The sequence below is a fragment of the Ostrea edulis genome, chromosome 2, assembly GCF_947568905.1.
Source record: "Ostrea edulis chromosome 2, xbOstEdul1.1, whole genome shotgun sequence".
NCBI classification, from domain to species: Eukaryota; Metazoa; Mollusca; class Bivalvia; order Ostreida; family Ostreidae; genus Ostrea; species Ostrea edulis.
The window spans coordinates 99,757,950-99,893,136 of NC_079165.1; the positions used below are offsets into that span (position 1 = coordinate 99,757,950).

Below are 135,187 nucleotides of genomic sequence, written 5' to 3' on the forward strand. Positions count from 1 at the left end.
ACAATTTCTTATAAAGTTTATCACATTTCCGCTATTATCACATACTAATGCTAAGCACACAAATTCCTTACAAAGTCTATTACATTTCCGCTATTAGCGCAAGCTATGGCGACTAAATGGAACGGTCCTTCGGACGAGACCGCAAAAATGGAGGCCCCGTGTCACAGCAGGTGCGGGACGTTAAAGATCTCCCTTGCTCAATGGCCGTAAGAGCCGAGCAAAAGCCTAGATTTTTGACGCCATTCACCGGCAGTGGTGACGTCTCCAGATGAGTGAAAAATTCTCGAGAGCAACGATAAACAATATACAATTAATCCTTAAAAAGTTGAACACATTCCCGCTATTAGCACATGCTAAACACTCAAATTCCTTACGAAGTTTATCCCATTTCCGCTATTAATCAGCCTAACCAAATAATTAGCAAACCTTGTTTAAGCAAAGAAAAAAATGCTTCCACTGTGTACAGAATGCTTAAGTTTGTACATTCATGTTTCAATCTTTAATTTATAGAATGCTGTTAATTATACCAATAGCCAGTGTTGAGATTGCTTAAGTTTATACCAATCTTGAATATAGCGAATGCTTTTAAGTGAATACCAATCTCGAATGTAGATCATTCTAAAACATACATAAATATCTTATGTGGAGAATTCTTTCAAATGATAAAACGATTTCTAATTGGAATGCTCAAGTGTATACCAATATCTAATGTAGGGAATGCTAAATGTTTTACCAATATCTGAATTAAGTTTATATTATCCTCTAATATTCTAGGGAAGTTGATTATGTTTACTTGCCGTTCAACACTGAGATTATCATTATATGACTATTCTTTAGATGATAAGCAACAAACCAGATCTTTGATAGACAGGAACTTGATGTTGCACTCTATGTTCACTTCCGCTGAAGACCTGGTATCTTTTTCGTAGGATTGGAATAAGTCTGCACGTAACGAGCCTTCTAATGTTGGAGAGTATAATGCAGTCACGGATGGAACTAAAATAACAAATATGTTGCTTAATTGCAGTTTAATATATGTGCTTAGTGAATGTGATGCAAAGTAGACACCTTAAACATCCATACATGTTTAATGAGGGGGCATTTGCAGATACATTGATAAAGATTTATTCTTTTCATGTGATCAAGAATGATACACTATAGGTCAATTCAATACACTATTATAATTAACGTACTGTTAAAAATACCCTATGAATTAAGTTTAATCAGTGTGTCGAAATAAATCAGTTGCTTGACAAAATCACATGCACATGTAAAGTCACTGTCAATGAAATTAGCACATATTCTAAATACAATGTCTGACTTGGAATTAGCCGATGTGAAAACTTCTTAAATGTATTAATCCAGTAATTCATATTATGATAATATTATAAGAAAAAAATTAATAGATTCATAAAAATTGATATATTATTCATTATGAATGTGACTTACAATTTGCCGATACTACTTACGAATTAAGAAAAAGAAATAAAACCAAAGGTTTCCCATTTTGACAACTAGCACCGGACTGCCTACAGGAATTTACAAATCAAACCTACTGCCACGCAACAAGATACTGATTTGAATTGGCTGATATTTCACCAGCATATGAACAAAGGTTATAATTAGTGGGGTGCTTCAGGGTATTCGAAGTCAATTATGATATTGATTTTAATGGAAATGCTCATCAATTTTACAAGGTCCTTTCATGTATAATTTCAATCAAACATACATATTAAACCTGAGACAATCCTAGTTTGGCTCCATGGATTAAGCAGGTTTCTGAGAGAGAGAGAGAGAGAGAGAGAGAGAGAGAGGTCGTTGTGAAGAGTATGATTTTATAGAAATTTATTCATCGACTTTAGGCAATGTTTAAGAAAAATGGGAATCTGAAAGTAAAGATTGAATAGAAACCCTAACTATACAGTATAGAGAAACGGATTTATTTCATATGTAACTGTTTCTAGACTGGTGATAGATATCGGATAAAGTATAAGTTTAGAACAAAGTGATGATTATCAAATCACATTTTATGTTTGGTAGAAAAAATTCGATTCAGTTAACACGCATGACAATCGTGTACCTTACGGTTACTGAATTTATATTGGTTAATATTGTCACGCGTTAGGATTAAAAAGTCACGACCCTGTGGGTGAAATTTTGAATACAACGAGTGCCAATATTACAACTAAAACATATTTCGATTTCTTTTATGTCGATAATTTATTCATTTCCTCGTAATTTTATGAACGTAAGCATTATTGGTACTAATATGCATAAAAGCATCAACATTTTCAACGTTTGTCAATCCGATGAACGTTGAAAATGCGGATGAAATATTTCAAATTATGAATAAAGATATTTTCTTATCATTAACTGTACATCAGGATAAGGATGTTACAGAAGCTGATTCGTACTAAATAGATAATACATCGAAACCGGCTACCATATCTAAGACGATATCTGGACTGCCATCTTTGTTCATGACTAATCTATACCCGGAACGATTCAGTGCGGGTCTCTTCATTTAAAAAAAGTTGGTCCAGATATTGCTAATTCTCAAAAAATTTAGGAACATTTTATTACTAACAAAGTATTAACAAATATTCAAAGTCAATAGGATAGAAATAAAAAAATATGTTGGATGAGTGCGATGAGATAGAGGTCAAAGGATCATTAGTGATATGAGTTTAATGTAAATATTTTTAGGTCACCTAACTCAGGTGACCTATTGCAATTGGTTTTCGTCTGTCGTCGTCCGTCGTGCGTTAACAATTGAACATTTTTAACTTCTTCTTAATAACCACTAGTCCAATTCTTTTCAAATTTGGTATGAAGCATCATTGGGACAAGGGGGACATAAATTTTAAATTTCAGGACTCCAGCACCCCTGGGGCCCTAGGGGCGGGGCAAAAACTGCCCAAACTTGAACAATTTTCAAAAATCGTTTTCTCAAGAACCACACACACATGTAAGAAAACCTAAATGCATGGTGATGTAGAGCAGGAAGGCCTCTACCAAAATTGTAATTTCATGATCCCCGGGGTAGGGGTTCTGACCCCATGGCGGGACCAAACTTGTTATATAGTGTTTATGTGGAAAACACTTAAATTACATCTTTAATGCTATTGATACTAAATTGAAAGTAAATAGATATTTAGAAAGAACAGGTAGTCCTTTACCAAAATTGTAAATTTGATTATTCCAGGGGTAGGGGTTTTGGTATTAGGGTGGGGCCAAAATGGTCAGTTATTAAATGTCTGAACGATAGACATTTTTAACTTCTCCTTGATAACCATCATTCCAATTCTTTTCAAATTTAGTATGAAACATATTTAGAACAAGGGAAACATAAATTGTAAATTTCAGGATTCCTGCACCCCTGGGGCCTTAGGGGCAGGTAAAAAACTGCCCCTAAAATTAAAGTTTTCAAAAATCTTCTTTTCAAGAACCACACAAATATAAGAAAAACTAAATGCATAGTAATGTAGAATAGGAAGGCCTCTACCAAAATTGTAAATTTCATGATCCCCGGGGTAGGGGTTCTGACCCCAGGGCGGGGCCAAACTTGTTATATAGTGTTTATGTGTAAAACACGTACTTAAATAACATCTTCTTTAATGCTATTGATACTAAATTGAAAGTAAATAGATATTTAGAAAGAACAGGTAGTCCGTTACCAAAATTGTAAATTTGATGATCCCAGGGGTAGGGGTTTTGGTATTAGGGTGGGGCCAAAATGGTCAGTTATGAAATGTGTGAACAATAATCATTTTTAACTTCTTGATAACTATCATTCCAATTCTTTTCAAGTTTGGTATGAAACATATTTGGAACAAAGGGAACATAAATCGTAAATTTCAGGATTCCTGCACCCCTGGGGCCTATGGGGCAGGGCAAAAACTGCCCCAAAAAGACAAATTTTCAAAAATCTTCTTAATGACCACACACATGTAAGAAAAATTAAATGCATAGTAATGTAGAGCAGGAAGGCCTCTACAAAAATTGTAAATTTCATGATCCCCGGGGTAGGATTTCTAACCCCAGGGCGGGGCCAAACTTGTTATATAGTGTTTATGTGTAAAATACTTAAATAACATTTTCTTTAAACTAAATGGATAGAGCAGATAGTCTTTTACCAAAATTGTAAATTTGATTTTCCCCAGAGTAAGGGTTTTGACCCCAAGGTGGGGCCAAACTTAGTTTACATATGTATATAGTATTTATGTGTAAGTTTGCTGATACTGTATAAAATCTAAGTGCATACTTAGAAATACCAGAAAAGGATATACAAAAAATAGTGAATTTCATAACCCAGGGTTATGCCTTTAGGATGAGTCCAAATTAGTCATATATTTTGATGTTTTAATGTTAATACACCTATTATTTAAAGCCTTTCATCAGTGTATGCACTTTTGAGGGCAGTGAAGTTTTAAGAACACATCTTGTTTTATACTGTTTCTGAACATTAGAATTTAGCTTAGATATTCAGAACAGGAATTTTTTCTAGATTTCATAGCCCATAGATGTCGTGATACTTTTTCACTAGTATCCAGGTGACCGATAAGGCCTGTGGGCCTCTTGTTTATCATTAGTAGAGATTATTTTTATCATTAGTGAGATGAGTTTAAAAGATAATATTTTTGATCATTAGTGAGATAGGTTTAAGGTAAATATGTTGAATCATTAATGAACTGAGTTACCTGATGCACTCAAATGATAGCTCCATCTTCTATTCTCATTTCTTTTCACATTTTCGGATGAAGTTTCCAAGAATTGTCATAAACGCATTTTTGTAATTTATACGCATTAATTAAGAGATTGAACACAACGTTTCTTATGTTTTCAGATCACCTGAAATCAATCGGTCGGTGTCACCTATATCATACGATTTTCACAATTGTAAGATTTTGTCCCGTTCATCATGATCTAAGTAATGGCGAAGGATCACTATTGAGCATGAATTTCGGTGCGAGATCATTCCACTGGAGAAGGGGCTGTCATGCTCAATATATTGCAAGGAAAGACACATTCACAAGTAGAATTGATATCTCTGTTTAATGTTTAATGTTCAGGAGTTAAAAAAAAAAGATGTTTAAGGAATCACTTAGAATTCACTTTTTAGTGTGTTGGGTATATGGTTGATTGATTGAATGAATATTGTTTAACGTCCCTCTCGAGAATATTTCACTCATATGGAGACGTCATCACTGCTGGTGAAGGGCTGCATAATTTAGGCCTATGATCGGCGCTTACGGCCTTTGAACAGGGAGGTATCTTTATCGTGCCATACCTGCTATGACACGGGACCTCGGTTTTGGCGGTCTTATCCGAAGGACTGCCCCATTTAATCGCCTCTTACGACAAGCAAGGGGTACTAAGGACCTATTCTAACCCGGATATCCACGGGTATATGAGTTTATAAACTACAATGGAAAAAAGATGTGATCATTTCCATAAATAATCACATTTTCCATTGTAGTTTATTACTTCACATATATGTAGCCAACAAACTAGACCGTGTTTCCATATATCTATATTTAAATTGAAAATAAAAATTCGACACATCAATTAAACTGCCTCATGGAAATTAAAATACACAGGGCATTTCATGTTAATTTTCATAGTCTCCGCCCACTGAGCTCATGACAAATTGGTGATTTGCATGCTAGTGAGAAAGCTCCACACAAGATCTGAGCTGTTAACCCAGTTGTCATGCATTTCACAAATCTGGTAGAGGTCCCAGTGCTTATTCTATCGATGTTCCCATATTTCTTGCTAAATGTTTTTTTTTTCCAGAATGAGAGAGGGAGGATTTCTAAAGGTTTTCATTTTATAACCCATATTGTCCTGCCTTAGCCCTTGACTCTATAGTAATAAAGTTTAAAATTTTGACAGCAGCATTTACATTCATTTTAGCTATATACATAGGTCATCTGCTAACAATGTTTGTCACAGATTGAATGTGTTTTCAGCATATGATTTACATGATCCTGCACCGAAGAGAAACAAATGACATTCATTTACGTTAGACGTCCCAATTTCCGTATATGAGCCATTTAATCCCGCCCTGGGGACATAACCCCCTGTACCATGTGCATAGCAGAAATTTGATTTACTTTATAGGGGATCTGATATCTGCCAAATTTACTTTAGGACACACGATTCAAAACATGTGATATTGCAATCCTTACTTCTTTTTCAAAACAAAAATTTACAATTAGGGTTCTCAAACGTAATTGTTGTCTTGATTTACTGAGATTAACGTAGATTCCCCTAGATATTTTGCAGTAGGCCTTCGTGTATTTTAAGGGACTAATCACGGTTATCTAAACTAGGTGTGTCGTAAAGTAAACTCGAATGAAGTACATTATTTACGATACTTTAAGGGACCCTTAACCAATGTCTATATTCCCATACATGTCGCTAAAACATGATTTAGTTTGGAAATATTTCATTGTACAAATACAAAAAAGTATAAGAAACAAGTTTTTAACATACGTGTTCTTAGTACTCGTAGAATGGCTATAAAATTACACACAGGGTAATCATGATATGCCTAACATCAAATTATCCATTGAAAATAAAAAACTTATCAAAATCTGTTAGAGTCATTGATCAAATTGTGGAAAGCAAATAAAATAACACATTTCACATCGATTCGCCCAAAAAGTCACAAATGAGTGTCAAAAATACAAAGCTCTTCTAACGAAAAGGTGGAGATAACGAACAATGGCAAATCTCATAATTCCTATAAAGAATACAAAATTAAGAGCAGGGCAAACACGAGCACTGGACATGCAAGAGGTGGGATCGGATGCCTAGGAGAAGTAAGCCTCCCCTGTCGACCGGTCAATCATGCCATTGGTCCTATGTCTTCATCAGGTAAACGGAGTAATCTATAGTCAAAATCAGTTTGTAAAGAACAGCTAACAGTTAACAATTGGTATGTAACACGTCAGACAGCATTTGACCCAATGACAGGTTGTATTGGTAAATTAAATCGTTTTAACGACCATAGAACCTGCGAAAAGCTGACTTTAAGCGAGATTGTTGAAACCCCTATAACATCAACTTACTTGTCAGTAGCTTGCCTCTATTGAAAAGAAGTGACCATGCGCGGAACAGGATCTTGCGTAGTTGAGAGACATAAACACCATATGAAGGTGATAACGGAATATTGCTACATATATATTTCAAGTTGTCGATGGCGAAGCTGAAGTCATCCCGTTTGTTTGTTGTTAACATGTATGCTGAATAAAATATCCAAGTGTGAAGCAGATGAGGAAGACTCTGTGGTGTCTTTTATTTCGAGTTCACTGAGATATATCGAATCAACAAATGAATGAAAATGATTATCGAAAGTAGATGAAACGTCGTCGGTACTTAAATCCGAGTAGACGCCACAATATTTTTTTTTCTTTTCGTTTAAAAACTTTTGAATAAATTCTGTCTCGTAAGAATTTAAAAACAGGTCAGTTAATAAAGGAGCATGATTCGTGCCCGTAGGAATTCAACAGACTGTTGCAAGAAATGATTACCAAAGGCTACGAAAATATTGTCAATGAAGAACTTCAGCATCTTTTTTATATCAACTTCAGTGTACTTGTGGATAGAATCAGAGTGGTGTTTAGCATAAAAATGTTTTGGATGACCGATAACAAAATATGAATATTTTTATTGAAGAAGCAGCTAGATATGATATAAAAAAGTATAATCTTTAATGTATCGTGAGGAAGGGTCGTGTAAAGTGTTGAAAAGGCGCATGTTTTGATATTGATTTTTTAAAAAAAGTTTTGATTTCAAATCTGCTAAAAGTTCTTTTGAATGATTTTTTAGAATCCACATCTGATTTATACCACTTCTAGCATATGTTGTAGCACAGTACGTTTGAAGTTTCTCCTTCACAGCAGTTAATTTGTTTTTGGTGAGGAACAAAAATAAAACAATTACTGGATCCAACAATGTACATGCAAGATGAAGATAACGAACAGTGATCAATCTCATGACTCCTATAAGCAATACAAAATAGATAGTTGGGCAAACACGGACCCCTGGACACACCAGAAGTGGGATCAGGTGCCTAGGAGGAGTAAGCATCCCCTGATGTATCTCTTTAAGAGTTGTTGTGAAGTGTAGGAATCCATTATAGGTACGGTAACTCATATTCATCCGTCCAATTGACTGGGATATTAAATGTATCTAAAACTGAAGCATAATTTTGAAGAATTTCATCTTTTGAAATGGATGTTGGAGTACAAGTAGGATTACCAAATGTGAAATTAATGCCAAGTTCGTTTAAAATACAGCTGTAATAATGAACCTTTCCAACAAAGACAATGTTGTTATAAACTTTGTCAGCTGGAACCAAAATATATTCCTCGTATAACCCATCTAATTCTTTTATCACTCCTGGTTTACTAAACACGGAAAAATGAATGATGCGTACTTTTATTTTGTTGTTTCTAATAAGTGATTTTGATATTCCCCTTACACTTTATCCATTCTGACAAGGTGTCAAGTTATTCTATATTCATATATAGCCCATTATCTGGCACAATCTTCTTTTAATAATAGAGCTGAAGTTCTGACGCCAATGGGATTCGTTTTTAATAGTGCAGCAGAGTTATTTCCCCCTGAATACAGGGGACGCACAACACGTTGGAGTCCTCAAATGGTTGTGTCATTAAGAAATAGACAGAGAATTGACTATTTCTGATTTTAATCAATGCCAGCTAAGGTACTCTGGTAGGAATTCAGTGTAATTACTATTAGATAACATGACTGTACACATTTTTAGTCATTTATTAGACTTATGTGTCCCGTATGTGATTTTTCGCAGCCCTCGACATACTTAGATCAGGTTAAGGATGTCTTTAGTATGTAATTCTTCATTGATGCGTTTTATTTTCGACGACCAGAAATACAATGAATATGACAGAAATTACATGTGCAACCAACGCATGCAAATATTAACTCGTAATAATTTTACACTGCGCACAAAATAGGTACATCAGGTGTCAATGAACGGAACATTAATTAAATCGAATCAGAATCTCAGATGTAATTGTTCTGTTGAAATAACGTACGCGAGTGATCCAGTCTTTTAATATAGGATTAAACATTCTTTTTGAAGAATTTATCGATGTGTAAACTCCAGACATTTTACTCACAAACTGAATAAAAGTGCGAATGTTTGATTCTTATAATTCCAATTCATCCACTTCATTAACAATTGCAAAAATTTGAATAGTTTCCCCGCACTATGTTATTTGTTTTCAGGCGTGTATGAATACATCGCGTTTTCGGATTTATTTGTTTAAATCAACTCAACCAAAAGTACCAAAAAAATTAAAAATAAATAAATTTAAAAAAATCATCGAGCAGGCAGCAAGAGAGAGAGAGAAGTGGGTGATGCCCTTTTTTCTGATAATTTACTTTTTCTGTTATCATTACATGCCAAGTTATTTATTCATTACAAGCAAATTTTGATAAAAAAATAATAAATAGATAAAAAATAATATATGAATGAATAAATAAATAAATAAAAAAAAAAAACAACAACAAAAACCAACCAACCAAAAAAAAAAAAAAAAATAATCACATTTTACTGTCTGCAAATGATAAATTCTATCCTATATTGAAAATTAATTATTATTTAGAATATAAATTGTAATTCGGCGAAGTAAAAATTACTTACCCAGTGCAAATGATATTAACAACTCAAGATTTCCCATCTTGAGAATTGGTACACGTTTAAAAGTATCGAAATCAACACTACACTCGCGCAGGGGAAGAATCAGAGAATAAATTGAACACCAGTAGTTTGTTAAGGTCAATAAAGCATTCACTTTAAAGTCGATTTATAGTTTTACATGTAGACCACGCTCAAATGTGCAAAATCATGACTGACTGCTGCCAAAATGGTCATTGCCCTCCAAATCTTTCAACCTTTTAAGTTCAGCGATGCGTAACTCAAGTTACCGTCATCCCAAAAATAGTGTTGATAGAAACGTTTATATCTACTGCTAAATATACACAGACCTACGTTTCCTTTTCGATTATATACTTATTTTGAAGCCTACAGTTTTTATGAATGGTCATTAATGAATAGTGTTGTAAAATCCGTAAAAAAAAAACCCCAAACATTTACGGTCATAGATGCAAGATGCAACATAAAGTATATTTACATTAAAGGACACATCAACATTTCTTAGCAAACATGCCAGAAATAATTCTGAATATGGTCTGAATGATGTGTTTTGCGTAGTTTTGAGTTTGAAAGCGATGAATTTTAAATCTTGCGATACGCGCTGTTATGTTCTACGTCATAAGCGACCTCAAGCGAGAAGATTATTTGTTTTCTTAAACGGATTAGATTTAGACCCACTTGACAAACAAGCCAATTCTCACGTTCACAGATTACTAATGTCGTGTCATTGGGGGTATTTAGTGGTCAGTACAGTTGTACTAGCCGTCAGAAGAAGGGATGTGGATTGAGATATGACCCCCGTTTTCCGAAGAAAGGTACAAGAAAAAAGACTTGGATAAATTTTTGCCGGCGTGAGGACTTTCTGCCTTAACCAATCAAAAAAAAAAAAAAAAAACAACAAACAAAAAAACAACTACAAACAAACAAAAAAAAAACAAAAAAAAAACCCTCGCAATCGCCTGTGTTCCTGGCACTTCTGTTCCAAATAGCAGTTGGACAGAGATCCTGATAAACTGCGAGAAAATGGTTATGTAAATACTTTTTAAAATGCATGTTTGAATTGTTACACACATGAATTGAATGAACGATGTTTTTAATTCGAATGAATTTAAGAACATTTTTTTTTAAAGTAATCGTGTGCACTAGTTGTTATATTTATTGATATCATATACATCAAATAAAAATTGATTATTAAGAAGTCACTTGGAGCTCCAAATCAAGTGTTCCTTATAGGGCATAAATGATCTCTCTCCGTATTAAAAATTAGATAATAGTTTTAGGAATGCAATCGTAATCCGTCATGCCGAATAGTTGACCAAAGACAAAATGAACGGTCGTTCATCATATCAAAATTTGAAACTGGATTTTACGAATGTTCTTCTTATGGTAGTTAGAATCTGTGTGACAATTTAAGGGTAAAATTATGAATACACATCGTTTCTTCTGGTCAAACCAAACTCAATAATCGAAAACATGATGCACTATATGAATGTCAAACAGAAAAGCTATATTGTAAACAATGGCATGATTTCTTGGACATTGCCAAGTTGTGTAAAACCTAATTTCAGTTTAAAAATTGTTTTAACTTTAAAGTTATAAGGCGCAAACTTCCCAGAACAGTCCCGGACCATTCGATATCTGACATCTTGGACAGTTTTCGACTTATTACTTACTTTCAAGATCTATGTCATCACAAAATATGGTCAACCAAAATAAAAACTTTTCTTGTGTTTATTCATGTGTTTGAACAAATAATTAACTGTCAATAAATTATTACAAAAAGTCGTAACAGTGACTTCTATAATCATGGGAAAAAATTAGACCATCGAAAATATCAGATGAATATCGTATTTAATCATTTATCGATGTGTCAGATCGTTAGTCTCGGGAAGGGGGATGAGATGTTCTTCGTTGAATGAGATGTATATAAGTAATATACTTATAAATATTCATAAAATAATAAATATGGACCTAGTCAAAATTATAATAAGTATAACTAACAATGAACTAACACTGAACACCTACACAATTTTATGCTAATCATGTTGTAAACCATTCGCAACATCTCGGCTTGCCGGAAAGTCCAAAGAAGGTGCGATTGGTCGTAGAGCTAAGCGTCTAGCGCTTCGTTCTGGAAAATTCCGTAAGGCTTATTTAAAGAAACGAACAGGCATATTATATTTATTTAATGAACATTGAACAAGATGTGTGGTTAAGTCCGAAAAGTAGGCTCGGTATAGTACATGATGCAGAAGTAATACAGTCATCAGAAGATAAATATAAGGTTGAGGTTGTTCCGCATACAGAACTTTTGATAAGACATATCATAACACAAGATGGACATGATCAGAAAGTTGTGAGTAGAATCCAAATTTCACAATCCCCTCCATTCACTGTGAAATTGGATGTGAATGATGTAGAATGTGCAGAGGAGCAACATCAAAAGTGGGAAGGTCTGTTACAACAACATGAGGACACATTCGTATGTAGTGACGAGGACATTGGTTATTCAGCAATCATAACTCATAGCATAAATCTTACCGATTAAAATCCCCCATTGTCGAATTCCTCCGCATCGGATAGAAGAGTTTAGGCAGCATATTAAAAAATTGCTGAACCAAGGCATTATTACGAAAAGTCATATTCCATATGCTGTTCCCATAGTGATTGTGAAAAAAAAGGATGGAAGTTTACGTTTATGTGTGGACTATCGTGTTTTGAACTGTAAAACTATCAAAGATGCGTACCCTCTTCCGCTGATTATAGAGACCTTGGACTTGCTACATGGATCGAAATATTTTAGTACAATTGATCTTGCTCAAGGATACCATTAAGTTGCTGTCAATGAAAAAGACATCCAAAATACAGCTTTCTGTGTTGTACTGTGTATAGTCAGTTTTTAAATCGAGGCAAGCTACTGACAAACAAGTTGATGGTACAGGGGTTTCAACAGTCTCGATTGAAGTCAACATTTCGCAAATTCTATGGTCGTTATAACGATCTAGTTTGTCAATACAACCTATCATTGGGTCAAATGCTGTCTGACGTGTTTCATACCGATTATTAGGCCTTTCTTAGCAGACTGATTTTGAATACAGATAACTCCGTTTACCTGATCAGGATATAGGACTCACGATGGATGTGACCCGTCGACAGGGGATGCTTACTCCTCCTAGGCACCTGATCCCACCTCTGGTGTGTCCAGGGGTTCGTGTTTGCCCAACTATCTATTTTGTATTGTTTATAGGAGTTATGAGCTTGATCACTGTTCGTTATCTTCACCTTTCATCAGGTGGACTGTACGAATATCTTCGCATGCCGTTCGGACTATGCAATAGTCCTGCAACGTTTCAACGGCTGATGGAGGTTTATTTACTCGAGGATAAATTTGACATTCTAGTGTTATACATGGATGATATTTTAGTGTTTTCCAAATCCATCCATGATCATATGAAGCGATTAGACATTGTGTGTTCAAAGCTAAAATCGCATGGACTGAAAATAAACCCATTTGAATGTCATTTTTTCAGAAAACAGGTTCATTACTTAGGTCATATTGTGTCAGAGCAAGGTGTTTCCACTGACCCCGCGGAGACGGAAACAATATCCCTATGGCCCAAACCAACTACTACCTGGTAAGCGTCACATACTTTCATTTCTTGGAATGGCGGGGTATTATCGTCGCTTTATGAATGGATTTTGGAAAATTGCGGCTCCATTACATACTCTTTTATCTAAACCAAAGAAAACTTAAACAAACATGAAAGCAGAACAGTTTGGTCGTTATGGAATGATGATTGTAACAGAGCATTCCAAGATTTGAAAACAAAGCTGACATCTGCCCCGGTCGAAACATCTGCTGTGTTACCAGGATTTCTCCCTGCAGATATGATACTTTTACAAAAACATGATCCCGTGTTAATTCGTGTGATATATTGGATAAAAAAGACCAGAGCAGTTTTAGAAGAGCAAACTATTTATGGAAAATTCAGTGTTATTGAAAAAGTGCATGAATGAGACTGGGGAAATCAGACAACTCGTTTTACCAGAATCTCTGAAAGAAAAAGTGTTGGACAGCGTGCATGATCATGCCGAACTTCAAGGTGTGGAACGAACACTGACATTACTAAAATGTTTCTGGATACGAATGGTTCAGGATGTGCGAAAGTGGTATAGAAACTGAACGCTGTATGATTGCAAAAGCGCCAATTCCAATCATCAAACCACCAATGGGTAATCTTCTTGTACATTGTCCCGTGGAGATATTGGCGATCGATTTGACCCTACTCGAAAAGGCGTCAATTGGCCGGGGAAATGTTTTGGTGTTGACAGACATATTCTCAAAGTTTATTCAGGCAGTACCAACGAGAGATCAGAGAACTGTAACAGTGGCTAAAACGCTTATTAAGAAGTATGGTATACCTCATCGAATAGACAGTGATCAAGGACGTGATGTTGAGTTTCGTATTGTGCAAGAACTGTGCAAATTGTATGGCATAGAAAAATCAAGAACCACACCATATCATGCTGAAGGATGTGAACGTTTTAACCGAATAATGCACGATTGACTAAGAACTCTTACTTCTGATCAAAAGAAGAGATGGACTGAATTTCTTCTGGAGCTTATATATGTTTATAACTCTACTGTTCATTCGTCAACGGAATATTCACTGTACTTTCTGTTTTTGGACGTGAGCCTACTTTGCCCATGGATTTCATTCTAGGAACACATGCTGAGGCAGAGTTTAATGTTTCCACCATAGATGAATGGATTGACAAACACAAGAAAAGACTTAGAGCTCTACGTTCAGTAGCTATCAACAATGAGAAAAATGCACTACGTAGGAAAGAATTCCAGAACAGGAATACCAAGGAAGCACCTATTCAAATTGGCACAGGAATGTTATTGTGAAATCGTGTGATAGGGGGAAACAAAATTCAGGATATTTGATCGTCCATACCATATAAGGTATCAGCTTGCTGATGGGACTGGACCAATTCGGAATGCTACACGTACCGAACTTTTGGACACCGGCAATAAAATCGAAGATGAAGTTAATAGTGATGATAGTGACATTAGCGATGTTAGTGATGTGATTGTTGACCAGCTTGTGGACATCATACCACGAGAAGCGCATCCAATAGATGTGGATCACGCTGATGCGACTGGTGGACAGAGTGAGGAAGACTCGTGTGGTGACATGGATCAGCCCGCACCAAGACGCTCAGGACGTTCGACCAGAGGGAAACATTCAAATCCATTTCATTTACCAAAAAGTGCTGTTGTGACAAATAAAGTGCGCATTTCTCCATTGGAAACAAAGGACTTTAGTAAACTTAGTGACGCCATTGCTACTTTGGGTGCATCGTTGGGAGCTTCTTTAAGTGTAACACTTAGTCAGTCATGGGTAAATGTACAAATACCAAAACAGTAGGTTTTTTAATATATTATTTTATTGTACATATGTGATACACAAATACTATTGGTATTTTTCAGAATGTACATATACCAAAAACAGTAGGTTTTTTAATATATTTTTTATTGCACATATGTGATACACAAAGACTATTGGTATTTTTCAGAATAGGTTATTAATGTTTCCAAATTGTGTTTTCACATTGAGAGAGAGGAAACTTAATTTCAAATTGTAGAATAAAAAAGTATTGTGTGAGGATGGGATTTGAACCACGGACCTTTTGATTTGGGGTCAAGGTTGTTTTTTTAATCTTTTATTTGATTCGGGGTCGAGGTCGTTACCTCTTGACCATTTCATTTTAAGTGTTGCCATATTAAGTGAAGTTATATAACATTGAATAATAAGCTTATGAGGTTTGGAAATATAGGAATTATTTCTTATTTTCAGTATTCGTTGAAAATCTTTTCGGGTTAAAATATAAAGAAAACTTTGACATAAAACTAATTATTGATAAATATTTATAATGTTATATGAAACAGTGCATGGCATGCCGGTCATTTTTCGTGATATTTTTGTGACCATTGGTTGACAGAGAGGGTTTGAGCACTACATTACGTCTTACACTGTTCAGAAGGGAAGCGCCTAGTTGTAGTCACCACGTTTGCCCCTTACTTAGGGGAGCACTATATACTCAGTACATTGTACTTCATCGTGGAATAAAGAACCTTTGTACAGATTTTATGGTGTTACACTTATTTCTTCTGCAAGATCAAAATCAAGTATCGAAAATTAACGGATTTACTTCATATCGTATTATCTTAAGTTGTCACTGGAAGAAAGAGAAAATTGGCTTCAATCCGCCAAAGCGTGTCCCGCCACTTTACTCTCATTTTTGCTATTTTATCGAAAACGAAAGTAGATTTTTGATCATTTTTACGATATTTACTAATCAAGTAAGATTTTATTATATTAAGTAATTGATTGTATCTTATTGAACGTCCCTCTCGAGAATTTTTCACTCATATGGAGACGTCATCAATTCTGGTGAGGTGCTTGAGCACCTTTTACACATTCATGGATGAGACGCCGGATCATCCCAGATTGTCATTTTGTAATGGTCCGTGACAATCCGTCGTCACCGTGTACAAACCGTATATGCATCCGGCGTCTCCCGGGACCATCCGGCTTGGTCAAGCCAAACCAGGAAAAGATTAAAAATTGTTCAATTTCCCCCCGGATCGTCCCGTAAGAAATTCTTCCGTATTGATCCTGCAGGTACCGTGTACCTCTCAGTATCAACCGAGAAGTCCGTGTATCAACCGAGAGGTCTGTGTATTAACCAAGAAGTCCGTGTATCAACCGAGAAGTCCGTGTATCAACCGAGAAGTCCGTCTATCAACCGAGAAGTCCGTGTATCAACCGAGAGGTCCGTATATCAACCGAGAGGTCTGTGTAACCACTGAAGTAACCGTCCGGGGTCATAATGTACGAAACTTTTCTGTTGAAGAACACGGATGTCAAGGGTTTGTACACGGATTCTTCCCGATAACTACACAGGTAGTCACGATAAATGTTAGGTAGAAAGACCGTGGTAATCTGTGGACATCCACGTATCTCCGTGAAATAACCGTGGATGGACCGACAGAAACTGTGATATTCCGTACGCTCCGTGATCAAGCTGGCGACTACCGGTAATTTTTCCGGGGACATACGGGTAGCTGCTGTGCTTATCTGTAGAGAACCCGGTGTTTTCCGTGTCTGCATCGTGATAAGACCGTGTTGATATCGACATTGCGACCTCACAAAACCCAAAGACGCCGGATCATCCCGGATGACTAGAATTGACCGGCTCCTGATCCGTGAAAGGGACTTTACGGCCATTTTGCAGTGAAGATTCTTTAGCGTGTCACACCTACTGTGACACGGGACATCCGTTTTTAAGGTCATCTAAGAGGACCCGTGACATTCACACCTGATGCCGAGCGTTAGGCGATAAAACTGTCACTTCCTGCTTTTTAACGACTTAGGTCTGTCACGGCCGGGATTCGAACCCCCGACCTTCCGCATGCGGGGCGAAAGCTCCGATGGTAAAATTATATTATAACTTACGGACTTCACCTTACATATGATTGTATTTCTCTCAAGAATTTTTCACTCATATGGAAACATCGCTCACATATGGAACAATATTAAAAGTGGAAGCAGTAACTCAGGAGCGAGCGTTTCGGAGTTTATTGGCAAAATTTGTTAATTCATAAGTATTTACTTACTTATTTATCCTCTTCGTCCCCGGTGGGACATAAGGCTTCAACAAGTTGTCTCCATCTAGCTCTGTCCTTGGCAATATACTGTGCCTGTCCCCATGAGTAGCCCATTTCCTCAAGTTCTGATGTTACAGTTCTCCTCCAGGTGGTACGTGGTCTGCCTCTTTTCCTCTATCCAGGTGGTGTCCAGTGTAGATCTACTTTGGGAATCCTGTTCTGGGGCATTCTCATTACGTGACCAAGCCATCTCATTCTTCTTTGTTTTATCTCTGTGCTGATGTTCTTGCTTTTGCACTTTTGGTGTAGGTTTTTATTACTGATTTTGTTTGGCCAAAAGATTCTGTTTATTTTCTAAGGCAGCTGTTGTGGAAGGTCTCAATTTTTCTCATATCACTGTCTATAACACGCCAACATTCAGACCCATACAGGAGGACTGATTTCACATTGCTGTTATAAAGTTGGACTTTGGTCCTTAGACTAGCTGTTTGATTTCCAGATGGTTTGGAGTTGGGCGAATGCTGCACGTGCTTTGTTGAGTCTTGCCTTTATGTCTTTCCCGGCACCGTTGTCCTTGCTAAGTATGCTTCCTAGGTAGGTGAAGTCCTCTACCTCCTCTAGCGGTTCTCCATTTAAAACCACAGGTTCCACTGGAGCATTTATTGTCATCACCTTGGTCTTTTTGGTGTTGATGTTAAGACCAGTTTGTTTGGCACAGCTGATCTGTTTTTTCTTGTAGATGGGTCTTGTTCCCTGAGATCTCTGCCAGGTCGTCTGCAAAGTCTAGGTCCTCTAGGTTGCTGAACATAGTCCACTGGATACCTCTCTTCTTATCTGCTGTGCTGGTTTTTTTTTATCCAATCAATGACTATTAAGAAGAGGATAGGTGACAATGTAAAACTTATACGGTACCAATTTTGATGCACCAGATGCACATTTCGACAAATAATGTCTCTTCAGTGATGATCAACCGAAATGTTTGAAATCCGAAATAACTATGAAGTTTTAGATCTAAATATAGCCAAAAACAGCGTGCCAAACAAGTGGAGCCAAATTCGTCCAAGGATAAGAGCTATGCATGAGGGAGATAATCCTTAATTTTGAAATGAATTTCTAAATTTTATAACAGCAATTAACTAACTCCAGATTTGACACTAAAGGACTCAGAGATGTTCTTTTTCTAATATGACACTGCATTCAAAGTTTTCGTAGAATGCTCGCATAAGGTTACAGATCTTCATTGGGATTCCATATGATCTAACTATTTTCCACAATGTATCCCTATGCATACTGTCAAATGCCTTCTTAAAGTCAATATAGTTGATGTATAGTGGCATTTTCCATTCAATACATTGTTCGATAATATTACGAATGGCAAAAATCTGGTCTATGCAGCCTCTTCCTCTTCTGAACCCAGCTTGTTCTTCTCTCAATTTATTATCAATAGCTTCATCTATTCTGCTGAGAAGTATTTTGCAGAATACCTTACTGGGGACTGAAAGCAATGTTATTCCTCTCCAGTTATCACACATTTGGAGGTCTCCCTTTTTTGCTAGTTTTACGATAAGTCCTTTACTCCAATCAGATGGTATAGTCTCGTTTTCCCAGATGGATACAAATAAGCTCAGTAGTTTGTTTGCTGATGTGACAATATCTGATTTTAGCATTTCAGCATGGATGTTGTCAATGCCAGGTGATTTCCCATTTTTAAGATTTTTAATAGAATTTTTAACTTCCTCCAATGTCGGTGGTTCGAGGTCTATTTCCAGGTCTTCCTCAGCAGGTACAGTACAGGAGTAGTAGGTTCATCAGGTTCTGGGCAATTTAATACCTCTTGAAAATACTGGACCCACCTTTTGGCCTGTTCATGATCTGTCGATAGTGGGTGGCCGTCTTTGTCCTTAACAAGAGCTGGTTGGGTTGTATTTTTACCACATAGCTGTTTAGTTATCTTATACACAACGCTCATTTCTCCATGAGAAGCTGCATGTTCTGCTCTTTTTGCAAGGTTGTCAAGGTGCATTCTTTTGTCTTTTCTTGCACTTCTTTTCGCTTCTTTGTCTTTTTCTCTATATGAAATTTGCATTTGTTCTTATAATCTGGTCGACTTTGTGCTTATGATTTTTTGTTTCAGTTTCTTCCTTTCACTTATTCTTTCCCATGTGTCTGATGTTAGCCATTCCTTATTCTTTTTTGTTCTATAACCCAAAGTTTTTGCAGCTGTTTCAACATATGTTTCTTTGATGGTGTCCCACTTTCCTTGAATGTTATCTTGATCATCAGGGTTGTTTTCAAGTGCTTTAAATCTGTTTTTTAATTCCAAATTGAACGCCTTATTAATATTTGGGATTTTTAATTTATCTATGTCAAATTTTCTTTTCATTCCTTGCTGTTGGTGATTTCTGCGTAGTTTCAGTTTGATGGTAGCTTTCAACAAGTAGTGGTCACTGTTGACATCCCACCTCTATATACTTTAACATCATATAATGATAATGATCTACTCCACTTATTGTTTATCATCATATGGTCGATCTGGTTTGTTGTTTTACCATCTGGAGATTTCCAAGTTAACTTATGTATATCCTTGTGGGGGAATATGGTTCCCCCTATCACCAGGTTGTTGTTAAGGCAGAAGTCAATAAGGCGTTCTCCATTATCATTGCGTATTCCACAACCATGTTTGCCCATTGATCTTTTGCAGTCAGTGTTGTCAGCACCCACTTTTGCATTCAGATCGCCTATCATCAACATCATGTCGTGCTGAGGAACCTTAGATACGACCATCTGAAGTTGTTCGTAGAAGTAATCTTTAATTTCTTCTTCCGCATCATTCGTTGGTGCATAGCACTGTATGATTGTAAGTTTACAGTACGTGGAGTTGAAACGTGCTCTAATTAAACGGTCATTGATTGGCTCCCACTCAAGTAGTGTTTTGATCTTTTCTTTGCTTATCATTATTGCCACTTCACTTTGATGTTTGTCATCATGTCCTGAGTATAAGATGGTATGGCCACTGTTCACTCTCATCTTTCCTGATTTTAACCAACGACATTCACTCACTCCTAGAAAGTCAAGTCCATATCTCAGCATTTCATCGGCAACCTGCGCTGTCTTTGATGTTTAAAACATTGTGCGAACATTCCATGTTCCAACACAAAGTTTTTCTTTTGGCCCTAAAAGACTCTCAATCATTCTCCTGGGAGATGTCATACCGCCTGTATTCTGGCTGGAATCTTCAGGAACATAGTTATTTGCTATTTCACTTGTTTCAGTTTCTGTAACATAAGAGTTTTTTAATGGGTAGGGTAGTTGGCGCGACGCCAAACCTCCGCTCCGGTGGACCGGTTTTTCTTTCTGGGTTGTCCTTCCCATAGATGATTGCACTGCTAATGCTTACGAGTTCCTTCTACCCGGATTTTCTGTCTGGGTTTTCTCCCATAGCCTTTAACCTTCCCAAGCCATCTACAAGGCAGTAGAGCTATTTAACCCATAGCTGGGCCAAGGTTGGTGGGTGTAAGGGCATGTCCATACGCCGATGGGCCTACACACTGCACCTCTGAGGTCCTTGGTACTCCGAGATCCCATACAGTTCAGCCTGTGATTGTTAGACTGTAGTATCCATGCATTGCCACGAGGAGGCACTGTATGAGTCTTGGTAGTGTAGAGACTTTGTACTGGCAAGGTAAGATTTATGCATTTTACTCACCCTTTTACCTACAAGTAGGCTAGCCAGCGGCAGCAGTAGATCTACAATTTTGATATCCGCCACACTAAACGCATTTCACTACCTTGTGGTGAAACACCACCAACGCATATTCATAAGTATGGATTTTAGATAATCAGTTAAGATAAACAATCCCGGCAGCATGCTGCGCATGTACAAATATTTGCAGAGTGGACATGTCCAGTTACTTTGGAAAGAACTATTAAACAGTCTTATGGTAGTGATGAAATAACTTTAGCCCTGATAAAACAGTGAGTTATACAGGGGTGTTTTGGGGGGAGGGGGGTGTTACCATGATATGCAAGATCCATACACGTGTCGATCCTCGTAAAAACCCGAGTTTTGAGCTGATGAGTTGCCATCATCTTTTGGGAATCAGTAGGTCTGTTCTGACTTAGTACAAAATAATTATGCAAATCGTTATTGGAGACACTTAAATCTTTCCGACTTACTTAAGGTTTTACTTTAAATTCAGGGGATTCAATTATAGTCGTTTTATTTTCTAAAAAAAAAATGTGTGTAGATGTCAGTTTAAAGATGTTTTGCGACAATAAATTTCTTTATGGATATACTTATATTTGAAACTGGAATATTATTGTGAGTAGACAGCTGGAATCTGCCATTGACCCTCATTTATACAGGCTGGTTTAAATTTTACTCGCCAATCGAAGAAGGTGGACATTCCAGAAGTGTCAGTCCGACATACCTAGACGTATATCGTGTCAGAGTTTTTATCGCTAAATGTTTACTACATGTACATTGAACAAGCGACCTCAGACATTTTATCATAAATCTGCCTGTGCTAAAACACGGAGTTCTACAAGGTCCAAAGTAAAGATCCTGAGGAAATTTATGCAATATATGATATAGACTAATTTCAGTCATGAAACACGTGAAATCATGTAATAATCTTAGTTCTAACTGTGTCTCGGGACAGACCCCGCCGGTCGGAAATTATCACTTTAACGATAGAACATTCTATCTAGGGGTGTCCTCCTTCATTGGCATCATTACTTTTCCATTATTTTTACATACAGAGTTGATTATGTTCACATGTATGAAGGAAATCCACACATTGTGATTTTTCATTAACGTTAACATATTTGTTGGCGTGGTTTGCTGTAAAATTATACAGCAATATATTTGCGACCCTCTACACTGTTGATAATGCCACTTCTCGAATATACTACCCGGAAGTCTTGAACTAATGTACACAGCGCCAAACTTCCGCCAGATCGTTTGCAAACAATCCAACTCTTTGTGCGGAGACGCAGAGGACTATGGGTAATATGACACATGCACATTACGTTCCGGATCAAGGAAAGACAAGTAGTGTTTTCGGATTGATTTTCTCAAAAGAAATATACATATATCATTGTTCATTTGTATATGTCTAGTAAACTGAATATATGAGAAAAAATAAGGCAGATTAGGGGTCATGTGTTCGATATTGGTGGTGCGTTACCCATAAGACTGAAAGAGTGTAATGTCATAATTCGTCCTTTGCTATTTATGTAAAGTAAATATGACATCTTCAATTATAAGTTAAACATATCCAATGCTCATATAAAGTAAAATGTATATTACTATTTGTAAATTATAGAAATTTGTGAAAATCTACAATCATAGTCACACTCAGCGTGCTTTTGTAGGGAAGGTAAATGTTAACAGGGGATCTTATAATCTCTACCCAGAGTTGTCGTTCTTTGCTTTCACATAATTCCCGTCAACGTCTCGAGGGTTTTACCATATTCTTGTAAAATGGCACGTATGCTCAAATAAAGTATTGTTTCGACTTCAGTTACAAACATATACGTAAATAGATGAATACTGAGCAGATGTTTTAAGTCTTTTTGTGACACAAGAAGCTTTGATTTGAGTTGAAACGCGGATATTGGGTTCTATTGCACCAGGCCTATACATAGGTACATGAAGAATGTATAGTTATGGGGGGGGGATACAAATAGTTACTTGTCCTACATTTTCCCAATATTTCATAAAGTAATTCTTAATTTATTAGCCGTAAAATATTGGATTTACATGTGGAATCACATTGCTTAATTTGAGACGTTGACAGCGGTATATGTGAGTGTAAGGAACGGTAACGCTGGGCAGAGATTGGAGAATCTTAGTAAGGGAACCGTTCCCTGGCAGGCAATTACATTTTTAGAAAACGAAAACATTTTGTAAATAGAATCGGCGGGAAAAATAAAAGAATATGTAATGATGATACGGGAACGGATTGTTTTATTTGCAATCCATACGTGTAGTGAAGATTCAATTTTGTTCAAACCATCAATATTCGAGAGTTGCTAATCCGAAGGAATATTACCAGTTCGGGAATACGAAATTGTCAATGCGAGGGAACGGATTCCATTTTAGATTTTTAAGGTGGATAGCTACAACAAAATCTATTTAATGGCTTGTTAAATAATCTCATATGGAACATGATTTCACTATCAAAAGGAATGATACAAAGTCTCAATTATTTTATATGAATTTTATTGAAAAAATAAAATGGATGTTTTGTTTGCAAATAAGAGATTTTTAAATCCAAAGTTTGCAGTTATTTCAGGACCCAAGTTTAAAATAATTAGCAAATTACAGAAAAGAGAAACTGACAAATTGATACAGATTGACGTTCTAATTTTTTTAAAATTAAAACCCATTTATGAAAATTTTAACGTCATTTGATAATATTTTTAAAATCCACTGCTAAGATATTCAAGGAACATATCAGTTAGAAAAATGTTGTATGTGAACTGAGAGTAAACTTGTTAGGCGACCGATTCGCTGTGGACTTGTTAGGTCACTGGTTAGCAGGGACATAGTAAAGTCCAGGGAGGGGGGGGGTCATATTGTTTTTGCCCTGCCTCTCCAAAATTCTAACTTGCTCATAACTTTTGAATGGTGAGTGATAAGGCTCCCATAGATCATATATGCATTTTGTTAGGTGCTAAAACTTTTCAACTTGTGACGTTGGAGTTTTACCTACTTTTAAGATAACCAAATCAAAGCAAAGGCCTTACATTTCATGCCATAATGTTTGACCAAAACAAAAACTCAACCAAACTTTTAGCATTGCTCATAACTTTCAATGGTGTTTGGTAGGACTCTCATATGAAAGGTGAAGATAACGAACAGTGTTCAATCTCATAACTCCTATAAACAATACAACATAGATAGTTGGGCAAACACGGACTCCTGGACATACCAGAGGTGGGATCAGGTGCCTTGGAGGAGTAAGCATCCCCTGTCGACCGGTCACACCCACCGTGAGCCCTATATCCTGATCAGGTAAACGGGGTTATCCGTAGTCAAAATCAGTGTGCCAAGAACGGCTTAACAATCGGTATGAAACACGTCAGACAGCATTTGACCCAATTATAGGTTGTATTGACGAACTATATCGTTATAGCGACCATAGAATTTGCGAAATGCTGAGTTCAGCCAAGACTGTTGAAACCCCTGTACCATCAACTTGTTTGACAGTAGCTTGCCTCGGTATACGCAGAACAAGCTTTTGCGTATCGAATCAATTGGGAGATATAAACACCATATTTTATACGTGCATTTCTTGTGACAAGACCTTTTATTGGAACTAGAGCGGTCTAATCAAAATTAGGTCCTTTGATCCGCTCACCTAAAGGATCTAATTTTAATTAAATTGCTAGTTTTTAAGGAGTTTGACGTACTTTTAAGAAAATCTAAACTTGGCAATATCTCCTAGAGTATGTAGGTGAGGTTTTCATATTTTGTATATAGGTCCCTTATGGCAAGAAATTTTATTTGAAGCCATGATGTTTAACCCTGTGATCATGGAGTTTGGTCCAAATTTCAGAACTTTAACCTTGCTCATAAGTTTTGAATGGTGAGTGATGTCTCTTTCATATTTCATGTATGAATTTATTTTCGTTCCAAAGGTTTTTACCTTGTAACCTTGACCTTGGATTTTGATCTACTTTTTAAGAATTTAACACAGGCAATATCTCCTGAACCGTTAACAATAGATTCGTTAAGACAGAACCTTTTATTTCATTCATGAGTTGTGACCTTCTATCATGGTTATATCGTGACCCTTTGGGGCTAAGTTGGGGCCACAATATGAGGTCATTTTTTTAAATGGAAATAAAGATTGAATTTTTGAAATGAAATACAGCACAGCCTGCTGCACCACCTAACACGACTTAGGTGAGTGATGTGGCCCATTGACCTCTTCTTTGTTGGGTATTATGAGGGTTCATAAACAATGGAAGGATTAGGAGAGTGCAGAAGTTAACCATGTTAATGTTGTCACTCTCTACCATCGGCTCATACATTCAGTCTCATTGTCTGAGAGAGTAACGAACGACAACTCTGCATGGGAAATTAATATTTTGTAATATACAGATTGTTAGGTCAAGTTGATAAGGTGTATTGAAACAGCAAAGGTTTATTATTGATGAAACAATGGTGATAGAAAATACAGGTATAAAGAATTATAGTGATAAATAGGTTACAGTCAAAGTAAAACGTTTGAATAGAAGTATGTACAATGTTTATTTCATTAAATCACATTCTCTCCTTCCTTTTACCCTGTCCACCAAAGCCCGGAGTGAAAATGGCCGACAAAATGACAGGAAATATCAAACTGCTCGTTTAACCTTCCTGATCTTCCTGCGTATTGAATCCATTTTTCTCTTAATTAATGTATACATAATTTATGACAATACATTAATGTTGATAATCAATTTATTACCATTTAAATAACATAAAATATCGCAAAATGATAAATACAAATTTTCTCTATCTACAAAGAAAATGTAAATTTGTCAGAAGATATCATACAGTTCATATTTGACCTATGATAACCGTCCCACTCCAGAATGTCTTGCGAATTCTCTGTATCCTACCTAATACCCGGATAAGTGTGGTGCTCTTTCATCCGCCTACCCGTTTGTTTGACATTCGATCATAAATCTTCAATCCTGATATGCTCAGTGATGATCAACACACTGGTGTCGAGGACTCCATCTTATCCACAGCGATAGCACTATGAACTAGAACAGAAACACGTTTAAGAACTAGAACAGAAACACGTTTAAGGACCGTCCACATATTTCAATTATTACATATAATACTTACACTCAATACAATGCACATCTTTGTAGGCCTTACCTAGAATCCTTGAGCCTATAAAGAATTTCGATCAGTGTTATTCAAAAAATATATTTCATTTTTGAAAATACATGTACATGAGACTATGAACCGCAACGCTTCCCGCTGACGTATTTCATGAAGCGATTTAGCACTACATGTAGAGTATGTCGGCGTGAAGCATCGCAGTTCATGCCCCTATGTATTTTGGAAACTGAAATTGATTTCTTATATGTACATTCTACTTTTATATCCACTGGAATCACCAGCTGTTAAAGTAAAGAAGACGAACTATATTTATCAAGATTCATACGCGCATTATTCACATCTGCAACACATTTATGAGGAAATAACGAACGTATTTATGATGAAATAGCTATTATCACATTGCAATGTGTAAAGATATCAAAGGCAAAAACATTAAGAATGTAAATGTAAGTTAATGCATTACAAAGAAAAGATATAAAACGTATTCAAATGTAAAAATGGTGCAGAATTTGTTAAACCCCTCTGACTTGTTTCCGGAGCATGTGTCTGTCTTCCATACAATGTATACTAGTGCATTGTAACCAAAACGGGGATTTTAAAGATCACAGTTACTGCTGAACTCCATATATCTAAACGTCAGGTATTAAAAAAGCCCAGACTTCTAGCGGACAGGTTACAGATTCGGTTGATGAGTACAAAGGACAGGCACGTGTGGGAACACTCCGAGAACACCTAAAAGTGCACTGACAATGCCTGTATACTGGTAATAACTCTTCTAGATAGATATGTGTGTGATACATATACAACATCGCTTCACAAAGGTATTCATCCCGTGACAGAAAGAAGTTATTAGTAGAATCTTACTGCTTTAAGAACGTTCGTTAAAATCTTCTCTGACGTACCCAGTGAAGTTCAAACCTCACTGCCGCAAAGCATAAAGTCACAAGTCATATTGTACTGATGAAAAATAAAAGTGTCAGATGAACTGTAAAATTTGACGAGACTGTTCACTGTTACCTTGTAGAGCACTAAGTGAAAAAAATGATCATCAACAAAGATGAGTACTTAGTACTTTACATTTAGACATACTGCTGACTTCTCTGTGGAAAGTCATATGGATGATGTTAGTAGTTTTTTTGTTTAGTGTTGGACATACATTATCAACTAGAGAAATGTTAAACGATTCAATCAAAGTGTTCCATGGCAACAAAATATCAAAATACATTGAGATCATATTTTATTCTCTCTCTCGTTTTGTTGTTGTTTTTTTTTTGTTGGTTTCATGGAACGTTCAGTGTTCATAAGACACTTTCTGCAGAGAAAACTTTATAAACCTTATATAAATTACATTGAATTATCTAACTGTATAAAAAAGACTTCTAAAATACTTATTGTTATTAAGGTGGATTTCTATGAAAATCCACTGACTATTCAAAACGGCACATTTATTCTTAGATAAGATAACAATGATCTAAGTTTTGAAAATACTTCCTGGTTGATTAAATGAAATGAATCAGTGTGTTTCAATTTATTGGTGATCTTAGAAAACCGAGAAAATGAGTCATGTCATATTGTAATTTTAAAATCCACTGGGTGAGTGTAAAACCAAAACTTTGAATAAAAATTTACAAGTTCTAAATTTAGTATTCGATCCTATGCTGTAAATTAAGAGAAAAAACTCATACAACAAAACTTTTGCGCAAATGAAAATTCATCATATTCTTAACAACACTTGATAGTTTGTTTCTCAAAAAAGTCGGCTAAATACAATACTTAGTGAACACTACACCTGTTCTTCATTCTTATCGCCACGAAGACCATAAATACAACGTCCTCATGCTTCAAAATGGGTGCAAACAACTAAGATCTTCGTTATTTGCAGTATACTATAAGTACAATTATAAATTTTATATGTTTTTACGTAATGACGGTAGCATTTGAGCAGATGATAATGTATTGAATCCAGTAGTTTGATAAGATTGTCTGCTTGGGGTGGAGAGGTCGACATTATAGCGTTTCGCAGTGAGACAACATATTTTGTGATTGGTGATCAGGCAACGCAGATATCGAACCACGTGCACAAAACTATTGGGACTTTGAAATCGATAAACGCAAAAAATACTGCAGATTATAGATAGCGCGTGCGCAATAAGGGCTGTGATAAGACAAGGAAATGGCGAGCTTTGGTCTTCCCTATACAGACGTAAGTTATGAATTATACATGTACTTGCATTGTTATCATAGTATTTAGTCATGGCATGATAAGAAAAATTATATTGCATGGCTACGAAGAAAATATATCCATTTTCAATTTCACAGGTAAGTAAAAAGGAGAAAAAGAAGGAATTTTTTCCTCTAAATTCTCTTTAAAATATTTGTAACATGTAGGTGTAGACATTAATTTTTTATGCATCATATTTCAGAATATACATTTGATGACGAAATGATACAAGACCCATTTAAAACCATGTGAAACGTACATCGTTAATATGATATATGTGCATGTACCAGGTTGTTTATCTACTGAAATATTGGTTAAGAATTTCATAGACATAATAAAACAAATATTAAAATTCGACTTCGTCTCCATAATGTTGTAAATCAAGCTTCTCCAAACCATTAGACCGACCCACAATAAAGTATTCAAATTGTCACGTGCGGCGAAACCTACATATCTTCAAAAATTAAGGCCAATCAGAATCATTCCCATATTTTGAGAAGTTTAATTTGGTAGTAGTCGAAGAGAAAAGACATCTTACTTAAATATCACGATCGCACGAAAATTGGATTTCTGATTTATTGAGAGATAAGGAAAGGCCCTGGAATTACCGAGAAGAGCTTGGGGTAAATATTGTACAAAGATGACATTATTCATTGTGAGAAAATTGAATTTTTTAAATCATATATATCAAATCCAGTTTTCAGAGATTACCAAAAAAAATAAAATAAAAAAATAGTGAGTAGCGATTTTATTTCAACAAATGCTGGTTTGTGACATGGTAACAAAGCCCATGACAATCTTAAAATTATTTGAGACTCCAATATATTAACCCTCTCTCTCTCTCTCTCTCTCTCTCTCTCTCTCTCTCTCTCTCTCTCTCTCCATTCACTACAATGTATGTTTTCCCTTTGATAATGTTCCTATTTGATACTAAAAGATAATATCTCATGAATTTTCTACTTTTGAAATAGGCTAATCAATGCGCATGAATACACTTGACCTAAAGAGTACAATACGGGGTTATCATTAAAATATAATTGAAATTATTAAAACGTAAATATAAGAAATACCTTTAAGATTTTGAAAGTATATGAGATTGATATACCTCGAACCACTTTCCATCGACAAATCTTTCTATGAAGCGCCAACGCCTGAAGAAGATAGCTGAAGTTTGAAAAAGCTCAACTCCAAGGAGTACATACTGTACTTTGATTTTGAGATCATATGTACATACATTATATATATCATCTCGCATACATTCAAAATCAAAGCCTGGGAGTTGAACTTTTTGAACCATTCAAAAGAACAAAATTAGTTTTTGTATATGTAATTTTTCCCCCCGATTCAATATTGATTTATTTTTACTAAATTTTCGCAGTTAACATTGGTTCCATGAAATTATGTATTCATTTATTTAATATTTACATTCACTGAATCTTTTCTCTTTTGTTTCTATTGAATTGACATTGCTTTCATCTAAGATTCATTCATGAATGCACGTTTGTTGCAAAGAAGTTCGATCTGTTTTTTAGTACCACTTGTCTGTGTAATCATTACCAAATATGGAGCGTCATCAAGGTCAAAGGGTGCGTTAGCTGTTCCGTAAATGTCTTTCTTTGTTGATTCATCGGGTGATGAAGGTAGCAATCGTTGCAGATTTTTTTTTTGCATAACCTGCTTATGAATTTTTTTCTGCAATGGTAGCTATCTTCATCACCCGATGAAACAACAAAGAAAGCATTTTTATTGTTTAAATATTTGTAGAGACCCAGGCGCGTTATTGAGTATGTCTTAATCTTCAACCCCCTCTAATCAGCAATGAACTCGTTCATATAGTGCTTAGCGTGTGATTTTAAAAGAAAAAACTCGTGTGAATACATTTTCCTATCATTTTGTAAAACGAGGATGTGAAGAGGCTAACACCAAAGTCCTATGCAATATATCCATGCGCGCAGTGCGTGAACTAAAAAACATTTCTTAAATAAAGATGAATGATGCATGAGTTGTAGAAAAATGATTTTGATCTGTGTAAAAGACGAATGTTTTTGTCCATGAATGCTATCATGAAATACCACCCTAATTTCGATACAAGATGCCAGACATACAAAAACAGAAGTACGTATTTGTCAACATCGGAAATCACACATTTTCGTTAAACAGATTGATAAAAATACACAAAAATTGTTAAAATGACAATCTTTTATGTCAACAGATTTTTAAAAAACCTATCAATTTCTAATTATGTATAAATTGATTGCGGATATTAGGGAAATCATTGTATAATAGATATACTGTAGAGGAAATACCAGCATAGGAGTTATTGCCATTGACATTTTTTTCTTCAAAATAAATAATTGATTGCCTATGAAAAACATAAACTTTTTTTTTTACTATTGATAGTTTACCATTTTTTATTTTATACAGTGAATAAAAATCCTCAGAAAGATATATTTCTATCATATGCAAAGTTTAATTCAATAAAGATTTTTGCAAAAACCTATGACATCACAAGAGGATCGATCTAACTTAAGATACACAAAATAACAAATATCATTATTGATAAGGCAGACACCGAAATTTTACCACAGGGTAGTGATATTCACCGAGGCCATTGGTCTTGATGAATAAACCCATTCCTAGAGTTGTTAAAGCAAGCCCGTCAATCAGCATAAAAATTCAACAATTGTTTGAATAAATGGCTTACATTCATACTGTTCTTTCCGTGGAACAATTAAAATTACCATATCATCATAAACAAGTTATCCCAGTCCCAACGGCAAACAAATGACCAAACACAGGAATATTCACGGAATGTGCAGTGAACGTTTAACTTTCTTGTAAGGAGTAGTTACACACTTCTTAACTAATCTGGAGAAAAAAACATTTCTGTTACTTAATAATATTTCAACATTTTATTTCAGAAAATATTTAATTGGAACATGTTTACATACAAATTACATTGTCGATGAACCGGTCGCGGTAGCTCAATGGTAGAACGTTCGCTTTGTGATCTAGAGACAGTGAGTTCGAGCCCCGCTCGTGCCATGACCGCGTAAAACCTAAAAGGTTAACATAGGTAGTGATTACTCCAAATACTTACCATTTAGATGTGAGAATCTCGGGTCTTAAAAACGGAGGGGACCGTGTCGCGGCAGGCGTTGGCACGTTAAAAGAATTGAGCCCTGAACATTCTAAAGTGATACTACAGCTGGTGATGTCTCAATATAGTGAAAAATGTTCGAATTTAAGTGACTTAAATCGAACATACAAGCATTGCCAGTTAGAAAATTGAACTTAATTAAAAAAAAAATTCAAGCGTATGCCTAGATTTTTAACATTTGCAAATACGCACGATATGGATTTCGTGATGCTACTCGTATCACGCATGTAACCATGTTCATCATGCAGTGTAATTGTGTTTTCCTTTGTCATATGTATCACGCGTGCAACCATGTTCATCATGCAGTGGAAAAGTCTTTGTTTTCCTTTGTCATATGTTTTGTTTCTGTGGTTTTGGACTTTATGTATCCTGATGCTCCTCTGTGGGCCAAAATTGTTTGAATAAAAATATTCTATAATATTCTGTAAAATGTTACATTTATTTCAAAATAGAAAACATGTGAACTGCTTCAATCCATTTTGAATTTACGAATTCTCTTTCTACATTACAAAATGCCTGTTATGGTTTTCTATGCAAGTTTTAACACGATTTTACCTACAGTGTATAGCAGTTGCGGTAGCGTAGTGTTTAGCGCTCGCTTTGCACCGGGAGTTCCGGGATCGAGTCTCAATCTAAGACGTTTTTATAGATAGTTTCTGGTCGCTCCCCAAGCGCCTGACAGTAGAAGTGAAAGAGACAAGTAGTTTGGATATGACCTTGATGTAGCGGAGACGTTGGCACGATAAAGAAAAATAATAAACCCTCACTTCTATGGCCCTGAGCGCCGAGCATATAAAGCCAGAATTTGTGCCACTTTACCTAAAGCTTTTAAAGGACGTCTTTACATAAGTGAAAATTCTCGACTGGGACGGTAAAACAACATACAAACTTACCAACCGACGGTGAAAACAAAACGGTATAGCGAAAAATAAAAGTATGTCGACAGATAATCTTTTGAAATAGCATGCTTTTGAAAATCAAATAACAACACCAAATGTCTCCATATGTGTGGAGACACACAGAAATGAAAGAAGAATGTAAATATTTTTTTTAAAAAAAATGAATTGCCGTAAAACTGGGCGTTGCTGTTCATATCCTCATGCATTTTGAAACAAATATGATATTTCTTTTAAAATGAATACCAAGCAGGACTGGTTATGGCATGATTATTCATAATATTCATAATATGTATTTAATCGAGTTCACTTCAAACTTATGGAAGTAATGATCTCGAATTGACACAAAATATAGAGATAAAGCTCAAATACCACGGAAACCTTGCACTTGTGGAATTACAGTGTAGATATGAATGATGTTATAGTTGATAAAATTTTGGTGTTTTTAGGTATCTTTTGTAGTTTTTTTTCACTACAATGAATATTCATGACGTAACTAGGAAGTGGGTTTGACGAGGTCATTAATATCGTGCACTATCAAGAATTTGACACGCGAAGAACAGGGAGCCGTTTTAAGGGTTATCGTTTTTTGGTAGTTCTTTTTAATCAATCTATGGATATGGATTTAAGATACCAATAGACGTGTTTCTCGAAATGTAAAATTGATTAATGGAATGAGAATTTGCTACTTCCCCATTCCAAGTTTAGCAAGACAATTTAAAATAATCAAACAAAAATCGATTCGTCGGCAATACCCAATGGTTCTTATCTTGACAATGGCAATAGGTTATCGTGGCAAAGCATTATCCCATCTCACGAGGAAACTTTATTTAAAAGAATAGCGCTGATTGTAAAAAAAAAAAAAAAAGCAATAGAGCACATTGCCCTCCCCTGTGGAGAGACTGGGGGAATCCAGGGTACTTTATTTTTTCAAAAGCAATAAACACGAAAAGGGCCAAAAGTAAGTGCATGCATGTAGTGTTTAAACTTGAAATATTATATAATCACAAAACATCATGAATAGCTGATGTGACACTGGATTAAGTGGTTGTCAACAGGCAAAAATGAAATATAACAAAGAACAAGTAATAAACGCTTTGCCGGGTAAAACTTTACTCTTTTCCGTTTAATAAAAGGAGTGAAGCTAATCGTTGTCATTTTCACAGTTGGGTATTTCGCGATAGTGTTGGCACTGAAAATGATGAAGTTAAAAACTTGGCAACGGCTTTGAATGACTGGAATGTTTGGAGTTATTGCAGAAAATAAGGGCATTCGTCCACACACATTGTGTAACCCACTGTGCTAACCCACATTAACCTACTGTGCTTGGTGTACAAGCCTTCCCAAATGATATCTGTATTCTGTAGATACTAGTTCAGTTTAAATCAAACTCGATGTACTTATATTCATCCGTCAGTCTTCGGTACTTTTTTTCTGGGTTTTTTTCGTTTTCATGTGACAAAGAACGTTTTTTATACCATGGTTAAAACCATATGCCTATGATAGATTTAAGTCTGATATTTCATTAAATCGGTATCGATTTCTCAAAATGTGATTAGAAATGTCTGCAGCGCATTTATTGAATTACTTGATTAACAAATGTTCAATATTTAAACATATTTCAACGCTGAAAACGGCACGAACTCGAACATTTGACAAATGCTGTCGCCGAAATTCTAGTTAAAGTATCTGAATGAATTCAGCTAAGAATATTTCCATCGATAACTATATTTTATCATACCGAGCAATTTTTCTGCCTAGCTTGTATATTGGTTTCATTTTTAAACTTGTACAAATAAAAAAAAATAAAACACGGGAAATCATTATTTTAGGCCAATAGTTCGTTTACCAGTCAAAGGAAAAGTTGACTGCAGTTTAATGACACTTGTTAGTATATAGTTAAGTTTTTAGAGTTAAAAGGCAGACCGAACGCCTGTACATTAGGCGCCTTTGCGCCAGCTTGCCTTGAAAATATATACCCAATGTGTTTTAATTTTGTCATATATTGCAATATACATGCACTGGGTAAATTTCAGTCTTGAGTACATCGTTCTTCTGCCGTACTTTGTACGATTTATGCATTTTGTATTCTTGTTTGATGTTTATCCACCATATTAACAAGAAATCGCAATTTATTTCCAGTTCGCTTTATTTTGTGGGCGGAGTGGTGTGGTGGTGGTGGTGGTGGGGGGGGGGGGGGGGGGCAACCTCTTTTCGTTTATAAATTTTTAGATATCAATTTTCTTTTCAGCATGTGTATGGGACAACTAGTAATCATTCCTATATCTATGCTGTGTGTGTTTTCTACATGTCCTCTTGTAATCATGTTCACATTAGTGATACATTATATACACATGAACTTTCATTTCCTGAAAATTTTCAACTTATAGACATTATAAATTATAACTTATAGTCATCTTACAATTTAGTTTATTTCACTCAAACCATGGAATGGTACATGAAATATGTACAGTAACAGGGATCAAACAAACGTGATACATATGTAATACTCTAAACACAATTCAAACACCGAGAGAAACTATGCCGTATAAAATTGATAACTACCCCATAATTAAAAAATATTTCGTGCTATGTTTTGTCATCTAAGCAATAAATTTTGCACAAAGTTTACACAGAGGGTAGGAGATTGTTTGAAAGCTGTAAAGATGTCATTCTACTGTACAGAGGCGGTAGTCAATTTTGATTGTAGTACAAGATCAAATGTTAAAAGTGTTCACATTCTATAAAGACAAGGAAAGTGTACTCCCGTATAGGGTGTTACATACATATGACTGGGATATGTTTAAGTATTCGCAGAAGGTAATATTTCTATCTTATTGTATGGAAATATACAATGTACATGTAACACAAGGGCAGTCTTTTGTTCTTATATTTTCTATCTTTGAGTTGTTTGAATATGCTCAAGAAAAGGAAAACTTGAACAATTACCGGTGATAAAGTTTTCGTCATCGAATTTACTGAAGTCATTGTCAAATATTTCAAATCAAATCACTAGAAAATATCATTAATGCTTTGTTCCGTTTACTGAATTTGTATAAACAGCTATCTAAGTTATAATAATGAGATTAGTATGTGGTGCCGTTTCACTCTTTATTGCTCATATTGATATCAAAAATTCCAAATACATGTATTCCACATATATTTTGAAATCAGTAAATTAAAATTTGTAATATGAATTTATTCACATTTCATCTATTGATATAAAAAAATAATAACATAGAATTTTCATACTGCTTATTTGAATTCTCAATAGTATGAGTTCGGATGTTTGATATCAATGGACAATTATCAGCATCTTTTAAGTAAAACGGCACATCGTAGATTGAGTTGAAAGTTGAATATAAAAATGTATGTCCGACACTTACTGATACAAGATGGCCTAACAAAAGACCTCAAGTATTTGTAAATATTAAGGTTTTATGGCCGCTGAGAGGTTGATACTGCAACCCCGGCTCAAAGCCCTGCAGTGATAAGATAATAAAATTAAAGTCATAAAGCACGGACAGGTCTAAATTTGATGTCAGTGTCGCCATATGTAATGACGAACTTTGTAGACGCATGATATTTACCTCTCCGTTATGATCAAATATACCTACAAGACAATGACTTATGCAAACAGTAGAAAAGTATATCTACTAAAAGGAACCATCTTTTAACACTTTCCACTTACAGAGCAATGGGGTAATGTTATACCATAAATATAGATATTATCAACGCTAAACTCTTGTCACAGTATACTAGGCTACTGCCTATCATTCATTTTCCCAAACTGAGATAAAAAAAACCACAATCTGTTTTCTCTAGCTTGCAGTCATCCATTTGAACACAGGAATTGTCAATTGTAAGCTGTTGAAAGCAAATTTCGTTTTTTTTGGGGGGGGGGGGATTTAAAACAAATTAAAACAAAACAAGTTGTCCTCTTTTAACATTACAGGTTAATCCCTCCAGAAGATTTTTCAATCCTGGAGGTTTGACTCTCCCAGATGAGGAGGAGGAGGGCGCCCCAATTCCCATGAACATAATGCAAAACACAAATGGCGGGATGTCGAATCCTGCGTTTGAAGACGACGAGGAATCGATCTCATCATCAAGTCACGAGGTTTCCAACGAGGAGGATGAAGTATTTGATGAAGATCCACCAAGTTACAAATCCAAAGAATCAAATCAGGACATTGATGAAGAATCATCGAAACCGTGAGTTTATATATGTTCTCAATTTTCAGGAATAATATAGGAATGGTAATTCTATATTTTGATATTGCAAAGCTTTAAAAAAGGATTGACGTCATTAATTGAAATCATATAAATTAGGTGATTAAATGAGCATGAAATAGAACGTTAGATTATGTATATTTTCAGGAAAAACTACAAATGGGACGTTTTTCGGCTGGCATCGGATGATAATATTTCTGGGTCTGAATTAGCATGTTGGAATGCATGCTTCACTGTCAACAGAGTGGTGATGTGTGTGGTGATATGCATTACCGTTTTTATAACGTCTGTGATATCGAAATTCACATTTATTTTGATGACAACAAACATCTTTCCATCCAATGGAGAACTTAAAAACCCAAACCAGACTCTAGAATACAAAAATTTACAAAGTGTGGAGGTCACCTGGATTTGGAGCCTAATTCTTGCCATAATAGCACCATATGTGTTTACTGTTTTAAAATACATTTGGATTCTAATTTTCAAGAAGACACGGAAATTGAATTGTGTCGTGTTGTTGGCAGTAAGTTGGAACATTATATTCTTATAGGAGTTATGAGATTGATCACTGTTCGTTATTTTCGCCTTTCATATGTATAGTAGCAGGGGCGGATCCAGGAAATTTTTAAAAAGGCGGTTCTACAATTAATTTTGGTTTTCAAAAGAGGAGGGGGGGGGGCTTCCTCAAAATGTGTTATTTTTTATCCTTTTTAGCAAAATTTTCTGGCGAAAGGGGGGTTCCGATCCCTGGACCCCCCCCCCCCCTCCCTCTTGATCTGCCACTGAGTGGAATTCCAATGTTTTTAGATGGACATGTTTGATCGCTTATATATGAATATTTTTTATTTACAGGCCCTTTCTATTGAGACGCTACACTCTATAGGACTTTGTACATTTGTGTTTGTGGTTCTTCCAAACTTTGAACCAATATCTGCAAGTCTTCTATGTTGGAGCGTGTCCTTCGTGCCAGCCGTTCTGAAAACAATTTATCCAGAAAGAACATTAAAAAAAGTGGAAGAAGACGAGAAAGGTCGATTGCGTGGTGCTCGTATCATTAACTCGGTCGCGGTGTTATTCCAACTAAGCAGTATTGGTTTGTGGACGTACTACGTCTATAACTCATTTGATTCCACGGACTCTCAAGCAATTACTCTGATGGTGCTCATGGCAATGTCTCCAATACTGATTTCTGTTACATGGTGGGAAAACTACGTAAAGCAAGCCAAATCCAAAAGCAGCAAATCCAGCGACCCCGGAGAGGAGACATCAGTTCTGATGCGATTAAAGTTAAACATGAGACGTCACAGAGTAAAGATCGGTTGCCTTGTGAACTTGTGGAAGATTGTAATGACTCTCATTGTAATGCCAATCGTAATATTTGGGATATCCTGTGCAGACGGGGGCAGCTGCATTAATGTTTTATTCTTTCAAGCGAAGGAGAAAGCTGATCTGAGAAACATTGTGAATGCAAGTATGACTGACAATCGATACTTTGGAAAGGACTGCATCTCCTATTATCCATTCATGATTTCAGTTGCGAATATTCTCTCGAATATTATATGTTTTAAAATTGGCAAAGCTGCCTGTAAGATCTTGGCACAGAAACTTTGCTTTGCATTGCCTATTGTTTTGTCAACACCAGCTGTAATAGGAATATTTCTTGGATTCTACGCACAAACAACTTCTTTCGCATTGGGATCTTGTTTAACACCCATACCAGTATGGATTGATGTAAACGCGAACCCCACTATTCTTTTTGAGATTATAGACACCTACTGGGTGGTCATCGTCGCGGGCACTTTAGGATACTTCTCCATACTCCTTGTCACAAACCACGTATGGTCTCCTAGTAAGGAAAGGCTTATTGCAACTGACAGGTGCCTTATTTCATCAATGAATAATAATATCAAATGAAAAATATTCTGAACTTCTATTATTAAGTAGCCGATATGTTAGATAAAATATATTTTTTCACTCGCAGATTATTTGTACAACCTCTCTTCAATGGAGTCCTGTTAGATCAGTCCCTGCTGCTCAATAGAAGGCGCACTGATGACGAGTTTAAGAGCATTGAGGAAGATAAAGTAAGATTTTGCATAGCTACCATTTTCTGGAATATTTTATTTATCAAGTGTCCTCCCTTAACTTGATAGCTGATTTTAACGATACAAGACCTCATTAAGTTTGGTATATTCATAGAAATCTGACAAGGGAGTCCCAATTCCAGAAAACGACGAGGAAAACCAGAAACAAGACATTGATTGGTCAATTCTGAGAAAAGATGATACACCGATGATATATATGTGCGCAACTATGTGGCACGAGTCAGAGATCGAGATGATTCAGATTCTAAAATCAATATTCAGGTAACATCGTGCAATTTCTTCAAATATTGAATGTTGTAATTGCTTTGTAAGCCGTGTGAAAGGTGCAAATCACTGAATATCGATTACTTAATTTTTTTAAAAATATTTGAATGAAAGGAAATATACAGACAGATCATGATATTCATTTACAAAATTGTGTAGGCAAGATGAAGACCAATGCGCCAGACGTCATTTACAAATGTTTCTTGGAATTAAAGACCCAGATTACTATGAATTTGAAGGTAAATGAGCTGATATTCATTGAAAATTATTTCCTCTTTTTTACTTTTTACACACGAACGACATTTTCTCTAGAATTTACTGCTTTTAGTGCATTAACGACATTCCAAATATGATTACTTGCAGCTCACATATTTTTTGACGATGCATTCCAAGCGCATGGTGACGAAGATTTTATTTACTATGTCAACGATTTCGTAAAACTCCTAGTCAGCTGTATCGACATTGCTGCCAGGTCTGATTTCCAGAACATTTTTCTTAGATATTTTGTTTCAGTGATGAGCTTTTAATGTAAAGAAACTACACTTTGGTATTGATGACCATGTACATGTGCGGTAATATTTTTCATTCTCAGTGCCGTACACAAGACGGTGATGATCATTCCGCCACCAGTAAAATACCCAACGCCATACGGTGGCCGGTTAGAGTGGCAACTTCCTGGTGGAAACAAAATCATAGCACATCTCAAAGACAAAGCTAAGATACGACACAGGAAGCGCTGGAGTCAGGTGGCGTATTTTCCATTTTGATTTAAACGTCCGACAGCTGAGTATTTTCAGTTTCATGATACACCATCATGTTTTCTATAGGTCATGTACATGTACTACTTCTTGGCCCACAAATTGATGAACATCCCCCAGAAGTCAAAGACCCAACGCAGAATCATTGCAGAAAACACGTATTTGTTGGCACTTGATGGTGACGTAGATTTTCAGCCAAAAGCAGTACAGTTACTTGTAGATCGAATGAAGAAGAATACTAAAGTCGGGGCAGCCTGTGGACGAATTCATCCAATAGGGTCTGGTATGGCAGTATTTCAAAATACCAGCAGTTTATAGATGCCTGTTTATTTGATGTGCAGCTATACTCTTGAAGTACATGTATGTTGTGTTTTAAAGGACCAATGGTATGGTATCAACAGTTTGAATATGCTATAAGCCATTGGCTGCAGAAAGCCGCTGAGAACATAATGGGGTGTGTACTATGCAGTCCTGGGTGCTTCAGCATGTTTAGGGGATCATCTTTGATGGATGATAACGTTATGAGAAGGTATACCACACCTCCAACTGAGCCACACCACTACGTGCAGTATGACCAAGGTAAATCTATCAAGAACTAGAGTATTTTTTATCATTATTTGTAAATTAATGTAGCGCTTTATCTAATTAAGACAATTGCCCTAAAGTGCTTTACATGCAAAACAATAAAAAAAAGAACTAAAACAAAAAAACAAGAAATACACAGAAAAGAGCATAAAATAGTACTAAAACTGAGGTGGTGTTTTTGTTTACCGAGAAATCTCTAAATATTCATTTTAGAAGTATCATTGACATTGAAACCTTTTTAGGTGAAGACCGATGGCTGTGTACTCTTCTACTACAGCAAGGATATAAAGTGGAGTATGTAGCAGCTAGCGATGCGCTAACGTATGCCCCAGAAAGTTTCTATGAATTCTATAATCAGAGAAGGAGATGGTCTCCGTCAACAATGGCCAATATAATGGATCTTCTAATGGACTGGAAGAACGTCACACGAAAGAATGAAGATATTTCTAAGCTCTACATCCTGTATCAGACGTTTCTCATGGTTTGCTCCCTTTTGACTCCCGGAACAATATTTTTGATGATACTTGGAGCTATTTCCATGGCTTTTCCGATCATGCCGTCCGTTGCTTTCACAGTTAATATTATTCCAGTTATAGGGATGGTACTTCTTTGTTTTGTTGCGAAAACAAACGTACAGGTAAATCTCTCATAAACTCAACGTACAGGTAAATTTCTCATAAACTCAACGTACAGGTAAATCTCTCATGCACACAACGTACAAGTAAATTTCTCATAAACTCAACGTACAAGTAAATCTCTCATGAACTCCACGTACAGGTAAATCTCTCATGCACACAACGTACAGGTAAATTTCTCATGAAGTCAACGTACAGGTAAATCTCTCATGCACACAACGTACAGATAAATTTCTCATGAACTCCATGAAACCGTTGACATAGTTTTATGTTTAAGAAAACGGTTGCTTATTAGTCAATGAAATTTCAAAGGATATTACTGATGCATGAAAGGTAAATATAACAAACAGTGATCAATCTTATAACTCGTCATTTCAGCTGGCTTATGCAGCTATTGTTTCCACTATCTATTCTCTGCTGATGATGGTTGTAATTGTGGGACTACTGGTTGAGGCGGCAGGCGCAGGGCTATGTTCTGTAACAACATTGTTCCTTCTATTTGTGAGCGGTGTGTTTGTATTTTCCGCACTTCTTCATCCACAGGCAAGTTTACAATACAATTTTTGTTATGAAGAAAGAAACTTGTAATTGTAATATCCCATAAAAACACAATTTTGTTGTCAAATAAAGGAATCCAAAATATCGTGTAAATAGGAAATTGTGAAATTAAAAACAATTCCATGATATTGAATTCATTCTGGAAAAATAAAGGAAGTGCAGTAGTATCTTTTACCGTCCTAAGATGTGCTTCGTGCACATTAGGAATGAGGATTGGTGATGGAAATTGCTACTATCCAAGTTTCCGTTTTAATAAAACTATGACTTGAAAACGACTGTTGAATATTTCCAGGAATTTTTCTGCGTGTTTCACGGCTTCCTTTATTTCCTATCCATTCCTTCCATGTCCATGCTTTTGATGATCTACTCTCTTGGAAACTTGCACGTGGTATCATGGGGGACAAGAGAAACAAAAGTAGCCGCTCCTCCATCTCATCAGCAAGGGACACAACCCTCTCAGGAAAATAAAGTGCAGACCTGGCTAAACAAACTGGGAGTAGGAAGTGCTGTTGGAACATCAGATTATACATTTTCTTGTGGAAATCTTCTACGGTATATACTCGTGTTTCAAACTATCATCATAAAAACTTAATTCATTCCAGTTTCTACTAATGAATTATCATTAATCATAGATTATAAACAAAAACATTCTGTATGTTCTACACTTACCGGTATCATACGGTGTGTTTGGATTTAATGGTGGGAATCTATTACAACACATTTCAAAATATTTTTAAATAATTAAGAGGACCAATTTATTGATTGATTGAATATTGTTTAACGTCCCTCTCGAGAATATTTCACTCATATGGAAACGTCACCACTGCCGGTGAAGGGCTGCAAAATTTAGGCCAATGCTCGGCGTTTATGGCCTTAGAGCAGGGAGGGATCTTTATCGTGCCACATCTGCTGTGAAATGGGACCTCGGTTTTTGCGGTCTCATCCGAAGGACCTCTCCATTTAGTCGCCTTCTACGACAAGCAAGGGGTACTGAGGACCTATTCTCGGATCTCCACGGGATTCAATTCATTGAAGTTTATAGTATTAGATATTGATTTAGAAAGCACTGCGTTTGTTATTAATGAAAATTAAATGTGTTGTACATTACTTGTACCGTGCTGGTACAGTGTTTTGACACATAGTGTAGGAGTCTAAGGCGAATGTGCAATATGTGTGAATTCCTGACCATTATTAAATTAAAGTACATGCAGGAACAGTACACTAGTATTATTATAATGTGTAATGTCTTTAGATTAAGTTAGAAGATATTACTGTATGGCAATCGCATGAAGAGCATGTATGAAATAGTCTGTTTAAGATACTTTGATTACACAATCAATTGGAGTTGTCTGTTTATATAAAGTTTTCACTATCGATACTTCGGTACAGAGTGATTGCGTTTTATAAATGATTTTAATGTTTTTGTTAAAATTGGAGGGGTTGGGTTATAGAGAAAACCTTGGAAAAAGTCTTCATGGTTGATAATAAGAGAATAATATCGCATATGATCGATTACAAAAGTCCGTATGGTCATAACGATAAAACAATAGTTGTCATTTTTTGTATTAGATGTGTGTGCTGTCCGAACTCATCTACCCAAACAGAGGATATGAGATTTCGGGCGATACTGGAGAGGTTGGATGATATCGAGTCACACATGACAGAGGTTACCCATAGTCGGAATCCCAGTCAATTTGACGCTGATTCAACAATTAATGTAAAAATGGAAGAGGAAAATCAACCTTTTTCCAAACAGAACGGGATATTTGAAGGAGCCGTAGAAAGAAGTAAGATTATAGAGTATTTATGTATAAAATATATGCATCGTGAACTAGTCTTAATGGTATATTATTAATCCCCTACCGATGAAGTCGAAGAGGACTTTAGATTTGCACGCAGTCCGTCCATCAGTCCAGTTTTCCGCACTCCCCCCCCCCCCCCCCCTGTTCTTGCAGATATCTATTTCATATTTGGTGCATTGCTTTACCATAAGAAGTTGCAGTTCAAGTTCGAATTTCGACTCTGTCCGTTTATTTTCTAAGTAACTTTGCCCTTGGACTTAGAAAAATAACATTAATTCAGCTTTCCGGACTTTTTTGTGCTTCCAGATATTCATTTGATATTTGGTACATTACTTTGCCGAAACAAGTTACAGATCAAGTTCGAATTTCATTCATTGATATCTCACTAAGTTATTGCCCTTGGATTTAGAAAAATAGCGTGAATTATCAGTTTCTGGATTTTGTTGTTGTGCTTACAGATATTCATTCGATATTTGGTGCATTGCTTTGACATACATGTAACAAGTTAAAAATCAATTTTGAATTTTTCCTGGTCTAGTCTTTGTACCTGAATAGTAGGTGATTTCCAACCACATGTTGTGGTAATACTTCCAATATATTTTCCCAGTAAATCCAGCTTTTATGGAAGAAAAGCAAAAACCACCTGACGAATTGAAAAATCCACATTGGATATATGATGCATCTTTGAAAGAGGGCGCTGTTGATTTTCTCTCTGAAGATGAGATTGTGTTCTGGAAGCAATTTATTCCACAATATCTTAAACCAATTGAAGGAGACAAGGAGCATGAAAAACAAGTGAGTCAAAACACTTCATAGTTAATGAATATAAAAATATATGTGGATTCATATGAATACGTAAACCCTTTTGATAGAATGTTAGTTCTCATTAATCATTGGGATTTGACATTGACAATATCTAATTGATGGAATATCTATTCATTACATCAGGTACAAAAGGATTTGATTGAGCTGAGAAACAAAGTGTGTCTTGCCTTTCTGCTGATGAACGCCTTGTTTGTAACCATTGTGTACGTCCTCACAGAGGTCAACGCCAGCACTAGTCAGAGTCTATCTATTCCATTACCATGTACGGTAGCGGGTGGACGACCTGGACAGGGTTATATTGAACCAATATCATTCGCTTTCACTGCTATATTTGGAATTATGCTCTTGTTGCAATTCATTTGCATGCTTTTCCACCGATTTTCTACCTTCATACACATAGCTGCTTCCACAGAAATCCGCTTAAAACGGCGATTAATCAATACAGTTCGAGGAACTGAAACGGGACCCAAAGATATCGGCGTTGAAGAAGGTTTACAACTAGTGAAAGAAATGCAGGCACAGGACAACTCCGATACGATGTCCGTCATTTCTCAAGAGACGACAGCAAGTGATGATTTAGAGCTTCAAACTCCTGCGAGGGGCAAAGAACTATGGAAGAAATTTGGCCAAAGGCAAAGAATGGTAGTTGGTGGGAAAACACTTTCTCGTAATTTTGCGAAGAATTTTGCGAAGTTACAAAAAGCAATGAAAGAGGATGATGAGTCTAGTACCCGAGGTATATCAGAACAAACACCAGACGATGCACAAGAGGACAGAGTAGCCGCAATGCAGAGAGCTTTCAAAAACAAATTTCAGAGAAAATCTCTTATGACAATTGTGTCCCTTGCTCAAAATAAGAGGCAAAAAGAAGAAATACAAAAAAGGGCTTCACTACTTAAGAAAAAGAAGATACAGTCTGCATGGGTTGCTGCAGCAAATAGAATCCGACTGAATGAGCGCATGAATGCACAAGAGAATAATACAGGAAACAGGATGAGTAAGGTGGGATTTGCTGATATAATGAAAACTGCTGCAGCTCTTGAAAGAAAGAAGAAACTTTCTCTCCAACAGAAAAAAGAAACAGAGAATTCAATGGAAGAAATAGAAGAAGAAACCGAAGAACCACCGAAACAAATAAATGAGAGAAAGGCCCGGATATCTGTTGACCATGTATCCGAGTGGCCTGATGAGCATTCATACGCTGTTCAACCATCAGAAATTCCTGAGATGGAGGGAGATTATGCAACAGCTGATGTGTTGTTTTAAGCGGATTCTAAAGTTAAAAGAAAGCAATGATAACTGTGATAAAAGCCAAGAAGATAACGTTGTATAATATGATATGTTTATTTACCCAGTTGTATTTATTTTTATACATGTACTAAGTATACAAAATATAGATATAAGACGTAGTTTAATTGTTTGTTTTTTTTTTCTCCCGAATATTTGTAATACTACTTAATTTGCAATTTTTGTATTTTTTATTCATTGAAATACAATGAAATTAAATCATAATGTGAAAAGTTGAATTTTAATTCAATGTACTGAATTTGATTTAACTATTATATCACTTTGATGAATTTGATTTGATCTGATTAACTATTATATCACTTTGATTGTATTGATTTTTATATATGTTACTTACTGTATGTATACTGAACTTCATGATCTATTTAACAGATGTAGTCATTGGCACTTTATTTGTGAAATTCACATAGTTTTACTTACTTTTTTGCTTGTGCTATGTTTTTCACAGGCAATAAGACTAATGAATTCTTGTTTCACAGATAGCTCTCGAGAAATAACATTTTACTTTGTCGAATACTGCGTTTCAACGTCTTATGTGATTGTGACGAAATGAAAAAACGATTTGGTTTATCAAAGGTTTACACAGCTAAATGTTATAATATAATATTTATACTATACTGTGTAACTTCAAAGCATCCACATTATTCTTTATAATGCAAGATCTGATATGTACCATTCACTAAAAATAAATAATTCTTTAAAAACTGCGTTGGTTAATGAGGAATTAAAGAGAAAACACGGACACCGAGATATACCAGAGGTGGGATCAGGTGCCTAGGAGAAGTAAGCATCCACTGTCGACCGGTCACAACCGCCGTGAGCCCTATATCTTGATCAGGTAAACGGAGTTATCCGTAGTCAAAATCAATGTGCCAAGAACGGCCTAACAATCGGTTTGAAACACGTCAGACAACATTGGATCCAGTGATAAGTTGTAGAGTTGTTGAAACCCCTGCACAATCAACATGTTTGTCAGTAGCCTGCCTCGATTTAAAAAATGACCACACGCAGAACAAGCTCTTGCGTATCGAATCATTTGAGATATATAAACACCATGTACAGGTGATAATGGAATATTGCTACATAAATATGGGTGTTGACGACGGAGAAGCTGAAATCATACCGTTTATCATAAAGTTGAGTTGTTAGTTTGCCGTTAATATCTACTTTCAATAAAATATCTAAGTATGAAGCAGAAGTGGTCGACTTTGTGGTATCTTTTATTTTGAGTTCACTGGGATATATCGAGTCGACATATGAATGAAAATTATTATTGTTAATAGATAAAACGTCGTTGATATATCTAAATGTCGTATCGAAGGCCACAGCAAGAAATTTTTCCTTCTCATATCATATTTGTCTTGGTGTGTGTGAATGTACTCAGTTTCAACAAATGATCAAGTAAACTGAGATTTGATTGGTTGCTCATTACATGTTGATGTTTCATTTTACGCTTTTCGGTAGAAAATACTGTTTTGACTGTCCGAAACTTTAATGTAGAAAATTTCAATCTAAATTCACAAAAAATCGAAACCTAAACACTTTCCGTTTACATGACACAACTCTAGAACTTTACCGTTAAATTAAATGTTGTTATGGTTCAGAACAAACCCTTAATATAGCGCAGCAGCAATTACTAACAAAAGGCTATTAAATAATTGATAATATATATTACAATTAATGAATGAAAGAAAATTGTAACAATAGCAAAATACTAACTTACGATAGTTGAACAATAAATCCGAACAGAAGATACACACACAAGAATAGTAATTCCAAAATCGTAGTTCCCAGTATGGAAATCCAAAATGCATAAAAATTGTGTAACCAGAGGTTCTTTTATCATAAGAATTTCAGTGTATTTACAAGAGGAATGAATTTTCTAGTACAGTCTTGAAAAACAATGATGCAACCATTACGAACGTCATCTTTCTACTAAAAATAACATGAGGTCTAGAACAATCTAGGTCACATGTGTCAAAGAAATAAACATCAATTCTCTAAACAATCTACGTCACAGATGTCAATTTAGTGCAAGGAAATAGTACACAACAATGGTTTACAAAGTGTTATGCATCTTTCATTTACCCATCTTATATTCACAAACGAAACAGGTCTGTACATATGTATTTACCAATATTTGCTAATATCGTTTTCATGAAAAAATAAAACAAATTGCATTCAATGATTGCATATTTACTCGAAATATCCTCGTTGGCTAAAATAGTGATTCCTGTCAGCATACATGTAGTTACACACTACATCCATGGTCACATTTGTGAAAAATTACTGATGGAAATATGAAATAAAGACCTATCCATTCACTTTGAAATGACTAATCAAAAGAAAAAAGACTGAACTCTGAACAAACAGTAAGCGCATGGTGAGCGAACGATGAACGCTTTGTGAACGGTGAACTCGAGCGGTTGGTGAACGGAGGGCTCACGCTGAACATACTTTAAGGAAACGGGAAAATGGTAAAGTAGAATGTTTCAGGAAATCCTAAAAGTTGTTTTATTCAACTTTAGGACCAAATATGGCGGTTGTTTATCACTGCTTCATAAGGAGAAAAGATGAGTATCTTCGTCATGAACGCATATTCAGAGATATAGATAACCCTATTCACTATCTAGACGACAGTGATATAACATGTTAATACAGTCTGTCCCGATACGTTATGATTGACCTGTGTAGACGATCTGATGGTGACATCAAGCGACCCACATTAAGGTCACGCTCATTGCTCGTCTCCCTTCAAATGATGGTAACGGGAATTAAGCTTCCAATGGCGGATGATGTTCACAAGCGTTCCTAGGGTCATCAAAGATGTGGTTTAGTGTTTAGTGAGACTTTCCCTCGATAACATTAAAATATCCTAGTGTTTAGTGAGACTTTCCCTCGATAACATTAAAATATCCTAGTGTTTAGTGAGACTTTCCCTCGATAACATTAAAATATCCTAGTGTTTAGTGAGACTTTCCCTCGATAACATTAAAATATCCTATTGTTTAGTGAGACTTTCCCTCGATAACATTAAAATATCCTAGTGTTTAGTGAGACTTTCCCTCGATAACATTAAAATATCCTAGTGTTTAGTGAGACTTTCCCTCGATAACATTAAAATATCCTAGTAAAAGCAATTAGGTATTTTCATAAAGCAAATATTCCATGGCATTGCGGGTTTTCCAAATGTAATTTTTGCAGTAGATGGTACCCATATCAGAATAAAATCGCAATCTAGTGATGAACACTTGTATGTAGATAGGGAAAAACCATCGTTCAATTGATGTTCAAGGGGTTTGTGATAACCTACTTACATTTATTTACATTGTGTCAAAGTAGTCATGCAGCAAGCATGCTTCGTTTATTTCTGAAAACTATTTTTTTTAAAATCATGTTTGAGACCAGGGCAGTTTTCGAAGGTTGGGTTCCTTGTTGCGGACATCAGTGATTAACCCCACATCCCCAGCAGAGGAGAGATACAACAGATCTCATAATGAAATAAGAAACACGGAAAGCACAGTTTTGGTGTGATTTAGTTGTCTTGATACTAGCGGAGAAACTCTTTTAATCAGCATCAAAAACGTGTAAAATAGGCCGGTTTCGAGTTTCAAGTTATTTTCCTTAGGAAAACGCTCGTACATAATAAGGCGCGAAACAATTTGTTTACATGCGGGAGTGGAACAAATAAATCATCACTGCGTAAGTGAATGTGCTTAATAAGTTTCTCATACGCAGTTTTTTCACCCAAGTTCGACCGATACACAAATTAAGTAAATGATATGTATTCGGGGAGTAATTAGATACACGGAATTCTTATTATATCACGTTATTCCGTTGCTCATATGTATCATATCCAGGATATTACTTGCAAATATGACATTGTTTTTATGTTTCCACTTTAGTAAAATATATCTATCGATAATATTTTGTATTTTCAACATTTAGAGAAGCTGCTTTAAATATAGTTTATCGTCTTCTTCACCGACTGTAGGTCCACTCTGTCCCACTTAGGCATTCAAAGTTCCACTAAATGCACCTCCTACAAAGAAGAGCTCTTATCTCGAAACTGACGTATTACTGTGGCTGTTAGTGTCTTACATAACATGTGTATTGTCCGTGGGGTGCCGTGCACGTGACAGAGGACAAATTTGACGTCACATTAGTCTCGTAAATGATGGTGTGACGAGAAACAGACTAATAAATGGAAATGGTATTGATGCAGTGTAACCTTTGTTTTATTCCATTTATCATGAAGAATTTTTCGTTACGATTACACCTTTATAAATAAACCATTTAATTATAATATGTCAATTTGTTTCTACTCTGGCTTGTTAAATTCTGAAAATGATAGAAAGACAACATGATTTAACTAATGTAATAACTTATTCAGTTGTGAATGTGACTCCCATGATGTTCATATACACTTGATGTTTCTGTCGTTTTATAAGAAGCTTCTATTTCAGTATTTCCACTATTTTTTTTTTTAAATTTAGAGTTTCCCCTCTCAATTTCAGTTAGTTGTTCCTGGATCTTCAGAAGGTTTTCACCATCTTGTCGTTATGAACGGGCGGGTGTTAACCCTGTAGAAACCCTCGGGGACTAACAGTCAACCAGCAGAGGCCTCGACACAGGGGTCATAATGTAAAACTTATACGGTACCAATTTTGATGCACCGGATGCGCATTTCGACAAATACTGTCTCTTCATAAAACGGACTAGGAGCTTTTGTTGGATACTCTACATGGTAGTTCATCTGAGCCTTTCTATAAGCAGACGACCGCCTCTTCTAAAGGGGTCAGATCACCAGATGGTTGACCTTCCCAGTTTATCTCATATATCTCCCCTGTTTTGATACTTTCTTCTTCACGGTAGTTTCTGACATGTAGGTAGTCCACTTCTTCTAATTTCCTCCACATTTCGAGCAAATGGACTACCAGACGCGCATTTTATAAAAATTGTTACAGAGGACAGTTTGGATAAAAAAAAAAAACAGTCTTATTTTTCTAAACTTCTTTTAAGAGAGTTTGCTGCTTTGCCTTCGATAAATCTAGTAGATGTCATTTCTCGCACAGAGTTCAACTATTTAACAGACTAGTGATGAGTGGAATAAAAAAAAGCAATATCATCGACGGATGGAATCAGGGTCATTACTGTAAATTATTTTCTTTCTTTTTACGTCACTTCGAGAATTTTTCACTCATATTTAGACGTCAACAAATTTAGACCTATGCTTAGCGCTCAGGGTCGTAGTAGTGAGGGTTCTTTGTCGTGCCAATGCCTGTCGCGACACGGGACCTCCGTTTTTAAGGTCATATCCGAAAGACCCGTGACTTTCACTTCTAAATGTCAAGCGTTTAGCAAAGGAGCATTCACTACCTATTTTAACGTCTTAGTTTGACGCGACCATTGCAGGAACTTATGACCTCCCGGTGGACTCTACCACGACATGTAAACATTACATCTTAATGTAACCATGTGTGGTCTAATGCATATTCATAATAATGTGTTTGATTTAATATAGCTGTGGATTTTCTATGGTTAAAGACATATAATTTTGGGGGAAATGTATTTATGACAGGCGAATATAACGAACAGTGATCATTCTCATAACTCCTATAAGCAATACAAAATAAAAAGTTAGGCAAACACGGACTCCAGGACACACCAGAGGTGGTATCAGGTGCCTAGGAGGAGTAAGCATCCACTGTCGACCGGTCACAACCGCCGTGGGCCCTATATCTTGATCAGGTAAACGGAATTAACCGTAATCAAAATCAGTGTGCCAAGAACGGCCTAACAATCGGTATGAAGCACGTCAGATAGCATTTAACCCAATGATATGTGGTATTGGCAAACTAGATCGTTATACCAACCATAGAATTTGCGAAATACACCCTTTAAACGAGACTGTTGAAACCCCTGCACCATCAACTTGTCTGTCAGTAGCCTGCCTCGATTTATTCGAAAAGAATCAACGTGAATTTAAGACGTCCTAATATACGACTCGTCTGAGATTACTTCGGTTTACATCCTAAGATGTGTCTCAATGTGGTCATGAGATATGTCTTAAGACTAGATTAGTAACGTCGTTACAAGTACAATTTCCGTTGACTACAATTGTTCGCACGAATGCGTTCACCTTCGACTTCTACAAAACAATTAGACATCCCAACTATGGTGACGAATATTTATACAACTTCTGATTCGCATACGTCTTGCGGTGTAAACGACGATGAGACTGTTGCAAACAGGAACTACATGTATCAACAGGATTTGACAATTTGGCTAAATGTTTTGAAATGTTGACCGATACCATCACCGCCGTTTTTCGTGGTCTCAGATCGGATATTGTGGAACGTCCTTCGAACCAATTCGCTATAGCGGATACCAGTCGGAAAATATTTTTATTCCGATTTTCAATCGGATGATAAAGTCGAGTCTAGAACGACAAACAAATGAGTTATTATCATAAACGAATCTTTTTGGTTCGGTATCCTGGACAATTCGAAGAGGCCAGGGAAAATGAAAATGAGAGTGGGTCACGGTCGTATGAAGAGATATTGATATGCAAGAGCTTGTTCTGCGAATGATTACTTTTTAATTCGAGGCAAAGAAGTTGATGCTACAGGGCTTTCAAAATTCTAGTTTAAAGTGAGCATTTTGCAAATCCTATGGTCGTTGTAACGATCTAATTTACCTATACAACCTGTCAATGGGTCAAATACTGTCTGACGTGTTTCACACCAATTGTTAGATCGTTCTTTACACACTGAATTTGACTACAGCTTCCTCTATTTACCTGTTCAATATATAGGGCTCATAGCGATTGTGACCGGTCGACAAGGGATGCTTACTCCTCCTAGGCAGCTGGTCACACTTCTGGTACATCCAGGGGTCCTTGTTTACCCAACCCGTATTGCTTATTTCTTGCCAATCGCCGGTTATTTAAACCACCGCGAGTCGTGGATGATATTCCTTCCAAATCATGCTGCCAGTTCCTTACGCTCGAATTTACAAACAAAGGAATAGATGCCGTCAACATATGCAACATTCTTTGTCATAAAAGAATTAGTCGTGTATTCCAACTTATTTCAAGTCTACACCCTTTATTTCCTACAAATATACTTCTACAACTGCATCCAAATTTTTTAATTATAAACAAACTTTACAGTGCCTAGATATACACCATCTTATACTTAATCCACCTACGTGTTCTTGTTCTTCATCTTCTTTCAACTATAGTCCAGCTGGATATGTCATTACTAGTGATGTTGATATAGTGGAAAATGAGGACCTCAAATCACTTATTCTAAAGGGTCCTAAATACAGAAAACCTCGATCTTTCAATTGACGACAGAACTTCATCTCTATTATGAATTCTGTCGAAGATTATCCCTGACGATGGGCTAAATATGAAGAACTTGATACATTGTCAGAATGGATTAAAAGTATAAGGGGAATATTAAAATCCCACATATGACCTATTAATTCAAATGTATGCATCATAAAAGGTGAAGATAACGAACAGTCATCAATCTCATAAATCCTATAAGCAATACAATATAGATAGTTGGGCAAACACGGACCCCTGGACACACCAGAGGTGGTATCAGGTGCCTAGGAGGTGTAAGCATCCCTGTAGACCGGTCACACCCGCCATGAGCCTTAAATCTTGATCACCTATGCTTCTGTGTTTAATAAACCAGAAGTGGTAAAAGAATTAGATAGGTTACATGAGGGATATGTTTTGGTTCCAACTGACAATTCTTATAACAACATTGTCTTTGTTTGTAAGGCTCATTATTACAACTGTATTCAAACGAATTTGACATTAATTTCACTTTTGGTAATCGTACTTATACTCCAACTGCCCTTTCAAAAGATGAAATTCTTCAAAACCATGCTTCAGTTTTAGCCACATTTAATATCCCAGTCAATGGGTCGATTGAATATGAGTTACCGTACCCATACTGGATTCCTAAACTACATCAAAACCCTTACAAAGAAAGATACATTGCTGGATCCAGTAAGTGCTGTACCAAGCCCCTATCTTTGCTCCTCACGTAAATATCAACAACTGTGAAGGAGAAACTTCAAATTTACTGTTCGACTACATATGCCAGAAGTGGTGTAAATCAAATGTGGATTATAAAAAAATCTAATGAACTTTTAGTAAACTTGAAATCGCAAGACTTTTCTCAAATCAACAACACCAATACATATGACTTTTCAACACTTTACACCACCGTTCATCACGATGAAAAGGGAAGATGACAAACAGTTATAATTTAAAGACTAGACTTTTTGACAACATAAACAGTTGCTTCTTCAACAAAAATGGAAAACGGAAATATTCATATCTAGTCATCAGTCATCCAAAACATTTCTTTGTTTGACACCACTCTGATTCCACGCACAATTACTCTGACGTTAAAATAAAAAAAAATATGCTAGCGTTCCTCATTGACAATATCTTCGTGGTCTTTAATGATCAGGTCTTCCAACAGTCTGTTTGAATTCCCATGGGCACGAATTCTACTTCTTAGCTGACAAGTTTTTAATATTCCTATGAAGCAGAATTTATTCAAAAACGTCTACGTGAGAAGAAAAAATATCTTGCTGTGGCCCTCAATTCCACATTTAGATATATCGACGACGTTTTATCTATTAGCAATAATAATTTTCATTGATATGTCGATTCGATATATCCCTGTGAACTCGAAATAAAAGACTCCAAAGAGTCGTCCACTTCTGTTTCATACTTAGGTATTTTATTGAAAGTAGATATTAACAGCAAATTAACGACTCAACTTTATGACAAACGGGATGATTTCAGCTTCTCCATCGTCAACTTCCAACATTTATGTAGCAATATTCCATTATCAGCTGCATATGGTGTTTATATCACTCAGCTGATTCGATACGCAAGAGATTTTTCTGCATATTCTGCGTCTACCAAATAGATATCAAGTTAAGATCACCCGTGCAAACATTTCCTTTGAAAGGAATTTTTTGCTAGAATTTGCTTCTTTCTAAGTGACATTAATATTTTGAACTGGTAGGGCTGTAACTTACCACTCATGTCATTGACGTATAAGCGTCAATCTTCATTAAATAGTAAACAATCCTTGACCTATGCACCTCACAGGGTCAAGGCTGTCTCAATTGTTAACGTTCAACATTGATGTGATCTTTGAACTTTTATAGTGTATCACACAGACATAACATAATAACATTTATAGTGTATCACACAGACATCACATAATAACATTTATAGTGTATCACACAGACATCACATAATAACATTTATAGTGTATCACACAGACATCACATAATAACATTTATAGTGTATCACACAGACATCACATAATAACATTGATAGTGTATCACACAGACATAACATAATAACATTTATAGTGTATCACACAGACATCACATAATAACATTTATAATGTATCACACAGACATAACATAATAACATTTATAGTGTATCACACAGACATAACATAATAACATTTATAGTGTATCATACAGACATCACATAATAACATTTATAGTGTATCACACAGACATCACATAATAACATTTATAGTGTATCACACAGACATTACATAATAACATTGATAGTGTATCACACAGACATAACATAATAACATTTATAGTGTATCATACAGACATTACATAATAATATTTATAGTGTATCACACAGACATCACCTAATAAGACACGAAGAGAGAAATGAAACATTAAAACAGCATCCATAACATTAAAATTCATTTTTGAAATACATATGATTACTTAATGATAGTATCAACTTATGAGATTGGACTATATCACTGAAAATGGATAACACCATTGAATGATTACATCATCGGCATCTATTGGAAACAATGAATTTGATTGTAAATGGGATGAATATATATTTTTTCCTCAAATTGTCTTTTTTTCTATTTCTTAAACGATTTTTAAAAAAAATTGTTCATTTCGCTCACTCAAATAATTACCACACACATTTTCCCCTCTGTTTTATTAGATGATATTGGAGTTAAATAGATAACTTTTACATAGATTACAGTAGATTACTATAAGATATGAGAAAGAATGCAATCACAGCACGAGTATTGATAGTGGTAAGTGGGGGATTTACCACTGAAAATGTGTACAGTAAGAATTTAGGTAGCTACAGTATAATCAGTGACAAAGTCCACGTGTGATTTCTTCCTAATCATTTTAAAACACATCCACATCACCTGTACTTCCCGCTGTCAGTTTTATCAACCAATTTGACTTGCTTAAACCTTGTTACACCGGACCTTACAAACGTTTCAACAGGGTTAGTATATTTGTATTTCCCATGATGACACTAATTTCATAGAAATAATTTGTAACATACATACGTGGTTTACAGTGTTTTAGCTGTAGTATTATGTATTCCACTTCATGTAATTTGTATGAGTGATCATTATTTATTTTAACATAATGTCAATATTGTTAAATGTGGATAACTAAACAGTTTAGATATCCTAAAAATATTGGACGACAAAGCAATAGCGTATACATGTAACTAACGACATCAGAACGTTTTTGCAGGCTATATGGGGATAACAAAATATAAATATCTGACATCTTGATTCATCTTGTTAGATGGAACTACCCACATATCCTGGTGGACAAGTGTTTCGACCTGCAGGGAACAGAATATCGAGATCTCTAAATTCGTTGGGTTCTGAAATGGATATTGGCGGACATAGAAACCCGGCATTTGAAGATGATACATGCGATTCCATAGGTTCGTGTTCTAACTCCAGAGATAGCGATTCCTCTGACGGGAATGACGATAGGGACGAGACAAGTCAAAAAGTCCCATATCAGAGTACGAACGTACCAAGATATTACTCATCAGAGAACCCTCATGTTCCAGTCAGGTTAGCTATTCAAATTTATACTTATGGCTATACACATAATTTACGCTCATAATCGTGAGAATGTGAAGATAACGAACAGTGATCAATCTCATAATTCCTATAAAGAATACAAAATTTAGAGTAGGGAAAATCTGGACATACCAGAGGTGGGATCAGGTGCCTAGGTGCGGTAGCCATCAACTGTTGACCGGTTACACCTGCCCTGAGCCCTATATCTCGATTGGGTAAACGGAGTAATCGGTAGTCAAAATTAGTATGTAAAAACGATCTCAATTGGTATGAAACATGAAGCAGCTGTGAATGAATATTATACACATCAATGTATTTAGTTCCAAAGTCTTTGCCTTTGATATCGGTATAATTGTAATAATAGGCTTTTCCTCATGAATGCGTGCAGTTGAAATTAATACACTATATGTGATGAATAAGATTGAATTCATTGCATTTAAATCTTGCTACGTTCTCATCTACTATATATACCTGCACTCATTCTTGTTCGATTATCGAGTTTAGCTATGACTAAATGTATACAATGTATATGTATGTATATCTAAAAAGTGTATGGATAAATGTTATGATGATTTATGACTGCTGAAATCATGATTTGAGGATATTGTCGTTAAATACATGTAACATAACAGTTATTGGTTTTTAAGCAAAGTGTACTCACAATTATTGTCCAAAAGCAACATTTTTCATCTTTTGTAGATCAACAGCCAAATGGGATGTGTTTCAAGTGAGTTCTGAGGACAATGTTTCCGGTTCAGGTTTGGCGTGTTGGAACGCCTGCTTCCTCATCACCAGGACGACGTTCTGTATTCTTCTATTCATCATCGTCTGTGTGACGTCTATGATTTCAAAATTGACATTTCTTACAATGACAGCCAATATCTTCCCTCCGTCTACTAAGAATAGACTGAAAACTTTAGGAGGAACTCTGTCCTACACAGGCAGATCCTGGATATACACTGATGTTAGGTGGATCTGGGGAGTTCTAATCGCAATATCGGCACCATACCTGTTCACAGTATTCAAGTACACCTGGGTTCTGCTTTTTAGAAAAACCTGGCCTATGCAGTGGCGTACTCTCTTAGCGGTATACGTTCATTTCATTGTAAGGTGACTTGACATATTTAATTTCTGAAATTTTTCTATTTTCAATTTTATGATATTAATATTTTTTGCAGGTAGTTTGTCTAGAATCGCTGCATTCCATTGGATTGTGTATTTTTACTCTGGTGGTGTTACCGAGTTTCGATCCTCTGACCGCGTGTGTTGTTTGTTTCAGTATATCTTTGGTTCCAGGAATTCTTAAGGTCATTTTCCCATCTGGAGAGCGAAAAGACAATGCAAGTTCTTCCAATCACTTTTATGGTGCTCGTATTGTGAGTACATTCGCCGTTCTTTGTCAGATAGGTTCTATAGGTTTGTGGAGCTATTATGTCTTTTGTTCGAAAACATCAAATTCTGTCCTGCTGATGGCATTGGCAATTCTGTCGTCGATTTTGGTTTCATTTTCATGGTGGGAAAATTTTGTATCACAGTCAGAATCTTCTTCGATGTTTTCGTTGTCCAACCTAAAGAAAAATATGAAAAAGGAGAGGGTGAGAATTGGAATCATTTCTAATTTATGGAAGATTATACTGACAATCGTAATAATGCCAAGTCTTCTGATTGGTGCTGGATGTGAAAATGGAACCGCCTGTATCAAAACATTTTTCTTTCATTCCGTGGGCAAAGCCGAATTTAATCTCACAGATTCTACAAACTTTACCGTCGATGGACAGTATGGAAAAGATTGCGTATCATATTTACCATTTATCATTTCGATGGTAAATGTTTTATCCAACATTATTTGTTATAAATGTGTAAAAATAGCAAGTAAGATTATGGCACAGAAGCTCTGTTTTGCATTGCCAATCATTATTTCCACACCGGCTGTTCTTGGTATATTTTTTGGAATATACTCCAACTCGAAACGTCTGAACGTTGGAACTGAAAATTGCGTTATTTTCCCTCTACCCCACTGGTTCAATGAAAATGCCGATCCCTCTCTCCTGTTTGACTATGCGGAGAATTACTGGCCCGCACTGTTAGCCGGGTTTCTGGGGTTTCTCTCCTTCCTACTGATTTCTAACCATATCTGGTCACCAAACGAGGAACGATTGATCACAACAGATCGGTAAGTTACAACATTACAGTCTTTTATTTTTGGTTGTTTATCATTATCTTTGTTCTTATTGTCGTTATTATCATTTTCAGCTTATTCGTTCGTGCTTTGTATAGCGGTGCATTTTTAGACCAGTCTTTGTTTCTAAATCGAAGAAGGATGGATAAAGAAATAAAACAATCTAAACTTGTACGTATCATTTCATGTTAATTGCAACAATGTACTTTATTTTCATTCACAAACAACTAAGCCATTCTAAATATCTCTGAGTAGATTAACATTGTGATTTTGATGAGGATGGATACCGCAGATAGTTCAAAGATTTTGAATATCGGTAAACTTTCGTTCAAAAAATAATATAAAGTACATAAATATGGCAAAAGTAATGGGGAAACTTATATTTGAAAAGAAGAAAGAAAACGAGAAAGTCCCAATTCCTGACACTAGTAATGATACTTCACAAGAAAAGGATCAGTGGTCTACATACAGAGAGAATGATACACCAATGATTTACATGTGTGCTACAATGTGGCATGAATCGGAGAAGGAAATGGTACAGATACTCAAGTCCATATTTAGGTACCTCCTTAGAAAACATCAAAATGGTGTTATAATGGATTTTAAACGAAAGAGGTATCAATAGAATGTTTAAATATAAATTTTAATTACAGACAAGACATTGATCAGTGTACGAGGCAACACCTACAAAGTGGGTTAGGAATAAAGGACCCAGATTACTATGAATTTCAAGGTAAGAAAGTTCTCAAATGATGGACTGCACATAAAATTAACATAAGGGTGTGAATTTCGAAATTCACTGCATAAAGTTCCTTGACACCCTTTTCCATACCTACACTGCATACCGTGAAGCAAACGGATGCTAGTTCTTTATACTGGTAATCAGGAGATGTATAGTTCAGCTGATCAGGGAAATGAGGGAATTCTTCGTCTATGCGAGAGACAATTTCTATTCAGTTAGAGCTTATACATTATTTACCTACAAGACCATCGATTCACAAGCTAGCTGAGTAACACGTAATTGGTTGGGTTTGTGCATAATTTTTAAGGACTCTAAAATTTCCAGTTTATACTTTCAGCGCATATTTTCTTTGATGACGCATTTGAATCGAGGATGGACAGCAAAGGGAGATACAACGTCAACACCTACGTCAAACAACTCCTCGAATCCATAGACATTGCAGCAAGGTGCGTAAAATTTGTTCCATAACTAGTGCAATCATCGTAGTTACTCTATCAAAGAGTCTTGCCCCATATCACTCATGGCACGTTATAACAGCTTCAATCCTTTGGTGGTAGGAATCTATACACACACACACACACACACACACACACACATACACACATACATACATACATATATATATATATATATATATATATATATATATATAAAGCACTAAATAATCACAACTAGGTACGTCGCTGGTTCGATCCCGGGCTGGGGCGAAAATTTTCAGTACCTAGTTGTGATTATTTAGTGCTTTATATATTAATTAATTGATTTTCACATGTATCGTTTAGATCCTAGGGGTAAACGTAAGGTTGGGTGTTATAATTGTTTGTTTGTGCTTTATATATATATATATATATATATATATATATATATATATATATATATATACAAACCACTAAAATGACCAACGACTCGAACAACGAGATTGTCAAATTTTCGGGACGACCCGTCCCTTCTTCAGGACAAACGAAAACAATTACATAATGTGGTCAATATCAACAGAGCATAATAGCAAAAACTACATATAAATATATCTAGCACTACAACTACACTAATCTACAAACGTATTTACAACGCAGACTACATGTTTTTGGTCTTTAGGCTTGCCAATCAATGTTAAAAGTGGAGCGAATTAGGACATGCCTTATTCGTCCAAAGAGCTGATCAGCTCATATATATATATATACATACATAAATATCATACTCAATAAATTCGGAGAAAAGGCTCGGTTTGATATTCGGTCTGAGTTAAAAAAAAAAAACACACTGAGGTTGATCTTTAAAATCAATATTGCCTAAAATGTGCAAGTAGAATCGTTTTGCGAAGGGCAGAGGTTGCAGCCGAAGGATAAATTTACATCACAATGGTTTAAAATTCTTGATCAGGTATAAAAAATAAAATGATATCTTTGCATAAGCTTCAAAATTTTAAATTGGAAGGTGGGGCCTTTGTCCTTCTATACATGGGTTTATTTCATCACACATTCTTATTAATTAATACTACTTTAAAAAGGGGAATAACCACCCATTGATCGATGAAAGGCGAAGATAATGAACAGTGATCAATCTCATAACTCCTATAAGCAATATAAAATAGAGAGTTGGGCAAACACGGACCCCTGGATATACTAGAGGTGGGATCAAGAGGAGAAAGAATCTACTGTCAATCGGTCACACCCACCGTGAGCACTATATCGTGATCAGGTAAACGGAGTTATCCGTAGTCAAAATCAGCGCGCCAAGAACGGCCTAACAATCGGTATAAAACAAGTCAGATAGCATTTGGCCCAATGATAGGTTGTATTGGCAAACTAGATTGTTATAACGAGCATAGGATTTGCGAAATGCTGATTTTAAACGAGACTGTTGAAACCCCTTCACCATAAACTTGTTTGTCAGTAGCCTGCCTCTATTTAAAAACTGATCACACGCACAACTAGCTCTTGCGTATCGAATCAGTTGAGAGATATAAACACCATATGCAGGTGATAATGGAATATTGCTACATAGATATGTGAAGTTGACGCTGGAGAAGCTGAAATCATCCCGCTGTCATAAAGTTGAGTTGTTATTTTGCCGTTAATCTCATTATCTTATAAAGAATACTATATGTTGTGATACGATACGTACGTCTGAAGTGTCTCCCTCACAACGGCGAATGTTTTTGTGAAGAGTACAGATAGGGATTTGATAAAATATTTGCTGGATCGTGCAATGTATTTCTGTTTGTAATGGGTTTTATGTAGTTTTGGAATCCAGTATAGGTAATTCATATTTATTAATTCTATCAACTATGATCAATCCATGCACACAAAAACCTCAACCTGGCCTGGAAAAAATGTACTAGGACAGATACTTGGACGGGTAGCCACAGAAGTTAAGAAAAAATCGAAAAACAAATCCAAATCTGGGTTACCTCGCCCGGCTTCAGTCAAATAATTATTATAACAGTCTCTCATGTTTGTTTATACCTGACACGATTTTTGTTTGCTATTTTCGCTATGGAACATTTGAAGTGTATTACCCTGAATGTAAGGGGTTTAAATGGTTATGAGAAAAGAAATACATTATATCAATGGTTTAATGATAAAAATATTGATGTGATTTTTCTACAAGAAACACATTTTTGCGAAAAAAATAATTTTAAGTATGACTCAAGATGGTTTGGTACATCCATACACTCTAATACTGACTCTGCTCATAGCAGAGGAGTATCCATTGTTTTTCATAAAAAGCTTAATTTTGACATCATAAATATACACAGATCTGTTGATGGTCGTAAACTTTTGATTAATATTAAAGTCAATGATCTAATTATCACACTCGTAAATGTTTATGCACCCAATGATGATAAAAGTAGAATAGAATTTTTCAAAAAATTAAAAACGTGGATTTTTAAGCTAGCAATGAATGAAAACAATACTATACTTGCAGGAGATTTTAATACGATTCTTAATAAACAGGATAGACATCAATCACAATCAACATATAAAGATAAAAGCTCAAAACATTTAGAAGATCTGCTATCATATTTAAACTTAGTCGATACATGGAAAATGAAACATAAAGAAAGAGAAGGATTCACGTGGTGTGACGGAAATGGAATACCTAAAAGTAGAATAGACTTTATATTCATGTCTGAAAATTTTGAGTTAGATATGTCAAATGTCTTTCTTAGAAAACCTCCAAATACGCAAGGTAATAGAAGCTCGGATCATTTATCAATTAGATTAAACCTTTCAATGAATAAAGAAAACAGGGGTAAAGGTTTTTGGAAATTAAATACCTCGCTATTAACAGATGTAAACTACACTACCGAGTTAAAACAACTGTTAAAAGATAAACAAGAAGATTTAGAAAATATAATTGATAGTCAAACAAGATGGGAAAAGGTGAAATCTATTATCAAAGAATTTTCGGTAAATTTTTCAAAACAAAAAAGCCTAAATAGAAAACAAAGAATTACAGTGTTAGAAAAGGAAATAGAAAAAATTGAACTGTCACCGCATCATTTAATAGATATGAATAGAAAAAAATCTCTTGAAGTCGAATTAGATGAAATCTATTCGAAAACAACTAAAGGTGCATTTATTAGATCAAAAGCAAATTGGATAGAAAATGGAGAAAGGAACACATCCTACTTTTTAAGACTAGAAAGAAAAAACAATCTGCCAATACAATACACGAAATTAAAGAAGATAATAAAATGATAAATAAAACTGAAGATATAATGAATTCACTTTGCAATTTTTATGAAAACTTGTATTCAACAAATCATGTCCCAGATGAAAATATAAAAAAATATTTAGAGGATTGTGAATGTCCTCAACTAACCAATCAAGAAAAAGATATATGTGATAATCTTCCAACGGTTTCGGAATGTGCACAAGCTATAAAACAGATGAAAAACAACAAATCCCCCGGGTCTGATGGAATACCTATCGAATTCTATAAAATATTTTGGAATGACATTAAAAATTACTTTTATAAATCACTAATTACAACATTTGAAAAAGAGGAAATGACTTTTTCTCAAAAATTCTCAATTATTTCTCTGATACATAAAAAGGGAGAGAAAAATGATCTTCGAAATTATAGACCAATTAGTCTTACAAATTGTGATTATAAAATTTTAGCACAAATTTTCGCTATAAGATTACAAAAAGTTATAGATAAACTAATAAGTAAAGACCAATCCGCATACATTAAAGGTAGATATATCGGTGAAAATGCAAGAGTTTTACTTGATATATTTGAATACTGTGAAACAAAACAAAAAGAAGGAGCAATTTTACTTCTTGATTTTCAAAAAGCTTTCGATTCTGTAGAATGGAACTTCATGTTCAACACCCTTAATAAATTTAATTTTGGAGAGCAATTCATAAAATGGATAAAAATTTTATATACAAATCCTGTATATCGCATAAAAAATAATGGATGGATGTCTAGGACCTGTAAAATGACCAAAGGCATTCGACAAGGATGTCCAATCTCAGCATTGCTTTTTTTATTTATCGTAGAAATAATGTCGAAAAAAATTCACAATTCACCTGAAGTTAAAGGCTTTAGTAATGACCTTATGACTAATGAAATAAAAATACTTCAGCATGCAGACGACACATCACTTTTTTTTTTTTTTTTACAGGATATCAGATCTATAGAAAAAGTCATTAAAATAATTGAACACTTTGGTCAGGTATCAGGAATGCAACTCAATAAAAATAAATCTGAAGGAATACTATTAGGTCCTTTGAAAAACAGATATGATAAATTATATGATATCAATATCACCAATGCACCTGTTAAATGCTTAGGGATATATATAGGTCATGATGCTAATCAATGTTACAATAAAAACTGGACGGAAAAAATTAATAAACTAGAAAAAAGACGTACAATGTGGAATACAAGAAAATTAACCTCATATGGAAAATGTACCGTAATAAATACTTTAGCATTAACACAATTATACTATAGTGCAACTATATTGCAATATCCAAGAAAAGAATCCATAAAAAAAATAAAGAAAACAATCTTCAATTTCTTATGGGGCAAAAGAGAAAGGATAAAAAGATATACTTTAATTGGAAAACAAGATGAAGGAGGAATAGGTATTGTTGATATTGATTGTAAATTAAAAGCACTCAAGGCTGCTTGGGTAACAAGAATTTTCAATGAAAAACAATCATCTTTAAAATCTTTCTTTAATTCGTGTATTCTTAAAAGATTCGTTACACCCGAATATCTCATAATGACAAATACAACCAGTACTGATTAAATAAAGCAAATTTTCAAATCATTACCAATATTTTACTGCGAAGTACTCAGTACATTGAATGAATGCAAACATAAATCACATAAAATAAAAGAGATGACTGACGTTGAAGTATTATCGCAAACTATATGGTTAAACAATTTGACTCGATTTAATGGTAAACTTCTTTTTTTACACAGATTGGATAAAAAGTGGAATTTTATACATTAAAGACCTGTTTGATGAAAACGGAAATTTTCATGATATCAATTATTTTTCTAATATTCTTGTCAACAAGTCTAACTGGATTTGCGAATATAACACACTGAAAAAGGTTATTAAACCTGTCCAAAAATATCACGATACTTCAAAAGGAGTCTATATAAATATAAGAAAACAAAGTAACATTTTATTAGAAAACAAGAGAAGAATACACCTAAACTTGATAAATAGCAAAACAATATATGATATATTTATCAATAAAATCTTTATTAAACCCTACTGTGAGAGATTTTGGGCAAAAAGCTTCAATTTCAATTTTGAAGAAAACAAAACAGATATTTATCAGTCAAAAATCACTAAAATCAAAGACAAGCAATTAGCAGAATTTAATTACAAACTCCTACAAAATCTACTTAATAATAATAAATCTGTTCACAAATGGAATAAAAATGTATCCAATCAATGCCCGTATTGCCAAACACTCGAAGACACAAAACATTTAATCTTTGAGTGTAGTAACGTACAATTAATATGGAAGAAATTAGAAAATCATTTGAAATTTAATTTAAAATGGTAACATGTTGCATTAGGATTTTTTCATGAAGAAAATAAAACTACCACTTCAATAAATCATTTATTATCATATACAGCTTATTACATATATAAAATAAAGATGAAGTTAAGATATGAAAATAAAGAAGAAAATATTAATGACATTTCCTATTTTGTAAAAACAAACTTAATGTACCAATATGAGACTTATAAAACATTGAATTTCAACTTCAATTATAAATGGTTTTATGATATTTCTATGACTTTGTGATGATAATAATAAAAAATAGTCAGACGATCTGAAGGAGTCTGTCCTTCAGTGAAGCTGCCTGAAGGGGAAAATATGGACATTGTGTGTTTAAGGCTGTTCCCCTCAGGCAGCATGGCTTATTGAAAAATATCTCTACCATATTTATATATATTTGTATTATAAATATCGAATTTATGTATATGAATGTATATCTATATGTCTTTTATATTAATTTTCTTAAAAGTAATATAGTGTATGATTTAAATATATAATATGTGTGTGTATATATATGTATGCGTGTGTATATGTGTATATATATATATATATATATATATATATATATATATATATATAGTTTGTAAATAAAGAATTCGGTATTTGATACAGTAAATACATCCAATAATAAAAGTCAAGAAACACAAAACTCGAATAACATTTCACTGTTAGCGCTTTCGGCTTTAATGCCTCTTCAGACAGTTATAAAATGTAATATAAAATTTTATAACTGTCTGAAGAGGCATTAAAGCCGAAAGCGCTAACAGTGAAATGTTATTCGAGTTTTGTGTTTCTTGACTTTTATTATTGGATATATATATATATATATATATATGTGTGTGTGTGTGTGTGTGTGTGTGTGTGTGTGTGTGTGTGTGTGTGTATGTGTGTGTTTATGTATATATACGTATGTAATTAAAAAAAACAAAAAAACAAACAAACTTTTTTTGAAAACACGGGATTTAATCAAATGTCAATGTCAGATGTAGAGGTTCTTCGAATGTTAATTACAAACTACCCAAGACAATTAGCAAAATACTTGTACTCCTCCTTTTCTCTTAGACAATCTATTACATTTGGAAAAATCAACAACTGAGCTATTTATACATTATCTACTTATTATACATGTATACACATGTATGTATATATAATTATAGAAAATGTTATTATGCGCAATTATTTGCATTATATATTATTATATCAACGTTTAAAGTGGTATATAGGCCCGACGGGCCGGGTGTTTATTGATTTGTATATTGTGATGAAATTGGATGTATGAATATATGTACACATGCCATTATAATGAATAAAATTACTTACTTACTTACTTACAAAAAAAAAAAAAAAAAAAAAAAAAAAAAAAATTCTATTGACTGGGATATGAATATTTTTTTTAACAATTTCGTGTTTGGAAAATTTTGGAATTGGGAGCATAATGTGTGGATTACTGGTGAATGAAATCGATGTGCGTTTGAAATACAGTTATGATAATGAGCCTTACAAACCAAGAGAATGTTGTCCCAAGCTTTGTCAGCTTGAACCCATACCTCATGTTACCTATCTAATTCTTTCATCACTTCTGGTTTACTAAACACATAAGGATAGATGGTAAGCACTTTTGTTCTAATGTGTGTAATACAAGATTTTAATATGTATATGATTAAACATACAATATTTCATAAAATACAACGTATCTTGAAATTAGTGTGAACGACGGCTGCATACAGCTTTTGTTTTCTTATTCAGCTATTTCTCATATATTTGCCCAATTGTTACGGTCGAGATATAGCATAGTGATTAAGGTGTTTGCTTCACGTCTGCTACCAATCGGATCAAGCGCTCGTCCTTTTCCGTAACCGGTAAGAAGACTCGGACGTGGATCGGCGCAAGAATTGCATCAAATTGATGCAGTTATTCGCCGGAAGCGCGCCTGTGGATGAGGTTAGAAGGCCAGAACCGAATCCCTATATAATGTATTGTTTAGATTTTTACCACAGATTCAGTTTTGGTATTATTAGCGTCTTATTCACTCGAATACATATATATTATTACTACAGTAACTTGATCCGAAGAGTCGGATCACGTCGAGTTGACAGGCGCGGATCATCAGATCACACGAGACGCGAATTACTGTAGTAATGATGAATTTATTATATACCCCTTTATGCATTTTAAATCCACATTTATAAGATAATAAATGTAATCCAAATTATCAAAAACACAGACATACCATGAAATTATATTTTGTGTACGCAGTTTTGTTTTATGACGCGGTCAATATTTTCCACAAATAACGTTGCGTTGTTGCATTGTGACGGCATCAATTTCAGAAGATACTGATACGGAATCCGAAAACCACAGTGTGGTGATCCAGAAAACCGGATCATACGCTGTGAAATCCACAGTATCAAAGAACGGTACATTGATGGGTATATAATAAAATATGTATACGGTGTGACCGTTGGACCGAGCGAAGAATGTAATGGTCATTGGAGTGTCCCAAGTAGTAATCATAATTCCTTTAAGTACGGTAGATTATGATTCATTTAAAAATATATATTTTGAATGAAATTTTCCTTACGCTAAACACCCAGTAACATTTAAGTATTAAAGGGGTTTATATGGGGACAATAGTTTTACGGGATCCGCCTATTCATTGAACGCGGGAAATAAAACGCAAGGCGACGTAAACTGTGCATCGTGACGTCACATTTAGCCTCGACTTTTTTCTCTTTTTCAAAGCAAACAATTATAAACAACAATAATACATTCCGTATGCAATGAAAAAGGCCGTTAAAACTAAACAAAATTCACCAATGAATTCAAAATGGTAAAAAAGAAACGGTAATTTTATCGTATATTCTTATTCAAAGAAACTCATGAACTCGTTCATCTATTTAGTCGTATTACGGTTTTATATGTATTTATGTACTAAAACCTGTTACAATGATAATTATACTATTCACTTTGAACAAACTGAGTGTTTAAATTAGAATTGCACGTCAGAGTCTTCTATTATTGGCATTCAAAATAAAACACGAATAACTGTTGAAGCGGGTAATGAAAAAATAAATGGCGGCGCCCATATGGATCACGAAAATTTCAGTGAACGTATATAGAGATTATCTCTTTTTCTTTTGCTGATTTTGACTTTTTTCTTTTACATACGTGTTACCTTTAGAGCCTTGCTTCGCGGACGGGCCTTCGGCCCGTCCGAGCTTCGCTCGGTATAAACATATAAGTGGAAATTGATAGTGGTAGAATACCTTAGATATGTATGATATCTTAGATGCATTTGAAAGCTCGCGTTTCATATTGTAACGTACGACTGTGACGTCATAGTTACATTTGTGTACACATGGCAACATCCTTTCATGGCGTCGATCCACATACGAGATTCATTTGCAGTTACGTCTTAAACGTAATAATTCGTAAAATAAATCAACTATTGCTCTCATCAAATGAATCAATGCGCGCATCAATTCAATTATTGCTCTCATCAATTGATTTAATGCGCGCTTTATATCATTGCTCTCTTCAATTGAATTGTAGCGCATTAATTCAATTGTTGATATCATTAATTCATTTAAAGAGACAATTAATTAACTTAAAGCGCACATCAATTCAGCTGAAGAATTTTAAATGCTATCATCAATTCAATTCATGCGCGCAATAATTCAGAATTGAAGATATCATTCATCAATTATTTGAAGAGATCTTTAATTAAATTGTTGCTCGCATCAAATGAATTGATGATATCTTCAAATAATTGAAGATATCTTTAATTACTTGAGTTTATGTTAATTTGGCGCTCCATACATGTCATCAGTATGAAAATTGAAAAGTCGTACTAATGAAGGATTCTATTAGTCTCACACTGCTACGACGTCATTGTGTTGTGACGTCATATATTTTCTATGATTTACGTTACACGGAGAAGTAAAATATTTTGTATTGTTTTCTTTAAATTTCATTTTGATATAGCTTTCCGGTTGACAACCTTGGTTTATTTTGGTTTACATTTGTAGTGTAAACCATTTTCGTCTATGCTCTTTCTGGCTGTCTAATTAGTTTATGCACTGAAATTGAAATGAGGGTTTTGATAATTTTGAATTTCCTCGAATCTCTTGAATACGCCAGTTTCGAGATAAGAGCTCTCCTGTGTAGGAGGTGCATTTAGTGGAACTTTGAATCCTTAGGTGGGACAGAGTGGTACCACAGTCAGTGAGAAAGACGATAAAATGTATAAAAACCGATTGATGTAGGAAATGTAAAATACTGTCAAAAGAAATGTTTTACTAAAGTGGAAACTTAAATACAATGTTATATTTCCAAGCAATGTCCTGGATATGATACCTAGGAGCAACAAAATAACGTGATATAATAAGAATTCTAAGTATTTAATTACTTCTTGAATACTTATCATTTACTTAGTTTGTGTATCAGTCGAAATTGGGTGATGAAACTGCGTATGATAAACTTACTGAGCAGATTCACTTATCTGTCTCACTCCCACGTGTAAACAAGTTGTTTTGCCGGCGTATTCATGCACTAAACTGTGAGAAAAATGATCCTTCATTTTTTATTCGTGTGGAATAGGGAAATTCCACCTCTGGAACAAGACTGCGAATCTTGCCCCCTCGGTGAAATTTCCCTATCCCATATTCGTACTAATGAAGGATTCTATTAATCTTAGATTCTATGGCTTATAAATCGTCAAACATGTCTTCTTATCAGAGCAAATGAAGTTCTGATCATCTTCAATTTTTGATCAGAATATTGAGAAGCATCATAGAACGTATTTCCTTCATATTTAAAGATCTATATACTCGGCATATGGAAGATACAAGTCCATCCCCCCACCAGTTCGAACAAACACTCCCTATGGAGGGCGTCTGCAATGGAAACTTCCAGGAGGAAATAGCCTGACCGCTCATCTAAAGGATAAAACCAAGATACGTCATAGAAAGAGATGGAGTCAAGTAAGTTCTCTCACTAAGGCAACTTTATCGGAAATAGTGTTTGTAGCGTATGCCTTTTGACATCAGCTGCAACTGCTACGCGAAAAAGAAAATATTTTTGAAGCTCTCATGTAAAAAGAAAATAGAGAAATGTAGACATGCACACTTGACAGAAAATTCTGAAGCTGTGATTTGTTAAATACATGTATATCACCTTGTTTTAAGGAATAAGTTTTAAGACATCTTGGTAAAACTCTATCAATTTAAAAAATATTGTGTAGTAATGGCTGTCACAAGAAACGTAGTTGATTTTTGAAATTGCGAAAGGTATACCAGATTATTTGATGATATATTTAGCTCTCTTCAAATCGTCTTCTAAAGAATATTTTAGCATTTCCTTCAAATAGGTTTAAAGTATTTACTGTTTGACAGGTGATGTATATGTACTATTTCATGGCCTATAAATTGATGAACATGCCCCAAAAATCGAGAACGCAAAAACGAACAATTGCAGCGAATACCTTCCTTTTGGCATTGGACGGTGATGTTGATTTCCAGCCAAAGGCTGTTCAGCTCCTGGTGGATAGAATGCGGAAGAACCCAAATGTTGGTGCTGCTTGTGGACGAATTCATCCGATAGGAGCAGGTAGCTACATAATGTTTGCATGTTACATTGCATGAAAGCAGTTGTCATCGTTAAGTCTTGAAAGTTGCAGTTATTTGATTATCAACTTGTGTTCGTTGTTCCTGAATAGGTCCGATGGTATGGTACCAGAAATTTGAGTATGCTGTAAGTCACTGGCTACAAAAGGCAGCCGAGAACGTGTTAGGATGCGTGCTGTGTAGTCCAGGATGTTTTAGTCTGTTCCGTGGCTCTGCCCTTATGGACGACAACGTGATGGCACGATACACTACCTGTCCCACGGAACCACATCACTATGTACAGTATGATCAAGGTACGGATTATCAAATCCCCCCCCCCTTATCCGTTAAATAATATATTTAAAGCATATGATTAAACAAAATAGAATATATCTCAAGATTCATATGCGCGTTGTTCACAACTAGAGCACATTCATGAGGAAATGGCTACCTTCTAAAGATATCAGAAGCAAAAGCATTGGGAATATAGATATGATACAGTTCATTGTTATTTAGATACCGGGTGAGATTCGAATGCATCACACTCATCTCCAATCAAGTTACAGGCGAAGAGTATTTTATGTACGTTAAGCTGAAAATTGGAATTTCAGGTGAAGACCGATGGCTGTGTACTCTACTACTACAGCAAGGATACAAAGTGGAGTATGTAGCTGCTAGCGATGCGCTGACGTATGCCCCAGAAGGTTTCTATGAATTCTATAATCAGAGAAGGAGATGGTCTCCATCAACAATGGCCAATATACTGGATCTTTTGATGGACTGGAGAAATGTAACAAGGAACAACGAGGACATATCCATGCTGTATATATTATACCAGATGTTTTTAATGGCCTGCTCCATTTTGACCCCGGGGACAATTTTCCTGATGATTCTCGGGGCTATAAGCATGGCGTTTCCTGCTATTCCGCCGTCTGCTGGGATGATCATCAATCTTGCGCCTGTGATGGGAATGGTTATACTGTGCTTTATTGCTAAATCAGAAACTCAAGTAATTATCTTCAGTTCTGAAAAACTCGTACTTTCAATAACTAGACAACCTAGCCTTTACAGGAATTTGCTCCCCAATCCTTTTCGGAAATTTTATGGGGATTTGATCTACAGTGCTTTGTGGGAATTTTATCTCCAGTGATTTTTTTTTTCGATAGTTGGCCTATGCTGCTGTTGTCTCGACTTTCTACTCCTTGCTGATGATGGTGGTGTTGGTGGGACTTATGGTGGAGGCTGTCACAGCCGGGTTCTGTTCCGTCACTACCTTGTTTCTCGTGTTTGTTGTTGGAGTTTTCTTTGTCTCGGCCGTTATTCACCCTCAGGTAATATGACGAATGATATTTCCATGCTGAAGTCCTGTTCAATATTAGATTAGTCCTACGCCCATGTGGGCTTTATTCGGCATCTGTCGTCAATGTCATCAATTTTCATATCTTCGACTTTTCCAGAACCACAATAGGGGGTGGGGGGTGTTTAAGTTTCTTAAAATAAAGGGTCATACTTAATTGAAAGGAGAGGTAATTGGGTAAACGTGAAAATAGACTGGAGTGTTTAAACATTCAATTTTTCAGGAATTACTGAACCAGAAAGGTCATATTTAACATGAAAACTTCCCCATATAGAATACATTTTTCTTCAAATGATGATCCTTGGGGTCATGAAATAGCTTATGGGAAAAATCTTTTTCAAAGTGTCTGGTGTAATGTGACCTATTAAAATGCAAACATTCCTATGTGGTGTCGCTTGAGTTTTGTTGAAATCATGGTCATGGGAGGCTCATGATCAAATCTACAGCTAATTTTATTTTACCTATGTTCTACAGTATTACCTAACTTGGGGCAGGTTATATTTCATAAACGGTTTATACAAAACTATAAGGATTAAATTCATTCCCTATGATTTAATGCAAAAAGACAAAACTGTAAGTGTAGGAATAAACACTAATAAATACAAATTACTTGCGCTGCGTTAACTTATGTTCAAAACAACTTTTGTTTACGCTATACGAGTTAATTTCTAATGCAACATCAAAATTGATATGGATTTTAAGCACTTGAAATTTGTGAAATATTCTAAATCATACGCCAATTATAATGAACATGTTTGTAGCAATGATTACGATTCGCACACCACAGGCAGTGATTTTGTTGTAAATACGCAAAAAGAGATGCGTTTTAAATAATTGCAGACTTGCACCAGAACAACAATAGAACTGATTTTTATCTGCAGGAATTCTTTTGTGTCCTCCATGGTTTCCTTTACTTCCTCTCCATTCCATCGATGTCCATGTTGCTGATGATCTATTCGCTCGGTAACCTGCACGTGGTGTCTTGGGGAACACGGGAAACAAAGGAAATAGAACCACAACAAACAGCAAAATCGGTCAACAAGGAGCCTGATAAAAACAAATCTCAAAGAATTTTGGAATCTCTTGGGTTTGGTACCAATGATAGAAAATCAGATTATCTTTTTTCCTGTGGAAATTTCATAAGGTACAGTAATTGAGAAAATATGTTGTAATGGCTTGGTTTTATATTGTTTAACGTCCTCCTCGAAACATTTTCACTAGTATCACAATAATGTGGTTTTCTACAGATTCTATATTAAACTATGCTCGTCTTGGTCTCATTCCCCCTAATATCGTTCAACAGAGAAAAAGTTATGCAGTTAGAGAAAGTTGATGTTGATGCCCAAAGAAGATATTTAACGTGCTTGAGATGCTAAAATAACTTTTCGTGCATGATGTATTTAATTAAAATATCTTGTACATACATGTATTGCATAACCTAGGTATAAAATTGATCAAAGTTTGAATTAACTTAAGTTTTTAACACTTTTAAAGATGTTGCCCAACCCGGAGATCGGATGAAAGGTTATTCAACATTCTACTAGACAGACTTGATGACATAGAAGCTCAGATCAAGCAAGACTCACAAAATCCGGAACCAGAGGAAGAAAGGCCTGCAGAAATACTTCATTTTACGAAACAGGAAGCTTTGATTGACGGAGCAGTGGAGAGAAGTATGGAGTCATTTAGAAATGTTTGGAGGATTAAGATTGCGATATATATATTTTTTTTTAGCTATGCGAAGATTCCACAGAGATGAACAAGTTTGTAAAAACAAGTATTTTTCATCGTAGTATATGACCATTTGTTTTATTTTAAGATACTTTGTACCTGTAGGTAACCCCGTTTTTCATGACGAAATAAAACCTGAAAACGACGAACATGCGTCTTGGATAAATGATGAGGATTTAAAAAACGGTGCCATTGATTTGCTACAAAACGAAGAAATAGAATTTTGGCAAGAATTTATAGAAAAGTATCTAAAGCCGCTGAATCATGACAAAGAGCACCAAAAACAGGTTAGTATCATTATGTCATCTTCAGTTGGTCAACACTTGTTTACCGAAACAACATGAATTACAAAAATGGTTTCTTTTTCACAGATGCATCAAGGTCTTATAGAGCTCAGAAACAAAGTATGTCTTGCATTTCTGTTGATGAATGCCCTTTTTGTGACGATTGTGTACGTATTAACAGAAGTCAATTCTAGTACTCATCAAACCCTTTCCATCAAACTTCCCTGCACTGTATCAGAAGGACGACCCGGAAGAGGATATATCGAACCGATATCATTTGCATTTACTGCCATATTTGGTATCATGCTGCTTTTACAATTTATATGTATGCTTATGCATCGTATGTCGACATTTATCCATATCGCTGCTTCTACAAATTTTGATTTGAAGAAAAAGCTATTTGATGGATTTAATTCCGACGAACAAAAGCCACAAGTTATCGGAGTAGAAGACGGGTTGGAAATCGTGAAAGCACTGCAGACGGAGAAGGACGATGACAATATATCTGTAGCTTCCCAAGAAACTTCTTACAGCGAAGACTCCTACACGCATTCTGGGAATAGAACCAGAGAGATGTGGAAAAAATACACAAGACGATTACGAGAAAAAACCAGTACTCAACCCCAAGAATTACGTTTGAATTTTGCAAAAAATTTAGAGAAGCTAAGCAACGCTCTAGATGAAGGGGATAACGCAAGTACTAGGGGGATACAAGAGGAAAGTAATGCTAGCATTAACGACGAGAAAATCTCGAATGTTCAGAAAGTGTTCAGAAATCGGTTTAATACGAAGACACTACAAGCTGTAAGAACGATAGCAGAAACTGAAGGTAAAGCTCAAGATATCAAAAGACGAGCCACAGCTTTGAAGCAAAAGGACAAAATTAAGAGTCGGTGGAATGAAATAAGAGAAAAAACAAAACTTCAACTGGAAGCTGAAAACGGAGAACGAAATGGAAGGACAAGCAAAGTTGGTTTCGCTTCCGTGGCAAAGGCTGCAGTGGCTCAGGAAAAACGAATGCATCTAGAGGAAAACGATGAAACTTTATTACATGACGAGGACAAGAAAGATGATAGAACACCTGCTACATCTGTACAGTCGACGACTCTGGAGGTCGTAGTGGAAAACGACCAAGAAGGAAACTCCTTGGAAAATGAAGAAGATAGTAAAACGGAAGAAGATAAAACTGAAAGTTCCCTTTCAGGACATCAGGAGAGCAAACAAGCAGATAATGTAGAGTCCATCAATTTATAGTTAATTTTCTAACTAAGTTTTATATTGTCAACAGGATATTACAAGATATTTACATTCCCAATGTCTTTACCTTTGATGTCTTTACCAATTGAAATGAGAGTCATGTCATCATGAATGTGGAGAATGTGCGTATGAATGTTGATAAATATAGTACGATTGTTCTAACGGCTGGGAATATTTCGACAGAAATGAGAGTTAAATGTAAATTTTAAAAATGAATTTCATTTTAAAAAAAATACATGAGGGTATAAACAGGAACGCTTCACACCAGCTTACTTTTCACGACATATGCTGGCATAAATCATCGCATTTCATGCCCTTGTGTATTTTCAAAGATAAATTCTATTCTTGTTTGCATGCACGAATGCTGTATGGTTTGGTTTTGTCATCATTTCAAAATTGATGTGCGCGGGAACGAGTGCTATTTCAAATATTAAGAAATCGGCTTTCAAAAGTTGCTGGGAATGGAGTCTTTCATGATGTTGTTTTATCGATACAAATGTAAGACAAATGCCAGTGGAATCTTTGAATACACGTAGAAAAATTTGATTATTTCAAGGGTGTATTGTATTATGTTTCGTAAATATCTATTCAATTTTTGACAACTCGATCATTTTTCTTATCGTCAGAAAATATGTACTAGAAACAAAGTTATGAAATTACAACTTTGTACAGTATACATATCTTGCGCATGTTGTTCACCACCATTTTCTTTAAAATAGCCAATACATGTAGTTATCATCGATATTTGTTACAGTATTTGTAAGACTGTTTCCAGAAATGAAACTTTGTAGACATGTTTGTAAATCGAAATTGAAAATAAATAAAATATATTCATATACAAATCAAATAAACCTAGACATATATGATTAATTTAAAGGTACGTAAACATTATTGCTAGTACTATTTTAAAATTTTCCTTTGAAAAGATAATGATTATCATAAAAATATGAAATTAATATTTCAAAGAAAGAAAAAGAAAAGATGTACTTCCTGATTTTTGGAATCTATGGACTGTGATGTATTTGACATCCACAATGTAAGGGAACATTTCTGGTAATTCGCAGTTTGTTTTTGTTGAACATTAAAAATGAAAGCGTAAGAAAGAATACCATTGTGTTATCTGTCATTTATTAAATGACTAGAAAATAAACTTGCATATTACATAATCTTACATAGTAATTACGTGTAAAAACAAGATTGCTACATGTAGCGATGTCCCCCACCGCCGCAAAAAAGTTGACGCACAAAAGTCCCATAACTCCTGTAAAATTTGTCGAATGAAAATGACAGTGCAATATGATCAACTACATATGGTGACTAACAATCCTACAAAATATGAACAAAATCAGCTGAGAGGTTTCGGAGGAGTTGGATCCACAAAGTGAAGTGGGACGGAAGGACGCACGAACGGACAACGGTATTTCCCGCGTTGCGGGGGGGGGGGGGGGGGCAAAACCCCAAAATAAAACACCCCATTATATCGAGCGAAAATGAAAAAAATGAATACAAACTAAAATTGCATATTACATAATCCAATCCAATCTAAATCAGACTTCTTAGATCCGTGGGGATCCGGGTTAGAATAGGTCCTTAGTACCCCTTGCTTGTCGTAGAAGGTGACTAAATGGGGAGGTCCTTTGGATGAGGTCACAAAAACCGAGGGCCCGTGTCACAGTAGGTGTGGCACGATAAAGATCCCTCCCTGCTCAACGGCCATAAGCGCCGAGCATAGGCCTAAATTTTGCAGCCCTTCACCGGCAGTGGTGACGTCTCCATATGAGTGAAATATTCTCGAGAGGGACGTTAAACAATATTTAATCAATCAATCTTAGATCCGCGCCGCAACCTCTTACGCGGAGTTTACGGCGCGGATCCAAGATATCTGATTTCAATAACATTGTTACATAATCTTGCATAAGAATCAATTAATATGCGCACCAATTTAATTAATGCACAATAATTGAATGATTGCTCTCTTCAATTGAATTAATGATATCATTCGTTCGTTAAATTGGCATGATGTGAACAACTTAAGATTGCCGGGAGAATTATTTTATGGGGTACCGTATATACTCGCCTATAAGTCGGTTTTTTGGGAGTCAACTTTTGGTCCAAAACTCTATGTCCGACTTATAGGCGCGTCCTAAGAAGATTGGTATTTTTCTGGGTGGCGCAATGTAGTGTTTTTTTTTACACAACTCCGATGATTATCATGGACTACCACACAAATGATTATTGTTCACAAATATCTAGACGTATTGTTTATCTTAAAATCACGTATAAAGTACAAGTATTTACATATTTTTATCTAGTTTAAAATTATTTACAATACCGGTAACTAATACTTTCAATTCAACTAATCTATCGTGTATCGGTAAAATCGAATTATACGAACCCGATTTAATATTGAAATATTCATATGTATACCGGCTGAAATATATTTCTTAAAATATTGAATATTGTTCGATTGTTGATACAATGAATTATACCGGAATCCCACAATAACAGTTTTCGCGAGGCGCATGCCACTAAGTAAACACGGTGTCAGGTACTGGTCCTTAGGAGACCATAATTGCTTAGGTAAACAAGTGATCATTGCCCATAATAGATCAAGGGATGCGTTTAAACCCCAAACAGATATGGCTTGGATATTGAGCACCTCGTAATTATTAATTTCTCAAAATATTTTTTGAAATATAGGTAAAAGCACTAGAGCATTGACTTGAAATTGTCAACCTATTCTGACAAAAATTTGTACCGACTTATAAGCGGGTCAATGACAAATTCCTACAAAATCACCTTAAAAAATACAACCGACTTATAGGCGGACCGACTTATAGGCGAGTATATACGGTATTACTATTAACTAAGTCTGAACAGGAATGACAACGTTAACAAATAAACTAAGGTAGACTAACTGACTAAAACTCGGAATATTTTCCTCTGTTCTACTTGGATGGTTATTAAACAATCCACGAACTAATGATAAAGAACAATCGGACGAATCAATACTAGAGGCTGCTGTTCGCCGACACAGTCTGCAGCAACCTAATCTGAACTCTTCCTACCGTCCAATCACCTGGGAAAGTCACCGTAATACTCTCCCTAATACAAGTCACCAAGACACAATACTGAAGTCACAAAGGATCAAACTTCGGAGCTGAGTGGCCAAGTTTACAATTCTGTTGCTTTTCCGACACAACTCCCAAGCTTATCCTGAATACCAGATAAGATCTACCCCATCCGATTGGTCTATCATAACGTATGTTTCAATCCACCCTATAATTAGTTTCATCACATTATTTATATGCGAAAAGTTTGATGTACATTCAATAAATCTTGATCTTTTGAAAAGGATCCAAATGTTCAATTTCTCACAATAATTCATAGATTTTTACATTCATTCTAAATTTCATCTAGGGTTTTTCAACTAAGATCTTCATCGTTTTCGGGCTTTTTTATTATCAAGGGATACCTCTAGAGACGCCGTTTTCTACTGACCCAGTGATTCTAGAAAAGTGCAATGTTTCTTGTTAAACGTCCCTCTTGAGAATATTTCACTCATTTGGAGACGTCACCATTGCCAGTGAAAGGCTGCACTTAGGCCTAAGCTCGGTGCTGATGGCCATTGAGCATGGAGGAATATTCATCGTGCCACACCTGGGGCCTCGGTTTTTGCGGTCTATTCTTGGATCCCCACAGGACTGCAATGTGTGAAAAGTTAATAAAATGTTATCAGAAAATGTTGCCGATTTCACTAAAGTGAACTTGTGTCCAGACCATAACTTTGAAACCACTTGAAGCGTCCGATGTTTATACAAACATACGTACTGTATGTAGTGTGCAGATGAAACACCTTTATCTGAAACAAAGCAATACTATTTCATAGTCGTATCATCGGGATGTAATTTCGTGGATAATATTACGGTTCCATACATTTTCGGATTGGGTCGTTTCAGGATCTTTTAAATTCATTTCGGGTATTTGTTTTGTCCACGAAGCCATCATTTAACAATCGATATTGATCAAAAGTCATATCTGAGGATTTGTTACGGATTTCTATAATTATTCTATTGTAATAACCGGACCCGAACAGAAATACGGAAAATGGAACCCAACCCGGCCTGCGTTTTTTGTTTTTTGTTTTTGTTTTGCTATTTCGGCTTTCGGGTACCCGTTGCAGCCCTAGCACTGGATATGATTTCTAGGAAGATAATTAATTTTCCATACATCTCAATACTAACCTTTGGCTCTCTCACAAATCAACTTTTATATTAATTTTAGACAAATGACCGCCAAAATTTTAAGTTCATTCCAAGTACTAAAGATATAAACCACAAAATTTATATAGGGTCCTGTTGCTTTATAGTTCATATTTGTACTTTTTTTTTTTTTTTTTTTTTTTTTTTACACCACATAATAATTTGCAGTGAATTACATCCTTCATTTCAAACACACCCTACCATGGTAACCCCTGTCATTTCTCGATTTTGTGCGATTATTTTTCATCCCGACAATCAATTTAATCTTCTAAAATATTTCTTTCAATTCCAAATAATTTCAGTACCCCTTGCTTGTCGTAGGAGGCGACTAAATAGGGTGGTCCTTCGGATGAAACCGCAAAAACCGAGGCCCCGTGTCACAGCAGGTGTGGCATGGTAAAGATCCCTCCATAGGTCTAAATTTTGATCCCTTCACCGGCAATGGTGACGTCTCCATATGAGTAAAAAAAATTCTTGAGTGGGAGTTAAACAATATACATATATGTACATCCAAATAATTTCAATAATGTAATTTGTAGGCATTTCATTTTTGTTTGAAATTCTTGAAATAGGTGTATTCAGGAAAACTGAGCCCCCCCTCCCCCCCCCCCTCGGGAAATCTAATTATTACACTTAATCATTTTGACACCAAATGTCATTTTAAAACAAGAGACCCATGGGCCACATCGCTCACCTGAGTTACTTCGATCCATATTTAATTTTTTTATTTTTTTATATATATATATATATATATATTCGCATGTAAAACTTTTATCACTATTGTAGCCCCAATCTGCCCTCGGGGGCCATGGTTTTTATACGCCCGTCTTTAGACAGGACGTATTATGGTACAGCGATATATGTACGTCCGTCCGTCTGTCCATCCGTCGGTCCGTTCGGGTTTTCTCTTTATAATTTCATTTCCCTTTCACATATCATGCTGAAACTTGCTGTGTAGCTTCTTTGTGGGTCACTCTAGATCATACTGCAATTTTGATTCATTTCGACTTTTTTCCAAGAGTTTTGCCCCTTTATTTGGAAATAATTATTATATGGAGGGTACACAATTTGTCCGCCCTACTCCTCCCACAGTTTTCAAGTGAGAGCCTTCTTATTTTGTGGAGTGTTTGTATGGGTATTGAAGATGTGCATGTGGGATGGATTTTGATTTTTTACAATTTTTGAGAAAATTACAGGTTGTTGAACTTAGTCTATTTGGAAATTAATATTCTATGGAGGGTACATAATTTGTCTGCCCAACTCCTCCCACAGTTTTCAAGTGAGGACCTTCTTATTTTGTGGAGTGTTTGTATAGGTACTGAAGATGTGCATGTGGGATGGATTTTGATTTTCTACAATTTTTGAGAAAATAACAGGATGTTGAACTTGGTCCATTTTGAGGAAATCTCGATTTTTAAGCTAAGACCCTTTGTTCATATGAAAGTTTGTCACAGCCTCATGATGGCTGATACTACCTGAAGCAAAGTTATACAAATTATAGCACAAGAAAAACACCCTATGTAAGCATTTCACGGGCGTATTATGTACCGTTTGCGGTACTCTTGTTACAAAATTGAATCTGTACTATGTCAGGAAGCTTACATGTAAAATTCTTTGGCCCAATGGCTTTTGAGAAGATTTTTAAAGATTTTCCCCGATAAAAACGCTTATAAAACTTTGATCCCTTATTGTGACCCTATCTTACCCCAGGGTTCATGATTTTAATGAATCTGCACTGTGTCAGAAAGCTTTCATGTAACTGTAAACTTCTGGCCAAGTGATTTTTTAGAAGATTTTTAAAGAATTCTCTATATATTTGTATGTAAAACTTGCATCATCTAGTGTGGCCCCACCCTACCCCTGGGGGCTATGATTTTGAAAAACTTGAATCTGCACTGTCTGGAAGCTTACATTTAAATGTAAACTTTTCTGGCGCAGTGGTTCTTAAGAAGATTTTTAAATGACCCCACCCTATTTTTGCATTTTTGTGATTATCTCCCATTTGAACAAACTTGAATCCCCTTTACCCAAGGATGCTTTGTGCCAAGTTTGGTTCTAGAGGAGAACATTCTTAAATGTCGTCAATGTATGTTCACATTTTCGCTATTATATCGCCTTGGAATGGAGCGTGACCCCTCATTTGAAAAACTTGAGAATCATCTCTACCCAAGGATGCTTTGCGCCAAGTTTGGTTGATATTGGCCCAGTGGTCCTGGAGAAGATTTTTAAAAGTTGTTAATATATTTTCACTATGTATTTTGCTATTATCTCCCCCTGGAGACGAGCGTGGCCCTTTATTTGAGCAAATTTGAATCCCATTCACCTAAGGATGCTTAGTTCCAAGTTTGAATGAAATTGGCCCAGTTGTTCTGGAGAAGATATTTAAAAGTTGTCAATGTACGAGGGCGAGTCAATAAGTAACCAGCCTAACTTATTTCTGGTTGAGATCCACCTCTTCTTTTTCGATGTAATTGCCCTCTAGTGGGATGCACTTAGACCAACGGTGTTCAAGTGCCATCAGCAAAGAACTGAAAAAGTCAGGGTCCTTTCCATTGACCCACTCCTCAACTGCTGTCACAACTTCTTCGTCAGACCAGAAATGGCATCCACGGATATCCTTTTTAATGTTTGGGAATAGGAAGAAGTCGCTAAGAGCTAGGTCAGGCGAATAGGCAGGATGTGGTATTAATTCATACCCGTTTCGCTCTACAGCATCCATTGCAACTTTGCAAGTGTGGACTCTCGCGTTGTCCTGCTGCAACAAAACACCTTTAGAGAGTTTACCTCGGCGTTTTTCACGGATGGTGGTTCTCAGCTGGTCTAGCAAGTTTGCATACTACACTCCAATTATTGTACTGTCTTCTCTTGGGTAAAAAGTTCAACATAATAACGTCTTTTGCGTCCCAAAATACTGTGGTCATCACCTTGCCAGCAGATGGTTGCGTCTTAATTAACTTCTTTGGTCTCGGGGACCCTGGCCCTACCCACTGACGACTCGGGAGCTTTATTCTCTGCCTCATAATAATGAACCCAAAGTCTCATCTACAGTCACCAAACGCAAAAGAAAATCATCTTTTGACCTAAAATGCTTCAACAAGGGGCTGCATACTGATGCTCTCGTTGCCATTTGCTCATCGCTAAGGGATTTGGGGACCCAAAGGGCTGTTAGCTTGCGCATACCTAAACGATCATAGAAGATTGTTGAAACAAAACCATATGAAAGGCCTAATGCCTGCGCTATTTCTTCCACCTGAATTCGCCTATCGGAGTATACCAGATCCTGAACTTTCTTACACATTTCTTCGTCTGTGGCATCCAGACCTGGCTTTATCTTCTAAAGACGTTCTACCGCGTTTGAATTCCTCTACCCAGAATTTAACCCGAGCACAAGATGGTGCAGAAGACCCATAAACATCAGCTAACTCGCTGTGTATTTCCTTGCCTGTTTTACTTTTTAAATACAAGTACCGAATTATGGCACGGTACTCAACTTCAGATGAAAAGCATGCCTTTGCACCACTAGCCATGTTTGATATTCAATATCTTATTAAAGAATGACTCGATAAGTGTGCAATTTTGTACCCAGGTATAAAAAATGTATTGAAACAAGGCATGAAAATCGTTACCATTTTGGTCAATTGGAAATGGGATAGGCTGGTTACTTATCGACTCGCCCTCGTGTTTTCACTATTTTGCTATTATCTCCCCTTGGAAAGGAGTATGGCCCTTCATTTGAACAAAATTGAATCCCCTTCATCCAATTGTTTTGTGCCAAGTTTGGTTGAAATTGACCCATTGGTTCTGGAGAAGATTTTTAAAAGTTGTCAATGTATTTTCACTATTTTGCTATTATCTCCCCTTTCAACGGGGCGTGACCCTTCATTTGAACAAAATTGAATCCCCTTCACCAAAGGATGCTTTGTGCTAAGTTTGGTTGAAATGGGCCCAATGGTTCTGGAGAAGAAGATTAAAATGTGAAAAGTTTAAAACTCTTGTCCAGATCCCATCTTTGTAACAGAGACTGATGGCTTCAAGGTGTGTCTTTGTGAATCAAGGTAATTTAAAGAAGGTCAGTGAATATTACATCACTGTCAGCCATGGAGATGTATTTTTGTAAGCCATCAAATTCAATGAGATTATTAACGTGCAATACGTTTTCTTCTAGTCTGAATTCATCCTGGTTTGTGAACAATGAACCTGTAGTTTATTAACTCAACATCATCAAACTCCTCACCACAAAATAATGAATAAATCACAGTTACAGAATTACAGTATCTTACAAGTTATTTATTATACACAATGGGACTTTCAGAAATAACCCTGTAAAATATGTATGTAACATGCATTAACATATGTATAATAAAGAATGTTTCTACAATCAATCATTGGCTGACATATACACATTCCTGTAACATCAATACTGGCATGGAAGAAGTTTACGCAAGCTTTGGCACATAAACGCTTACATTGAATTTCAACAGTTTCCTTTCTTAAAGATACAGGGAAATGCTAAACTTACAACAACAAAAATCATAAAATTAACAATACAAAGAAAGGGATTTAAATTTAACTCCTATATAAAATTCAACAGCAGCATTAAAATAGGTGTATCATACATGTTAATGAATAAGAATCGCGTAAAAAAAAAATACAGAGATATTTCGCTACAGTATTTGTGAAGCTTCTCTGTCAAACCAACAAAAATACACAAGTACCTGTACGTGAATGTCTTCCAGGATCACTGAAAACTGTATATAGAATATTTGGAGAGTAGTTAATACAAAGGTACATAGTGCTCTCCACTTATTTCTATATAAATTTGAAAAAAAATACTGTTTTAAAATTTTTGTGAAAACATAAATTCAAGCCATTGACAATATTGATATTGTAAAAACATATATTTCAATGTTATATTAAACCGAGAGAAAAAGTGAATCTATTTAAAAATTAACAAAATACCTTATAAGGTTCAAACATACTGTGACTGTATTTATATGGTGGCTTTAAATATTGTGTAAATATCCCATCAAAACACAAAAGATTATAAAAGCAGTATGAAGTAGTCCCTTACTGTGCAAAATTATATATAAAAATCCAAAAATACCCATTGCCTAATGCTGACTGGAGCTCTATTGTTAATAATGACAACAGCCCCTTGGCTAATGATTACCAGGGGCTGCACGTACTGAAAACCATAAAATCCTGTCCTTAAAAGCAAAATTTTGTTCCGTTAATAACACTTCCTCACTAACAAACTTTTTTCCAAAAATGAAAACTAAATTTATGTTTTTATAGATAAATCTGAATACAATTTACCACGTGGAATGTAATTAATTCCCATGACTTCTCAATTACGTCCAAAACAGTGGGGAAAATCTGTATAAAGTTACATAGACAGGGATTAAATATACTTCAGCTTTTGAACATCATAGAAAATCATGTCTGGCTTTTGTTTTTTTAAAATGAATTTTACATTTGTATATTACAACCAAAACTAGGTATATATATAGGTATATATTATACACCACCCTGATAAGCATTGTTATGTACCAAAAACAAGGACCAACTAAAATGTATTAGATTTCCAGTCTCTCATTCATAAATCATATATACTACATGTACATTTAGTTTAGTGGGACTTGTAAATAAGAATTTTTCTATTTATCCATTATTGCAGATTCCTTGATCATACCAAATACTGCATCAATTCTGATTGTGCTAAATTTTAAATCTATTAAAATACGTATAAATTCTGCATCAATTCTGATTGTGCTGAATTCTAAATCTGCTAAAATACGTATACATGTACATAGTATACACTGAGACATAAATCTTACAGCATGAAAACTAATCTTTCATCAATTGTTCTAAAAAAAAAATTCTTTCAACGATACCCACAACACTCTTATACACTGTTCAATTGCTTACACATTCATACTCACATCAATTCAAATTTTGTACATGTGCAACTAGGAAAGGTACATTAAAGGCAGTTCAACAACAGTTCTGTAAAAGTATAACCTGGTATCGAAAAAAGTTGAAAAAAATTCACAAATATCGATATATATTTTTCAATGAAAACAATACAACCTTATAGAGGTTTATATGAAGCATTTGAACAGTGTGTACATAAAAAAAAAATAACTACATGTAAATGAAAACAAATATTTAGACATCAGCATGGCTTTAATGGCTGCATATAAAACCGATCCGCAAGGTCACACTACAGTGACAAGGCAAAGTGGTTAATGGTCTATATAAAATGTTACATTCTATTTGTAATGCTAGGTGTTAATCAAAATCTCTGGAATTTCATTTTTTAAATACTATAACATATAATCAGAAATCTTATACAGAAATCATAGTCACCTGTCAAGGAAACCATGCTCTTCACTGAAAATTTGCCTTTTACAAACTTGTATACCTATAATTTGCATATTGCAAAGTATATTGCTATTAGCGAAAAGTAAAATTGTATAGATACATGTACTAGAGACATACCCAATAGCCTTAATGTAAAACATATACAAATATGACAATGAGAAAGGCTGCATACATCATATACATGCATTCGTGCAACATCTTCATGTTTAAACCTCGAAATTAGCTCCATCCTGAAGTCTGGAAATCCCATATCCTGACAGGAATTTCACAATCCCGCTACAGAGGTCATTTCTCATTATATTTACGCACACTTTCCCTTGGTTAAATGAAAGAGAGTACAGAAAATTTTCATATAGATCTATTCCATCTTTTTAAAAATATGATCAACATTTCCCAATACCAGGACCTCAAACCCATGCCCAGTAACACATTTTTTTTCAATTCTAGCATATGGCATTTAGCTCAAAATTATACAAAAGATTGGTCATGAATTAGAAAAGATTTTCAAAGGTTGCATTATATTTGGAAGTTTTCCCTCATCCCTATAAAACCCCAAGAGAAAAATGACTTCCAAATTCAAAATCTTTGATCCCAACCAAAAGATGAAATACATATATACCAAAAGTTTTGAAATCTGTTCAGTTGGTCTAAAGTGAAATAGTAATTTATGGAAGTTATGGCACACTGTACAATGACAGAGGAAGCAGACAGCAATAGAGGTGTCACCCAAGTGAATCAGATGACCACAAAATCAGATCTTTTCACTATATAAATATATGATTCAATTGATAAATTTCAATGAAATATCGTCAACACTGTCATTCCAATGAAGAAATACATGTGGTGTAATGATTCATTCATGTGCTCCTATGTACATGTAAATCCTATGTGAAGCTGTTATCATAGCTCATCATGATCTAATGGATTTCTGTCGCTCTCAGAAACCTGAAAAATAAAGAGGTTTAAATATAATCTGTAGTCCAGAAAGATCAACATTGATTTTAAACTCAATACGTCTAGCAACAGATGTGCACTTGCTGTCAAGAATTGTATAGAAGCAAGTATCAAATTCAAACATAGATGACAAATGTACTGTATTTTTCATGAAGTTCAGGCTAGACCTAGAGTCACTGATCAGACACATGAATAGCACACATTGCCAACCCTTTCTACAACAGATTTATTCACTACAAATATGTAAAATACTGTACAAAGACAATGTATTAATTTTCAAACTAAATCATCCTTTTATGGGTTGAATGTCACAATTTTCATTTCATGTCTATGGGGTTTAAATTTCTATGGAGTTAAAATCTGCTGGTAAGCCATAAGCTTTGGTTTCAATCTGACAGAGGGAGTAGTAATTCATAAAACAATAATTTAATAATGACTTCTACTGTATATATAATGAGAGCCTATTTTGATCCCTCTAAAATGTGAAAAAATTCATGTGAACTGGAGATTTGAAATAATTTTTGCTCAAACTTCAACTCACTGACTTGACCAACTTTATGTATCTTCTTGAAATATAACATCAAAAATGAAGCTTTTATTTTCTGATTTTGTCTGCAACTGCTTTTTCTTTAAATTTAAAAAACATTGAACAAAGTTTGTAAACAATATCTTTGAAGTATACATAGTGATAAATGTCTGAATCTTGTCCGTGAAGTCACTCTACATTTGCAGAGAGAAAAAAAAGTACCAAAAAAAGCAAATTTTCATCAAAGTCTAAAAACCCTGAAAGAAATATCACACTAGGATGACAGCTGGTATACAGTGTCACAGAGAAATGTCCATGAATAAATATCGTTATCCTCTCATCAAATTTCTACAACACACTTTACCTGTTCTGATGCGTTTGGAAGAATGTCCCTGAGGTAATGTAATAGATCCTGTGTTTCATAAATTTCTATGTCCTCTCCATAAGGATGCTAGAAAATAAAGTTTCCAAATATGAACCAACATAGATGAAAGAGGTTGTCAGTCTATGGATATGACAGTATGCATAAGTGTTGCTTTTCTATGGAATATGACAGTTTGTGTACGTGTGACAAGTGTTGCCAGTCTATGGAATATGACAGTTTGTGTACGTGTGAGAAGTGTTGCCAGTCTATGGAATATGACAGCATGCATAAGTGTTGCCAGTCTATGGAAGATGACAGCTTGTGATAAGTGTTGTCAGTCTATGGAATATCACAGCTTGTGTATGTGTGAGAAGTGTTGCCAGTCTAAGGAATATGACAGCTTGTGTTAAGTTTGGCCAGTCTATGGAATATGACAGCATGCATAAGTGTTGCCAGTCTATGGAGTATGATAGTTTGTGTACGTGTGATAAGTGTTGCCAGTCTATGGAATATGACAGTTTGTGTACGTGTGAGAAGTGTTGCCAGTCTATGGAATATGACAGTTTGTGTATGTGTGAGAAGTGTTGCCGGTCTATGGAATATGACAGCTTGTGTATGTGTGACAAGTGTTGCCAGTCTAAGGAATATGACAGTTTGTGTACGTGTGACAAGTGTTGCCAGTCTAAGGAATATGGCAGCTTTGTGATAAGTGTTGCCAGTTTTGGAATATGACAGCTTGTATTAAGTGTGAGAAGTGTTGCCAGTCTATGGAATATGACAGCTTGTGTACGTGTGAGAAGTGTTGCCAGTCTATGGAATATGACAGCTTGTATTAAGTATTAGAAGTGTTGCCAGTCTATGGAGTATGACAGCTTGTGTTAAGTGTGAGAAGTGTTGCCAGTCTATGGAATATGACAGTTTGTGTACGTGTGAGAAGTGTTGCTAGTCTATGGAATATGACAGCTTGTGTACATGTGACAAGTGTTGCCAGTCTATGGAATATGACAGCATGCATAAGTGTTGCCAGTCTATGGAATATCACAGCTTGTGTACGTGTGAGAAGTGTTGCCGGTCTATGGAATATGACAGTTTGTGTAAATGTGACAAGTGTTGCCGGTCTATGGAATATGACAGCTTGTGTTAAGTGTGAGAAGTGTTGCCAGTCTATGGAATATGACAGTTTGTGTAAGTGTGACAAGTGTTGCCAGTCTATGGAATATGACAGCTTGTGATAAGTGTGAGAAGTGTTGCCGGTCTATGGAATATGACAGCTTGTGTTAAGTGTGAGAAGTGTTGCCAGTCTATGGAATATGACAGTTTGTGTAAGTGTGACAAGTGTTGCCAGTCTATGGAATATGACAGCTTGTGATAAGTGTGAGAAGTGTTGCCGGTCAATGGAATATGACAGTTTGTGTATGTGTGAGAAGTGTTGCCAGTCTATGGAATATGATAGTTTGTGTACATGTGACAAGTGTTGCCGGTCTATGGAATATGACAGCTTGTGTTAAGTGTGACAAGTGTTGCCGGTCTATGGAATATGACAGCTCGTGTTAAGTGTGAGAAGTGTTGCCGGTCTATGGAATATGACAGCTTGTGATAAGTGTTGCCAGTCTATGGAATATGATAGTTTGTGTATGTGTGAGAAGTGTTGCCAGTTTTGGAATATGACAGCTTGTGTTAAGTGTGAGAAGTGTTGCCAGTCTATGGAGTATGATAGTTTGTGTACGTGTGAGAAGTGTTGCCAGTCTATGGAATATGACAGCTTGTGTAACTGTGAGAAGCGTTTGTGATGGTACCTGTGCATCCTGTCCTGGGCTGATTCCCCTGTAGAATCTGACGGAGGGGTAGCCAGACAGTGCTACTTGTTGACACAGACTCTGCTCCATGTCACAATTTACTTTCCCAATTTTTACGCGTCCCTTTAAAGTCTACAAAAATTCAAACAAATCAAGAATCTTCAAATAATGCTTTTCTGCAGGGTAGTTACCCACATGAACTCAATCCATTTTAAAAATCATTGACATGATCCAATTATTGATAAATGATCCTTGACAACATTAACAGAGGTCTTACTTTTGCCACTACTTCTATCTTTGGTCTAAACATGTGACAATGGTTACACCATGGTGCATAAAAGTCTATCAACCAGGGTGTGGAGCTTCTCAGCACTGTCCAGTAAAACGTATTTTGGTTTACAGTCTCCAAATAAGAAGGCACTAAGTTGGATTCAAACATCCATGACATGATGTTGACAGCATTTCTTGACCAGCTGTTGTACTGGCTGGAAGTATTCCAGTATAAATGTTAATATCGATATGGACATTCAAGTGAGAGAAACAAAGACATGCATCTGCTATATACAATATCCAGCAGCTTCTTATACATCAAAGTTAAAAAGAACGTTTCCAGATGATTTGCAGACTGAAGGATGGCTTACTAGAACTGTGTCAGTCCCTCAGTATTTTTGCTGTACAATCTTATTGAGGGATAAGATTGGATATTTTCAGAGCTGCATACATCTCCCTGGGCCTGACAGTCCACTTGGCCTATTTTTACTCCCTCAAAGTCCTTCAACATCTGCAAACATGGCGTTTAAACAGATACAAGTATAATACACCTCTTTTGGGTTTTATTTTCTTGTTGACTCCTGATTCCATTACTCATTTCATTATTTCCTAAATCAGTAGTTATGCAATGAGATTAAGTGCTAAGGCTACATTCTGATCTCTTCATGTCTAAAGTTAGGAACACAGTTACTGTAGCTTGTTTTCTCCACTCCAATTAATTGCCAGGTTGAATTCAAATCTCTTACTGTGTCAAGTTAGGAATACCTTAGCCAGTTTTCTCCACTCTGGAGCCAGCTGTTGACACGGTCCACACCAGGGAGCAAAGAAGTCTACAATCCATACCATTCCTATGTCAGCCCCATGTACCAGCTGCCTGAAGGTCCCCCTATCCAAATTTACCAAGGGGGGATTCAAGGTGTCCTACAATACAGAGAAGCAGGTGTCTGACTACTTATATTCCAATTTTCACAACATCCTACAAATGTACATACCGATGTTACAAAATAATACTCTATACAATAGAAATACACCTGTATCTAGCAAATAAAACACATGTAATCCTCTATAATCCACAGCATCTGTGTAATTTGATTACCTGTATAAACTCTAGGATGTGAAATGAGTCATGATGACCATGGTACTGATGAGGAATGGACTGGTTGTAGAAAATTGTGGTAGGGTAAGAACGTATGTTATACTGCAAAATTAAAAAAAATATCAAATTGATTTAAAAAAAAAAAAATATCATTGTAATTCAATGAAGATTTCAGTACTACTTCATTCAATTTATGAATTCTATTACATATACACTGTACGTATCATATCACAAAGTATTTGTTTTCTTCTTCAAAACACAAGATGTGTTTTTCAAACACCCTAAAACGTGTTCATGTTTAATCATTTGATATTAACCTTGAAAAATGATTTGACTTTGACAACAGCTTTAACTAAATTACCTTTCAGTTTATCAAGAATGAGTTTCTGACTTGTACAAATCAAAAATTATGAAAAACGTTAAAGTTGTGGAATAAAAATATCAAAAAGATTCCACTCACCGTCTGACAAAGGTCACCATGAATTGTGCAATCCACAGTTCCAAAATTTACCCCACCATCATAGTCCCGGGCTGCTTTTCTGAACTCAGGCAGCAACCTCATGCACGGAGGACACCACTGCCGAAAAACAAATCAGAAACCTCTTATTTCAATAGATATCTCTGATGCACACTGTAATTTGGTTTAAACTGAGCATTTCTAATCAAATTATGACCATAGCGCTCACCGGTGCAAAGAAGTCAACGAACCAGGGTTCCCTGCTGCTGGGCCCCACTTTGTTGGGGTTGAAGTCATCAGGTCCTAGGGAAACTAGCTTAGTGCCTGCACTGTCTCTTGCAAAGGCAGACACATCATGTGATGTGGCTCGACCTACATATTATATATCAAATATGTACAGTATATAGTTTCTTAAGAACTATTGCATTTTCACTGACAGTTATTTTTGAATATTACTTTTCCAATGTTTTTGCCTTTAATATCTTTACCAATTGAAATGATAGCCACATCCTCATGAATGTGAACGATGTGCATACGAATCTTGATAAATATACTAATATTTCAAAGGCTGGGAATATTTTGAAAGAAATGAAAATGAAATGTATAGATATACTGTAAAACATAAATTTCTTTTTTGAAAATACATGAGAGAATGAACCGTGTTAGCGCTGCATGTAAAGTATGCTGGTTGAAGCACCACATTTCATGTCCTCATGTATTTTCAAAAATGAAATTTATTTCTTACAAAAAAAATCACATCTCCTTTGCACTCTTGATAGAAAAATGCAGCAATGCTGGGATTCTTCATGCAAATACATTAGTATGAATGTTTTTCCCCCAAAAGGTATCATTAGACTCACCATAATAAATTTCATACCCTCCACTTCTTTTAAAGACATAAAAAGCTGGGAATTTGTTGACATGGAGCTTTCTACAAACATTCCATAACTTCCTGCAGTTGACTCTTCCCACCTGTGTCCAACGGAAATACGTTATAATGAATCAACTGAATAGAGCTGTCAATAATGATCAAGTCAACTTCCTTACAATCCAAACAATGATGTATATGCACATTGAATCTTGCCACCTTTCTGCTTGACAGAATATACTGCATTACAAATATTGAAAACTTTACCATATATTCTGCTACACATTTTGTTGGTGAATTACAAATGCCCTAAATGACAGTGGAGACTCACCCTGAACTGCGGAAGCATGGCTGGTAGTTTCCGAAACTCAATATCCTGGTGTTCCTCATCATCAACAAAATGTACCAACCAGTCCTTGTCCTGGCCATTACTCATCTTTCTCACTATATTCTACAGAGACAAGTTTTTATTGCCCACTTCAAGTCAAAAGAACTCAAAAAAATAAAGTTCTGATTCAGACCCTGAAGTGTACAACATCTAAACCGTTCCGGATACCTGAAGTGTACTACTACAACATCTAAACCGTTCCGGATAAGAACCGTTCTGTTCCCACATCAAACCATTCAGCATTCCGTTCCCAGCCCAAAACATTCCATTCCCAGACCAAAGCACTCCGTTCTCATGTAAAACCGTTTGTTCCCTCAAAGAGTTCGTTCCTGCATGGTAATTCGGAACTCACGTGTCAGTCCGTTATTGCAGGTCAACATGGAAAATTGGTTGAGATAGAAGACTATCACTTTTAATTCGACAAAATGGGTGGACAGTTCTGCAGTTCAAATCCGTATAAGTTTACAGACAAATTACCAGTTCATCACGACGTGAAAGAGCATATTTTTATTTTGGGATAAAAGACAAATTTACTTTCACCAAGATTGTGAACAGAAATCAATTTTCTGATGCAAAAAATTTGGGAAAATGCATTAATCTTTTGAAACCAATAAGTTAACAATCTAATAATTAAATGAATAATGAAAATGTTACTGTTGGTGAAAAGAAGTTCGTGTAGTGGCAATTTTTTTTGGTTTTTGTTTTTAATCTTTTTTATTGTTTTTGTTGATAGGGAATTTCAAAACAAACAAAATGTCAAATCATAAGATCTACTTTATAACTCTTCAATAGACTAATATGAATTTGAAATGCTTCAAAATGGTGAAAATACTGGAAAAATAAAATGAATTACTTATATTTGTACATGTTAGAATTTCAACTTATAAAATAGGTATGACGTGATCGAAACACTAAGAATTGTTAAAGTAACGGTGTATATGTACCAGTCTAACTAGTCTAAGGGAGAGTAGACACTTGAGTCCACACTATAGGTCCCCCCATCTCAGGTGACATTGGTTTCCTTGATATCCTTCTTTAAACTTTGGCAGGCGTCTTCAAAATCTTCCATTGTATGTGTATCGAATGGGTACCTTTAGGGGCAAGCAAGATCAAAAGTTCAATGTTTGACGAAAAACTAAATTCACATACATGTAGGTTTAAACAAGACCCCCCCCCTCCCCCACCTCCTTTAAAATTAAATATGTTGAATGTTGAAATTAATCTATTGACAAACATGCAATTATAAATTACACTTAGTATACCTTTTTCACCATTTATTCACAAATAAAAGTGTACATTAAAACTATCAAATGTTCATTAAAATGTAATATTATCATGTGGTTTTTAACAGTCGCTTGTCTTTTTTCACTAAAGTGTAATAGATTTCGAAAGACAGAAACTTATGGGAGATTTTATTCCCCCTCCCTCCAACTATTTGAATTCAAATTTTTATCCGACATTGAGCTTTTGATCTCATCCCTTACCTGTACCATCAATCAACATGATAAGTCACCATAATATTCAAACAATGCAGACAGTCCCCTATTGGATTTAAACACAAAATCAATATCTTTTTTATTAAAAATAATCATTATTAGTGATTTTAAAATTAAAAATTTTAATTATCATTTAATATAAAAATACAAATTCATGTATTCATCTATTATGAAATGACATAATTTGAATTTTATTACTTTTTTTTTTAGTGTGAAGTTGTTTTCTATTGATTACATTACATAAATGTAGATATCTTCATGTGGAATTTAAGGCACTTACAATGTATAACTATGTATTAATTCACTTCCATCCCTTCATCCATTTTGATATAATTACAATTAAAATTGAAATTAACTTTTATTTCGGCAAGTAATTTCTCTCTTTCTCGCAACGTCTATGTATGAATACAAAGTACAGAAAGTGTCCGAAATGCAGAATTTGAAATAGAGGCCAAACAGTTCATTCCCATCTTGGACCAAAGTGCTCCATTCTTGATGAGAACCGTTCGTTCCCAATCTTCAGTGTCATGTTCCCGATAAGAACCGTTTTGTTCATTTCAAACCGTTCAACGTTCGTTCCACAAACAAAACCGTTCAAACTGTTCAGCGTTTGTTCACCATTTCACTGGTGTAGTAGTACACTTCAGGGTCTGTAATACATACAACTTTTAAATTAGAAAAAAATGCATAGTTCATTTTAAATCCATTAAAAGTATAGTTACTTGATCATGTTCAAGCTAGCGAGGCAGTTTAAGATTCCTATAAGCTGTCCAACTACAACTGCAATTATATCATGCACAGATCACATTCAAAATTTTATCAGCTCTTGCCAGTAAGCAAATCTATGTTTTGTAAAAATTTGAATGAAATTCATGCTGCAGCTTTGATGCAGTCTTATCCATATGGACAGGACTGAAAACATTATCTTCCTGATGGAGGTAAAAATATACATACTCACTTTGACATTAGATGTGTGTATTTACTCTTACCTCAAAAATATCTTTGTCCAGATTTTTGACATCTGGTAGCTGAGACATAACTTGAAAAGCAATTTCCTGTGGATCTGATCCAGATATTTCCTACAAATTACAAAGTCAAAGACAGATTTCTAAATACCTCTCAAGCTTGTTTGTGAGGGATATAACAAATGTTTTTCTGGAGCCTGGCAGGCTACAAACGAGAGAGATAGATAGAGAGAGAGAGAGATTCACTTACTGTGCCTTTATCTTTTGCTACATCATCTGTGCCATAGTAAATGATACCATGCTCTCTTCCTAGTTTAGCACATAGGTTTTCATTGTGTTTACATCTAAGAGTTCCAAAATTTACCACATCTGCCTAAATTCAAACAGAGACTAAGCAGCTTAAGATACAATCCAAACAAAGTCTCATGTTCTACACAATAGGCACTGTACATTGGTTCACATTATATTGCAATACATATATGTAACTTTGAATTCTCATACCAGAATGGCTGACAGCTTCAGTCTGTTGGTCCTTGACAAGCAGGCTGAAATGCAAACACAGACATCACATTATCTACACAAAATATTCTTTTTATCATTGGAAAGGCAACATTGTTGTGTTTATTTACATTTGAAATCAGTGATGGGCTAATACAACATGTATAGTTTCAATTTAAACACTTGTGTATACATGTAAACATTTGGTGTTTCACTTACCCTCTTCCCCACAGAATGCAATCAACCAGGGCTTATCAGAATTTTCATCCAAAGATGTCTGGAAATTTCCCTCCCAAAGTTCAATTACGTCAGCTTTCACAAACTTCAGGGCATACCTCACCAGGTCACGAATACCTCTGTTGCCATGGTATTTTTCTCTCTATTCAAAGTTTATGCCAATAAAACTTTGCAATAAGTTTCATAAACTGTAAGTACGCAGCACACAACAAAACATACTTTAAAAAATCAAAATGTTTCATCTTTGTTGTAAATTAACAAAAAAAAAAAAAAAAATTAAATACAGAGAAGATTGAAAGAAAATGTAAAACATGTACAGCTCACATTTACACATTTAAGCTATACACTATATCTGTGCTTGTATCTAAAATTTTAAACATAATAGAATTTTATACCCTTCAAAGATACTTTATGGCAAAAAAAAACCCCCAGAAGTCCAGCACTTACATCTGGAAACATAACAAGCGAGGGGAAAGAGTGAATGCCATTCTGTTGACACAGCATGTAGTCATCCTCACAGTTCACTGCACCAATACGAATAACTCCCTCCAGTTCTTTTGCCACTTCTCTCCACTGTTTGTAGAATAATCAATGAAACATATGATCAATTCCTTTAACTTTAGCTTTCTAAATAAACAAGTTGATTTGATACTACAGAATGTGATTTGATCCTAACTATACAATATTTTTGACATCTTTAGGTCAATATGATGATTTGGCTACTTGAGAAGTACAATATTCACCTAGCTTAGAGGGTGAAGTCATTATTGTTCTCCTAGCTTAGAGGGTGAAGTCAATATTGTACACGTAGCTTAGAGGGTGAAGTCAATATTGTACTCCAAGCTTAGATGATGAAGTCAATATTGTACTCCTAGCTTAGAAGTTGAAGTCAATATTGTACTCCTAGCTTAGAGGGTGAAGTCAATATTGTACTCCAAGCTTAGAGGATGAAGTCAATATTGTACTCCTAGCTTAGAAGTTGAAGTCAATATTGTACTCCTAGCTTAGAGGGTGAAGTCAATATTGTACTCCAAGCTTAGAGGGTGAAGTCTATATTGTACTCCAAGCTTAGAGAGTGAAGTCAATATTGTACTCCTAGCTTAAAGGGTGAAGTCAATATTGTACTCCAAGTTTAGAGAGTGAAGTCAATATTGTACTCCTACATTAGAGGGTGAAGTCTATATTGTACTCCTAGCTTAGAGGGTGAAGTCATTATTGTTCTCCTAGCTTAGAGGGTGAAGTCATTATTGTACTCCAAGCTTAGAGAGTGAAATCAATATTGTACTCCTAGCTTAGAGGGTGAAGTCAATATTGTACTCCAAGCTTAGAGAGTGAAGTCAATATTGTACTCCTAGCTTATAGGGTGAAGTCAATATTGCACTCCTAGCTTAGAGGGTGAAGTCAATATTGTACTCCAAGTTTAGAGAGTGAAGTCAATATTGTACTCCTACATTAGAGGATGAAGTCTATATTGTACTCCTAGCTTATAGGGTGAAGTCATTATTGTTCTCCTAGCTTAGAGGGTGAAGTCATTATTGTACTCCAAGCTTAGAGAGTGAAGTCAATATTGTACTCCTAGCTTAGAGGGTGAAGTCAATATTGTACTCCTAGCTTAGAGGGTGAAGTCAATATTGTACTCCTAGCTTAGAGGATGAAGTCATTATTGTACTCCTAGCTTAGAGGGTGAAGTCAATATTGTACTCTTAGCTTAGAGGGTGAAGTCAATATTGTACTCCTAGCTTAGAGGGTGAAGTCAATATTGTACTCCAAGCTTAGAAAGTGAAGTCAATATTGTACTCCTAGCTTAGAGGATAAAGTCAATATTGTACTCCTAGCTTAAAGGGTGAAGTCAATATTGTACTCCAAGCTTAGAGGATGAAGTCAATATTGTACTCCTAGTTTAGAAGTTGAAGTCAATATTGTACTCCTAGTTTAGAGGGTGAAGTCATTATTGTACTTTGAGGGAAGCTATCTTATTGTATTGACAGAGAAAATGCCAATAATTGTTTTATTGCATGACTGAATAATTCAAAACATTGAAACCAGCTAGAGTTTAAAATACAATTACTGGAAGACCATCTATGTTTATAGCTAAAGTGGAAGACCAGCTGACCTAGTTGATGATTGGACAACCAAAAGATAATAACCAATCACATTGATTTGGAAATTTCCAATCTATTTTTGGACCGATGTTGGAAAAATCAAGTGTTATGTTCGCCTTGAAGGCAAGTGGAGTTATATTACATTTTATTTTTTGTACATGTAGTTTGCTGGATCTCAATCAATCAGAAAGCTCAGAATTATTCAACCATATAATAATATGTGATGTGCCATCCCGGCAAGAGTTATCTTTTGACTTCTCTTATATTGAGTTATCTCTCTTTGGATATTGTTTAGTTATGAACCGCCATATTTTTTGGTTACACGTTTTTCTGACCTCGTGTTCAATATCGCAAATTGTGGCCCATCACAGTGTAAGTATTTGAATATTCTGTTTTATCTAGTCATAGTATTAACTGGAAAGTTTGTATTGTACATTTTGTATGTAGTAGCTTATCTAGGTGGACTATTAAGTGACCGTGCTGAATGTACGATGTACCACGTGTTTCACATATTGAACGTTTGCTATCATTTTGTAAAATGAGTAGTTATGTGATGCAATAATTATTTTCTATGAGTTTGGTATTGTGTTCTGCACTGTAATCAAAGACAATAGTATAAATTTTGGAATTGCTAGTAAATTAGAATGTGGCCTTGTTCAAAATTTAAAACTATGGAAAACAGTTTGTGCCATAATTCATTCTTTAATTATGTTGTGTGTCTATTTATGGAACGCATGTTTGGACATCAATTGTAATTGAACTTTTTGTATCTTTTACAGCTTTTTACCATCAACATCATTGTGTTATCATAATAAATTCAACTGAAACACTTTGATCTGGTTAACTTACTGACGTTGGGGCAGTACAGTAAAAAGACTACATCAAGCCTTTTGTGAAAGTCGTCACTACAGACACGGACATCCTCGGTCATTGTCTAATGTGATCTGAACATCGAAATGAGTAAAGAGAAACCTACCGACATCCTTCACGACACTGTGGACGAAGAAGAGACATCAATACGCAAAGTCGTTCTTACTGAAAAAGGTCTCGAACAGTTTGAACAAGCTGTTGAGAAATATACACAGCAGATAGAGAAAGTATGGACTGTTGTTGATATTAACCTCAAAGGTGTAGACAAGACACCTAATGATTTAAATGCACTTCTATCCCTGAAGCAGGACATTTCAAAACATGTGGAACAGTTGGAGAACGAGTGCCATTCTTATATGGAATTCCTAAACCGTCACAATTCCGATGTTTGTGAAGAAAGAGAAATCACTTCAATGTGACTTTACGAAATTACAGAGTGCAAGTTGACTCTGCCATGAAAAGATTATGCATGCTAATTCAGAATAAGCAAGACACCTTGTCTACTGTGTCTTCTAGGCGCTCAAGAACTTCCAGAAATTCGCGGATTAGCCAAATTTCTTCTGCCACAGTAAAGCGAGCCAAGGCTGAAGCTCTAAAGGTCTCTATACAATTTGCAGAAGACGAAGCACAGCTAAAGAAAAAACAAGCAGAACTCGAGTTTCAACGTGCAATAACACTAAAGCAAACAGCAGAGATAAGTGCAGAAATGGATTTGCTAAGCGTTAAACGAGAAGCTGCAGTTTTAGATGCAGAAGCAAGTTTCCTCGAAGAAGGAGAACAACGTAGTTCAACACAAAGTGATTTAGACAATCGACAACATAGTTCGACACAGGATGATTTATATAATCTCGGGCAAGAAAACCCTATGAAGCGTACTAGAGAATATGTTGAGAGCACAAGCCGCCCATTAGGCTGTTATGAAAACATTCAACCATTTCCGATGAATATGCACACCACAGTAGCTTCAAATGAACCACATTCGTTTCGAAATACACCTCTTCATCCTCCAATGCCCATCAGCAATGCTCAACTTGCTCAAGAATCAAATGTGCCTGTATACTCACGAACTCCACCGCCAGATTTTGTGCAAATACCTTCGGGTCAGACTGCTTCTCAGTGTCTTGCAACAGATTTCACACAATTTCTGTTAAAAAAGGAATTGCTCTTTTCACGTCTGATCCACTTTAATGACAAGCCAGAATTCTATCCTACATGGAAGAATAGCTTCAAATCTATCATGTTTGATCTCAAAGTCACTCCAGCAGAGGAAGTTGATCTTCTTGTTAAATGGACGGGTCCCTTATCTCAGCAGCACATGTTGAGCATCAAGGCTGCCAACTCGAACAATCCAGCTCGCGCACTTACAAGATGCTGGACTCGACTAGAAGAAAGATATGGATGCCCTGAGATGATGGAAGCAACACTGAAGTCAAAGCTAGATACATTTCCTACTATCACTTCTAAGGACATCCATCGTTTATATGATCTGTCTGACATCATCGACGAGATAAATGCAGCCAAGGAAGATAGCAGATACTCTTGCTTGTTGGCTTATTTCGATAGCTCTACGGGTGTGATTCCTATAGTGAGAAAGCTTCCGTTCAGCCTCCAGGAAAAGTGGACAAATGTAGCGGTAAAATACATGAAGGATCATTGTGTATCATTCCCACCTTTTACAGTCTTCGCAGACTTTATTCGGGAGCAGAGTCGCACAAAGAACAACCCATCATTCACTTACTTTATGGAATCTAAAATAGACAGTCAACAGCATGGCAAACGTGTACGTGAAAGGAATTTGCATGTTTCTTCCAAGAAAACGGACATATCTCGGGCGGAGGAAGACAAAGAGGAAAGAAAATGTCCCTTGCACAATACATTTCACTCCCTTAATAAATGCAAGGGCTTCGCGATGAAATCCCTGGAAGAAAGAAGGAAGTTCTTAAAGGACAAAAACATTTCATTTAGATGTTGTGAATCACGATCACATAAACAAAGAGACTGTTCAGTCCCTGTGAAGTGTGACGAATGTGACAGTGCATCTCATCCCACAGCACTCCATTGTCATGCCGCAAAGAACCGATTAGAACGAAGGCATGATGGCGGGGAGTCGCATGACTCTAAGGAAACTTCAGATGTGAAAGTTGCTTGCACTGAAATTTGTGGAAGGAACTTTGGTGGCAAGTCTTGTGCTAAAACCTTACTTGTTCGAGTATTCCCAAAAGGACAACCCCAGCATGCAAAACTGATGTATGCAGTCATCGATGATCAATCGAACCATTCTCTTGTCAGTCCCGAGTTCTTTGAGCTGTTTAACATACAGAGTTACTCTACTTCATACATGCTCTCATCATGTGGTGGAACTATTCAGACATCGGGAAGGAAAGCAGAAGGTTTTGTTGTTGAGTCATACGACAGTAGCTGTAAGATGAATCTACCGACTTTGATTGAATGCAGTCAGGTTCCAAATGTACGCGATGAGATTCCCACACAGGACATTGCGTTGCATTACAGCCATCTTCGTGATGTAGCAAGATTCATTCCTCCACTCGATCATGATGCGGACATTATTTTGCTCCTGGGAAGAGACATTATCCAGGCTCACCATGTCCTTGATCAACGCATTGGTTATGGTAACCAACCTTACGCACAGAAACTTCATCTTGGGTGGGCCATAATAGGTGAAACTTGTTTAGGCAAGACTCATGCGCCAGCAGTGGTCAACACATACAAAACCCACTTACTAGGATCCGGTCGTGTATCATTATTTCCTCCCTGAACAAATGAGTTCAGGATTTGTGAGGATTCTAACCGACATTATGGTTTCAGCAACAGAAACGCAGCAACACATCTTAACAATGAAGACTTTGGCAAGAATGTTTTTCAGAGGACAAAGGACGATGAAAAACCAGGCATGTCTGTAGATGATCGTGAATTCCTTCAAATCATGCACGAAAGCCTTCAGAAGGACAACACTGGAAACTGGGTTGCCCCTCTACCCTTTCGCCAACAACGATTGAAACTTCCGAACAACAGATCACTCGCTCTTAGAAGAGCCAATGCATTAGATGTCAATCTTCAGAAAAATCCAATTAAGAAAGAACATTTTCTTGCATTCATGGACGGAATCTTGAAAAATGGCCATGTAGAGGTTGCACCACCAATATCAGAACAAGAAGAATGTTGGTTTCTTCCCATATTTGGCATATATCACCCCAAAAAGCCTGATCAACTACGAGCCGTGTTTGACTCTTCAGCTAAATATGGAGGATTATCTTTAAATGATGTTCTTCTAACTGGGCCAGATCTTACCAATAGTCTGCTAGGAGTCTTGTTGAGATTTCGCAAGGAATCAGTCGCAATCATGGGCGACATCCAGCAGATGTTTTACTGCTTTAAGGTACGCGAGGACCATCGAAACTTCCTAAGGTTCTTTTGGTATGAAGAGAATGATCCAAACAGAACAATGATAGAATTCAGAATGACGGTTCATGTGTTTGGAAATAGCCCGTCACCGTCAATTGCCACTTATGGTCTTCGCAAGACAGCAGCAGTTGCTGAGCCAGAATTTGGGAAGGATGTAACTGATTTTGTGGAGAACAATTTCTACGTCGATGATGGTCTGTTATCTCTTCCTACTGTCCCACAAGCTATTGACCTGATGAAGCGAACACAACAAGCTCTCCAGTCACAAGGCAACTTGCGATTACATAAGATAGCCTCTAACCACAAAGACGTGCTGAACGCCTTTCCAGCAGATGATTTAGCTAAAGGTATGAAGGAACTTGAATTTGGAAAGGACACTCTTCCGAACCAACGTAGTCTAGGACTCAACTGGAACTTGGAATCTGATGTATTTTTCTTTCAAGTCGCTACGGGAGACAAACCTTACACGAAAAGAGGAGTATTATCTACGATAAACAGCATATTCGACCCCATTGGGTTTCTTGCTCCTGTTGTACTTGAAGGAAAGAGTCTCCTGAGACACCTGGTATGTGGTGCGGTCGACTGGGATGAAACGTTACCAGCAGAACAGATGGGTGACTGGAAACGCTGGAAGGAGTCATTAGTTCATCTAGAGGATATCAAAATACCACGTACATACCTACCTGGTTCCCTGTCAAACTGTAAAGAGAAATCGGTTCATATCTTCTGTGATGCGTCTGAACTTGCAATTGCCGCAGTTGGCTACCTGAAGACAACTTCTCAGAAAGATGAATGCAACGTCGGTTTCGTCATGGGAAGAGGAAAACTCGCTCCACCTCATGGACACACAATTCCGCGACTGGAATTGTGTGCAGCGGTATTGGCTGTGGAACTAGCTTGTTCCATCTCAGATCACCTTTCGATTCCGATTGATGAATTCAGTATGTATTCTGACAGTCGTGTGGTCCTTGGATACATTTACAACACATCAAGACGATTTTACACTTACGTAACCAATCGTGTGTCATTCATTCAGAAAATGACTAAACCGGTCCAGTGGTCATTTGTTCCAACGGAAAGGAATCCTGCAGATCAGGCTACTCGTGATTTACCAGCACAAGACTTGAAAGATAGCGCTTGGATAAAAGGACCAGCTTATCTTATAGAACAAACCCAACCCATCAATGAAACATTTGAAATCATTGACCCGGACAACGACAAGGAAGTGAGATCAGTTGTCATCTCCAATAAAACATGTGTGACCGCTCTGTCATTGGGATCTGACAGATTCTCTAGATTCTCAACTTGGAAGAAACTCACAGAGACTTTCTCTTTGCTGAAACACATTGCAGAATCATTCCATTGCAACAGTGATTGTGCGGGGTGGCATGTGTGTTCCAAATCCAAAACTGTTGATGCCTTTCAGCAAGCAGAGTTGATGATCATCAAGGCAGTTCAACGAGAGTTTTACTTTGAAGAATATGAATCTCTAGTTCATGGCGAACCTTTACTGAAGTCAAGTACCTTACTGTCTCTTGATGTTTTCCTTGACGACGAAGGCGTACTGAGAGTTGGAGGAAGGTTGAACAGGAGCAAGATTCCTCGCGATGTCAGAAACCCAGTCATCATTCCAGGCCGACATCACATCGCTCTGCTTCTTGTCAGACATTTCCATTCTCTTGCCAAACATCAGGGTAGACACATAACCTCTGGAACTATACGAAACGCCGGGTTTTGGATCATTGGAGGCAAACGTTTGATCTCGTCTGTCATCCATAAGTGCGTTAAGTGTAGGAAACTACGTGGACAGATGGAGCACCAGAAGATGGCTGATCTGCCACCCGAACGTGTAGAGCCAAGCCCTCCGTTCACTTATGTAGGCCTTGACACTTTCGGTCCTTGGGAAGTGGTCACTCGGAGAACAAGAGGTGGAGCTGCACGTGCAAAACGTTGGGCCATACTCTTTACATGTCTGGCAACTAGAGGTATCCATATCGAGGTGGTAGAAGACATGAGTTCATCTGCATTTATTAATGCATTCAAGCGTTTCGTTGCCATCCGTGGCAAGGTTGTACAAGTTCGTTCGGATAGGGGAACAAATTTTGTGGGTGCAACAGAAGATCTCCAAATCGACACCATAAACGTGGAAGATGGACCTGTGAAGAACTTCTTGTATAACAATGGAACAACTTGGCTATTCAACCCACCACATTCCTCCCACATGGGAGGTGTGTGGGAGCGCTTGATTGGGGTAACGAGAAGGATTCTTGATGCAATGCTATCAGAGATACTCCCTGGTTCCTTGACACATGAGGTTCTTACAACATTTCTTGCAGAGGCATCTGCAATAGTGAACTCACGACCTCTCGTATCGTTATCGACCGACCCTGAAAACCCTCTACCTTTGAGTCCATCCATGATGCTTACTCAAAAACCAGCCATGACGAGTATCAGTTTGCCAACAGTAGATGAGAAGAACATGTACCGTGCACAATGGAAACGTGTCCAACACCTCGCTGAAGTGTTCTGGAGAAGATGGAAATCACAATACCTAGACACTCTACAGAGTTATCGAAAATGGAAATACGATCGGCGTAACCTTTCAGAGGGAGATGTGGTTCTGATGAGAGACAATTCAGTTGCACGCAACTATTGGCCAATGGGTATCATCACCAAAGTCTTCCCTAGTAGTGATGGCAAGGTTAGGAAGGTAGAGGTCCGAGTAGTGTATCGTGAAGGTGGATCATCGGTGTTCAAGCGTCCTGTGACCGAAGTTGTGCTTTTGTTGTCTGACGATTAGGCCAACTCAATTCTTACATGTATCTTCACATTTTATGACTGTGACTGTGTAGTTAAAAATAGCAATTTAGAAGTGATGTCAAATAACATCAGGCGAGGAGTGTGCCGTCCCGGCAAGAGTTATCTTTTGACTTCTCTTATATTGAGTTATCTCTCTTTGGATATTGTTTAGTTATGAACCGCCATATTTTTTGGTTACATGTTTTTCTGACCTCGTGTTCAATATCGCAAATTGTGGCCCATCACAGTGTAAGTATTTGAATATTCTGTTTTATCTAGTCATAGTATTAACTGGAAAGTTTGTATTGTACATTTTGTATGTAGTAGCTTATCTAGGTGGACTATTAAGTGACCGTGCTGAATGTACGATGTACCACGTGTTTCACATATTGAACGTTTGCTATCATTTTGTAAAATGAGTAGTTATGTGATGCAATAATTATTTTCTATGAGTTTGGTATTGTGTTCTGCACTGTAATCAAAGACAATAGTATAAATTTTGGAATTGCTAGTAAATTAGAATGTGGCCTTGTTCAAAATTTAAAACTATGGAAAACAGTTTGTGCCATAATTCATTCTTTAATTATGTTGTGTGTCTATTTATGGAACGCATGTTTGGACATCAATTGTAATTGAACTTTTTGTATCTTTTACAGCTTTTTACCATCAACATCATTGTGTTATCATAATAAATTCAACTGAAACACTTTGATCTGGTTAACTTACTGACGTTGGGGCAGTACATGTGATGAAATGTCCTCTACATGTGTAAAGCTAACAAAAAAAGGACATTCAATAGTTTGTAATTGAATATGAAATTTATTTCACACATGGGACAGGACTTTGTACTGGTAAAATATTTTTCAACAAACATGTGAATAAATGGAATTCCACGTCCAATCACCGTACATACATATGCATGTTGAATTTTTCTTTTCAGTATGTTTTACTGCTACTATTTTAAAATGCATGTAGACTTCGAATCAAAACATTACATTGGCAGTTAATGATTTCTTAAACCTGTTTCCTTGCCTTAATCACACTGAGGATTCTCTGATTCTATTAAATTTTCTGTGTTTTCCATTTTGATTAATATTTTAACAGACAATAACAGCCAACAAAAGAGGTTTTACCAAGGGAAATAACTCTCAATCATTACAGTGCTATGCAAAGTAGTAGTTTCAGTTTTGTTTTATACTGTGAAAATGCCACAATATTCTCAGTGTGTAGATAACACCAGTGTGAAAATGCCACAATATTCTCAGTGTGTGGATAACACCAGTGTGAAAATGCCACAATATTCTCAGTGTGTGGATAACACCAGTGTGAAAATGCCACAATATTCTCAGTGTGTAGATAACACCAGTGAAAATATTACATACTGTACTTTTATTCAATGGATAGATGAGAACATTTCACTAATGAAAACCCAGTATAAAGCACATCAAACTTAACACTTACAGCAGGTGCCAGTTCATGGCAGTGGGAACAATGCGGGGAGTAGAAGTTGATGAACCAAATGTCCTGTGTCTCATCCACTGACTGCTCTGAAAATGTACCATAAAAAGCATTTGTATAACCCTTAAAAAACTGGTATCAATGAAAAATGAAATTAAAAGACAAATGACCCAACTATTCAAAAATCATCAGAAGACATAAGAATCGAGTATTCTCAATCATGTCAGTAACATAATGCATGTAATGATGTACAGTACATCTGAACAACTGATATGCAAATCAGCTTAGCCAGTATACCATTATACAAGATAGAATAAAAGTTTGGTTAACTTACCAAAATCAGATCGACTTAGCGTGATAATTTCTTGATCATCATCGTATATGCCTAGAAAGAAACAGCACATTATTGCAACTGAACTGTATACACCAAGACCAACTTCAATATACATTACAGCCATTTTTCTATGGTGTATCTTATATATCATATGTAACAGTATCATATTTTTGTTAGTTTTATTGGATGAACATATCCCACTACTAGTATTCACCCTATATATAGCTACAATTGGCATGTTCTCTCAAATATACATTCATTAACAGTGCTTTGGGGGGTACAGTTCCATGGAAATTATGAAAAGAATTTCCAAGTAACTTATAACCCTTGACTTCCAAACTTTTCACCGACTTTGAGAAGTTTCTTAGAATTAGTTTCAATCAATTTCTCACCAAACTCCTCGTTGTAAAAGCTCCAGCTCTCGTACTGCCCTCCTCCGTGGAAGTCTTCCTTTAATCCTTCCTCTCCATGCAAGTCATATTTCTTCCTCAACTCATCATCCTTCAGGACCTCGTAAGCACGAGTTATTTTAAGGAAGTTCTGGTGAGCTGTAGGATCATCCTGAAAATAAAACCTCACAGTTACACAGACTTGTCATAACCAACATAGAAAAAGTATTATAATATATATGAGTGCACAGGTTCCTTATTATGTTTATACACTAAAAGAAATACAGTACCTGTAACAAACACTTGCATAATAAATATGTACATGTACACTTGTATTCAACGAGAAGTAAACAAAGAGTTTCGACTCTCTTCCTCGTGCAAAGTCTGGACAGCGAGAGTCTACAAAAAGCAAGACTACACAAAGGTATGAGCCACAAGAGTTCCAAGAATAAACAAGATTCTAGTTCTAATCATGAAAATTGGGCCTGTCGTTTTCATATTCAATGGTCCGATAGGACAGTAAAAGTTATCATTTGAACAGCAAAAATTTAAGTTGATAGTCAAGCGACCATTGAATAAAAATAATCATTTCTAGCCCTGAATTACTGTAGATAAGCATTAATCAAATGAGAACAAAACCTGATTAGGGGTGGGGGTGGTCACTTTTCAATTATGGTGACACCTAACAAAATGCCTATGATGGGATATGGCTGAAGTTGGCATGTCCGATCGATCACTAGACATTAAAGAAGTCTCACAGTGACCTTGATATTTGAACCCCAAAATCAATAGAGTTTTTCCTATCTAACAGAGCTGCATGTGACGTATGAAATCCACAGAGCAAAAAATGTGGACTGTAGAGTGTCAACAAGCTCAGTGTTACAAACACACACACACGAATAAGCCTGAATTGTGAGGGGACAATAAACCAACAAAGTAAGTATAGGTGAATTCCGGAATCTTCAGGCTTTAAATGACTGAAAACATGTTAAACTTACTAGATTTTTGTCAGGATGCTTCGTTATAGCTAATCTTTTAAATGCTTTCCGGATTTCTTTGACAGTTGCAGATCTTTCTACTCCTAACAGTTCATAGAAGTCTTCTCCAGCCAGGACCAGAGACAGCATAAAAAGAAACCAGATGAAGACTTTCCCCTGTCTCATCCTACCGGTCACTATCTGAAACACAAAAATAGCAGCATACTTTGTTGTTCATTTCTTGTAGTTTTCTTAGTGGTTTTTTGTTGTTGCTTTTTGTTTCAGCAAAGCTAGAAATTAAGATATGGAAGCTTTGCATGTTCAACTTCACAAAATGAAGTGACATGGAATAAATACTGTTCCTTGCATTTAACAATCAATAAAAAAATACTTGTTATCGAGTTTCCATATTAATATGCATAAATGATCTACTCATGTAAAGGGAAATATACCACATGTACATGCATACTAATACGATGTATATATCCATGTATGTTTTAGATCATATATACCTGTTGGCTGTGTTCAGTAATAAACCAGTAAAATCTAAGTTCAAAAGTCTAGTTTAATGACAATTAGTGGTTTTTACTTGTAATTGTAAATGCAACATCCCTCAATTGGACATTGTTAGTTCTGGTGGTTTGTTTTTATCGATATGTCGTATCTTGTGCAATACAACCGCACTACGGGGTGCACTTAGCATCACTGTATCATATGTGATGTTTGTTAAAATTTCTCCCAGCTATCACTATATGGTACCAGCAGTCATGAATAGGAGAGGGAGGCGGAGGGGTATGCAATAACTTCATAAGTTATGCTCTCATACTCCACTGACACTTGTTCTAATGATAGCTATTTAATAATTGTCTTTCCTAACAGCTCAAAAGTCAAATTAAAAACGTATCGAACTGATAACATGGATAATTAGCATTGAATTCCAACTTGTTGTTTATATTGAACAATCTCATGACTAATGAATGGTCGATGGTCAATAAAACGAGTTTCACTTTCGTGAAATGATGACAAATGCCAAAGCCGTAATAAGGTCCCATAGATCTTTTTTTAACCCCATGCATTGCTTTAAATCAAGTTCAACAAGTTTAAAAAGTGTAAGTATAACATCAAACTTATATTAAGTTATCTAAATAAAAATGCAGTGATGAACGATTCTTTAGAAATCAGACCAGGTTTGCAATCTGAAATGTCATTATAAGCCTACCGTCTTTCACCTCTCAGTCTGTGACGTGCATTCTAGTCGTGTTTGACTTTCCATTGATTAGATAAGTTTACTAGAGTACATGTGGGTGACATCTGTCGGAAATGTCAACACGTGTATCTACGCATGCGCAATTGAAGATTCGACAATTCTACGTACAACATGTTTTGAATAACGCAGACGAATAATTTTTCGTCCGAATTGATATTGTTTGGGCCATCTCAAATTTTGACAATAACAATATTATCTAAAAGATCGCATAATTGATGAGGTTTAATTCAAAATGGAGCTGCAAGATGAATTTTATAACAATGCAGAATATATTGAAACGGTAAATGATTGAAACTAACAATATAAATATGTGTATTGTTTAACTCGTAAATAAGGGGATCTGCATTGAGCTGAGTTTACCTTTTAAGTGCAGTACACCGTACAGTCACTGAATTTTAGAATTACTTTCACGTAGATGATTTTACCAACATATCTGTTTATCTAGGGTGATTAGGTACTAGGCCAAAATGAGGTAGATTCCGAGATAACCACAGGAACCATTCATCAGGTTGGGAACACTTCCCCTATAGCGAAATATTCTCGCTAAAACGCGATTATCCCTCTTTAACGAGAGAGTAAATATTACCATAAACAGGTGTTTTGGCATCTTTATTGAAAATAATGGCAAATCCCATGCAACGCTGAATAAGTGCGACACACACTCGACATGATGTAAATTGTTTCTATGAAATTGACAACATAGTCAAGAAATTGCATATCAAAGTTGCTACATAAGAAGGAAGTAGTCTGAAATCCAATACACATCGTGAGTGTTTTTGTTTTGATTAATATATTTGCAGAAGTATCAGACATTTTAGCACTTTTTCTTCTTTTTATGTGAAACATGAAGAGATGTACTCCACGGGTGTTTTTCTTGGTTGTACAGAATATATTTATTCTCGCTAGAGAGGGATAATCGCGTTTTAGCAAGTATATATCGCTATAGGGGAAGTGTTCCCAACCTGTTCATAGGAGCGGTATATATCATACTACCCCCTATTTTTATTAGATGGTGGTATGTTATAGACCCCTATTAATATGTGTAAATGGTGTGACCGTTAGACCGAATGAAGCATTTAATGGTCATTGGCGTGTCCCAACTGATAATCATAATTCCATTAAGTACGGTAAATTTTTAATATATATTATACGGTGTGACCGTTGGACCAAGCAAAGCATTTAATGGTCATTGGCGTGTGCTAATTAAGTGATAATCATAATTCAGTTAAGTATGGTAAATTATAATTCATTTAAAAGATATATTATTTATGAAATTTTCCTTGCTCTAAACACTCGGTAACATCTAAATATGAAAGGGGGATATAATGAGGATAACTACAGGATCCGCCTATTTATTTACTGCAGGGAATATAACACCAGCAGACGTAAACTGTGCATTGTGACCTTTTTCAAATCAAACAATTATGAACAAAAACAATACATCCTGCTTGCAATTTAAAAGATAGTTAAAACTGAACAAAATTAACCAACAAATTCAAATTGGTAAAAACATAAGCGTAAATATATCGTAATATAGTGATGTAGAGCAGGAAGGCCTCTACCAAAATTGTAAATTTCATGATCCCCGGGGTAGGGGTTCTGACCCCAGGGACCAGGGTGGGGCCAAACTTGCTATATAGTGTTTATGTGTAAAACACTTAAATAACATTTTCTGTAGTGCTTTTGATACTAAATTGAAACTAAATGAATAGAGCAGATAGTCTTTACCAAAATTGTTAATTTGATTTTCCCCAGAGTAATTTAAGGGTTTTGACCCCAGGGTGGGGCCAAGCTTAGAATATAGTAATTATGTGTAAGTTTGTTGATACTGTATAATATGTATACTTAGGAATAGCAGAAAAGGATGTACAAAAAATGGTGAATTTCACAACCCAGGGGTATGACTTGAGGATGAGTCCAAATTAGTCATATATTTTGATGTTTAAATGTTAATACACCTATTATTTAAAGCCTTTCATCAGTGTATGCACTTTTGAGGGCAGTGGAGTTTTAAGAACACATCTTGTTTTATACTGTTGCTGAACATTAGAATTTAGCTTAGATATTCAGAACAGGAAATTTTTTCTAGGTTTCATAGCCCATGGAAGTAGTGATACTTTTTCACTAGAATTCAGGTGACCGATAAGGCCTTTGGGCCTCTTGTTTTCTTTTACATACGTGTTGCCTTTAGAGCCTTGCTTCGCAGATGGGCCTTTGGGCCGTCTAAGCTTCGCTTGGTATAATTCATATATTATGAAATTCCCCATGTGCTAAACGTCCAGTAATATCTAAATATTAAAGGGACTGATTCACGTTTTTCGAAAGAAATATTTTTCATTTTTGATGTTAAAATTTAGAAATATAGCTAATTCAATGTTGACAACCAAAATTTGGACCGTCTAAATGCAAGGATAAAAGCAATATTTTAGCTTTGATTCTGTGTTATGTAAACAAAGACTTGAGTCTTTTTATGTAAACAAACAAACCAGTGAAATGTTAATTTTGTGATTTAAAGCATCTTGATTTTGTACAATCACAAATTTTAACTTTAAATGATACATTTTACCTAAAGTATACTTCAGATGTGATATATATAATAAAGTTGGATCAATATCAATTTATTTTGAAAACCCCGTAAACAATAATACTACTCAATCTTTGTTTTCAAAACAAATAATAAACTCTCTGTAATGAGCTTCTTTCATGATGAATAACCTTAATTTTTTTTGTGAAACCTTCTAAATATATTAGACTAAATTTTGATCACTTAAAGTGAAAAACAAAATTTGGAGGAAAATCATAAATCAGTCCCTTTAAAAGGACTGGGGATATATGAGGATAACTACAGGATCCACCTATTCATTTAATGCGGGTAATATAGCGCAAGCTGACACAAACTGCATTGTGATGCCACATTTAGCCTCGACTTTTCTCTCTAAGTCTTTCATCTTTCAAATCAAATAATTATAAACAATAACAATCATATACATCCCATTTGCAATTTAAAAGACAGTTAAAACTACTAAACAAAGTTAACCAACAAATTCAAAGTGGGAAAAAAGTAAGCAAATTTTCATTTAAAGAAACTCTTGAACTTGTTGGTCTTTAGTCGCATTACCGTTTTTCTATATGACGATTGGCTAATAACTGTGATAATAATAATCATACCATTCATTTTTAACAAACTGATTGTTTGAATCACAAATTACACGTCAGTCTTGTATTTTTGGCAATCAAAATTAAAATGCAAATAACTGTATAAGCAACTAATGTACAAATCAAAATGGCGACACCCATATGGATCACAAAATTTGTAGTGAACGTATGTAGAGATAATCTCTATTCATTTGGTGATTTTCTCATTTTTTCTTTTACATACGTGTTACCTTTACAGCCTTGCTTCACAGACTGGCCTTTGGCCCGTCTAAGCTTGCAGAGAAAATTAGTGGTTCCAGTGGATAACTCTCCATAATTGTGGGAATACCCAATATATCGTTGACATTCTTAAAGACTTACAGTCAGTGGAAGACCTACAAAAATGTGGGTTAGTTTTTGTGTTTATTAGATAACCGAGACATGCTTAATCAGAAAACCACATTCCGTTTGATGAATAATATTGTATATAGCCCATAGTTTTGTAGGTCTTCAGTTAACTCTAGGTCTTAAATTAGGCAAGCCATTAATTAAATTACTTCAATGATTTGTGATTTAATTTAGATGAAATAAGCGTCACTAATCACAGGAAAGTGAGCAGCTTCTAATCATAATGGAAATAATTGTGCAACCAACAACGGCAGAGATAAAGTGATGATAAACACAAAAATATAAAAGAACTAATTTGACATACCTGTTCAAATCAACATATTTCTGTTGAAATACATTATTTATAAAGTTTTTCAAAATTTAAGGAAGAAACCCATTTTATTTTCTGAGAGTTATGGTGTTTTTTTCATTGTATTCAACAAGATTTCTGGCAGTAATTAAACACATGTATTGTAAAATATCATTCCTTATGAAATATGGAAAATTGTGTTGGGGTTGGGGGGTGTCACATGAGAGCTGCTTACTTTTGCCACACTACTTAGTACTGCAATATCAAAGACAATTCTACAGTTTTTCAAATATATCACATTTATCTATGCATTAGTGCTCTAGATCTCATACAGTGAAGGTAGAGGACATTATAGTTTTGTCGTTATTGCTTGTAACAGCACTACTGTAAATAATTCTATGTTGGGTAGGTTTGAATACAGTAGTAGGTATATTTAGTTTATGACTAAATCTATTAATTGCACTCACTGACCTAGTAAATACGTGTGTCCTAGAAACTCTATGCATTGATGTCAGTCACATTGCAGATTTCTATTCAAATAAAAAAAGCTGTTGATATCAGTGTTTAGTTTATCATTTATGTTAGAATATCTCTTCATACATGTAAACGGTACTGCATATTCATACATATTCTATCTTTTACTGTAGGCATCTGGAAATAAAGTGAGCCGGCAGTCTGTTTTGTGTGGGAGTCAAAACATAGTCATTAATGGAAAAGTAAGTGTAATATTAGGCTCTGCTCAAAGTTATTCTGTAATGTTGTATTGAACAGTGCAGAGTATTGGCTATCTAATTAAAATTAGGCTCTGCTCAAAGTTATTTTGTAATGTTGTATTGAACAGTGCTGAGTAATGGCTGTCTAATTAAAATTAGGTCTCCATACTCCACCTTTCTGTTTTCTTTTCACTGTTTAAAAATGGAGTTGGTGTGAGATTTAATTTTAATTCTAAGATTTGATCTTTAAATGATGAATATGCTGATGGTTTGAAACCCACTGCTGACCATTAGCCTAGGACATTGTAATTCAAGGGGATCCAGTACTTTTATGTTTTTATTGTTAATAGTCTTCCTCAGTATCTTCCTCTGTAAAGAAGAATTCATTATGGTAAATCTGCTTTAAATTGTTTTAAAAATAACATAAAAGTGATTCCATTGTTTAAAAATGTGTTTACATTGACCATAATATCACACCATTTCGATTGACTATTGTTACACCATTAGTGTTGGATTAATGTTGATCCTAAAATTCATTGTAATGTGAATTACATGTATGTATTTTGAATTTCAATGTGTGGCATTATAAATGAATCACGAGTCTGGATTATAAAAACCTACATTTAATGTTAATTAGGCCATCATTAAAAATATTTTTGTTTGATGTACTCTGACCCACATTTTTCAAGGTGGGTCGGTAGGTAGGTGTTTTTGTTTGTTTGTTTTTTAATGTCATGAAATTTTTTAATATTTAGTTTTAAAGTAAGGAGAATTTTCTATTTTTCAAGGGAACCAAAAAAAAAAAAATGAAATTTAAAATTGCTGAAAAAAATGATCGGGTAGGAGCAAATTTGATGGGTCGGTCGGAGTACATCAAGCAAATCAATTTTTATTTTTGGCCTTATTTGTACAAAGTAATGTGACTTTATGAACTCGCAAGTATTTTCAGATTTTATTTTGTGATTGAAAAGGGCTTTTATTTTATTTTTTATCATCATGAAGCATGTGTTTCCCTGCTTGAGGTACATGCACACTGTATTTATATGTGTATATTCACACATGCATTAGAATCTCTAAAATGTAACTATAAGAAAAATTAACCAATATGACGTAAGTCTGTATTTTTGTTATTGTAGACAGTAATAATGACAGATTGTGTAATTCGTGGAGATTTAGCGAATGTAAGGATTGGAAGACATTGTGTGGTTAGTAAAAGAGCAGTGATAAGGCCACCATTTAAAAAGTTCAGTAAAGGGTAAGTGTATAATAAAGTGTATAGTAATGGTAGATGTACAGTTTTAAAAGTGTACAGTAATGGTAAATGTACAGTAATGGTAAATGTAGTTAAGTATACAGTAATGGTAAATGTACATGTACAGTTAAGTGTACAGTAATGGTAAGTGTACAGTTAAGTGTACAGTAATGGTAAGTATACAGTAATGGTAAGTGTACAGTTAAGTGTAAATGTACAGTTAAGTGTACAGTAATGGTACATATGTAAGTGTACAGTAATGGTAAATGTACAGTTAAGTGTACATGTACAGTTAAGTGTACAGTTAAGTGTAAATGTACAGTTAAGTTTACAGTAATGGTACATATGTAAGTGTACAGTAATGGTAAGTGTACCGTTAAATGTTCAGTAAAGGGTAAATGTACATTTGAGGGTAAGTGTACAAATACATGTACAGTGGAACCTCGTTAATCCGGACACTTTGGTTCCTAGCAAAATCGTCCGGATAAATGAAGCGTCCGAATAATTGAATCGCATATTTTCCATCTTTACGTAACCAATATGTGCCTACTTTATTGATGCATATTGAATTAAACACATTCTATCATTGGATTTGACCATTTGCATTAGTAAATAAATTATGATAATGTTAACATTTACATGTATTTCAAAGCACTAAAATTTGATGTACGTGTTCAGTGTATTTACCTGTGCTTACATTGTACATACATATGATCCCTACAAACAAATATACAAAACTGTGTACCGTATGCACTAAAACAAATAATGAAGCACTTTATGTACTTATAAGTAAATAAATCATTCGTAACTAACATAATCATTTACACTTCAAACATTTCATCACACTTTTACTTCTTAAAGAGGCCGGTAATTTCCATGCATCTGTCACGATTCACGGGTTCGGCGGTCTGTTAAAACAATCTTCATCGTCCAAAGTTGATATATTAGAATTTCGTGATTATCATGTCAGTTGACAACATTCTTTAACCAAAATTCAATCTGCCAGAGTTTATATTTCTTATTCTATAATTATCCAAGACAATATCGGGAGAACAAAATCATTTTAGCTCGTAATATCAAGACCTACTACTGCTTTGATCTAGTCATGCGCACCTATTATTTTCATGATGCGATAAGAACGGAACAAAACTCGGATGAAACTAACATTACAGGTACATACAGAATTTAATTGTCATTGTCCTTAAAATGGTAATTTTCTCACTTCTACCCAGAGTTTAAAAATTCAAAGCAATAAAGCTCTACATCGTCACAAGAATCAATCGTACGCAAGTACATTCTACTTGCGTGACATTCTAAACGTTAAAACCTTATACTACATATACATGTGCATGAACATGCATGCATATTTCACGCCAATCAACAGTATAAAATCCAGAATTTAGAAGTATAATCTACACTCTTTAGATTTGAATAAGCCGATATCAATTTACGAATCAGTGCAACTGATATGTGTAGCAGTTAAAAAAAATTATCATTACGGCATGATGTTTAATTTATTAATACTATTAGGGTATTGATCAAGACTATAAAATAATATGCTACATATTTATTTACAAAATTCAACACTACACGCAATAAAGATCTTATGTGCGAAAATTGGCAATACAATGCCTCAATCGGCACGTGCTATCTAACGGACTTATCATCACACACCACCTAATTGGAGGGAGGCGTTGACAGGGTACAGGTAATCGCTTCAATTAGACAGTTTGGCTTGTTTTCTTTATAATTTACGCCATGCTAAAAGTGTCTGACACAGACCTTCCCTAAACAAAATTACCGTCCGGATTAACAGTACAATTTTCAATGCATTATAACGTTTTGTAGTAAAAAGTGACCGTCCGGATCCGGAACGCGAATTTCCGGATTAATGATGCAAAATAATGTATAAAAATTCCGTTCCCTAGAAAAATCGTCCGAAAGGTGAAGCGTCCGGATTAATGGCGTCCGGATTACCGAGGCTCCACTGTACATGTATTTTATGAACTTGTTTATTTGATCTACTTTGAGGCACTCTGTATGAAGTTAACCAGTGCATATACTTCTAATACTATTACTAGGACATTTCTTTTTCTTTTCAGAGTTGCATTCTTTCCTCTTCATATTGGTGATCATGTTTTCATAGGAGAGGATTCTATAGTGAATGCAGCCCAAGTTGGAAATTATGTACATATCGGGAAAAATTGTGTTATAGTGAGTAATGATTGTGGTCATGTATTGTGTAATGAGAGAGTTTAATTGTTGTTTAATGTGCTGGATAAAAGGAGTTTAATTTACTTGTATTTTCATGGCTGTAACTTGCATTTTTATGGCTGTAACTTGCATTTTCATGTCTGTAACTCGCATTTTCATGGCTGTAACTTGCATTTTCGTGGCTGTAACATGCATTTTCGTGGCTGTAATTAACATTTTCATGGCTGTAACGTGTGTTTTCGTGGCTCTAACTTGCGTTTTCATGGTTGTAACTTCATTTTCATGGCTGTAACTTGCATTTTCAAGGTTGTAACTTGCATTTTTGTTGCTGTAACTTGCATTTTCATGGTTGTAACCAATGTTTTCATGGCTGTAACTTGCATTTTCAAGGTTGTAAGTTGCATTTTCAAGGTTGTAGCTTGCATTTTCATGGTTGTAACTTGCATTTTCGTTGCTGTAACTTGCATTTTCAAGGTTGTAACTTGCATATTCATGGCTGTAACTTGCATTTTCGTGGCTGTAACCTGCATTTTCATGGTTGTAACCAATGATTTCATGGCTGTAACTTGTTGCATTTTTCAGGGGAGACGATGTGTGCTGAAGGACTGCTGTGCTATAGCGGACAACACTGTGCTTCCACCAGAGACGGTGGTGCCACCCTTTACCGTGTTCTCGGGGTCTCCTGGTTTGTACACTCTGCTTCATATACAAATTTTGTACTCTGTATAAAAATGTTCAGTATGCAGTATATATATTGGAGTGGAATTATGGGGGTGATTGCTACATGACCCCCCACTCTCCATCCTTCTTCCACTCCTCCTTCATAATTGAAACAAATGAGATGTGTGTTCCTTAAATGCATGTATACACTGTATATTCAAGATGTCATATATCTGAATTTAAACAAAAAATTTCCATTTCTAGCGTGGATGCACATGTAAATGTATAAATGTAAACTGAAGGGAATTTTTACTTAATGTAGGGCATTTTACTGAAGAGTTGCCAGAATGTACTCAAGATCTGATGGTTGATGTTACAATAAGTTATTATCAGCATTTCAAGGCTACTCCCTCCAGCAAAACAAAAGACAGACATAGATAGGTAAGGTGTGCAGATTTTCCACATCAAGACATGTACATGTAGGGAAAATATTACAGTTTTCTGACGAGAGTGAAATTTCAGTATGAGTCTTCTGTTTCAATTTTTTTCAACCAACATAATTTCTAGTATCAAGGGGGTTTCTCAACATTGACAAAATCACTATTTGTGACAAACCCCACCTCTTTAATAATTGTAAGATTTGCTCCAATTGGCGATTAATGTCTTGCATGCATTATTTCATAGGAATAGGCCTCTAATGTGAGCTTTTGTGTCAGAATAAGTTTAATGATACAAATACATGAGAATATAATGATTAAATGTACCACCCATGAAATGACATACCAATGAAACTGTAAAATCGATCACAATCGATGAAAATTGGCCTCCAGGAATATAAATGATTCCACAGGTAATATAATTACAGATTATTCCCGCTGCATGACAAATGTATCTGCCATTTTCATTTGTATAACATGCATATGTACATGTACTATGGTATTTACTGAGGTCATTTGACTTATCATGTATACATATACTTTATATTGCACATTTTTCATGAATGAACATTAATAGATAAATTAATCATTATATTCTCAATGTATGAAATTTACGAAACTCGAGATCATTTACAAATATCGCTGTCCAGTACCTTTGTACAAAATTTTCAAAGGAAAACACTGATCATGTCTCATTGAAGTTGAAATGCAGAAATCATAGTGGTATTTTGTATGCATGCAGGCAGATAAAAGTGATGGGGGCTACCATTCATTTGAACTCTTTCAGTAATTCATAGGGTTAATTGATACATTTCAAAGTGACTGATGTACTATGCATGTATGAGTTTCCTTTAATGTAATTTCATTGATCTGTCCATGTCTTGTGATTTATCCATGTTAAGTCAACCTCAGTGGAAACAAGTTTTAGAAACCATGCTTTTTATGTTTAGGGAAAATGATATATAAGTACATGTACATAGCACAGATCATTAATAGTAAAGTTAGAATACTACACAGAAAACAAATATCAGAAGAGGATAAAAATACATGCAAGATTAGGGTTAGTAAGCAGAGCATCAGAAACGTCCGTTACATTCTCTCTACATGAAATTCAGAGTGCTATTTACTATTGCGACAACCCCTAAAATTGAATGTCAATTTCTGCTGCACGAGACAAGATTTCTGTATGGCATCACAGTGAAATTCACACTCGTTCGAAAAATGTGATATTTTTTATGCATCTTCATTGTATACTTGTGGCTGATTCTTCTGTTATACACATCGTCTGCTGGCAAGTTCACAGAGAAAACGTGGATAGATCATGTGACCTTCTCCAGAACTTTTCTAGTAAATCTGATAACATTTAAATTTCTAATTACTTAGTGGCATCTTGAAGGGACTTCAGAATGTATGAATATTGAGTCATGTGACTGATAAAATCATATGATACTAAAGATAAAAAGCCCATTTCCCTTTGAGGTATCAATATTCTTAACTTCATTAAACTGATAAGCAGCTGCAATTTGGCACCAGTTTTAGTGATTTGTTAATTGTAAATTAAACACTTTAAAATTTTTATTGTACCTTCTGATTGCTCAATTTTATTCTCTGAATTTACATATTTGATGTCAGATGCTTTTTGTGCAAGTTTGCTCAGAAGTAACGGTACATGTCCAAGGATGAAATCAACTATGGGTATCTAAAGATGATACAAGTAAACTGGTGTTTATTGGTAATTAAGGTTACAGAAAAATATTTTATGAAAATCCAATTCATATAATTTTTCAATTTTAAAAATGTTGTCTCCATTTCATTTTCAGCTCCTGAAAGCAGTATGAACATGGGGCCAGTTGATGTAGTGCAATATGATTACGTGAGGTTATTTATGAAATGGAACAGTGCTTTGACTTTGTTTACTATACCACAGAATTGTACAGTGTACATGTTAATATTTTGTTCATGGGTATGCTTATGGGTACAATTAAAAAGGAATGAATGGTTATAGTTCTTTTGTTATGCCAGTGGTAATTAATAGAATCCCTCAGTAGTACAAGTCCTAGACTGCAAATCTTGTCCCATCTAATAGGTGGAATTTCCATATCCCATACAAGTAAATAAGGAAGGATTATGTTTCTCACATTTTCTCTATAGTTTATTGTTATTCAGGAGCTCTGAAAAAATTCAAAATTTTCAAAATCCTCCTTAAATGCAACAAAATACCAAACACAGTACATAATACACCTGTCACAATCTAATGTTGCGTGTGTTTCTTAAGTCATGATTTGTAAAACTTTACTTAAGAAAGTGTCATCCATCATCAAGCTATGACATTTTGTTTTGCTTTGTATGGATAAAAGTCCTAGATTAGAAACTGACAGGAGGTAAATTGGCAAACCATTCGCTCTGTGTGTAAAATATTTCCCCAGAATTGACAAAGTTCAACAACCTGTAATTTTTTCAAACATAAAAGAAAATCAAAAAATTGTTGGGAATCACAATTGTTGCAAAATGCACATCTTCAAGTTGTTTACAAAGGCCTTAGGTTGAAAATAGAGAAGTTAAGGAAGTACTATACATTGTCATAATGGCTGACTTCCTTTGAAAACATGGATGAAAATATAGATATCAGCAATATTTGTCTATTCATTTAAAATTTTAAAACCATCACTCACCTAGCTGAATAGCTCAGTAGGTTAGCACGTCGACTGCTGAACTGTAGATCGCGGGTTCGAGTACAGGGGTTTAAATTTTTTTTCATATTGCTTATTACTAAAACTGCATTTTTTGAGTAAATAAAGTAAATTTAAAGTTTTCAATTTCAAAATATTTTTGTACATGCATGTATCCTCCACTTTTCATCCATATAAAATTTCTCTGGTGTAGGATACTTCCTAAATGGACAAACCAAGTACTCTGTAATATTTCCAAAAACTGTCCAAGTTCAACATCCTGCAATTTTCTAATATATTGAAGAAAATTAAAATCTTTATTACATGCACATCTTCAATACTCATACAAGCATTTGAAAATTAAGAAGGTCCTCACTTGAAAACCGTGGGAGGAGTTGGCCAGACAAACCATGTACATGTACTCTCTATTATTTCCTCAAAACTGACGAAGTTTAACAGCCAGTAATTTTCTCATACATTGAAGAAAATCAAATCTTTTCTATATGCTCATCATTTTAAAATATCCATACACTTGGTAAAATAAGGTCCACACTTGAAAACTGTAGAAGACAGACAAATCATGTACCCTCCACATAACATTAAATTTGAAATAAAGTCCTACAAGGGAGGTTGAAATGAATCGAAGACGCGATGATCTAGAGTGACCACAAAGAGTGTACACAACAATTTACAAATATTGCAGCTTGATATTCATCAGGAAAATGAAAATAAATACAGAATGGACAGATGAACGGATGTGCGAACATTGCTGTACCATGATATGTCCAGTCTAGAGACAGGTGTATAAAACTAATTGGGGGGGGGGGGGGGGGGGGGGGGGGGGCGTGCCTAGAAATGGTTTATTTACACTTAAAGTGTAAACAAAAAAAACCTAAAACTCTACTCTGGAAAGCTACATCAAATTAAAATATGAAGAAAACAATACAATTAATACCTGTGTAACAGTATTTTCAATGGTTTGAATTTTGGCGATTTGATCCTTATAAGGTAACAAGTTATATTATGCACTTCCAATCTGCAAAGTACATTATACCTACATTTTTTTTATAAAGATATTTTGCAATTGTAATGTTTGGGGATTTTCCTCATCTGCCAAAAATAGACAACATTCTGCAGAAAACACCCAATTATACCTTATTTATAGAAAATGTTATGATGTCATCATCAATGATGTAGTAGTGTAAGACAGAACAATCTCACATAACTGCAAGGTAAAATTACATGTAGTTTCACACTTGTAATGAGAAATACATGTTATACTCCTAAAGTGTCATAAAATATGAAATGGCTCAGTTGCTCGTTATGGGACAGAGATTCACCAACAATTGTATCATGCATTATTTTCAGTCCACATACAATACTGTGTACTAATATGCCCTGAAGGGGAATTTTGAATGGATAGAGATGCAGAGAGGGGCCCTATTAAATGATGTCAGTTCCCCCACTCTATTAAGGAATTCCCATCAAGAAAATACAGCACTGAATTTCAAACAAGCTATAGTTTTTTTTAGCTCACCTGAGGTGATCAAAAGTCTGTCTACTTTGCAAATTTTCAACTTTTTCTACAGAATCACTTGTCCAATAGCAATAAAACTTGACATAAAGTATTATGCTTGCACGAGGGCATGCTTCTAAAGGGAGATAATTGGGAAATGGCGACATTAGGGCGAGTTGTTACAAGTAAGAACCACTCTGCCAGAATAGCCAATATTTGCCTCATAAAACGAAGATTCAAGTGTGTTGACACCAGGACTCCTGTAGCAGAAGCCACACCCGAGTTGCACATAGAATTATGACTACAGGGAGAAAAGTAGTACATAGCCTTCAACTTCATAGCTTTCATTCAATAATATAATAACAATATAAGATATCATATAATAACAACAATACAGCATATCGATATTGAAAAGAATTTATCACAGAAAGCTACATTACACAATCAATAAATGGAATGACAACAAATCCATGTTCGGAATCCATATCATATCACTGTATAATTTAGATTTATTGCAATAATTGTGCCTTTATAAACAGAGAGGAATGTACGGTAATGGTGTGTCCTTAGGTTTGTTTAATTTGTCTCCTTACGCTGCCGCACAGGTTACTTATGTCTTCCTGTGCACCTGTCAGTCCTTTGAATTCAATCTTATTGATAATCAGTTTGTAAACCAGAAAGAATGCAACTAGTAAAGTCAAGGTCACAAATGTAATGGCTCGGCCAATGACCGCTAGGTGGCTGCTCTCCCGATCCATCTCCAAACACCAGAATCCGTACAGCCCTATGGCACTGACTACACAGAGTATGGTGTAGAACAGGTTATCAGACCTGGCCTTTTCTAAGCCCTTCTGTACAATAGATTTGGACTCCAGAAGTAGGTCATATAATTTCTTCTCGTCCCTTACTTCGGGGGATTGTTCGAGATCTGTAATGATGAACAATAACTGTTAATGTGCTCCGTACAGCATGCCAGCATGATACCTTGCAGTTCATTCCCTCATGTATTTTCAAAAAAATTAAAGTTATTTCTGAAGTATTGTCTCTTTTGTTTACCACTTGCGACATGCACTGTAGATTTAATGGCTCATTTTGTTGAGAATCGTGTCATAAACCTGTCTGTCAGTGATGTACAATGTATATTACCAACGTTGTGTTCTGCTGGTGGGTAACTGTCATGGAGATTTATAGATGCATCACTGAGAACCAACTCCGAATGGACAACACACATGCACAAACAATAAGCCGGTGTTTAAAATGGTTTAGTGTTTATAAGCAATGCTTCTTTGTCAAAACTATTTCTGATTGACAGGTACACATGACATGATTCTCAGTATTGCAGTACAAAATGTAAAAATGTGTCATTTCCATAGCCTTTTCAAGACATTTTATATTCTGGTACACATACCTTTTTTCTTTTGGATCAGTAGGTGGGCTGTGACACCTTCATGGTCAGAATAGTTGTAGGGTTTCCCGGGGATTTTCCCAAAGTCCAGACTGCAGCTGGACACCTCCATCTCCACACCTTGACAATACAGACACATGTTGAAGTAAAAAAAAAAACCTGGCTAACTTGGACACTTATTTCTCTGTATTAAAAATCTTGCACATTCCTCATTTTATTCTGCTTGATTTACTAGTATTACTTGTATATCTAATTTAAACAATACAAAGTAAACCTTTAAATGTAACAAAATTTTAAGAAAAATCCCATTCCTGTCTATTAATGATTTACAGACTCAACAATTACATGTATGACAAACACTAATTATGTAAAACTAAAGCTGCCCTAACAGTTTGATATAACTGAGGGGCTTATCTAAACGAGGCATATGTTATTCTTTCTTTCCATCCTTAATCATGGCTCCTTTACCATGAGGTAAATTTTTTTCTATGACTGACCTTGACTTTCATCAATGACTTTTTCACTCTGTCAGGTCATTGGTTACCTTTGTGCATATCAAGTCCCTCCATAATAAAGTTATGGCTCTGACAAATAATTATTTGTAATGAAGTTAGATGGACAGAGAGACATGGTAATTCCTATATAGCATGTACATGTACCTCCGTAAGTGGTTGAGGGATGTATAATAAAACCATATTGAATTCTTGTCTAGAAGACCTATATATCTAATTCAATTTAACAATAAGTGTTTACTTCAATGTATAATGATTTCGCTGACCTTGGTTGACCTTATACAGGAGATAGTCTAGTCGTCTGCCAGCCGGTTCTAAGCGCTGTACATTGTCAGTGCTGAAGCTGTTGTCCTTTCTCTCATTAGTGTGACCCAGCTCATTTTCTTCATTCTACAAAGGATGGATGAGATCAACATAACTGAGAGCAGTCAATGATTTCTCAACGCATGCATATTACACAGAACATGTACATAAACTTTGTTTGGAACCTGACAGTTTTTGTTTGAAGTCTATCATAGTGAAGGACAGAAAGTACTACTAACTTCTCGACTACATTCAAACATTAACACGTCTGGCATTATCAAATAGAGAATCCTAATACAGAAATTATACATGCTACCCAAGAGTTCTAATCCACTGAAGATGAGAGTGGCAGATCAGGTCCCTGGGTTTGCAAAGATGATTCAATAATTAAATATACATATGCTGTGATGTCTTTGTTTCAAGGTCTGTTTGTAAGTTTTTCACTCTTATCCATTCTATCAATGGGATGACATTTTCCTTTTATTTTCTTCTTAAGCATGTCTATGTTCATGAAATTGTAACAAATTTCCTTGAATAGTTCTGACCTAAGTCTACCACATTTAAAGTCTAGCTGTCTTGTACGGTTCAAAAGTTATGATCAAGATCAAAAGACAAAGAAACACTTAATAGCAGCATGCACCTCAATATTCCATCACTGGGGTATAAAACGTCTTCTCAGTTTAGAAGTAATTGAGCATATAAGATATAATGCCATTGAAAGATCTTTTGAATTTTCAAAGAATTTCTTATGAAAGCTTATACAGCTGAGACCATCCTTATTATCCACAACTTCATGATTTCTTTTGTAATTACTTCCCTTAGCAAATAACAGTTCCTACTTGATGAACACATTTTTATGCTCTGTCCTATTTGTTTTCACTTTATTCACCAGAAAGTTTTCTCAGATAATGGTTCAAGGATAAATGACAAAGAACTAATTGATATCATAAGTGGTCTAGCTTTTTTTCTTTCTCTAGAATGTCTGCTTCTTTTACATCTTTAGTGTAGTATGAGTTCAAAATGAACAAGAAAACAAGAAAGAATACTGCTTTGTACTTTCCCTTATGGTGCCACAACATGGAACAGCGCTACTTTACAATGGTATCATTTAACATACTGAAAGGCAACAAACTCCAAATCTATGCATCTTCTCTTTGACCTTGGATGTCTGTAGTTAAATCACATGCTATTCTTTTTACTGTGACCACAGCATGGTTACATGTGATTACTGACTGTGTAATATGACCTTTAACCTATGACATGTTCATTCCCTCACTTACCATCTCTTTGTAGCTGACATGAAATGGAAACAAAAATGTAGTGTCCATAAACTTTTTACATTTAATTACCAATTGTATATTATCTTTTAATTGACTAAGAAATGTATAAGTATCTTCTCTTCCAATCTGTCAAGTCAAATCTGCCAGCAAGTACAAGGATGATAGTTACATATGCTGTCCATATCATCATTACATTTGACCTTTGACTTTATTATGATCTTTGACCTCATAACCCAGAAATCAATAAGTATCTTCCTCCCCCTAAATGTTATCTCTGTAGTAAGTATCAGAGACTAAGATCTGGATTGTTACTCACAGCCAAGTTAATAAGATCTGGATTGTTACTCACAGCCAAGTTAATGCAGCCCCCCCCCCCCCCCCCCCCCCCCCCCCCCCCCCGCAACTTTGTTACAAAGAGATAAAGCCAGTGTTACAATCATCTCTGTTTATACCTGTACTTGCTAAACATGACATAAAAAGTACATTTGCAAACATAAAATAAATTTGTAATGGCTACTAATTTTGGGATGTTGTTTTATGTAGGTTTAACCTTTAAAACTCCACCCATGTGGATTAGCAAAACAAGATTGGATCAGCCAAAAGTGCTCCAGGAGTTTGATATTGCTATTGCCTAAATGCTATCAGACAATTTCGACTCCAGTGCTTCTGACTTTCACAATAAAAGCAAATGAATATCAATAATTCAGCAGTAAACTTGATCAAGTCAATCAATTTGCACTAGCGTGACAATGCAGGACTCATCTTCCTTTCATGGGCCACATTGCTTACCCGAGTTGTAGGTTTTCTAATTTTACAAGATGAACTCTTAAACTTTGGACACCTAATGTGGCCTCTGATACTCAATCTCTATACAAGACCTTGTTCTACACTACATACATGAGATGAGCATGGCTAGTTCTACACTACATACATGAGATGAGCATGGCTAGTTCTACACTACATACATGTACATGAGATAAGCATGGCTAGTTCTACACTACATACATGTACATGAGATGAGCAAGGCTAGTTCTACACTACATACATGAGATGAGCATGGCTAGTTTCTACACTACATACATGTACATGAGATGAGCATGGCTAGTTCTACACTACATACATGAGATGAGCAAGCTAGTTCTACACTACAATACATGAGATGAGCATGGCTTGTTCTCCACTACATACATGAGATGAGCATGGCTAGTTCTACACTACATACATGAGATGAGCATGGCTTGTTCTCCACTACATACATGAGATGAGCATGGCTAGTTCTACACTACATACATGAGATGAGCATGGCTAGTTCTACACTACATACATGAGATGAGCATGCTTGTTCTCCACTACATACATGAGATGAGCATGGCTAGTTCTACACTACATACATGAGATGAGCATGGCTAGTTCTACACTACATACATGTACATGAGATGAGCATGGCTAGTTCTACACTACATACATGAGATGAGCATGGCTAGTTCTACACTACATACATGAGATGAGCATGGCTAGTTCTACACTACATACATGAGATGAGCATGGCTAGTTCTACACTACATACATGTACATGAGATGAGCAAGGCTAGTTCTACACTACATACATGAGATGAGCATGGCTAGTGCTACACTACATACATGTACATGAGATGAGCAAGGCTAGTTCTACACTACATACATGAGATGAGCATGGCTAGTTCTACACTACATACATGAGATGAGCATGGCTAGTTCTACACTACATACATGTACATGAGATGAGCATGGCTAGTTCTACACTACATACATGAGATGAGCATGGCTTGTTCTCCACTACATACATGAGATGAGCATGGCTAGTTCTACACTACATACATGAGATGAGCATGGCTAGTTCTACACTACATACATGAGATGAGCATGGCTTGTTCTCCACTACATACATGAGATGAGCATGGCTAGTTCTACACTACATACATGAGATGAGCATGGCTAGTTCTACACTACATACATGTACATGAGATGAGCATGGCTAGTTCTACACTACATACATGAGATGAGCATGGCTAGTTCTACACTACATACATGAGATGAGCATGGCTAGTTCTACACTACATACATGAGATGAGCATGGCTAGTTCTACACTACATACATGTACATGAGATGAGCAAGGCTAGTTCTACACTACATACATGAGATGAGCATGGCTAGTTCTACACTACATACATGTACATGAGATGAGCAAGGCTAGTTCTACACTACATACATGAGATGAGCATGGCTAGTTCTACACTACATACATGAGATGAGCATGGCTAGTTCTACACTACATACATGAGATGAGCATGGCTAGTTCTACACTACATACATGTACATGAGATGAGCATGGCTAGTTCTACACTACATACATGAGATGAGCATGGCTAGTTCTACACTACATACATGAGATGAGCATGGCTAGTTCTACACTACATACATGAGATGAGCATGGCTAGTTCTACACTACATACATGTACATGAGATGAGCAAGGCTAGTTCTACACTACATACATGAGATGAGCATGGCTAGTTCTACACTACATACATGTACATGAGATGAGCAAGGCTAGTTCTACACTACATACATGAGATGAGCATGGCTAGTTCTACACTACATACATGTACATGAGATGAGCAAGGCTAGTTCTACACTACATACATGAGATGAGCATGGCTAGTTCTACACTACATACATGAGATGAGCATGGCTAGTTCTACACTACATACATGAGATGAGCATGGCTTGTTCTCCACTACATACATGAGATGAGCATGGCTTGTTCTCCACTACATACATGTACATGAGATGAGCAAGGCTAGTTCTACACTACATACATGAGATGAGCATGGCTTGTTCTCCACTACATACATGAGATGAGCATGGCTAGTTCTACACTACATACATGTACATGAGATGAGCAAGGCTAGTTCTACACTACATACATGAGATGAGCATGGCTAGTTCTACACTACATACATGTACATGAGATGAGCATGGCTAGTTCTACACTACATACATGTACATGAGATGAGCAAGGCTAGTTCTACACTACATACATGAGATGAGCATGGCTAGTTCTACACTACATACATGTACATGAGATGAGCATGGCTTGTTCTCCACTACATACATGAGATGAGCATGGCTAGTTCTACACTACATACATGTACATGAGATGAGCAAGGCTAGTTCTACACTACATACATGAGATGAGCATGGCTAGTTCTACACTACATACATGAGATGAGCATGGCTTGTTCTCCACTACATACATGAGATGAGCATGGCTAGTTCTACACTACATACATGAGATGAGCATGGCTAGTTCTACACTACATACATGAGATGAGCATGGCTTGTTCTCCACTACATACATGTAAAAGTGTTTGATATTAGTTCAGCAGTGTTATTTAGTATAGGTGACAACTTCTTCACGGTTGACATTAATGGGTATTATATATGTGACAACTTCTTCACGGTTGACATTAATGGGTATTATATATGTGACAACTTCTTCACGGTTGACATTAATGGGTATTATATATGTGACAACTTCTTCACGGTTGACATTAATGGGTATTATATATGTGACAACTTCTTCACGGTTGACATTAATGGGTATTATATATGTGACAACTTCTTCACGGTTGACATTAATGGGTATTATATATGTGACAACTTCTTCACGGTTGACATTAATGGGTATTATATATGTGACAACTTCTTCACGGTTGACGTTAATGGGTATTATGAAATTTCAGACCACACAGTACATACAACATGGTCGTTGGGAATATAATTTGTATTTTTGAGCAAATTTCAATTTACACTGCATACAGAAAGTTTTGGAAAGTCATTTCTAACCACATGAGTTTTGGGTGACTGCTACATGTATCTAACAATTATTTTTTTCTTAACAAGAGGGTGTTCTTTTACTAACAAAATAGAACAAGAGGCCCATGGGCCACATCACTCACATGAGTCACCTTAGTGATTTTTGTATTAAAAAAAATTGCATCTTTATTCCCATGAAAAACTTTGCCCCCATATTGTGGCTCCAACCTAGCCCCATATGGTCACAACACAACCATGATATAATGTCACAAGATAAAAACAAGAGGCCCATGGGCCACATCGCCCACCTGAGTCACCTTGGCCCATATCTGAAGACTTTCCATATATATTTGCATGTAAAACCTTAGTCCCTATTATGGCCCCAACTACCCCTGGAGGCCACAATTTTTGCAAACTTGAATCTACACTATGTCAGATAGCTTTCATGTAAATGTGAAATTCTTTGGCCCAATGGTTCTTGAGAAGAAGATTTTTAAAGATTTTCCCTATATTTGTATGTAAAACTTTACCCCCCCCCCCCACTTGTGGCCCCATCCTATCCCCGGGACCATGATTTGAACAAACTTGAATCTGCATTATGTCAGAAAGTTTTCTTGTAAATATCAGCTTTTCTGACTCAGTAGTTCTTGAGAAGATTTTAACTATATATTTGTATGTAAAACTTTGATCCCCCTTGTGGCCCCATCCTACCCCCGGGGACCATGATTTGAACAAACGTGAATCTGCACTATGTCAGAAAGTTTCCATGTAAAAATCAGCTTTTCTGGCTCAGTGGTTCTTGAGAAGAAGATTTTTAAAGATTTTTCCTATATATTTGTATGTAAAACTTTGATCCCCTATTGTGGCCCCATCCTACCCCCGGGGGCCATGATTTGAACAAACCTGAATCTGCAATATGTCAGGAAGCTTTCAGGTAAATTTCGGTTCAGGTGAGCTAAAAACAAGATGTGTTTGTGAAACACAAATGCCCCCAATAATGGCCAATTCCGAAGATGGCCAAGGTCACGACAAATATCTTGGTACCAGTAGAAAGATCTTGTCACAAGAAATGCTCATGTGCAATATAAAAGCTCTAATATTTACCATTTAGAAGTTATGACCAATGTCAAATTTTTTAAAAGTAAATCAAGTGCCAGGGTCAAAAGGTTTAGTACCCATGGAAAAGTCTTGTCACAAGGAATACTCATGTGAAATATCAAAACTCTAGCACTTACTGTTCAAAAGTTATTAGAAAGGTTAAAGTTTCACAGACAGAATGACAGACAGGACAAAAACAATATGCCGAAATGTAAGGTTCTGCCAAATGGAATCTATCTACAAATTACAAAAACCTTACCTTAAATAGTTCAGAGAATATTGCCAAGAGTAACTTCTCAAAAGTAGGTCAAAATCCAAGGTCAAGGTTATAAAGTAAAAAATGTTGGTACCAACAGAAAGGTCTTTATACAAGGAATGCATAAATGAAATATGAAAGATGTATCACTCACCATTCAAAAGTTAAGAGCAAGATTAATAATTCAGTTAAAGTTTTAAAATTTGGGTCATACTCCAAGGTCACACTGTATAGCATTATAGCACCAAATAAGGAATCCATATACACATGTACTAGATATGAAAGCTCAGGAGATATAACATAAGTTAGGTTTTCTTGAAAGTAGGTCAATCTCAACAGTCATGGTAGACTTGCTCAAGTCTCTATGTTTAATAATCAGTGCTCTCTTTAATACTTTTGATAATGCCAAACATATGTTTGATGACATTAAGTATGTAAAGAGCAGAGAAACACAGTAAAATTTGGATGAAATGATAATGTAATAAAAACAACATAGAGACTTGAGCAGGTCTACAGTCATGGTCACAAGCACAAAAATGAAAAGAAAGGTCTTGTCACAAGGAATAAAGCGCAATGAATCTGATCAAAATAAGATCCTTGGATCTGTTCCCCAATTTTGCAACACAAGACAACCCTTGACAATGTATTTAATAAGTTACAGTCACGAAAATGAGCAGATCAAAGCATCCAATTCTGATTACATTGAAATTGGCACAGGTTCTGTAGCATCCAAGTATGTGAAAAATTTCTATCACAGACAAGCAAACAAACAAACAAACTTCAATTAGAAAAAATTAAACATCTGACTCAGGCAAGCTAAAATAACTGACTATTGCATATATGACAAGAAAATTGTGTTTTGCAGCAACTGTCCTAAACATTTCCACCTAAAGCATGAGTGATATCTTGCTTGTTTATTAAACCTTACACTACCCAACTACAAGTATGTCACCACTTCAAATATATGACTTACCTTTACTAGCCAGCAGTCATGCAAGTTGCCATTGGTGATGATCATCTTGTATCCAAGGTCAGAAGGTCGAAGGTTAAAGTCACCTCCAACTATGACCAAGTCACATGATCCAGAGGTGTATTTTATAAACTGACTCATATCAAATGCCTGGGCAACACGATGAGCGAGGTATCATCTGACGCCATGTCATACTCTGCATGCAACTGGAAAATTCACTTGTGTATCTGAGACAATTGAATGAATCATCACAGTTCAAAAAATCATTATAATTACTTATGTCTATGCATCATAACATTCATTTCAGAATCTGTTGCACAGAAATATAAGCATGTCAAATTCTGTACTACATAGAAAATAAAAACATTCTGTTTTTCTCATTCTGTATTTCTCAGAAATAAAATGCCTGGGTTGTGTATATTATTGGGGTATAAAAAGAGTGGGAGCATGGGATGATTTTCATTATCATCCTTCAGAATACAAAATCATTTCCATTGGCTGCAAACAGGTCACATTGCCATGACAACTGTGATTTCTCCTTAGTTGATAACCCTCCTTATATCTGACTACATTTTTAACTAGAAAACTAAGTTAAACTTAGTCAGGAGGAGAGTCCTGCAGATAAATAAAGTCATATAAAATGTACCAGAAATAACTATGTCAATCTGAAATTTTAATTTCATTCCTTTAATAAACATGTACACTTTTTTGTCAATTTGAAAAGTCAGAGCTTCTTTCAATATAAAAATGTGAATTCATTAATCGATAAATGTGCAACAAAAATTTGCAGTACTTAAATTATAAAAATACTAATTCACATTTAAACAGCAGACCCATTGGATTTATTTCTATCTCAATATTGATAAATTTTTTTACAACTATGCTGTAATAACATAAAAAAAACTAGACAAGGTAACTACATAAAACAAAAGAGAAATTAATTTATTATCAATTCACATCCTGGATCCTTTACCATAAACGTGATGAAACAAAAGATATCATAACAAATGTGTGACATTCTTTGAAATTTAGTCATGAATTATGTGTCTGTCTTCACTAAAAGCACACCATTTTACTTTATTTGTGGTGTTTGTTTAAACCTACAATTCCTTGTGGTATTGCAGTCTAGACAAATTATTGTGCAATCTGAATGAAGAGGGTCACATGTCTTTATTAAAACTGTCGCACAATGATAGACAATGTCACTAGGACTCGGGAGCCTAAATGATTTCAAACAAATTCAGCACACATTCATAGGTAATACAACCAGTAAATAGATTTTTCACATAAACATAGAAAGGAAACAAGTTTATCTTAAAAATTTTTATAATTTCAAAGAGCATTTCTTGAATTGTAGGAAAAACCCTTTTCTATATACCCATTAGAGGACCAGATAAATTCTGAAACTGACGAGAGGCCCATGGGCCTTAAATGTCACCTACATATCACACAACATAGAATATGAATTGGAAGTGCTGTAATACTACAATGTGACCCATTAGGGTTGAGATAAAAATTCAATGTCTAATGAAAAACTAAATTCACATACTTTACACCAAGACCCCCCACCCCCTTAAAACTAAATATGATGAATGTTGAAACTAATCGACTAATGAGTAAAAACATACGATTATAACTAACGCTCTGTATACCTTTTCTACTGTTTATTCACAAATGAAAGTGTACATTAAAACTATTAAATGTTCATTTTAAAATGTAATATTATTACATGTTTGTGGTTTTTAACAGCCACTTGTCTTTCCTTCTTTTACCACTAAAGTGTAATCGATGTTGGATGACAAAAACTTACGGAGATTTTATCACACACACCCCCCTCCCCCTAACTATTAGAATTTAAATTTTTATCCAACATCAACCTCTTAGGAAACATGTTTAAAAAACAACTTTATTTCAAATAATAACCTTGACCTTAGTCAAATTATTCAGGATTATGACACACTGCCTGATCATAAGTATGCACTTGATGTTCAGAAAGTAAGACTATTTTTAAAAATGTAAATGCATTATCAGTTTATGAGTCACCTGGAACCCCACCCTGGGTCCAGAACCATTAACCCAGGGTTTACGAGTTTCACAATTTTGTTATAGACCTCATGTTCATCACTAATTCACTACGCACCAATTAATGTGTGTGGTACACATTCAGAATTTTAGGTAGGGAGATGGGTAAAGACTTATGTATTTTTCACTATTGATTTCCTCCCTGATATAAAGATTGGCTGGAGGGCAATGAATTTCATGATTTTGATATCGGCCTCCATGTTCATTGTCGCTCCTTACCCAGTTCTTGTTC

General features: G+C 35.6%; 6 protein-coding genes and 2 long non-coding RNA genes across 14 annotated transcripts in view; 4 read left to right on the plus strand and 4 right to left on the minus strand.

Annotated features, from left to right (window-relative positions):
- Window positions 1-18,081: 18,081 nt before the first annotated feature.
- On the minus strand, window positions 18,082-20,414 carry LOC130051545 (craniofacial development protein 2-like). The gene is made up of 3 exons (XM_056153551.1): window positions 19,937-20,414; window positions 19,241-19,454; window positions 18,082-18,229 (listed from the first exon to the last, which is right to left on the minus strand). The coding sequence occupies exons 1-3, from the start codon at window positions 20,412-20,414 to the stop codon at window positions 18,082-18,084; spliced, it is 840 nt and encodes a 279-aa protein (XP_056009526.1).
- Window positions 20,415-25,828: 5,414 nt separating this feature from the next.
- Window positions 25,829-27,552, minus strand: LOC130052017 (uncharacterized). Its single transcript, XR_008800328.1, has 2 exons — window positions 26,236-27,552; window positions 25,829-26,150 (listed from the first exon to the last, which is right to left on the minus strand). It is a non-coding gene; the product is annotated as an uncharacterized LOC130052017 (long non-coding RNA).
- A 509-nt stretch (window positions 27,553-28,061) lies between these two features.
- LOC125679023 (chitin synthase chs-2-like) lies at window positions 28,062-46,286 on the plus strand. Of its 3 annotated transcripts, none has more exons than XM_048917906.2 (17): window positions 28,062-28,438; window positions 36,468-36,727; window positions 36,893-37,268; window positions 37,598-38,622; window positions 38,727-38,829; window positions 38,945-39,111; window positions 39,274-39,353; window positions 39,478-39,586; window positions 39,707-39,860; window positions 39,942-40,155; window positions 40,251-40,451; window positions 40,700-41,094; window positions 41,471-41,635; window positions 41,943-42,202; window positions 43,220-43,437; window positions 44,060-44,247; window positions 44,401-46,286. In XM_048917906.2, the coding sequence occupies exons 1-17, from the start codon at window positions 28,409-28,411 to the stop codon at window positions 45,541-45,543; spliced, it is 5,088 nt and encodes a 1,695-aa protein (XP_048773863.2). In that variant the 5' UTR covers window positions 28,062-28,408; the 3' UTR covers window positions 45,544-46,286. The 3 variants fall into 3 exon arrangements, with proteins under 3 accessions (XP_048773863.2, XP_056011705.1, XP_048773864.2); XM_056155730.1 differs by having other exon boundaries at window positions 28,390-28,438; window positions 36,482-36,727; XM_048917907.2 differs by lacking the exon at window positions 28,062-28,438 and adding an exon at window positions 28,478-29,079.
- Window positions 46,287-55,823: 9,537 nt separating this feature from the next.
- On the plus strand, window positions 55,824-76,885 carry LOC125679024 (chitin synthase chs-1-like). 2 transcript variants are annotated; one of them, XM_048917909.2, is made up of 17 exons: window positions 55,824-55,918; window positions 56,230-56,510; window positions 57,219-57,606; window positions 57,698-58,692; window positions 58,773-58,869; window positions 59,090-59,259; window positions 59,352-59,431; window positions 59,778-59,886; window positions 70,307-70,469; window positions 70,881-71,094; window positions 71,204-71,404; window positions 71,702-72,099; window positions 72,257-72,421; window positions 73,329-73,591; window positions 73,942-74,120; window positions 74,284-74,465; window positions 74,550-76,885. In XM_048917909.2, exons 2-17 carry the CDS (start codon window positions 56,230-56,232, stop codon window positions 75,714-75,716), a joined length of 5,052 nt encoding a protein of 1,683 aa, XP_048773866.2. In that variant the 5' UTR covers window positions 55,824-55,918; the 3' UTR covers window positions 75,717-76,885. The 2 variants fall into 2 exon arrangements, with proteins under 2 accessions (XP_048773866.2, XP_048773867.2); XM_048917910.2 differs by having other exon boundaries at window positions 55,850-55,918; window positions 59,093-59,259.
- A 7,276-nt stretch (window positions 76,886-84,161) lies between these two features.
- Window positions 84,162-109,984, minus strand: LOC125680877 (dnaJ homolog subfamily C member 10-like). 2 transcript variants are annotated; one of them, XM_048920679.2, is made up of 21 exons: window positions 109,852-109,984; window positions 108,654-108,833; window positions 107,659-107,827; window positions 107,267-107,317; window positions 106,936-107,021; window positions 96,728-96,853; window positions 96,263-96,422; window positions 96,047-96,090; window positions 95,796-95,918; window positions 95,570-95,659; window positions 93,028-93,147; window positions 92,689-92,800; window positions 92,058-92,200; window positions 91,832-91,948; window positions 91,372-91,473; window positions 91,041-91,196; window positions 90,647-90,786; window positions 90,283-90,490; window positions 90,006-90,137; window positions 88,210-88,296; window positions 84,162-87,310 (listed from the first exon to the last, which is right to left on the minus strand). In XM_048920679.2, exons 2-21 carry the CDS (start codon window positions 108,816-108,818, stop codon window positions 87,266-87,268), a joined length of 2,376 nt encoding a protein of 791 aa, XP_048776636.2. In that variant the 5' UTR covers window positions 108,819-108,833; window positions 109,852-109,984; the 3' UTR covers window positions 84,162-87,265. The 2 variants fall into 2 exon arrangements, with proteins under 2 accessions (XP_048776636.2, XP_048776637.2); XM_048920680.2 differs by having other exon boundaries at window positions 109,862-109,970.
- Window positions 98,631-99,215, plus strand: LOC130052018 (uncharacterized). Its single transcript, XR_008800329.1, has 2 exons — window positions 98,631-98,754; window positions 99,162-99,215. It is a non-coding gene; the product is annotated as an uncharacterized LOC130052018 (long non-coding RNA).
- On the plus strand, window positions 109,973-121,009 carry LOC125681287 (dynactin subunit 5-like). Of its 3 annotated transcripts, none has more exons than XM_056155732.1 (8): window positions 110,001-110,179; window positions 114,379-114,447; window positions 115,581-115,699; window positions 117,799-117,910; window positions 118,493-118,595; window positions 118,893-119,011; window positions 119,401-119,420; window positions 120,828-121,009. In XM_056155732.1, exons 1-6 carry the CDS (start codon window positions 110,132-110,134, stop codon window positions 119,009-119,011), a joined length of 570 nt encoding a protein of 189 aa, XP_056011707.1. In that variant the 5' UTR covers window positions 110,001-110,131; the 3' UTR covers window positions 119,401-119,420; window positions 120,828-121,009. The 3 variants fall into 3 exon arrangements, with proteins under 3 accessions (XP_048777267.1, XP_056011707.1, XP_048777268.1); XM_048921311.2 differs by lacking the exon at window positions 119,401-119,420 and adding an exon at window positions 113,294-113,443 and having other exon boundaries at window positions 110,031-110,179; XM_048921310.2 differs by lacking the exon at window positions 119,401-119,420 and having other exon boundaries at window positions 109,973-110,179.
- Window positions 121,010-123,591: 2,582 nt separating this feature from the next.
- The window catches only part of LOC125681454 (putative neutral sphingomyelinase), a 23,304-nt gene continuing 11,708 nt past the window's right edge, over window positions 123,592-135,187 (minus strand). The window contains exons 6-8 of the mRNA XM_048921561.2: window positions 125,376-125,499; window positions 124,601-124,717; window positions 123,592-124,120 (exon numbers count right to left, since the gene is read on the minus strand). Of these exons, the coding sequence (XP_048777518.2) occupies window positions 123,759-124,120; window positions 124,601-124,717; window positions 125,376-125,499 (603 nt within the window). The 3' untranslated portion in view covers window positions 123,592-123,758. The remainder of the gene's footprint in view (window positions 124,121-124,600; window positions 124,718-125,375; window positions 125,500-135,187) is intronic.

Excerpts from the sequence above, each read along its gene's own strand:
- LOC130051545 (XM_056153551.1), bottom strand. The coding sequence starts at position 20,414 with ATGAGAGTGAACAGTGGCCATACCATCTTATACTCAGGACATGATGAC. Across the intron at positions 19,455-19,936 it reads AACTTGGAAATCTCCAGATG|AAAAAGACAAAGAAGCGAAA; the intron begins GTAAAACAACAA and ends TTTCATATAGAG. Across the intron at positions 18,230-19,240 it reads GATCATGAACAGGCCAAAAG|CACAGCAGATAAGAAGAGAG; the intron begins GTGGGTCCAGTA and ends AAAAAAAACCAG.
- LOC125679023 (XM_048917906.2), top strand. The coding sequence starts at position 28,409 with ATGGCGAGCTTTGGTCTTCCCTATACAGAC. Across the intron at positions 39,354-39,477 it reads AGATTACTATGAATTTGAAG|CTCACATATTTTTTGACGAT; the intron begins GTAAATGAGCTG and ends GATTACTTGCAG. Across the intron at positions 41,095-41,470 it reads TTGCGAAAACAAACGTACAG|CTGGCTTATGCAGCTATTGT; the intron begins GTAAATCTCTCA and ends TCGTCATTTCAG.
- LOC125679024 (XM_048917909.2), top strand. The coding sequence starts at position 56,230 with ATGGAACTACCCACATATCCTGGTGGACAAGTGTTTCGACCTGCAGGG. Across the intron at positions 58,693-58,772 it reads CGATTGATCACAACAGATCG|CTTATTCGTTCGTGCTTTGT; the intron begins GTAAGTTACAAC and ends TATCATTTTCAG. Across the intron at positions 71,095-71,203 it reads AATTCATCCGATAGGAGCAG|GTCCGATGGTATGGTACCAG; the intron begins GTAGCTACATAA and ends GTTCCTGAATAG.
- LOC125680877 (XM_048920679.2), bottom strand. The coding sequence starts at position 108,818 with ATGAGACAGGGGAAAGTCTTCATCTGGTTTCTTTTTATGCTGTCTCTG. Across the intron at positions 96,854-106,935 it reads GCCATGAACTGGCACCTGCT|TGGAGAGAAGTGGCAAAAGA; the intron begins GTAAGTGTTAAG and ends TTCTACAAACAG. Across the intron at positions 91,474-91,831 it reads ATGGTGACCTTTGTCAGACG|TATAACATACGTTCTTACCC; the intron begins GTGAGTGGAATC and ends TTAATTTTGCAG.
- LOC125681287 (XM_048921310.2), top strand. The coding sequence starts at position 110,132 with ATGGAGCTGCAAGATGAATTTTATAACAATGCAGAATATATTGAAACG. Across the intron at positions 114,448-115,580 it reads ACATAGTCATTAATGGAAAA|ACAGTAATAATGACAGATTG; the intron begins GTAAGTGTAATA and ends TTGTTATTGTAG. Across the intron at positions 115,700-117,798 it reads TTTAAAAAGTTCAGTAAAGG|AGTTGCATTCTTTCCTCTTC; the intron begins GTAAGTGTATAA and ends TTTTCTTTTCAG.